Source organism: Neodiprion lecontei, chromosome 3, assembly GCF_021901455.1.
Source record: "Neodiprion lecontei isolate iyNeoLeco1 chromosome 3, iyNeoLeco1.1, whole genome shotgun sequence".
Taxonomy (NCBI): domain Eukaryota; kingdom Metazoa; phylum Arthropoda; class Insecta; order Hymenoptera; family Diprionidae; genus Neodiprion; species Neodiprion lecontei.
This window is the reverse complement of record NC_060262.1, coordinates 34,144,981-34,289,159: the sequence shown is the minus strand read 5'-3', so window position 1 is coordinate 34,289,159 and position 144,179 is coordinate 34,144,981. Positions and strand designations below refer to the sequence as shown.

Below are 144,179 nucleotides of genomic sequence, written 5' to 3'. Positions count from 1 at the left end.
GATCAATATTTTGTTAGTCGTGGTGCAGGGGTGCAGCGTACCTACGGTTTGGTGTAGCAAAGCCTCGCGGGCATGCTGCAAGAATGCAGAATCACCGGTTGGTAATGCAGTTAAAACCGGACGGTGAACTTGTCCATGAGCGTATAATGCAATACCGGATGTCGTCGCCGTTACAATAAGCCATGCAGGGAGACTAACGTCGAAGGCAACTTTTGACGACCGAGCTGCTGCTGCGGGTAGAAGTTCTTAGCGTCGATTGTTCGATGTCCATCCCGTCACCCTAGGGCGTCAAAAGGAGACGAAATTTTGACCCTAAGGGGACGGCGGCTGCCAAATGACGTCGGGAAATCCATCGCTTTAGTCGGCGGTGGTGTTTTTCCAAGCGTTGTACTTGCCGAGTTATGGGTGATTGGGGTTTGAGTTTGGGGTGGAGCTCACGTTTTTTAAATTTCAACGTCCCCGATTTGCGGAGTGAAGCAAGTATTTCATCAGAGTATGTAAATGAATCCACGAGTCACAGTGGAAACGTTACAGGGGGAAAGAATTTTCACGTTTAACCAGAAATAAACTTCCCTGTAACGGGAAGAAAAAAGTTCGGATCCTATTGCAATCGAAAACGTGACTAGACGTTGTCGTTGGAACGGTAGCGTTTCGGATCAAACATGCATTAGAGAAAGAAGTTGAGGTCGAGAAATGTCATGAGTTTTTTCGTCTCGTCTCCATTAGGAATCTCTTAGAAAGAAGGCTCGCCCGGTGTCGTAAGATCGTTAGTCTTGGTCCGAGGAGGTCAAACTGAAAGGTGGGTAACAGATAAAGTGGATCTAGCCACGTTTTTTATGATAGCTTTAGAGGGGTGGAGCTCGCCGGATGGCCGGAAGCCATGGACGGCGGGCAAGATAAGATTGGTGACGTGTTTGAGGTAACTCTAAAGAAACTTTCTTACATACGATGCTGAAACAAAATGGCCTGTGTAATGAAGAAAAATTTTCTCCCCCCTTCCACTCTGGTCTTCTCGCCTCCGCGGCACGGGACTCGAAGCTGTTTTCCGGTTACTACGGACCCAGACCTCGATCTCATGGGAGGCATGGAAACGGTCACGACCCTCGCGATTCCGCGGGAGGAAGTTCCTGTTCTTTATAACTCGTCCGCTATCGAAGGGTCGACCTTTATCAGAGTTTGGGTATCAGGTTTGCACTCGAGCCTCGCGTTATATCGGCCTCACGAGGAGCGGGCAGCTTTTTTCCGCATACTTATTGAGAACGTTGTGGAAAAAGCTGAAGATACGGAAAATGCAAACTCACGGCGGTTCGTTTAGGTACAAATTCGGGACTGGCGGTTGCTGGCTGCACTTCGAAACGAAATCTCGAGATTACTTGTCCCCTTCTCCGAATTAGTGTGAGTATTCGGCGGAGTCGAGGAGCGGCTCGAAACAAGCTATGACACTAGCTAGACACTGAGTAAGATAAATGGTCTCCTCGTGTTCGCGGAGTACAAGCGAAGGGCGAAGATGCGTAGGAACTTGCAAATAGATATCTCAATTTATTCTTGGCACGGTGTACCTGCCTCAAAAGCTCGCCAACATCCAAAGAGCCGTGCGCGTTAATCATGCACATAAATTATTTCGACATTATAATACACATGGCGGATTTCACATAGAATTGCGGAGTGATTAATGCTATTTTAAAAGTGGTGCGGTTCGATGTACGTACATTCGTCATTATCGCTGGGCATTGGGTGTCAAACTTACCGATCTACACCGCTTGCAGTCACTGGCGAGGGTTTTAAAACGTAGCATTAATGCTTCACAAAAAACGGTGGATGTAGCAACCGAATCAATGAAAGCCATGAATCTGAGACGGAGCGACGTTGTAACACGCAGGAAGGGTGTTATAGGTATGCGTAAATGAACAACCAAAGTTTGGGAAACACGAGTCAACGACGGCGAGGGGGGATGAAAGTTTCGGCAAAGAGGCAACCATATTTTCTCTTCTTCCCGTGTTATCCCTCTCCCGGTTCACCACGGTCTTCGGTTTCTAGCAATTAGCTTTCATCCGCCCGGATTCGGCTCGACCCTGGCAACATAACTCTTTCCCATTCGCTCGTCTCCACCCTAACTTAACTCCGAGCTCCTTGGTTCCCTCCTTGCTGATATAAGTCCCTCGTACCTCACAGCCGGCTGCATTAAATTCACGACCGCACTTCGAGCCCTTCCGACTATATCTTACATCATCTGACCGTCAGTTTATCAAATTTCTTACCAAACTTTTTCCCCTCTAACTGCAGATGGATTTTTCATTCACCCCACACTCCCGGGTTCCCTCCACTCGACCAATTCTTCGCAACTCTTGCGATATAAGGAAACAAGAACTTCTCGCAAGAAGTCTTGCACCCTTGATTTATCAGGAGGATCACCAACGAGAAAGACACGCAATCTTCTTACAACGATAAGCGCCACCGGTGTTTGTTTCTGGGCGTTTCCCTCAGCTCATCTTAATCATCTTGTAAACTTGACTATGCGACTTATAATAAATATAAAGAAGAAAATATGATCTTAAATTTTTCACCGCATCATCGAACGCCGTCCAATTATTCACGGTCAAATACAATTCAAGATAATTTTTCAGCAGATGAATCGTACCGCGTGACACGTCCTCCTATCTTTCTGCACATATCAGGACGCGTATCCTTGTTCCTTCATGCTTAAACATCCCTTGTGAGTCGGATCGTTCCGACATCTCGACTGCCTTCCTCGCCGAGAGAAACGCAGTGGCTGAATTAATTCCTCACCTTTGTCTGCGAGGATTTCTTGAACGCTAAGGGTAGCTATACCCACATCCCCCTGTTATCGTGCCGCGCAGTGCGGCGGTGCAGCTTTGGTGCAGCAGTCAAGTGCTCTCGACGGGTGCGCTGACTCGACAAACGAGAGCTCGAACTTCAAGTTGGGACGATCATATTTTCAGACTCAGATTGTGCAGCTTTCGCGCCTATTATTTGCACCGAGCGGGCATTAGGAAACGGTCGATTCGGTTTTCGCACTACCGGGCGGAGATTAATCTGCAAACGCGAGGAGGACCAATTTTGAAATTGCACTGCGGGCGCCGACGCGATGACAGATTTTTGCTCACCCCCGCCGGTGTTGTGCTTTGTAACTTTACTCTGGTACTCGTTCAATCATTGGACGATTCAGCGATATACATTGATTAGCACGCTGGCGAATGTTTGTGTATGCCTTCATTTGTACGTCCAATTGTGTATCGAGGCCAATTTATTCGAGAGCTGTATACAGGAATTATATCCTCCGCCAATTTGTCGCTATAATGTTGCAATGCTGTAATTTTCAAAGGGAGTTTGGTCACCCTGCACTAATCGCAAAAAGCTTATCTGGAATTTGGCATTGGAATTATGTGACATATATGTAACTTGTAAATCCGGATTTTCAGTTTAGGGATTTAACATTTAGAATATGTATTCGAAACAGCCAAAACACGTTGGTGCCAAACAATTCAAACTTCTTTTTCCGCTAGTTCAATTAATTTTCGAATTTTTTAGCTGAAAGAATTATTTGGACATTCCAACATGCGTAATTGTCCGATTGATGCGATGCCATCAAAAATAATTAATTTAACTTCGAAAAATTGTATTTCAACTATCGCCGTCTGATAAAGAATTTACCCAACGAAAACTGCAGCGAGCCAAATGAAAGCCCTCGACATTTGTCGACAAAAAAGTCGACAAATGAAAACCCTCGGTTAAATGTCTCGGAAACTTGAATTTCTTTGCCTTCCGCATATTTTTTCCGTCATATTCTTGAAGCACCGGAAATCAGAACAAAATTACGTTCGAAATATTATCTCCGCAATATTTTCAACCAAACCGAGGATCCTTTAATTTGTTTTTTTTTTACTTTTTTTGTTCTGACACGACTAAAACGCACGTAAAAAAATTCTTAAGTACCAGACCCTGACATCGAACTGTCGGTTGCTACAGTTCTGATCCATAGGCCGTAAAAAATATTGCAACACTCGAAGACTCGATCAATTTTGAGGTAAGCAATCTAGCTTTCTTCGACCCAACTAGCTTACGCAATATTTTCAGAAATCGGTCACCGACATCGGTAACCGACACATGGAAGATAATAACAGTTGGACGTTATTCTTTTCGTGGTACACCGATAGAATAAAGTACTTTATTCGCTTCCGATGCTCTTTGGCTAAAAGTTGTTTGTTTTTTCGTATCGCGTACCTACGGCGAAACTGTTGAAACTTTTTATCACCGTGCCATTATAATATTCTCAGAACGTAGAAACAGTCGTTCGTGAATCAATAATGAAATTTTATTACCGTGATAAAATATCCGGTACACCCAAGAAAGAATGACGCTGAAACCAACGACGTGCACGCACACACGGAAGCTGTGCGCACACACCGACACGATCCTAACTGTCGTTGTATTCAATAATAAGAATCTCCTCCAGGCATCGCGGGCACGTACGAAACCAGCATATGTGGCAACTTTGGGGATTTCAATTTTGAAGCATTAGGATATCGCTGATACATACCGCGAAACGAAACCCACTCCGTTAGAGTCGCATTACTGGAAATATAGACCACGCTGCACGCGGTTATTGGAAAACTGCATTTCGATCGCTCGGCTAGATTTACTGCATCACGGTGCATTTCCTCACGTGTACACGCATAAGGTGCATTTTTGGATCCGGTTCGGCTGTTGGCCGGAAAACGAGAACGCTGCAAGTTATTCGGAAACGAAAAATACCCTTCGCCAGACTCCGCAGCGTTACTTGAAAACGAAGAATATTAGCTCGGCCTGAGTAATAAAGCTCCCGACAAAACTCAGTGAGCCCATTCGAGTATAAAGGGCGTTTAGAATACAAAGCGGAGTTTTTCTTACGCCCTCGCGGCTCAGCCGGCAACCAAGGCGAGTATTTGTCTCTATTAGAAGGATCCAGTCTCAATGCCAACTCGGCGTTCGCAGCGCGGTGAAATAGAAAAAGGTGGAAGTTTAAATTTCCTTTGAATCGCATAAAGCCGGCGTTGCTATTGTGTCGATGATAGCGCTCGACTATTTTCCGCACCCCGCGTAAGTTTTGTCGAAAAATAGGTATCGACGCAAAACTTTCGCTGCACTTTCTTCTACGTTTCGTTATACATGTAACATTGTACCTATATCCAAGTGAAATTATTGACATCTTTACCTCGGGAAAAGTACTCCGAGTTGCAGCACTAACGCTCGATTACTTTTGCGGTATCTCCGGAAGCCGCCATTTTGTTTCCAGACGTCGCGTCCCTTGACGGCCTTGTAACGCGGTGATGGATCACTCGACGACGTCGACGTCGAAGAGACCGATAAAAAGTCCCGTCTTGAATAGCCCGGCTCTTTACGGAACTTAAAATTTCTATAACCAAAAAAAAAAGGGTTCAACATTTCTTTCTTTTTTAATTTCTCTTCACTTTTTCGTAACACTTTTTCTCTTCCGGTTTTTTCTGCCCTATACTTTTCATGTCGTCATTTACCACTAATGCTACATAGCTGAGTATACGAAGAGTATTTTGGATCAAATTTTAATCTGCTCATCGAGGGCAGGACGTTGCATGAACAAAAATCATCAAGATGAAATAATTATAATAACAGATTCTTTCACAATAATTTCGCAAGTGTATTGACAGAAAACGAGATCATCTTTCATTAGTACGGGGAATATTGACAACTGTGAATAATTTTGGATAAAAAATTTCATAAAATACTCTATATTTATAGTTTCTCAAAATATTGAAGTTGACGTTACTTTCCAACATATCATTAGGAGTAAATTTAGAATCGTTATAACAGGCGACAGTACAGAATAACAGTGCTACAGGCGCGAGTACAACAGACAAAGAAAATTTGTTGGTGGCTAGTGAGAGCGGAGCAAGGGAGGAGGAAACTGGTTCATTTTGTCGAGTCTGCCAACTCTCAGGGGTCATGTTAGCACTGGGCATTGTGCAATTATTTGTACATGAATTTTACCCTCAGGACCGGCACCAACTGGTCCGGCAATTGTTATTTTTGTCTCACGCGTGTTTGGCTCTCTAATTGTTTATACCTACCGCGGTTTACACTCCCTCCAATCCGTTTGTACAGCATTCGACTGACCCGTTTCATGCTCGCTTTCCCCGCTTTCCCCCGAAAATTTCCACCCTTCTCATTTCGTCGCGCGGTCACCATAAAAATACTTTTCGTTCTTCCACGAGTCGAGGTTCGTAAGAGTCGTACGTTCAAATGGCTGACGAAAATCAGTTCGATGGAAGTTCTTTGCATTATTCCTCTGAATTGCGCCGCGATATTGATGCGGCATGCGATACCCGTTTGACGGAAGGTTTATCCCGCGTTAGATTCCGGTCGTTTTACAGCAACCGGTGTTCATAAATGCAGGAGCCACCTGCCAAGGTTCGCGGGGTTGAAGCTACGTCCGTATGCTTGATAACCGTTGTTAAACTAAGCCAGCATTTAAATTCGCCCGTTTAGTGCTTAGACATATTGTGTACACGTTTGTGGAATCGCGCAGCCGTAAAGCGAAAGGAGGTAACCGAAGCTGCCGTTAAACGTCTCGCGAATTACGCAGCTTGGCTTACCTCTCGTGCAATCAAGATTGGCTTTGGCGCAGTTGTTGGATTTACGTCGAGACCATACCTGCAGGCGACTCGACGATGCAGCGAGATACGTAATATCGGCTTCGTATTTCGTCTTCGTTGAAATTTTTAACCGAGTTAATTTTGATACTTACAAATTTGTAACGGCCGTTGACCGCCGATTGAATAAAGAAAGAACGTACGTATGATATTGAAAAGGGAAAGGAACTTGCCGATCGATAGGAATCGTTATGTTGTTTCTGGGTCCTCTGGTCTTGCTGCAGGTATCGTGGGATAATAAAAACGGAGAAAATACGACCATGTACTTAAAACCAGTTATAAAAGGTACAATTTCTACTGGGAAGTAACATAATTTGTTTTAAGGTACCTTAAAATATGAGTGAACCGAAAAAGTAAAAATGAAATAAACTCAGTTTAAAAACGCACTTTCCTCCATTTTACTCGGTATCTGGTACAACCTTATTTCATATACGCGATAAACTTGTACGATCCATAACTGTAAATATAAATGAATGGAATTCCGGATCTCGCGGTTGCAGATCCGTGTATGGTAAAAAGAACCTGAAATTTGTACAAGTCAAAGACTGGATCAGAATTTGACCGTTTTTTCGCTCCAAGATATCTCTTCTATTTTACTGTGGTGCTTTTCCACTTTTTAGTTCCACCATTCGAAATTGAGATTTCTGACGTTTGTGTGACGGAAGAACGTGGGAGAAAATTCACCTGCAGCTTCCTTCACTGGCTGTAAAAATCGACGAATTTTCGCCCCCCCCTGAAAAATATAGATTGCGTGGGCAGTTAATAATAAAGAACGATCCACTCAGCGACGAAGTGGCAAAAGAGGGTGAAAGAAAAAAACGAAATCGCGGATAAAAAGTGAACAGGAATAAAACGAGTAGAAACGGCCGCAGCGTAAGGCGCGAACGGAGTCAAGTCACGAGCAGAGCTCGTGCCCTATCTGCATTCCTCGCCCCTCGGTAAATGATTCTCTCCTTACTTCACAGCAGCCGCATGCCAGCTGACGAGCTCTAAGAGGCACGCCAGCTTAGCCTCTGTACTTTTTTTTTAAAGGCTCGACAGCGTCTCGCGGGGAAAATAAGGATGTATTTTTTAGCGCCCCGAAGACCGAGACTCGGTAGAGGGTGAAGGGTAGAAGTGTTTTTAGTACCTAAACTACGAATTGGGGATCAAGTGGATTAAGTATCGTCTCAGGAATAAGGATAATAGAGGATATCAACGAGAGGGTGAAAATTAAACAGTTCAAAGATGAAAAAATTTGAAATTAGGACCGCGGGATGCGAGGGTATAAAAATAGAAAAACGCCGGGAATAGGCATTCTGGTAATAATGTTTGCGCACCTCAAGCTCTCCGCCTCGGATATTTTATTCATAAGGGACGTGCAGACGCGATTTGCGATATGCTGAAAGATGATTTATACCAGGAAGGCGAAACGAAGACAAAGGCGCAGACAAGCCGGTGAACGAAGAGCTTGGCGTGTTATTCGAATAGCGAAATTCTCTGGACCATTTAATGCATCTTCGCGGCGTGTTGCGCTGACTTTGTTTTCTTTTCTCTCGTCGTTCATCTTGTTCACTTTTTCCGACGCTCCTGATTCTCACTTGTTTTTCTTTTTCGTTTTCGTTCGTTCTTTCCGGAACGTTGCGTTCTTCGCTTCTCGAATATCTCACCCGCGGATTTTCAGGACGCTTTGAAACACCCGCCGACCTATAATCGTGAAACGCGTGTACTGTAACTGATAAAACTTATTGCACAACACGTTATGCACGCTACATATACGAGATTTCAAACCTAATTCATCCCCAACGAAATTCTCCACATTCTTGCAAGTCACCCCATGAAACAAAATGGCTCTTCGAGAAGCTCTTGGAATTATCTACCTCGCATTGTTGTATCGCGTACCGCAATGTGTACGTTGCTTCAAAACTAATGGTTCACGTGCGATAAAAGAGGTACACTTAACCTTATCTAAACTGCCAGTTTTTCCATCTTCCTGCACTCCAGAAATAGCTAAGAGGCGTCCATATCCAAGGCAACCGCATTATTTATCTGTCTTTCGGTCTGACAATCGGCCTTCCGGATGCTAAGAATTGAAAAAACTTCGTTTCAAAGATGAACGCAGTCGTGATGCTACACGGGCAATGCAAACCTTAAAATCGTTTTCGTCTCCTCGTATTCTTTATTCCAGGTAAACTTCTGCTTGTACTGAATAATGGAGCCTCTGTCGAACCGCTAGATTTTAACTGATCCGATTCCAACCCCTGGTGTTCCAAATCTGACGATTTGTTAAGTTCGTTCGAGTAGAATCCACGAATCCGACGAATAACTCAGGGAAACCCCTTACGGCCGTATGTCGACAAGTTTCTTTCTTTGAGAGCCTTGCAAAGAGTAAAACAGCAGCTCTCGATTTAAGAGTATTCTCAGCACGACTGGCAATCATTCAGCGGTGAATTATTCAGACCTTCAGGACTCTGAAGAACCCAAGAATTAAGTGTCGCTAATTTCCAAGAAATCCTCATGGGGATAAAACCGAAGCAATTACGTTTCGATCTCAAATAATCAACCGACCAAAATGTAACATTGAACCTGCAGCTAGATCCATTGATCGAGATAAAAATGTCGCGCTTGCTGCACGACTACCCGCAGGAAATAACACTCGATTCTCGTTTCACTGAGTCCTTTAATATTTGAGCTCCTCATTGTTAGTCATTCGACGATTGGAATCCATCGAACCGTTTCATGACTTGTTCACATGCAAAAAGAAGCTTGCAACAAAAATGCGAATGAATTCCGACACAGAAAGCTGATCGTTGTAGTTATAGATTCATACTCGGATTAAAATGATCGCTATATTCGTTAATTACCGACCATACGTCGAACAGTTATTGCTCTCGACGTACTTCAAGTTAACTGTACAGTCCTTAATGATTTTCATTTTCTTCGATAACCGAAAAATATACTTTTGTAGAAAAAATGAGAATTAATTTTGTATCTGCATATAGCCAGAAAATCTAAGTATGTGCTTGGTGTTCTTTTCGATAAATTCTGACTTGTACCATACTTTCGTTTCAAGTATCACGATGACTTAATATTTGTGCAGCAATAAGTTGATGTTGAGATTTTATCTGACTTAAAAAACTGTATAAGTAAACCAAATTAACAGATTTGTAATGTTTCGATTATGACCAGAAAATGTAATACCGACAATCATAATTACACTAAATAGTAACTTGTACCAATATTTACACTTAACTAGAATTTTCTCGCGCCTTGTGTCAACGTGAAACTTTTCTCAGTACAAATTCGACACAAAGTCACATTCAATGTATGTAACGCAAAGTGGCGAGTCGAACGATCTTGCCGCGTGATCTCGAAGGTTACAGTTAACAGAATTTGATTTTTCACTGGCGCAGAACAGCGAGCGATGAGGGAATGAAACGTTCACCCATCTTGGGTACGTTAATCAGCTTTTCTCTCGGTGCTTTCAAAAATTCACTTTATTCTCTGCCCGGTCCCGCCTGTGCCTTGAAGCTTCAATTACACGAAGACGCGCGGATGATGATAATGTCGCCGTTTAATTTCAACCCTCCAGGCTTTGAAATATCATTCGGAAATAAGACCCTCACCGCCCAGTGGACATCGGGGCGGCAACGGAGTCGGTGAATCGTCGAATTTCCCCGTTCGAACCGTGAATATAGTCGACTTGCGCGAGTGTACGTGGGAATGAAAATATCCCGAGGGGCAAAGTGTAGCCGGCGATGCCTGCCAAAGCTTGTTGGATCACGTCCACGTGTCGATAATGTCGCGTGATAATGACAGAGCACGAAAACAGAGATATTACACATCGGGACCGGTATCTCCGTGAAAGGCTGACCTTTTTTTCGTTTTGTTTTTTCCTTTCGCTCTGTATAATTCAACGGTAAAATATCCAGGGTTTTGTTATCGCAGTCCCGGATATTAGGTGCACATTTAGGGTGACGAGATAGGCGGGTCATCAGGGCTGAGATTAATCATCTCAACATTTACAAAAACTACCCTTTATTAAAGGAGGCAAAGTCAGGGGGTTGCGCGGGGCGAAAGTGGAGAAGGCGGTTAAATGGTCTTATTTCCATTTTCTCCACCTTATCTTGGTTAATTACCTTTGTTGGGTTATTAAGACCCCAACCTCAACCCCGTGCCGTCCCGCCGCTTTTTCTTATTCCCCCCGCTTCCTTATCCTCGGCGAAAACTCCGGCTCGTGTCCTCGGGAGCAAACTCTTGCGAATGAGTCCATTAGGATTTCAAACACTCACTGAATTTACCTATTCAAGGGGACGAGGAAGTATTTTTTAAAAAAGCCAGTCGTCTCAAATCAGATCTGCGAAATCGAGACGAAACTGCGAGGCCCGCCCTCGCCTCTTGCGTAACGAGCACCTTTACCACCCCCGATCAGAGATCATTCTCGTTTCAGCCAAATATTCCGCGAACCGCGTTCTTGTAAATCGGCTGTAACCGGAGGCCGAAATACACGACGAATTATCCCGGAGCAGCGGATGACGTGCTTGTGCCCAGATCGATCATGCGTAACTCTATACTCTGTTGTAATAGGATATATATCGTTACGTTATCACCGCCAGCGAAAACTACAGGATATATGTTACGCTGACTCCCTCAGACGCGAAAATCAAATTTCTAAGTATAACGTGTGTACCGGCAATCGGCATGTTATTTAAGTTTAAAGAGTGCGGTTAATACGCATGCGTCTAGATTTTGAGCTGGAAATTGCGAAATCACGAGTCTTCCACCCCCCGATTTTGAAGAAATAAAAATGTACTAGAGATATTAATACCGTACCGACACAAGGTAATACAACGATTTAGAAGAATAATAGAACGTGTCTGTGGAGATTCGAAACAACGATGACATCGAAGGTAAGAAAACTGCACATCGCTTCGAATAGAGAAAAGAATGTTCACTCGCGTGATATCGGATATCGATTTTTTTCTTTCCCTCTTGTTTTTTCACGGATTTATCCCATCGCTCTCGTCTGTACGTGAAACCGTGTACAGGAATGATGTGTGATTTTTTTTTTCTTTCTTTTTTCACCATTTTGCACGGCTGGTTTTGTACTCGCTGACGCAGCGCGTAGATCGTGGCGTGCAGTTGTATGCCTGACGTGGGTCTATATATTCATACATATGAGTGTAAAAAGTGATCGTGCAGCCCGAGGTGAGCGAGCTGCGTTATACACACGTATGAGGCGATGCTTGGCGGCGGCTGATTGTGAGAACGTTACGTCGCGTCGGTGCGTGCGAGTGTGTGTACGTATCTACATACGTATGTATGAACGTTGAACATACATCGGGGAGTTTCCGCGGATGAAAACCCTGCTCACTGTTCCACGTTGAAAAATCATAACAATTGAATCAGCCTTAATTTAGCGGCACCGATCCGCATCACAGCACGTCGATACATATCTACTCCACGTTTTCATCATCTTTCTTTCGGGCATTCACTTTTGTGTTTTACGTACGCACGTATACCGTCATCATCCTCGTCATCGTCATCATCGACAGGCAGTGCTGCTGAGAGATACCCGCTAATTTGGACGGATGAAAAATTTCCGGATGCTCTTTGAGCGGAAATTCGTGTAGGTATGTGTATACATGTATCACGAATGAGGGGGTGGAACAAGGTACGCTGCGGCATATATCAATCGTTGTTATGCTAGAGAAATATTTTTCTGTTGAAAGGACGATAGATCGCAGTTTCGTCGACGTTAATTTTATAACAACGAAAAGAAAAAAAACTTGGAACGATTTAAACGAGTTTCCAAAACTCTTGCATCCTTAGCCTTCTTGCACCAATTTAACACAGGATGCAACAAGTTCAATAGTATCACAACACATCGGTGATGAAAGAGGTTTCACTTCTCTCTCTCTCTCTCTCTCTCTCTGTCATTCGATTCGAAGCAAGTCTTGAGGACGGAGAGACAATTTTCTACAATAAAAGATATTATAAATCGAAATTTACGATTAAAATTCACCTAAGAATGGAAAAAAGGAACAAAAAAAGAAAGAAAGAAAAACACAGAACTAAAAAAGCGAGAGGGTGACGAGTAGGCATAGAGCGTGTAAAACTGCTGCCGGCGTTAAGGGCAATAAGGTGCGCTCTAAAGTTGGGCAAAGCGTTATCAATTTAACGAAAGTGCTTACCAGCCTGCAGGGTTTATCAGTTTTTCGCAGTTTCCCAGCCCATTGACCCTGGGTGCCCGGTAATATAATTTTGGGAAATGGCGAACCATCCTGACGGCTCGGGGCCCCAGGGACGGCGTATTTGCCTATAACCGTCGCCACGGCACCCTGTCGTCACGGATGGTCATCCCCCTCCCCCCTTTTTCTCCACCCGATCCGCGGTTTTGCCCCTTTTTGATCCCGTCGAACCAATCAGTTTTCGACCCTGACCCTGCGCTCCGGTACCCAATTATACTAACCGATCTCTTTCTCCCCTACCCCCCGCTCACCCCCCCCGCACTCTCTCTCTCTCTCTCTCTCTTTCGCCAACGCCCGTTTGTATGCTAATTTAATGATGTTCCCGCATAGCCGAACCCCTCTTGATGGGCCGATTTTTTTCACCTTATATTTTCCCTTTTTATTCGCGCGTCCCGCTTATATTATTATACGAATATATACACGGTGAATATATACCTTAGATCCTTAGAATTTTACTCGACCGCAGCGGGTAGGTATAAGAGTGAAAATTTATCGTCTATTTTCTCAGCTTCATCCGGCTGATAAATGATACCGTGGGCCAGTTTTGCCGGCCCGTTTCCCCGGCTATTAACGCAGCCCGGCTCCCCGTGTTCGATGGTCCGTTCGCTGCGTTCACTTTGCTCAGTCGAGGATACCGGGTGTAAGGCGGGGATAGGGATTCGTTCGAGTAGGAATTACGAAGGTACCGTACCATCGAACCCGGGCTTCCACCTACCGGAATTAGAAGGCCCACGCATCGGCAGCCGCCTGTATTCGGATACTCTCGAACCTCCGGGTCTTCGCCGCGACCCTGCTGCAGACAAATTTTCTCTCGAATATGGGGTGAATGATTTCTTCTTGCCTTCCCTCCGAAACTATCCTTCCACCCTGCACGGATGTTTGCATACATTTGACAGTTGAGGCTGTAATCTCGAGAACCGGAAATAGGGAATCCGATAAAACGAATTTTGATAAAATTAGCGAGTACCGCGTGACGTCTTTTAGTACGACGCATAAATATGTATTCCGTAAAAGTTTAGAGTAAAAGTGACGCATGGTACAGGCGCACAATGAATATGCAGCAGACTCCGGGCAAAACTTGGGATTCTATGAAACGGTAAGCATGCTTAATTGATAAAAATTCATTCAATCTAAACAGCCGGCTGCTGTAACTTAAGGGTGAAGTTACAACAGTTTTTATCATTCGCTCGCAATGAAAAATTTGTTGAAATATTTCTGCAAATATTACTCATCGTCGTTACAAACACCTAGAAATAAAGGTCATAGAAAGTATAGATATTCACGATTTTTCTTACGATGTGATTTTTCGATTCGTTTTCAAATCACAAGGAAGGTGAGCGTCTTTTAAATTAATTAATAGAAAAAACAAATGGTAATTGGATATAATCCGTGTTTGGGTAAGGCTTGAAAATATTGTTGGAAAAATGCACAATGAATTTTTATTTTTCCAAAAAATATTGTTTGCCCTGAAATTGCGCACGTCAAACAACCGTTTCGGAATACGAGAATTTGAATTGCGTCGAAATATATAGGTGATTCACTATGTAGATTCAGATGACATTTTTCTGGTAAACGAAAATAACGAAAATCCAATTTGTAATGCATCGTCCAATCAAAAGTTGAATTCATACGATTTTCCGGTGCACGTACACACGAAATCCGGAAATGAATGTTGCAATGTTTACCCGCAGACACTCCCAACCATTTCCAATTACCTGTACATATTGCCTGTCGGTGTATCGATCTTTTTATTCTAGCTTAACTGAGGTTGCAAGAAAAACCCAAAAAAAAGACAAACACTGCTTCCTCGCAGCAAAAAATTTTATTCGCAAGCTCCTATCATTTCACGCAGAGGCACCTCAATCATAATTTGCACGCGAATTCGTCAACGTGACAGTAAAACGAACCAGCAGGTTTGCAAAGACGAGAAATTTTCAGCAGTACGCAAGTTTTTCCTCCTTATCCCGTAACGCTGGTGTATCGAGTCCGGCCACTTTGTCCTCGAAGACGCCTCGTCGTCGCAGCCTCTGGTATGAGAAATCCCGGAAGAACAGCCGGCGAAGACAGAGGAAAAATTTCAGCCGACTCCGGGTCTCCGGAGTGAGTGGAAAACGCATCCAAAGTTCCAAAACTCCCGATAGACTCTGATCCGAATTCGTCTGCAGGCCTGAAACGCGTTTGGTGTTCGGACACTTTCCGTTCAGAATTTTCTTCACCCTTAGCGCGGAATTTCTTGTTGTCCTTTCCTGGTTTTCCACGGATTTTGTACCTTGTCCAGCATTTCCGAAATTTGTGAAACACGTCGTTCCACAAACAGAGTTCTTCAACTATAGTGAAATGAAATTTCGTCGGGTTAAAGAGCTTAATTTTTGCCGCACGAATTCGACTTTGTTTTTCCACGGTTTTTGAAAGCCGCCCCAATTCGTGCGAAGAGTAATTGTTTTCCCGCGACAATATCGAGGGTGGACCGCGGTCTCGTAGTCGAAATTTCGTTTCCCCGTTCGTTTGAAAACTCAATTTATTAACGAGTGCGTGCCCTCGCGACCCCGTGTCTCCTGTGCAGAGGGACACGGGGTAACCCTAATTACCCCTGTTTGTTTGTGTCATTATTTTCCAAGCCAAGTTGTTTCCACGCACGGTGGTGGTAGTAGTAGTAGTTGTAGTAGTGGTAGGTAGTAGTACTCAAAGGAGAGAGAGAGAGAGGGAGAAAGAACCGGGGAAACAAATAAACACAGAAAACAAAAATACACACCGCAGTTCCCGGTATAAATTTCAACGTTCGCAAACAACCCCGTGCGTAATTTTTCATCAGTCTTTTCTTTTTTTTTTTTATTTCCTCCCTTTTCTTCCCTCCCTTCCTCCCTTTGTCCACCAACATTTCTTCTCCATCTCGTGGCAGTGAATACCCGGGGCAGTATCGCGAGTAAAATAAATAAAAAGAAATAATATGAGACACAGTGCGCGTTTTGAAGAGAGAAAATTGATACGAACTAGGCGCAAGAAGTAATCGTATAATCGGTTAATCCGCGCACCGTACAAAAGCAGCATGATGAACAGGAAAAAACTCGCGGGTAAATCCGCATTTGGTAGAAGCACGTAAGCAATTCCCAGAAGTGCCGGACCCTCGCAGAACGCCATGCCTCTGACGGTGTTCACTAACCAAGGGATGTACATGTAAGGGTATCCTGATTTGTCGCCGAGGACGAGCAGCGCCGTCGCCAGGATGCCGGAAACGATGCTCGTCGCCGAGACGGTTATCCTCAGATCTAAAATTCGACGATTAACGGTGTAAGACGGGACGATAATTTCTTAATAACCACGTGACATACTGTAGGGCCGACGCAGGAAGACGAAAGCTCCGGAAGTCTGTCCCATCGGTGGACGAGATCCAACGTCGAGGGCGACGGAGCTCAGGGAACTCGCCACGAAGCACATGATGCAAATGTACAGAGTCTCGCTCTGCGGAAAATGTTATAAAATAATCGTGCCATTGTTGCGGGTACGGAGGGGGGGCTTAAAGCGGGCCGGTAACGTCGGTATCTCCAGTAATCCTCTGGCGGAGGTGGTAAAAAGGGTTTCCTTTTTCTTCGCATATAGGTATTTATGTAGAAATAATGTCCGCTCAGCGGGGTTGGGACACCCCGTCTATTATACGTATACGTGTATGCATTAATGTATCATACCTTCAGATTACGATTTTTTGCGAGGTGAGATTTTCGGGACGACGAGAAAGGCGGAGCGATTTCATCACGATTCTCGGTCATGACGAGGGTTGACTCGGGGATTTCCTGACCAGTGTCTCGATTTTTTTGCTTATTATTTCTACCCGCATTTCTCTCCAACTTTATAAAATTACCAAATATTGCGCCGCCGTGGACTCGTTTATTCGTCAAAGACACGCATCCGTGTGAAGTCAGGATAGAGTTCAAACATGAAACAACACAAGCGCTTCCAGGCAGCTGTTTCTACAGCCGAATAGCAAGGCGTTTCGTGTCGTCGAAGGATATTCGTAAGGGGTCGGTGAGCTGCTTTCGCACACGTTAATCCCTGAAGTACGTCTTCGAACTTTCAACTAGTAAAAATCTCCAACACACAGCTTATAACATGAAAACCGTGAACCTATTCACGTACAGCGTCGGGGTGAGGTTGAAGTACCGAATTTGAAAAGCTCCGAAAGCGCCTAGTTTCGAATTATTTGGTGGCGAAAGTCGAAGTAAACAAATCAAACTTTTACCAAACAACAAAATTTCGAACGCTCGGAAAGCCGATGGATCAGAGTTCCGAAATGCAAGATTCAGAAAATTCAAGTTACGATAGAGCAAAGTTCCTGCAAGTAAAGTTCCGATGGAGCGAAATCCCGAAAAATAAAGCTTCGATGAAGTAAAATTCCAACGATTGAAATATACTCACATAGCGCAGTTTACTCAACGAGTGGGTGTAAAAAATCAGACTAACCGAAAATCAGAACGACCAGGATTCCGAACGTAAAAATATCGAAAATCCAAAACAAATAAAAATTAAAGTGGTGAAATTTCACCAAGCCAGAAATTCACAGAACTGAATATTTTGGATCATTCGGGATTTCGATGTTTCAGATTTCAAAATTTTCTCATTTTCGCACTTTCGGAACGTTGACTTTTCGGAGTTACGCTCCTTTCGCATTTTGTCCTTTCGGAACTTTGAGCGTCGAATTTCGGACCATTTGAAACTTTGATGTTTTGTAAAAGTTCGACTTCTCTACATTAAATTTAGTCACTAAAAAAATCGGAATTTGACGCTTTCGCATCCTTTGAAATTCGGGGCTTCGACCTTGCCCCACCGCATCGGTTTGTTCTTCCAACTTGGTGAACCATCATGCTGTTAGAGGCATAATCATCAAAGTTTATCCGATTCGGACATCGAACATTCGCCGTAAAATCCCTTTCATACCGCCGTCGATCATTTATACTCTCCGACTGAACCACGCCGAGTTGAGTATATAAAACTTCTCTTCACCCCTCGGCGGAGAGGGTTGTTCCTACCCTGATATCACCACCATACGTAGATGCACAGAGATGGTACTGCGACTATACAACATCCAACTCCATCGCTTGCGCTCGATGCACCGCTCGTTATTCCTCTGATTGCGACGTCGTCCGACTTCACCCTGGGTCTCTGCCGAGATGCGGTAAGCCGTTGCGGTCTTCATTCCGGACGCGATTCTGCAAAAACGCCAAAGCCGGCATTCGGCTTGAATGGCGATCGCAAAGCGAAGTCGACGTTTCAGATGGATGGAAAAAATTAAACTACAACAAGAACCGGTGACTTCTCCACCACGGGTAATTACACGGATCTGTTGTTCAACCGCACCGAAGAGAAGTGTGAAACTTTTAGGAAAAAACAAAGTCGTGGAATTTATAATCTTCGTTTCATCGGGTGTACGAGAAAGCTTTGATGCGGCACAATCGAACCTCAAACATTGTGTGTAACTCGGTTGGCCCGCAGTGCATTCAGCTCTGGTCTTTGACCCGCAGAAGCGAAACTCGGAAGGTACAGGATTCCGTACAACCAGAGGAAGCGCGTTCCATTGTTTCGGTACGTCGGTCCGTATATACCGGACCGGAAACCAACCGATGTCGAGTCTATGTGTTGCGAATTGAATATATCTGTAGGCCGAACGTGAAGAGCCGAGCAGCGGATGCTGCTGCTGCTTCAGCGATTCACGGACTTGGCAAAGCTTGGCAAGGGGACGTAGATTAAGAGCGGTTAAACTTTTTTGCCGAGTGTTTTTCTCTATTATTATTCCGCTCCTTTATTTTTGGTTATTCGTTACCTGCGAGCTCGCGAGCTCAATTTCTTCGCGTCGTTTTGCAGGATCCCGGAAAGGATGTGCAAGGGTCGAAAAAGGGAAGAGGAGCGAACGTAACTTGTCTGAATTTCATTTTTGGAAGATAATCCAGGGTGCAGAGAGGATGAATGGGAGATTACGGCGATCACCCGACGCTTTGCGTTGGGATAAAGATATTTCGGATTGGTCGTTAACCCTTCTCAAGATTGTTTCGTTAAACAAGGAACAGCGAAACGTTCGATCCGCATTCAAGGTTGGCGAAGGTACCGCTGCGGGAAGGATAAGGGGCGATATCGGGGGTGGATTCATCGAAAAAATACGCAAATATAAATTGAACCCCAGGCGATATTAAAGTATGCAAATTAGATTGTCTCCGTTGTTAAAATATTGCGAGAATAGGAATATCGGCGTTGTATAATATATTACATATAAATGTATATCATATACGTATAATGCGCGAAACGTTGCAGGACTCCATTTGCATAGTACTTGGCCCAGTAATGAAGCCTGTCCTGCCCGCTGAGTGTCTAGGCAACAAACCGTTGATTGCTGCACGAGGAAATATAAGTTACGAACTTTAACAATATCCCATATTGACGCTCAGCGAACTTTCGGAACTAATTATAAAACCAATTAAAATACAGAACTTGCTGCCGGGCTAATGAAAATAATACGTCAGGTCAGAACGCATTGCGCGATATATAACATGTGACTACCTTGATTAACTGCACGTACATACGACGACGAGCGGTATGGGATTTTATAAATAAGCTTTTCGACTCGAGTGCGCGCAATGTGCATATTTATTCGGTATTGCCATTAATTTGCGACATGAATAATAATAGGAGGCGAGGTGAATCGAACCACTTCATCACCCATTGCAGGCTCAGTCCCGTTTATAGAATAAGTTAAGTAAAACGCACCACTTGAGCTCCACCACTCGACCACGAGAATTTGGTCAAGTTATATTAGTTTAGGGTTTGGTTGGGCTTCGTTCGATTGAGTTAGGACGGACTTATCTCGTTCGACCTAATAACAGATCAGAGTGATACTCTGGCCGTAGTCGATCGATCCGAGTCTATGACGGTCGTCGATTCTCGTTATTATCACCGATAACTTTTGCCGACTGTGCGGTTAAGCTGCGCATTGAGAGCTGGGCGCGATTGTTGATACGCTAATTTTGAAATTTTATGGCCGATAATGAAATTGCCTATTCAGATATTTTCTTCTGCGAATAATTTTGCAAGCGTACGATATTCGGAAAACATTTGAAATTATCCAAACCATGACATAAACCTGACGCTATTAAACACCGCGGTTGAATATCTACCGACTGAAATTTCGCACTTCCAAATTGTTGGAATTAACGATTATTGCCGGTCCGGTTGCAGGCATTTTATTAGGCAATTAATTTAAGAGAGTAGAAAGTCCCGCAATGGGGTTAACTCAATTTATAGATACGAGTGTTTAAACCGTTTATATGTATACATATATATACACCCTACATTCTACTCCGCTAAATAGGCAGTAGGTACGAACCTGTCTACCTGCACGCACTTTTCCACAGAACAAACGGCACGGCCGAACGAAAGCTCCCTCTCGAGACTCGTTGTTGATTATTTATTTCTCACCGAAAGCGACGACGCAGACTGAAAATTCGCTCCTTTACATTTTGCGTAAAAATTCCGTGGCCGAATGGAGGAACAAATTTTTTTCTCACGGGTAAGAGTTTTTATCCCTGCAATATCTATATAAATATACTTAACAATAAGTACGAGGCGCATTCTTGCAGCGTGATATTTTCTCTTACAAGGGGTATTTTTATTTCCACTCAACTCCACTCCATGCCGCACTACACGAGTCTACGACCATCCAATAAACTCTCCAGAAGAAAGTAGTATCGGTATACAATTTTATACGTCTTCCTTCGTAGTTTTCTGCACTCGAATAGAAATCTCGCGTAACTTTTGCTTCGGGTGGGACACGAAGCGAAAAGAATTTTTCCCTCTGTTGCAAACGATACGCTCATTACCCACGTACAGTCCATATTCTTATTCGCAATTATAGAAATCTCACACGTACACACAATCAGTAGGGTTCTTCTTAGTTTTGTCTCGTCGGAATTTCCTCGCGCTCATTTCCCAAAACTAATCGGCATATGTAGAAAAAAATCTGACCAAACCCCCGAATTTTTTCGATAACTAATAAGAACCAAAACAAGAACAGTTGATCAATCGTCGATTGTATAATGTCGGGATTCGCAGCTTTGAGATCGCTTCGATGAAGAACAGTGAATGTATGTTTGGCAACCTCACGTTCTTGAGAGTCGTTGTAAAATTGTAAATCAGTGATCGTCTTCTCCGTGTTTCGTTTCCTTCACACAATACGATACACCAACTTTCTGACTTGGATGGAGACTCGAAGAGCGGACTTCATGAAGCATTATTGTCGAGATTGATTTCAATTTGGGCTGCTGACGAGAATCGCTGATGTTTCTACACATCTCGGTGCTGGTGAAGAGATATTTCGCTCTTTGGAAAACTGACCATCAAGATGATGTATGGAGGCCCCCATTCCCAGGCAATTGGTCTATCTATCATCGAGAGATGGGCACCCGCGGGTTTCCACGTCTGTGGGTTGTCAGCGTCTTATCTACGCGGCGTTACCGCTAAACTGTTAGAGCGGTGCTTATTTGGAAACGTGCTTGTGTGGTAAATTTCAGAGAATCTTCCGTCTCCCTGCACTTTCCTCTTCATGGATCTGGTGCATTCTACATGTTCAAAAAAATCAATTTCAGAGAAACTGAGAGTTGTGAAAAAGAATCTGAGTCCTGAGGTTCTCGTTAATTACGCCTCATAAAATCGCAAAAGTCTCCCCGAGTTACAAAAGTTGATCGAAAGGCTTAGAATTTACAGAATAGATATCCACTGTCAAAAATGCTGTATCACAAAGAGAGCTGAAAATAAAGGAAAGCGGAGCGGTCAGAAAAGTCAAAGTAATTTAAATTTCATTGTGATTCTTTTATACGAGGTAAAGGAGTATTGTATCCAAGTTCGACTAACTTTTCGGTTATAAGTTTTTGCACAGAATAAAATCATCCAAGTATAACGATTTTACGGTCGAGAAACAAATTCAAGCTCTTAACTTTCTGCAAAATTGATTATTAGCAATTTTGTAAAAATACCGCGCACATACCCGAGTGATAATAAAACCATAGAATTGGATGTAGTGAGAGAGCAATCGTACAGTTCGCTGTAATTTGACGAACTGTTAAAATACTGCACCGCATCATCACGCGTAACAAATTACGCCATTTTCGGTTTTAATATCGAGATTGAGATTCCGGGAAAAAATTTGTTGCGTGCGCGTGCCGTTAATAACCGTTCGCGGTGTTCGTAGTAATTCAATTCTATATACGCAGAGCTTTTCCCAGATTGTGAGGCGGAAGACTCGGTCGTAGGGACGTTGGGGTGGCGGGGTGCAGATTCAGATGGACCATTGGCCGCACATGTAGCCATAAGATCGGCCCGGTTTCGAATTGGCTGCGTCGCCGCACGGAGGAAACAAACCGGACGCGGAAAAGCGAGGTAGAACGGAAAAGAAAATACAACAACAACAACAACAACGGAAAAACAAAAAAGGAAAACGAAAAAGAGACGCGACCGCGGGTGTAATAAAACTCGGATTTTTTCTTCCAGTAAAAGAGGAACCGAAATTTCTTTACTCACGTAACCCGCCAATAGCTGCAAACTGCAGATGTCAAGGACGAGTTTCCTGCCCGTTATAGTCGTACGTAAGGGCGGGAGGACGTTCAGGGAACATTCCGAGTACCTGCGACCGAAACACGGCATTCGCGACACTTTACGAGCTTCACCCGAGGAATTTCAAATTCACTCGTAATCTCCCGCGTATATGTAAGGAAGGCACCTCCCGAATCCACAACACAGTCATTTCCGGCGCCCTGTTTCTGCGACCCCGTAATCTCTGACCCCGTTACACGACACGTTATGTGGCCCCCGTATATTATAACGTTAGCGATGCTGCTCGCTCATTGACCCCACCTTATCACCGCCGAACTCTTTATCAAATCGCACGCCGTCGTGGTACGATTAAACATGTCGATGTATTCTTCCGCTTGCTTATCGATTGCTTTTTGGAGATAAAATTATCATCTTTCATTCGAACCGAACGACCCGTAACCCGGAAAAACTGATTATACTCAAGTATACCTATACCGTGTACACCTTCATGGGATAAACAAATGTTCTTTTCGTTTTTCCTCTCTTTTCACTCTCTCACAATCACTGTACCGTACATAAAACGTAATGGGCTTGAGGCTCTGAGGCTCGATCCCCGATTGGTTGGACGGGCAGTTCAGGCGGCGCAATTTATGGTCATGGACGCGATCCCTCCCCGCGTTAAGGGCGTAAAAAGACCACGGTAATACTTGCCACGGTGTAATAACTGTAATTGACCGGCGGCTAGTGGCCACCTGTCAAACAGGCTTCGGGACTCATCGAGAATGGGGAAAACATTTTCGTTGATTTCATGCGATGTTTTCACAACGCTCGCTGGCGGTATTTCCGGTTCTGGAACTACGTAATTAACGGATCTTATAACAGATTCGGGAACGAGAAGCAGGGGAGCCGACTCGTCTTGTTGTGAGCCAGAAGTTTCCTCTCAAATAAAACAATGCCGATACCTACGAGTCGAGGTGAAATTAGCATTGCTAAAAACTTTTGCTTCCAACCTAATTACGGGGGGATTCCGCAAAATTAATTATATGAAAAAAGAAACGCAAGTTAGGATTCAGACGTTGGACGACTCTGTTCGCTTCCCCACGGAGGTTTCTCGAGGATACTTCGCAAGATTGTTACTATTATGATTGAGATAGCGATTTCGCGAATATATTCGAAAATTATGTGGAAGTCGAGTTCCAGTGAGTTTTTTTTAACGAAAATCAAGCAAAGTGACCGAAAAGCTTAAGTTGAAAACAAAATTGCCAACGCATTCGTGCGAAGTTAATATTTTGACTCGAGTTTTAATATTGCGGCAAAAGGAAGGAGCTTCGGTGAGCTTTTTCTACAGAAACTACTGGTCTCTGGTTTACTGCCAAACTCTTATGCGTCGACTATTACTGATTATTAGTGTGAAACTGCGGCTGACGGGTTATCTCGATTTAATTGGCTCACTGTTCACCCTGAATTATTCCACCCACTATTAACCGCAACCCACTTCCTCTTCCGAGACGCTCCTGCTGGCTGACAAAACCGGTAAATACAGCTCGAGCTTTTCTTCTACGAGAAAACCACGCCCAGCATTCTTCGAATTCCTATATAAGCGTTAATTAGTTTTCACAGCATCTGAAGATGACGACGTTTAACGGAACGGAACAAAGATGGAAAAATCAATCGGCGGTTCTTTTGTCTCGCGATCAGATTCACTAAAAGAATAAAACGAAACGACGATGCGGCGATGATCGAGGTGTTAAAATTCTTTAAATTATGTTCATTTAGCCTATGAATTTTCAGAAATTGACATTTTCAACACTTAGGGATTCGAAAAATTCGTTTCTACTTCGTTTTCTCGAGATAAGTATTACAGGGAAGCGGGAAAGTCCTTTGGCGGGTTTTGTAACTGCCCGAGAGACCTGCTTTACAATTTATAAATTTTGGGGTGCGGCGAACAGTGAGTAAAGATCGCCGCAAGCACCGAAGGAAAAAATAAAAGTACAATGTATACGTACAGAGCTATTATCATCCATCACTTTAATTCGTATCCTGAAACTTTAACTACACCGACCACGCCTCATAACTGTCAGGGGAAATTTACATTTTCGGAATGTATTATCAAGCCTTCCCATGAATCCCTACCAGTCCATGCTTTCGGAACGGCGCATTAAGAGTGACAGATAAAACAACGACACCCCTCCGAATTGACAATTGCAGGTAAATGCCGACACTCTTTCCCGCGGATATACCGACCGTCCGGCATAAAAGAACAAATCAATTCCGAGGTAAAAAAGCACCTGACCTGCGCGAAAACAATCCGCTAAGGCAGACATCACAAGTGTTTCACACAAAAATCGGCGTGATCTATTGTCTCGTTTCGCACGCAATCCGTCGATCCAGCAAGCGTGAACTCGTTAACCAACCGAGCGAATCACAAAAATATTTTTCTGGCTTATATCGATGAATGGCAGAGAAGAATCCGTGTCTATTAGGCTTGTGGTGTACGTTATCTTGAAAAAATTGGAAATGAAAGCGATCTATCAGAAAGAGAAAACGCCCGTGAGCTTTCACGTTGGATGTATAAATTATACCAGATTCGCAGGAATTTCTTAAGCAGGCGCAATGCTGATACGTCACATATGTCAGACACTAGTTCGAAGATCACGACTTTGGTGGTCGAACTTGTATCATTTCAGGATTAGTCAATTTATTTTCAAAGAGTACGTGCGTTACGCAATCTAGTGGAATTTCAGAAGTTGGATGTTCGATGTGAGCGATACTCCTGACGATCTACGCGTTTGTCGAGTGGTGTTTTTTCGATGACATGACGGTATAAATTCGTACAAGTTAAGCAAAGTGGAAAGAAGGAACGAACCAAGATTGGAGGAGAACCGATCCCGGCCTGAGATCGAGTTTTCGAATATGTCAAAGACAACGAGTTAGGTTTAAGCCCTGATAAGAGTGGGTTGAGAGGCGGAAAATCGGTACTACAATTAAGGGTGGAGTAAAATCACGTCATTTCCCTATCGCATCCGCGTAATACAGTTACAATGACGCAATCTAGTTAGACGGTAGTTAGAAGACGACACGGCGGAGGTCGAGGGTAGTTAAGAGGCTGATTAAAGCGTTATTATAATTCCAACGGGAAGAGTAGAGAGATGGAGATAGAGATAGAGATAGAGAGACAGAGAGGGGTAAGAAGGCAACAGACGGTGGAAGATGAGTCTTGAGGCGACCCTCGAGGACGGCAAGGTTCCCATATTTCGAGGCAGACCCCTGGCGTTACCCGAGATAATTGATAATTTCACCAGTAGCGAACGAAACCCGTTTGGCAGCAGAGGATCCATTATGGGTGAGTGAACCTCGGCTCGTGCAGGAACCCGATGACCCAGGATGGCGCGTCTCGGCGACTCCGAGGCTCCTTAATCCGGGTGAATTCTCAGTGGACGATGGGGGTGAAATTTAATTACGAACCGACGCACGGTTGGTTTATAATACTTTTGAGTATTTACGCGGTCGGCGGCGGCATTGCGGTGCGGTTTTCCCCGCCACCGGGGAAGGAGAGTTCTCGCTTGGGAATAACGCGGCTGGATTTTACTCCATAAAAGATAGGATTGTTCGAATCGGCTTTTAAACTCCCGGCTCGTTGATGAGCTGCGGAAGACCAGATGGATATTTTAATTCTGGTTATACGTATATACGTATATACGTATAACCAGTGTACATACATATGCATGTGTAATACCAAGCCGGTTTAACTCTCCTGCTAACAGCTTCTTCTATTGATTTATATACCCACCACTCACCGCGCGCTTTCGTTGCCGCTGTACAGTCGCGTATTACTTCGGGTAACATAAATTCACCCATTACCAAATTACAGAAGCCTTGCAGGTAAATAGAACCCGGAGTTATGGGGAAAAGGGAGATGAGAGAAGTGTTTCTGCTTTGGGTGAAAGCTTAGCCGAGCTCTTTACCCTGATTACAGTAATAAAGTCGTAGATCTCGACAGGATATAAATTTCTTCATTTTATCGACACTCGGTTTGCTATAAATCCATATACGCAACATATACCAGCAGAAATAGTAAATTAATGAAGTTTCCGCAATTAGCGATTATTTATTTACATACACATGCCGTGGCAGTTTAAAATATCGATTCAAGTACGCGATGACGAACCGAGCGATAGAAATTTTTTTAAATACGATTTGAGAGTGTCGTTCAAAGAGATCAAGCCTTGCCTGTAGACGAAATTCCAAAAAACTCTGAATTTCAGAAGTTTGTGAACAAACAAGCAAAAGAATTCGCATCATTCCAGAAAAAGGGGAAACATCCTGTGGGTCTTTTTGTTCGCGTACCCCAAATTTCACTCCTCGCAGCCCGCTGCAGAGGGGCAAAAAGAAGGTTCAAAACAATTTTCCCTCTCAAGGAGCTCCGTACGAACATCCAATTCTCCAAACCCCGCAGATGAATTACATCAAAGAACCTGCAGTTAAGACCTTGGCGATTTTATTCATCGCTTAATGGTTCTGGTCTTTACCGACCACGTCACCGTAACATTTAAGCTTCAAATGAAAGCCTGGAGTACGTTTTCTTAACCGAAACCTCGTTTCGTCGATACATCTGGTCCAATATTCCATCATCAGCCGCGTAGCTAATTCCAATATCCGTTGTGATTTCGTCCGCAGGATGGTGACACGAGGTCTCAGCTTCCCTGCTCAAATCAGCAGAAACATTCAGACACGTCCACCGGTTCACCCCCATTCTGATTATGTCAGAATCAAGCCTCGGCAAGGCCGCCTTGTTACAGGGAGTGGCGTAGATGATATTGTCTAGGCTCGTTCGCGCGTGAGGACCCGGCCTTGTTCCACCTCCGAGCCTCGGGGCCTTACGCGAGTTTTGCCTTCATAGATTCGAGGATATAAGCAGTCGGGAGCTGGCATTACGTTCATTGTGTGAGTACTGTACGCGATTAGCGAGTTGCCGTGGAAGTGCGCGAGTCCCCGTCGGTTGCCGGTTACTGAATGGCGAATGGTGGGTGCCGAACGGAAGGTCTGGGCAAACACTTGTGCACCCTGACGGAATTAGCGTCCTTCGTTAGACCCGAGGAGAATACCGAGGAAGAAACCACACACCGCCAGTCCTCGCGGAGCTGCATGAATTTGGAATTCCGACAGTCCCAGGTGGGCATTAATTCCATTATTGATACTTGAGATTGAGATATTCATACCGAGATTTGCGCGCGATGCAAGACGAGGGAGGTATTAGACAGGGTATGAACCGAGCTGATCTACAACGTTTCGACGGATAGAACCCCCGGCAAAACCCGATTAGAACCGGGACTATTCATCGTCTGTTCTGCAGATATGTTATTAGGTTTGATAGCCCGAGATAAGTCACAGATGAGGGTTACTACTTACCACGGACAAGACCCTTATCGTGCGGGTTTCGTAAGTTGACACTCAAGTTGTGATTCGGGGCTAATGGTTTCCTGCTGCACGTTGGGCTGGTGAAAGATTTCATTGCCGTTAAAGATTCTGTCTTGTCAAGTGCGTGATTCGCGACACTAGGAAAGAGGAAATGACGCAAGAGAATCAAGAATTTGCTTCAATGGATCCGATCGTCAGAGCGCGAAATGAGGTACAACGCGTCGACCTCCGTGTCTTTCTCTCATTCTCTCTTTCCCTCGTGTCACTTGCTCGATAAATTTCCGTCCCCCAACTAATCCTTAAGCTTTCATGTAAATGACACCCAGCGTTGACCGCAGGATTTCCCACCCTTGGATATTACCGTTTTGGACCAACAACACGTGAACGCTTTGGTATGTCTTTCAGGGTTCAGTATTCACGCCGAGACGGAAGCTTCGGTGTTGCAAATTTGGCAAAAGCTATTCAAACAGTGATATCGATAGTTTCTAAAGTTAAACAGAATATGGTGACTCTACTGCCGACAATGGGAGACAGTTTGTTCAAGGCGTTATCAGGACAATAAATTACAAAACCTGAGCTCATCGCATCTGTTTATCATCTGAAACAAATCATCCGAGTCACTTCCGCAGTGTAGGTTTCTACAGCCTCGCTACGATCAGAACTTCACTGTCTTATTGGAACGCTACTCGACATATGAAAAAACAATTCAGTATGAACTAGGTCAACGTCCGCGAATCTAATAATTCGTGCTACTTTCATTTCACATTTCGTGTAAGGTTCATCAAACGATTATAAAAGGGTCCTTCACCGTATGCGTAGAAGATCGTATCGCTGTTGCAGTTACTGGATACAATTTTGTAACGCATCTCCATGGTAATACCACAAAAATGACGATAACGGTACTCACACATGGCACACGTGGGCTTAGAACTGTGGCTCCCTATATCTCTGCAAGTGTGGTTAAGAACTTCATTCCTCCATCTACTTTATACATCGTTTGATTTTATCGATTGATCCCAACAACGATGTAGGGGAGCGAGGTGACACTTGGCTACAGAAGCTGCCGCACGTTTCATCTTCTCATTTTCTCGCCACAACGCGAGACAAAGCTTTGAACAAGACGGACTTGGTTACTTCGTCGTGTCTCCCTTGATCACTCTGGGCAGGTTTTAGTTAATTGGACGATGTTGAATCTTGGTCAAAGATATCCCTCCCATCCCCGTAACCCATATCTTTCAGTCTGTTCTAAAATGATCTTCGTGGATATTTGCGGCTTTACGTAATTGAGTACAACATATCTATGTCTCCAGTAGCGTATAAACGTATTAAAACAGTTCAAACGAATCATAAAAATGTTCCAAGCAGAATGTTGTGCGTCGAATTTGTAATTATCCTGATGGCAACTTTCATATTCACTTATCGTTGAACAAGTTTCAAGTTCACATATGCCGGTTAGAACTATCCAGTCTGGAGATTTTCCGATATTCCCCGTGTCTTCTACCCAGGCAATAGTCAAATTGGGTTCAACTTGAGGCACTTCTCGACCCGAACATTCCCCAATGGGGCATTCCACGCACCCTGCAGACCGGAGTTTCCAAATCTCCATTCACGACGGAGGGTATGAGGTAAATTATGCAAATTTGACGTTAGCTATTGCACGACCTGCCGGAATTTTGACGAGTGAACAAATTCGAATTTTAAATTGCGGTAAGGTGTCTCTTCAATCTGAAGACACAGGCAATCTTTTCCGCGCAAGATGTGAATTTCTAAGCCCAACCCAACCTAAACCATATCAATGGAAAAAACATCTTCGCGACTAAAAATCTGAAGGTAACCCCTGTCGGTTGACGCTTGGTCTATGTCACCGAAAAAGAGACGAAAGTTTGTCGGTTGTCCCTCGTAAGGTATAATATAGACATAATGCCACATACTTTCAGAACCTTGTTTACGTGCGTAATAGAAGGTTTATTTTATCAACGTCAACGCGCTTCAACCTTGAACCCTGTATCGCAGAGATCTCGGGGGTCGTCGTGTTTCAACTCCGAGAGACAACGATGACGAACAATTATTTGAAACTCGATAGTCACCTTAACCCCACACGGCATTACCATGCCTGCCTAGAATTCAGAACATGTCAGTGTCAAACCCTAAATTTCAGTTCTGCCGTACACAGGCTACATTAATGAGGAATTCTGATAGAGGTAATTTTCCATCGCGAAAGCTGTACAACTACCAAATAAATTGACAGTAAAATTTCACGCGCCCCAACGCGCAAAGTGTTTTGCTCGTTGACGTAAATCGTTACTAATCGTTGGTGGTTTTGTAGTCGCTCAATTGCAAGTTCCAGGGTTTTTTATGTAATAAATTTTACGTAGGTCAATGCAAATATGAACGCGTGGATTATTCGGTAACTAGTTACTTTTACTGACTGATGAAGTCAGACAAAAATCGATCGAGATGTCTTATGAGTGTCTGGTGGCTAAATTTCCGGAGAATTTGAGAAATCAATCAGAACTTTTTGCATTACTCAAAGCCTTTTTGTATTAAAAAGCCATTGTGGATGGCCTGCGCTGGCGACAGGTCGACATTAATAAATTTACACATGAGACTATTGCGTTGAGTATATATTTGCGTTATAAACGGAGGTTTAAAATTTCATTCTAAAATGGAGTGATCCGTTTATTAATATGACACGGTTGAAGGCCTCGCGCATCGCGGCTGCTACTCAGGCTTTAATTTGCTTAAAACTGTAAATGAGGCCGATGATTCGGTAGTTGAATAATCGAATCAGCTAGAGTTTGGTAGCCTGCATATCGAGTTAGAATTATTATATTGACCAAAGCAAGTGTGTCTCTGTACGTGTGGCGCAGATTCGCTGCAGTGTTGGAGCTGTAACAGGCCATTAGCATCGCCCAAGTGCGTCTTACTTTCAAATTGAATCATGAACAGGGTATTAGAGTTAACGGTTTAATTAACTAATAACCTAATCCTTGAAATTGGCGTAAATTCAAAGTATATCACCGAACTAGGGTGAGCTGATATAATTACATCACGAGCACGTTACGTGTTATTTACACAGATTTTGTACACCGACAGGCGATACGGGTCAACTGGAAACCCGCCGAAGTGCAAACACAGAATCATCCTCGCGATTCTCCACTTTATTTGATGTTGAATATCGAGTTCGGTCATCTCTATTCTCAAACGCAATGCCACGGGTTTGTTTGATCCATTCATGAATTAGTTATACACGTTCCGATACGATCCTCGGGCATTTTAATAACGTCGTCGTCTTCGTACAGTCGAATTGATCATCTCGAAAGAGCCCTCGACTTTCCCAAGGCTGATCTTTCGACGCAACGTTAATTTCTTCTCCATGCAAAATCGACGTAACATGGATAATTAATTTCTCCATTGAGCAGCTTCGCTGTGTCTATCTGTCGAAGCTTCGGGGATTCACGATTCGCACCGTGTTCCGATTCTCAGGGGGTTTAATGTTGCGGTGCGGTTATACACGCATCCTGGCCCTGTATTGGCACTCTCGGGGAAACTTATGAATCGACCGTCATCCTGCAAAGGGTTCTCTTGTCGGCGTGTAGTTGATCCGATATTAATGGACACGCAGCTTCCCGTATTTGCGCCGTTATCTCTTCCCCCGTTTTCCCGTCATGAAAGGGGGAAGGGTGTTACGGCCCGGGGCCTAAATGACCACAGGGGAAAACTTTTATACCGCAACGATACAAGTGTCGGTTCGAATCGGCCCTCCGAACCTGCACGGTAGCCCGGGATTATTATACGATACGAAATGCTTCCAGAGCCAATGAACAACTTTATCGACTGTTCCATATTCAATTATACGGGTGTAATCAATCCTTGCGTGGAACTTTCTACCCCGCTTACAGAGAAAATAAACGTACGTGGATCCACGCAACTGCTTTCTCGTTCGTTACAGATTTACCCCGTATAAACAATTCAAGAAACATTTTTTCAACGTTCTGCGCGGCATGTTACGTAATCTATTTAAATTCAGAATTTCCCCCTTACGCCAGTTCAGATTGTACTCGGCTCGAATTTTTACTGTAAGCGCGTCAAGCTGTCACCGAGAGAGACATCTGCAGGCAAAGTTTGTGGTCGCAGTCGTTACAGAAGTTGTAGAATTTATTAAAAGCAGCTGCTGCTGTTGCGACTGCTGTTGGCAGAAACCCCACACATCCCCTATTTTATCATTCTTTCACCTTCTGATGACACTCCGCTACGAGATTCCTCAGGCAAAACACAAGTTGTTAAATTTTCTACGAAACGGTAATATCGCTTTTCTTCAAATGCATTCTCGGTGATCAGAAATCTAGTGCTTGTTCCAAGATCACGCGTCGATCAATTTATGTAGAAATGTGTGGATCAGTTCACTCGCCGAACTTGTCTCACGTTTTTTCAGGGTATTCAGAATTCCATTTTAGTGGTTGACAGATGCAGTCGTACGTGTTCAACGTATACGTCACGCACAACGTGATGCCGGATTATATATGATCAGAACAGCGGCACACGACGCACTTTCAAAGATGATCGTCCGTGCACGCAGGACAGACTTTTCATTCCGTCCCACGTTTTTCGTCAATCTATGCGCTTTTACCGTGAAAGAAAAGTTTTCTGAATTTCATGAAAAATCCGGGGCCTTCCTATTCAAGAGTGTATTAAAGGAATAAAGCAATCTGATCGTACGTACAGGTGCTTTTCGTTAAACACCGCCATCAAAGCAGCCGCGTCAAGGCTTAACTCATCTGAGATGCTGCGTTTGCGGAAAAAGAAATTTGGTTGAGTTCACTTGGAGGAGAAACGGACGAGGTGGAGGAACTATACAATCCATTCAACGTTCTCCGTTACACGGAATGGGAATTCAAGCGAAGAACGTTTTTCAAATCCTTCTCTCTTGCTGCCACTGTGAAAAATGATTGTGAACTTACTACACATTTACTGTAGAAAAGAATTGTCAAATTACGAAATCAAATTGCAAATTTCAAAACTCGGTGTAGTGACGTAAATTACCATGTATTTGCCTTAAATTTACGTTAAAAATGTTTTATTTTAGTGCAATTTATAAAAAAAACAAAAAAAAAAATAATAAGTTAATTTGAATTTACTAAATTGGATGGTAAATTTATTATGCTTGTAAATTGAATAAACAGTGGACGTGTGGTGAATTCACTATTCCGTATCCAAATAAAACTTCCAATACAGTGTAGGAAGTTTCATACAGAAATTTTTAACAGCCTGATCTCTTGGCATCGTACTATGACGGTATGAAAAAGTTGCGGTGGAAATTTCTTCTACAGATCATTCGTGATTCTCGAAAACATTCGGTCCATTTTTTATTCTGTTGCGAGTATATTTAATTAAAAAAAAAAAAAAAAAAACAACAAGGAGAAATATTCTGGTAAATTTCGTCGTAAGAAAGAGTTGAGTTCCGTCTTAACGCGCGCTAAGAAACTCAGCGACAATGCGTTTGGATTTCATTTCAAAATTCTAGTAAAATCGAAATTGTTTATGTTACAGGTAAATTAAAACTTGGGCATGCGACTGCAGATATAAAAACCGTACAAGCTGATCTGTATACTCGACGATATGTATATAAGCTACTCAATGATTCATCATCCGGAATTATGATCGTTCCGGTAAGGCTGGACAGTCGTTAAATTTCAGTGTAATTAATGGAATTGATAATATTGTTGGATTACACCGAGGACGAGATGATCGTTACGAGTTTTTTGTCACGAGTTATACTAACTCGACGAGGAGAGCTTGCGAATTTACCTACTCCAAGCTTTCAGTTTACCTACTGAGGAACATGTGTGACTCTCTGTGAAATTTTTCTGTTTGCTCGCTAACCAAGTAACGCCATGTGACGTGTACAAACAGCAAGCTCGTTTTTAGAAGTTTAGTAGCTGCGTCTGATGTATCCTTGCGAGTTAATGAAGAAGGTCCACACGCGCAAATATCTGCGAACTCGTATAATATATATATGTATAATTTGTCTACTCATCACGACGAAAAGCCCTCGTAGTTCATTTCCCGCAGATGAAAAGTACGTACGGAAGTGGAAAATGGGCAAATACCTGAAAAGTAAAGTTAACGAGCGAATTTCGCTAGCTCTTTGTGCGGAATTAAAGTCTTCATTTATACGTGTTATCTACCCAGGTATTCGAGAACAAAATGGTTTGTACCTACCTTAAATTAAACTTTCAGCTTTGTTATGCTTTACTTAAAGGGGTAAGTCTTTGTCTCGTGTCAAGCGGATTTATAATTACTCTGATAGAAAACATCAAAAATTGTTAGAACTCAATCACCTTGCCTTGTTTATTCGAGGAAGCGCACCTCATTGTTGAAAGTCAAGGCAACAACAACCGGTAGACGCAGCTTGTATCGTTACACGAGACTGTAACTTCAGATTCGGGTAATTATTGATCCGCAAAAATAACGAGCACTTGTCAAAACAGGTGATACTTTATTAGGGAATTCGGTGTCTCACGCTTCGAACCTGTAATTATGACACTCGTCTGACGGGTGAGAAAATCCAGAGAGGGTGCAATTGAAATATCCGATGACGAAACTTTTCCCGATTTTTACACCGTGTACATCAAACTCTTTTCGCAACGTCCTGACGTGACCGGAATTTTCACGTACCTCCCTTTTTCGCCGGCGAAAGAAAGAAGGAAAAAAAAATCCCTTCCTTATTTACTTACTACAAGCTATCGGGTCGAAGAAAATGGTACGTGGGACAAATATGGTCTATCAAATACCTTGTAAAATTCCTGCTATCGGCGTCACGGCATAAGGATAACGATCGTTTTCCAAGGGATTCTAATTCACCCTCGAAATTGGCAATTTCTCTTCGATCACTTATCAATATTCGCGCTACTATATACGAGGCTGTTCGCGTAACCGATCATTTTCGCGTTACGGGGAAAACCGGGGTTACGTTGTGTACTCGGGTACCCTCCACGCTCGTAATTCGTTTCGGGGTATACGTCACGTATTTCAATTATAGGCCAAAGGGTATAGCTACGCGAGGATGTCTGTATACACATTATACCTGTCGGAACCCCGCTAAAGCAGGATATTATCCGGGGTTCGTATAGAAATAAAAACGACCCGCAAGATTTGCAGCGCTCAATCATCCGGCGAACATAAAACGATATAAGGGTGCGTGAAAAGCCTGAACCTTGCAGGATTTTTGAAACGCGTTAGAAATGATTGAATGTAAGACTGAAAAGCAGCGAATGAATTTTTCGATTGCAAAAACGGACAGCCGTATACATGGCAACGTGAATAGGTTGTACCTGGTTGTACACAGTTTTGAACACAGCCAAAGAAAGCGTGATTTCAATCGATCTAGGAATGTAATTAACGGTCGGTAAGAAGAAAGATTAAAAATTGAAATTGCCAATGTCGAAGGGATGGAAATTATACGCACCAGGCGCGTCAGAACCCCCATTTCTCTAGGAATTTTTCCTCGACGCCAATTTTACGAGGACATTTATTAGGACATTTATACTCCAAGATCTGAGAATAAACTTCCCGCAGCTTCAAAACTTGACTCTAAATTTAGAAATTCTATAAAACAGATTTTCGCGTTTTTTTAAAAATCGATATTGCGACCCTTGTAAGTATACTTTCTACTCCTACCGTGTTGAGGACCTTCACCCAAATCTCTTCCCGAATCTGCTAGAAAAATTTCCCTTCGGATAATATTTTTTTGCGATTTTGAGGGAACTCGTATAGGCGTCTTCAGAGCCTCGCCGTATTGTTCGAAGCAACGAGCACCCGGTGAAATATAAGCGAGGAAAACACGTTAGTCGAACACGGAAGGCGCGGGGGGAGTGACGAAGAGAGGAGAGATCGGCGTGAAGGAAAGGGGGTGATTTAGGGGCGGCGGGGCGGCGCATGCGTGGGGCGGCATGTGTGCGTGTGCGAAAGCAGAGCGTGAAAAGTGCCCGGGGCTCGTTTCAGGGATTCGAGGCACCAGAGGCACCAGCTATCCTGCCATGCAGCACCCGAGCGTTAACACGTCCTATCCGATCCAGACGCGTTACTGGAAGCTGATATAATTAAGGCGGTTCGCACCCTCGGAAACGTACGCCTAACCGGCGATGGTAATGTATATATACATGTCTGTGTGTGTGTGTTATATACATATATAGGCGTACACTACGGCCGTGTCCTTGGAGAGGCCGGAAGAAGGGATTTAACCGATTTCGATCCCCCGAGTGCCGTTTTACTCCCACCCAACGACGCTCAATTTTATCCCCTTATATTCCGGCTCCTGATGGATTTCTCCTTACCCTTATTACTCCCAATGTGATTTTCATGTATTGACTCTGAGGTTCTTCGATTTTATTGTCAATCTTTCACTTTTTATATGACGTAGACAGGTGTAAGGACGGTTATAATTATTTTCTTCACGGCGGCATTCTCTAAACTTTCAAATACGATTAGAAAAAATAAAAAATAATACACAGTTTGCGCAAAGATTAGAGCCGCTATGTTAATTGTAACGCGTGCACCGTCAAGCTTGAATATCTTCATTTAGATCGAAAAACGTTTTTCACCCCTGTGGATACTTTACAAAAAAAATTAAAGTCAGAGGGTCGATTATGTGATTTCGATTTTCACATTTCCCAACATCCACATGGTTATGAAACATGAAACGTGAAATTACATAATCGACCCCCAGGTGCACTACCTACAATTGTTTTTATTTTGAACCATCAAATTCTCCATAGAAATTGAAAAAAAATGACTTCCAAGTTTTTGTTGTCGATATAAATTTTCATAGATTTCCTTCTGAATAGAATAAGAGGATAAACGGACAAAAAATTGTTTACTCGTAATTTCTTTACATTCGCAAATTCGAATTTCGCAATAAAAATTTTATTAGTTGACCTGATTATTTTTTTTTTTTCGCATTTGTAAATCAACCCCTAAGGATTAAACTTTTTTTTCCCAAACATTTCCGTCGACACAGCGACTTGAAACTTGGTAGATACACATTTGAGGGACGACGTGAAGGAAACTTTTCAAATTCCTGCGAATGAAGAACCACTCTAGCGGTATATTTTAAACCGCATGTTTCGTCTTCTGAATCCTAAGCCGGTATACGCAAGCTGCGGAATCGAATATCCGAGAAAAGGGGCAGATCATTTGGCAAGATATGAACAAAGTACACCGGTTCCAATTAGCATGGGTCTCCTATCGCTGGTGGGCGCATTGTACTTGTGGTTACGTACGGAACATGCGGGAGAATCTTGTTATTAATCAAGGAAGTGCCTGCGAGATAGGCCGTTGTATCTCCGCCTAGTCAGTACGCCACGAACGCGTTACATATCTCTTCCGTATCTCGGCGTATTTCACTTCGGTAGAGAGCTTTTTGCAGCTCTACAGTTATTACACATTCTCATTGCCAGTGGGAGGACGTGGATGCTGCTGCAATAATGATCGTGGTGGGTGATGAAAATTTTGTACGGAAAAGGTAAACGACGCAGAGAACAAGAGGAGAAACTGTAATAGTTGTGATCGGAACCGATGCCTCGATACCTAGATTAAAATACCCCGCATACGTAGAGGAAAAAGTCGTTGAATCGACTAAATTTCCGTTCACGGACGGTGAAATAAATATTATATTTATATGTGTCAATTCAAGATTTGTTGGTCTGAGAAAATGTTTAGTTGGACTGTTTAAATCAACTAAACATTTTGTTAGACCAACAGATCGTGAATTGACACGAATAAATCGATATTATATCCATATCGTGCCCGTGGCACATAAATCTCAGCGGTATACCTCGTCCAGTTTAGTGAGACAAATGATCAACGAGTATCCAATTTGTAAGCTTATTGTTCATGTCTAACTACACAGTTAGACACATAACGTTCAACGATGAATGCCTGTCTACCTCCATGTTACAGGAAAATTTTACCCTTGAGGTAAAAGTTCAGTAGCCAATCAGTGTACCGAATAAAGCACGTAACTGGAGGGTGAATTTCACCTGAGATAAGAAGCAATCGCCCCTGAAATACTTTTCTCGCGAAACTTATCTTCCAATGATTGTTCATCAGGCCTGGTTTCCAGTCGTCGTCTCATCCACGAGGTTCGATTATTCGCCAAGTTATCCGAGCTTGTATAACCGGCACCCCTTAGCCGCATTATACGCCCCCCTATACGACCCTCGTCGCGCCATCGTCCTAAGCAACCAAACCCCGTTTTATAGAATGTTTACTCGCCTGTACCGGTCGAGCTTGTCGAATAACTTGAGATAGTCACTCGACTAGATAGCCTATTTGTTACCCAAGATAGCCAGCAGCCGGCCATTTTGCGAAGGTCCCTTAGAGGCTTTTGGCGGTTTGGAAACACGTGTAGCCCTTGACACGTTCTTAAACTTCTGTAAATTAAAGAGCCTGTAGCGTATCAATCGCTCCGAACTTCCGTCAACTAGTTATTGGATTCTTGTGGCCCCTGTCATGACTGGGCGATTCCAAAATGAAAATTCGGCAAGCGTGGGTGTTAATTATCGGCTCGTATCAAGTTCGCGATCATCAAAGGCTCGAGAGAGAGAGAGAGGTGGGATTATGGGATGAAAATAAATGAGTGAGGGAATATACGCTCTTTTCATTGCGAATATTCAATACATCGTATTTATACGTGTAAATATAACGAGCACTCGCGCCATGAGAGTCTCTGCAGCACCTACGGATCGACGAAATTCACAAGCATTTGCAAACCAAATGGGTCGAACATCAATTAACCACGCACCCGACGATCTTTTGCTATGCAAATATTTTCACATTCGACGGAATTATCTTTCACCCAACCCTTGCCTTCGACTCTCGAAGGGAAGAATAGAGTGAAACGATATAATTGTAAGGAGTGATTAGTTTTCCTGTTTTATGCAACAAAATTGCTAGCCTGTTATTTCCAGTCTTTTGATTCTCAAGGAATATACCTCGTTCAATTGATATAACTCTGCGAATAGACACATCCTTATTCGCATCCATGAAACGATTATAATTACTCTGTCGCCAATGCCGTGAATCGATTGGGAAATTCCTCTAAATCTCTCACTTCTTCTTTGGCAATAAATAATTCAAGCAATCGGAAGTAAAATCAAGAGTGTATATAAGTACAATATTGGATGGACCAAGTTATAAGCTGCAGCTTCGGGAGCTGTGAATTACGAAAATTAAATTTCCGCTTTAGGACGAAGGAGAGCTAAGGATTGTTTGCAGGTTTTAAAGACTCTGATTAAAATGCGTAGCGTTGGATATTGGAGCTACGCCGTAGCTCTGACTTGACGTCACGACGGAAATAAATCATTATACTGAAGTTAGTAACGTTGTCGTAACGATTTATGCCGAGGAAAAGCCGCGACAATTGAACTGTTTGAAATTCACTGATCCATAATAAAACAAGACACGAAGTTCGTATCCTGAAATCTTAGTTACTCGAAGGTCGTTGCAAAAGTCAGAAAATAGTAATGTTCCTCCCCAATATTTCGTTGCGATAACGTTACCAACTTCAACCTCGTAATAAATCCCCTTTCTCTGCGGCATGAGCCAAGCGACCCCAAGAAGGATGTATCAATGTTACTCGTGTCACTTTCGAACTTTCACCTTCGCATTACGTACACCCCGTAGCAGCATGGGGGAACAATATGGGGTAGATGTCGGTGGCGACACGTGAGCTACCGCCGAGCAGGTCTAAAGAGCCGCCCCAACTACACCCGGCTCACTTTTATGTTTTGTTTTACGCCCTTTATCTCGGCTTAATCCACTGCCCTTGCATGCCCCTTGGTCACCGCCAAGTTCCATCTTTGAGTAACGCTTATCCACCCGAGTCCGCGTTTCTCACCAAAAGAGTTCTTTGATTAAATTGCCGGCGGGTAATAATTGGACAGTTGGCCATGGTGACGGATAAATTCTGGTCAAGATTTACGGAAAAAGCAGAACCGTCGCTACCTTTTTATCTCTTTAAGATCCGAAGTACACTTTTTTCCTTCGATGATTGAAGCGTTAGACACCGAAGACCGATCGAGTAGAATAATTAGTAAATTTCTTTCATCCTATTCACGCACGTTTTTTCAGATCTGGAAACATTTCGCTACTTTAGAAATGATTTCATAGATTTTCAACCGAAATCTAAAACCATTCTGACGTCACTGATGGCTTTAATGCCCGGCTTGTCTGTTCGGTATTTCACATAGCCATTTAACTCCGATCACTCCTGTCAACAAAGTCGCCCTAAACAGAGTGAAATTCTTTCCTTCTGCGTATTCTGTTTGCCAAAAAGATCTTGGCTCGTGTTAGAATTGATGTATTAGTAACGTACCAATTGCGTACAACTGCGTAAGCTCAATAGAAAGAAACGTAGCTCGCACTCTCCGCTAAAATCATGATGCAGATACATCGTTTGCAATTATATATATACATTACGTACCGATTTATGGTAAATGTGGCAACGAGTGGCTCCGAATTGAACCGAGTGCCTTCACCCATACTGTTCGCAGACTCGTATGCATGGGACTCGTATCTACAATCAGCAAATATGTGCTTACCGAAATGGTTTGGAAATTCGTACGAAGAGAGGGACGGTTTTAAAACACGGTTAAATCAGGAATATAGGGTAGGGGTGAATGTATTCAGGCAGATGCACGCGGTATATTTAAGCAAGTAAGCTCATCAAATAAAACAGTTAATTGGCGAAGTGATGACGCTTCTGTGTTTACAATATCACACGTTATACATATATACTATGTACAAATTTGGACAAAAAATTTACTCGTTGACTCTTATATGTGTTTTTACTCTGTGTGCATATATATATATATATGTATAGATGGTTAAAAAATAATTTTGCTTTAATGCACAGCTATTAAAGTGAATAACTCTTCGGCTTGATTTTAATTCGCTTACGCGTGTGTAGCTTGAACAGCGCACGGCATGAGAATCACCTTGGGTTATTAAATTTCTGAACGAGAAGCTTATGCAGGTTCTTTCGAATACCGTGAATCGAGACTCTTGCACCGGTAAAATAAGCTGCGAAAAGAAGGGAGATTGAGAAAGAAAGAGACGGATGGTCAAACACAGAAGAAACCCACCGTTGAACGTTTAATTACTTAGGAATGAATCCTGAATAGGGTAGCTAAGCATCATATCACGTAATAACGACTCTAATTTCACCATCGAAATGAAAAGCTCACGTCAGTGAACATACAACTGAGGAGGACAAAGGAGCACGTGTTATGAGCTTTTGTTCATCCGTTTCTTACCGTCTCTCGGTGGCCATGGCTATGGCATCGTTTCCGTCCCATTTTGTTTTTGCGAATGAAGATGATTATTACATGTAGGTATTACGGGGAAAAAATGCGCCCAGCTTATGCTGGTGTAATAAGGGTAAATTAATTCTACAGTAACAGATGATTACACTCGCGTCATTACATATGCCGATTTGCACCTGAGGAGTTAATTATACATCAGGTATATTGTACAAAAGCCGGATATTTTTTACAAGGGTAAAAATATTCTTGTCGGTACTGAAGACGATGACAAAATATCGTTTAGAAAAGTTTTCACTGACTTTTCGCCTCTCCCGTTTCCCTATCTCCCGCGTGATTTGCATATTGATGAAGACTGCAGATAAGAAATTAGCCAACTCGTAGAAAGTCAACAAATAAATATATATATATATATATATGAAATATGTACATCATGGGTAACTTTTCACACCGCGATCCTCAACTAAGTTTACATCGAGTTTTAAAACCCCGTATAGCGATAGGGAAGGTCGTAACACTACCGCATGGAATTTGCAGCCCTCTTTGAGGCATAAAGTCCTTGCGATTCTCGTCACTCGACGCCAAAATTGGAGGAGGGCTTATAATTCTCAAGCGAGTGGATCAGGTCAATTTGAAAATCAACTGCAATGTTCTTTTCCAAAATTACGCTGTGTTCGAAACTTCGACGACAATCCGCGTCTGGCTCAAGCGATAATTCACAATATAGGCCCAATTAGAGACTATTAATTGCGGAGGGTGTAAATATTAGCCACATGCCTACATACACGCTCCTTCGGTGAGCTTGGAACTTTGTAATTAGAATTTCACAATCACACCGTTTATACGGCAGAACTACACCCCTGTTTGCTTAAACAAAACAACGCGGAAAATTATTAACTTTTGAAATAAATTTGACGGAATATTCCGACGACGATAACCGGAAGCGAATAGTTAGAGCGTGGCATTGAGAAAAAAGAGGATTCGTCGATTATTTTCAAGTCTTGTTGATGAATGTCAGGCCAATTATCGAAGAATAATAATAGTATTTTTACGTTGACAATGAGTAATTTCAACGGGCGCGGCGGGATTTTTTTTCAACGTGGGCTTTTCAACCTCCAGCTTCGCTGCGTTCAACTCACTTTCCAAAACCGGTAAAAATTCAAAAACATGTAGAGCCTATAGAACAAAGAGGGGTAAATAACGACTGACGTCTTTTGGCGTCTTCTCGACTTCTGATTGAGATTGAGAGCGGCACATCGTTCAGTGATAAGCCTCGACTGAAATCGAAGGCAGACTAATTGAGTCGGAGAATTTTCACAGAAAGCAAAAACGAGAGCAAGAAATAGGAAACTAGAAAACAAAAAGGGACTGGTAAAATTAAACTTGTAACGAATTAATGCTCCCGATATAATTATTCCGACTTATGGTTTGTCCGAATTTATCCTCAACGCGATAGATTTTGAAAAGTCTTTTTTCCGACGACTCTTCGAAGTTTTTCAGTTAGGTTCCGCCTGCAAGAATTGTCATCAAACCGCATTACGACTCGTTAGTTTTTCTTCCCGGCGGTTGTCGCGAAAAAATGTCGGTGCGGTGCAAAGCGCGGAACCGCATCAATCTTCATGAAATAGCAAAAAGCACGACTTGCGCGCGGTCGATTCGAAGGCTCGTCTAAACTCAACAACGAAGTTCCCGCAGCTTCGCTTCCGTTGGTTTTTGAAAATTGCAGTTTCAGGTTATCTTACCGGTTGAACTTGAGTGCAAGCTCATCCGTATGCATCCTAAGCATCAAAGATCCATTTTCCATTATCCCCTAACACCCACTACCTACCAACTTTCCACGTAAGATTTACTCCTCTGGCTAAAAAACGGACCGTACAGTATTAGCCCGCACACTTTACTTTCAGAATAGTACTGGATCAGTTGTGATATTACGTGACACAAGGTTTAACAGCTTTTTGAATTGAGGTCGACCAAAAGTTCTTGTAATTGCCAATTCTATATTATAAATTAATCGCGATGATACTCACGCCACATGTGACCGAAACACTTTATTCATCGAATCTTAAATTAGGGGGGAGACTCCGGTGAAATTTTGGACAAAAATCGATTTCTTAATTCTAGCACAATTAAAAAAAGTCGCGTAAGAAATCCTTGCACCAATTTTTAAGTTCCGGTATAATATGAATTGAAATAATTTTCAACATTCTGCGTTGAAGATGTATGTTCAAGGAACCTTTCGAAAAAGATTCCACCCACAGTTGGGAAAGATTCGAAATTGAAAGTTTGAAACTTTGTTTCGAAGGCTACGATAATCTAAAAAATGACGAAGTGAATTCTACCTTCGATCATTGTCAACTCAAAAACAACTACACCCCGCAATTATATTCTATCATCATTCGAAACACGGTACATTGATCTGCATCAAGCCTTGCGAATATAAATTTTTTTTCAGTGTATTTTTTCCTCCCTCAATAATAATTAATTTTCGAAAGCACTTTAAGCCGGCACAGTAAGCTGGAGGCAGTATTAGGATCAAAGGGAAAAAACGGCTTCGAAACCTGTTCAGAACTCACGTCACCCGTAAAACCCGTAACAACGAAGCGGTCGATGTGTTGGCCGATTCAACGCAGATGTTATACCGGATGAACTGTTCGCATTGTCGAATAATCGTGATTGTTAATTGTGAGTATCGTAAACCGTATAATAAACAAAAATATTGAAACGGAAGACTAAATTCGCGGGTGAAAAAAAGAGAGAGCGAACGTCTATTACGACAATTGGACACCGTTTGCTTAACTGCCGCTTTCATGTTCCATCCACTCGCGTTCCCTCTTGATAAAATGTCATATTTTTTTGTATTTGCCCCGACTTGGCTCGGTATATTGGGATCGTAACATATAATAAAATATATATATAATCTACTGTACCAACGACTTTTTTGACAGATTTACGATGCTCGGATAACAAGGTCCGCTTTAATTTACGCCGGGAGTCCGACCTTCTCAAGCTGCAATATACCTATCGATAATCGTAAAAAGTAAAGGATTTTTTACGATGAATATCTGTGTAGGCGAGCAAATAACTTTCATCGGTATCCGAGACGTGGCGACGAAAGTTTTGCCCTCGAGAAACGTGTAACTTTGCAACTCCGCCGCGTTTCCAACGGTCCTTCGATTTTCTTTTCATTTTTCTTTCTCTGTATTAGATAATTACCACTTACTTGTTTCACTAGAAGCTGAAAGCGAAGCGACATGTAGATGTATACACACACGATTATATATATTATATATATATATATATAGTCTCAGCTATACGGTGTCTCGAAAGGATAGAAAAGCTGGGCGAGCGAAGGGAGTATTGAAAAGTCGATAAACTAATTTCAAGTTTAGAACTAATTGTAAGTCGGTGAACAAATCACTACAATTCGTCTAATCGAACTATCTCGGCGAGAATAGTTCTTCTTCAGGATCGGAGAACGTGTTTCAGTTACAAAAGTAGGTACGGTAGGAAAGGGTTGATGGTGTTCAGCCTTCGATTTCACACATTCGAGTTTAGATCAGTCGTGCAGTCTGCACAAAAGTTCGGCCATCTTATTTGAGTCCTTCGTTGATTTCTTAAGACTACAACGGCGAATGGCTCTTCGTATAACTGCACATTGGGGAAAAAATTTTTGACGCGAAACTCGGGATAGAGAGATTGTTCATTGTTGAAGTACGAGGTACCGGATGGAATGCTTCTTTTAGAGCAGAAATTCTAATATAACTCGAAGTACACGCCGTTAAAGACTTCTCTTAATCCGCGCGAGTTGAAACTTGTACTGGCGTTCACGACCCTGTTTCAAGTTTATATTTCAAGGGTCCGAGAAATATTTTCACCGTTCAGCAAATGTAACCCGAAGCGTTGAGTGTTGGATGCTTTTTCAGGGATTATACAAGGATGTATACGTATGTATATGTATTATCTACCAAGTTTTTATCCTCCTGTTTAATTTTCCTTCATAACCTTTTTTTTTCTGTAAGCACTCCGTGCCGCTGTCATTGAGACAAATTAAATTACGTATCCACGTCAACCGTCTGTTGAACATAAACGTCACGGTGTGATACTTTTATTGCGGGGTGAGAATAAGCGTAAAAAAAAAAAAAAGAAAGAAAAAAGATTATACCAAAGAGGCAAGGTCGTGCCTATAAGCGTGATCTGCCTGCAGCAGTCAGTCGTTATAATTCGTTCACGCCTTTCTCGCCGAGGTTGCAGGGCGGTAAAAACCGTACAAAGAGGTGTATAAACGGGGAATTATTCACGAGATCGCTATCCCCCGTTTTTCCCTATCCACCCTTATCCGCCTTTGTTCGCCAGGGCTGAAACGCGTTTCCGGGTAATGCAACGGCTGATTGTGAAACGGCGGTAGAAGCAGGAGGAGGAGGAGATGGGGGGGGGATCACGCGTTAGCAGCGTGTTTTTGAGTGAAAAAAAAAAAAAATACAACCAATACACGAAGGTATACATTGTGAAAACCCCGTGTACGTGTGTAACACGTAGATACGCCGAAATCTGGGAGATTTAACGCCAGCGACGAGCAGAGAAAAAAATAATAATAAGCAAATTTTTGAAACCGTTCTACGTTATACGTCACGCCGCTTCCCCGACGGGATAATGCAATCTGTACGTTTTAATCAGCTTTTTCCATTGTTTCTACTTTCCAAACTCAATTATTTTCCGTCAAGGCCTTTTATTTACCTATGGCAGATGATTTTTACGCCCCTCGCTCGTTCTCATCCGCCAACGTTTCGACGCGGCTTTACGCCAGCGACGTGTTGAGGCAGATTATTTTTGGTTTTTTTTTTTTTTTTTCTCTTTCTTTTTATCTCTGTTCTGAACAAAAAGTTTTTCTCCCACGTGTAGGCTGTAATGTTCAATTGTACTACGTGTAGCGTGAATCGCGTTCAGAGTTGCTAGACTGCTGCCTGATCGCGCCACGTTGAAGCGTCGCGAATTTCTGCATATTTTACAAATTCTGATTGAAGTTCATTCGCGAAACTAATAACGAAATGCGGAACAAAGTCGAGCGAGAAATCAACGGGAGAAATTCTCTCTGCGGTAGATTCTTTACTTTCACGTAGGTATAGGTATAAGCGTAGTACATTGTAACAAGCAAAGTTGGACAGATCCTCGACGCAATAAATGAACTCAGTTTCGTAAATAAAGACTGCCACTGACAGCCACTGTGACTTCCGTTCAAAAAAGAAGTAGAACTACTACTCCTCGCAACGAGCTTTAGAAGAAAAAAGCTCCTCCTCCACCAGGCACGGGGGCGGTTATCCTGGACTCTGACAACTGACGATTTCTGTTAAAAAACGAACAACCAGTAACGATCATTTGCTCCAGACTCTTTGAGAGTAAGAGAAAAATAGAAAAAAATATATATAACAACGATTAACCGCCTCTATGGCAACGTTAGCAAAAACTCTGTGGTTAAGTGAGAGTTTAGTGCGCCAAAAATTACACGGTGAAAGACCACCGTTCAAGCGTATGAACGGTTATACTAACAATTCCACTTAACGATATATTTTGAACGAGTTCTACTGCGTTAATTGTTTCAGAAGCAATAAGGATCGATCATTTTTTAAAAAGGTTTCGCCACGTCGTTTAGAAGCAATGTGCAACTGTTATAAATTTTTTCGACACGTGCTTGGAAAGTTCGATTTCCGAAACCAGTAGACTGTAGAGTGTACTTAAAGTGTACCCAATTTCCAAACAGTGGGGTAAAACGACATTGACGCGTGCGCAGAACTAAAATGATCGATTTTATATAGTTAGGGCTTTCTTTAGCGCATGCGCGCTTTCGAATAACTCAATTTTACGCATTCTGTTGTTGAGCTTAAGTTATCTAACCCCAATCTTACGCTCTACTAGTGTCATCTTAGTTGCTTGTCCAATCAAACTTTTTTTCGTATTCTATGTATTGAAAAAATGTCATATGTTACACGTACCGATGAACGATATCTGATTCGTGTGATTATAGCGTTCAAAGCGAACAAAACTCATGGAGCAAAACTTGACATTCGTCGAAAATCGCGTGCTTTTGACACTATGAACACAATATACTATTTCCATGAATTCACGATATCTATAATCTGCACATCATGATTTCGTTCAGATGGATATCCGTTAATTAAGATTGCCAAAAAAGAAGGAGAATGTTTTCATCGGTACGTTACAGACGAGGTTATCCGCTCTGTCAAACTGTAGTAAGCATACATATATAGGTAAAAGAATTCGAGGACCGTTCGCGGAAGGTTAATTTGGCTGCCCGAAGTTTATCTTGGCCGAAAACTCGATTTTGCCAAACGAAGTGGCACTCACTCTACACTGTCCGTGTAACGGCCTTGCCTTTCCCCATATCGCATTCATCAATGTAAATTTGGAGCGCACATACTCGCCGATACAACGTACAACGGATTTTTGACCTGAGCGAAACTTCATACCAAAATTAGGTGAAATTCTAACTTTTTCCTCACAGGAAACGAAGAGTGCTGTCCAAGCATCTCACGCATCGTATCAGAGGCCGAGATATCTGAGAGCGAAACTGGTCGGGAGGGGATGACAAGGTGAAGGGTACAAATGGGAGAAGTTGTCAAAAGCGTCTGAACGCGTTGCTCCGCATCTCTTATCGTCTCGGCGAAGCCGAGCAAAGTCGTAAAGCAAAACTATACATAGATATATGTACACGTAACGGGCAAGGCACAAATATTTATTCTCACGGATTGCTGTTTGTCCGTGACGCTGCTCGTCCAATATTGCCCGCCATCTCTAAATCACCCTCTCCTTTCCAGGGCCAAACTTCCTTCTCTCTCTCTAAATACGTGTCCTCTGATCCTCGCAGCTTATCCTCGTACTCTAGGAATTGACTCGGACAGTTCAACTTCTACGTTACAATGAAGATTCACTCCTTCGACGAACAATGCTTCGAATTTCCTTTTCGCCAATGGGGTATAAATATAAGATTTAGATGCATATCTTCACCTACATCTGTAGCTGGATATCTCCAAACTTTACTACGCGGCCTGAATTTACATATTTTATGGAACATCGGTTCAGAGTTCCGTTTCCAATATTTGAATGCCGTGAGCAAAGACCGTCCATTTTTTTGATCCTACAGCTACTTTCAAAGACGTCTACTGTTCGTTTTTTAAATTGATCATCTTTCGGGGTACCGCATGGTTTATAAGCGTGACGATTAATGATGGTGAAATGTTTGTTCATGGTTATGCATGGTGCTAACCATGATCACGGCTGACCATTTTCGTTCCGCAAACTCTAACGAAGGAAAAATCTATTCCAGCTCTCAGAGGTATGAATAAAAGATGGATGCCGTGATCAACGAGATTGAGCAGCGGAGACGCAGGACTGCCGAGACGTTAAATCTAATTCCGTAAATAACTTTCCTGCAGTAATGTGAAGAGAGGGACGGAGTGAAAGTGATAGAAAATTCCTGGGGACCCACTTTCAGGAAGCTATCTCATTCGACAGGTACCCACTCAAGAAGCGGAAATGACATGACAAAGTGAGAAGATCCAGAGGCAGATGAATCTGAGATAAAGATCCGGACTTTAATGACGGAAAAGAGTTTACGGACGAGAGCTTTGCGAATTCGGTATGCGAGCCGTCGAGGGACTCGAGTAATGCGACTGAAACGTGGCGAAGCTGCAGCACGTTTTATCGAGTAGCATTTCGCACAATCAACAGCTATTATCGAACACCGCTAAAGGAATATTAATTCTCCGTAGCCGTAGCGAATAGACGCGATCTTTCAGACTCGAAGCCCGAAAGTTCGATCGTGAGATATTGGAATATCTTTCATTACCGAGCCGGGCAAGTCCCAGTTGGTATCCCCGTGTTTTCACGCCTATAAAATTTTCTCCCATACTCCATAAACCTCCCGAGGGACGTCTAAAGTTACAATTGAGCTACGAGCTTCCCGTTCAAGACGACCGACCGGTTCCAGCACCTTAAACCAGAGCCCAAAACTGCCTTACGGCAAAGCCTGCGGATTCACACAGCTGCGAAGTCAGTTTACGAAGACGCGAAGCGGCGCAGAAGCATAAGCCCGAAATTCGGGGCCACAATTTCATGGAACCAAAGCAATAAAATCCGGAAGCCCGTTGTGCTCGCACATCTTTGAAGGCAAAAAACTACTTTCACCGGCGTAGATGCGGCCGTAGATCACGCCGAGGTCCAATTTTCTACAATACAGATTTCCCGTCGTGATCTTGGAATTGGCCGTTAGGCGTTAAGGATTTCGCCTATGAGGCACCGTCAAACCATCGGGCTCGGTCATAAAGAGGACACCGGCATTGCCAAATGTTTATCGTTGTCACTCGGCACGGCGTTGCGAGCTGGGATCATACATCACCCGGGCAACCACCCGGTGCTTCGCGACGAGTGGACGTGGGTGTCTACCAATGGAGTGAGTGGATTCGACTCTCGTGACAACGAGTGCCCGGCTGGTAAACGCCGGTAAATTGCGAGCTTAACAGTCCCGCGCTATTTAAGCTCCGAGAGAAAAATCATGCTAGATTTTCGCATGCAATTTCCAACGGTTCGAACAGAATTTTCAAGCCACCTATTTGACTTAGCTTTTGACGAGATCCATGCGCGACTCTTTATCTCCTCAAGGTGCTATTGGAAAAGTGTTTTTCATTTGCCGCTGACGGAAGTAATTTGGAAAAGTGTTTTTCGCTTTTGGAAATGCCGCTGACGGAAGTAAGTCTGGTTTCCGCAGAACAGAGATTTCTATCCACTTACTTGTGCTTGCAGCAGGTGGTGGGCGCAGGTAGCCTCGGCGTCAATATCATCGTACCATAACGACTCAACTCTTTCGGCCACACCTCGGAAGACCTTCTCGTCTCGGTGGCTGGGTGACTCTTGCCTCGGGCTCCTCGGTGGTGCCCGCGCTCTGTCCGTCCGTTCCGTCGACCGCATTCAACTCAACACCACTTAACACACTTTTGATCCCACCTGCACCTACGCTGCTTTCGTGCCTCTAGCAATTTCTGTAACACGCAAAATAAAACACAGCGATTAAGCCAACTAATTAGGTTGCAAAAAGTCAGAGTTGCGCGGTTGGACTTGCCTCGTATTTGTCGAAGAACACTTCTTGTAATTGAGCTGGTAAAATTTTATTGCAAATATGCCAAATGAGATCCGTCTTTACCTTGTACGGTTTAGAAGTTTGGAGTAATACCTTCGGGCTGTATTAGTAGGTAGGTACTTACGTAACTGCATACGTAGCACGTTAGGAGCTTAACTACTGTAACGTTGTTTCAAGCGCGGTGTAGAGCCACGGTACGCTGAAAACGTACGTGGACGAATATGAATTCCGTATAATTCTATTCTGGGTAAATTGGCTCAAATTGATAAAGCTGTGTAACCGGTGCTGTATCGTTGGCCGTCGGAGTACCGAAATCATCGGAGTCATCCGCAGCGATCCGCGAGTTTCAATATGAACCGAATAAATCACGACGACGAGTTATATTATAGCGGTTGATTAATGTGTATAATTATGACGGGGACCGGGTTAATTGATGTACCGTAGAAACAAACTACGCGAAACGGGGTGAAGTCGAGGCTAATCGCGTACTTCAAGATCAACGTATGAAAACGTTCCGCGCGTCACGATACGGTTGAAAATGATTTTCCATCACAGTCGTGGCCTGAGGATTATCGCGCAGATTCGTGACGGCGTACGGAGAAGATAAGTGGTGAAAAAAGAAGTTGCCGGAAAGTGACAGTGACCTAATTTCAGGGTATAACATGCGAGCCACCTCAGGCCCACAGCTTTTATGATAATGAGCTTTCCACGGGGTGGCTCAACTCGGCTCGATGCGAAGGAATCCGAAGGGGTCTCCGTGAATTCCAAAAGTTTCACGTACGCGTACAGACGGCGTTCCGCCTCGTAGGCATAAGTAAGGGACGCGGCTAGATCGGGGTCGGCGAATTTTGAAGGGGACGACAGAACGCGGCTGCGAAGGACGAAACTCAAGAAAATTATTGGCTTGTAACAATCTCATTCACCGGCCGTTTCCCACTTATTGTTATACGAGGAGAAACGCGAGCTTCCTTCGCGGAATTTCCCGGTTACGAGGAGGCCGCAGTTAATGCCGGTTTCTTATGAGGCCGCACGGCAATATCCGGTAACGACCAACACCGAACGTATGCGGCGGGGACAACAAGCTATGAAGAAAGGCCAGCCGAGCGAGGCCGGCCCTTTGCATACATAGTGCTTGAAATGGCTGTCAACCATCCCCCGCATGTATACCGAAGTCAATATATGCATATCTATACATATTCATGCGTCACCCCCACGGGGTGCGTGAATCAACTGAACACTGCACCACGGCACATGCCTCATATGAAAAACGCACGGCTCGAACTGATTGTGAGGTATGTTGATACCGGATCAATGGCTCGTTCGTTATCTACGTACCTACGATAGGATGGTACTAATTTTTGGGGTCAGAAAAATTTTATTTGGGACACGCCTCCGGATCTGTTCTAAATCATTTGAAAAACAATTTGTGTGAAGTTTCAAGCCGCTATGTCGACTGGAACATGTGCCTCGAAGCTCCGAAATTATTACAAGTAATAACATGTAATTTATGTAATTCCTCTTTAAAAGCACTTCTTTTAGCAATAAATTAATTTGCTTGAGTTGCATTGAATGACAGAATTTTACAGCGGTTGAAATGCTTTGCAAAAAAAACCCACAATATTTTATGATGAATCGAGTGTTTTCGCTGTTAATCCCGAAAAAAGTAAATTTTTAGATGATTTCAACTTCAACATTGAATAACTTTTGAAATAGTTGAGTTATCATTAAATTGTAACAGACCTTTTTCATGGAGCATTCAATCCCCTATAAAAATATGTATCAGATATTTATGTAGATTGCCTCCTTACTGAGCTACAAAATTTAGAAACAACTAGAATTATTTTCTCGTGTTAATGAAATGGCAAATGTAAAATTGCGATCAGGAACCACTAGATATCAACATTAAGGGCTCAAATTACAAAAAGCGTCCTACTTCCACTTCCTATAATTATTGCACATGTGACTTTGAAAAAAAAACATTCGATTTTTAGGACCAGTCTAGTGTACGTACGATGTCACATACACGCAGTACACAAGTGCTAAATAATTCTGGGAAACATAACGAAATTTGACAAACTACGGTACGGGGTATATCGTAAGGCCCTGGGATAACACGCGTGTTATCGTGGCATGCATACATGTATGGGGTTGGCAGAGGGACACCTGCAGCTCCGTGGTAAAATTCAAATACGAACATGAGAGCGGGCGAAAAGAGAGACTAAATGAGCAGGGGAAACGTGAGCGGAAAACTGAGCGTGGAAAGTGTGGAGATAGTGCCCGCAGAGTAGCTGTACAGAGAGTATCAACCGCCATGACACAGGCATAATAGAACCGAGGGTGGAGGAATAACACCGGGTGCACGTAAGAGCTTAAACGCGTACGCGAGCTGCCGACGCGCCGTACAAACTTGCAGGCTATCCTGGGTATTACGGTGCCGAATGTCCCTTGCTTTGTACAACCGGCATCGAAAACAAATAGAAACGAGCCCAGTTTTCAGCCGATCCCTGACTCTGCTCTGCCAACGGAGGTTGTAAGAGGATGAAAATCTTTACGATGGTCGAGAAGGAGATGAGTCGAAAAGATAATCACGTAACAAAGGGCTATGCACGTTATAATTGACCGTAAGTTTTCAGCTTTGGAAATACAAGGGAGGATTTTTAATTTTCAAATCGAATATACGATGAATTTCAAAGGTGTTAATAAATGAAGTAACGGATGTATCGTATTGCTGAGATCGATAATGAGAAGTATGACCGTTGGTTTTTGAATCCGCGATCCGCGGGGGTAAAAATATAATAAACTCAAAGCAATAATTTACGTGCCGCTTATTTAGGCAGGGTTTAATATTTTTCTCGAAGAGGGGGCGCTTCCACGCCTTTCCACAAATTTATGACTTCGAGAGCATTTTAATTTATACCCAAGCTTTTCCACCAACACCTGTCACGGCTGCGTGGGGTTCGCGATACGGTAAACCCTTTATTAAGCTTTAATTCCTTTCAACTTTCGAAATTGACATTGTAGATCATTTATTCCTAATACGAGTTAATATTTTGCGATACTGTTGCCGGACTACTGCAAGCTACGAAGCAACGATAATAACTGTAATTCTAAAAATTTTCTTGGATTATTACTCCCGTTACACGGTCTATTCAAAATTGCACGGTATGAACGAATAACGGATAAATGAAGTACAATTAAGTTCGTCGGAGTCTCTGGAGGATGAAAAGCTCCTCTGATCCGTAGCGGAGAAAGCTCTGTCGCCAAGCGTCGTTTCTGTAGCTCTTCACGAAAGCCGGGGGCTTTGGATTTATTTGCCGTCTCACGAGTGGGGATGATTTCCAGAGAAAATAGGCATGTTATCGAAAATGAGCTCGTCATGTTCCCCGCCATGACAAAGCCATTTGCTAACAAAGCATGGCCATATACGTAGGTGTACCGATAGTTTAAAGTCGAGTTCAAATCCCCAACATCCCGCGCGACATTCATTGTCAGTTAGACCCATTATTATATATCATACGGCCACATATCCGAGTGGCCAAAGCGCGAACTGCCCTTTCGACCTGGTGGTGATTATTTCTGTAATTTGCCGACCGTCCGCAACCCCGATCATTATTCAATAGGCCCTGCGGCCTTGCAGAGCGTGACATTCCTTGATCCGACGTGTACGCGGCCCTTGAATTGAATCATAACGTTATAACGAGGCTGCGCAAACTCAATTTTCAAGAAGAGTCAAAACTTTGGTCCATTACGAGTGACGGAAGGGAAGAGTAAGGAATTTCCAAGGAGGCGTTCTAACGGAATTAAAAAATATTCGAACCGAGGAAGTGTTTAATAAACAAGGTAAGCCCAACGCCAAAATGGCGCCTACTTCGAAGAGGCGAAAGGCGACGAGGTGCGAAGGTGTAAAGATTTCCAAGAGCAGGGGTGATCCGGTGGTTCGGTAGACATCGAGTGATGTGCCGAATTAGATTTCACTCGCCTCGGGATCAAAGCGAGGAAACCCGCGGCTCCGCGATATTGGGTAAAAATGCATCCTGCCGAGTAGCTCATTCCTCCCCGACCCTCCCCCCGCTTCTGCCCGCCGAGGATATCGACGAATGTCTTTAACAATATCAAATTGACTGGATCTAAATCCAAGGGCTTTCAGCGTAACTCGATTGGACCGTGTCGCCTCCTCCTCCTCCTCCTCCCCCTCTCATCCCCCGAACGCCGAGGGGTTTTTTGGTTCGCGAAAAATGCGAAGAACGATTCACCGAGCGTATACCTTTGAATGGGAATTAAAGAACTAGGGGAGGATTCGTCATTATATTCCCGAACCTTCCTCTTCGTCGTACAAAGTTCAATGGAACAATGCCAATACTCCACCCCCTCGACTAGGTGGTAGAAAAAAAATTCAATCAATCCCAGTGACCGTGTGCGGTTGAATTGAGGTAAACGACGCACAACCCTTACTTCCAATGATGGATGCGTCAAATTTCGCGACACCTGATTTCGCCGATGTCCGGAACTATTTTCTCGTTTCTTTTTTTTTTTTTTTTTTTCTTTTTATAGCAATTCCATCGAAAAAATGTGTTAGATTTTTTCCATTCTCGGTGGAGATAAGACTGCAACGGAAGAGGAAAGTGTTTATCTTTCCGTTATCGTACGTCGTCACCCGTCGTGACGAAGGTACGTTCGGCTCTTTTGTTGGCTGTCGCTGATCGGAGATAACACTTGACGATTCGCACACGCAATCGCTCGCGATGCGCAAGGCTTCCAAGGCTGATGTCTTTGATCAAGTTAACGCGGGATTCAGCGCCTCATTATCCGCTACTAATTATCTAAGAACGATATCCAGATTCCTCGAAGGATCTTGCAGACGTGACGGTGCTTTGAAGTTAAAGTTACATCAACCCTTCGCCAATCATGACGTCAAAATTATAAATTACACAAGCCTTGGGAACATGCCTGATGAAGAAGCGAAAGGAGAAAATATTTAGCTTCGAGGCTTGAGCAGAAATCCGAGCCACCCTCGCTTTTGAAAGACGTATTTTACACCCATTTCACTTCCCTTTACGAAGTACTATTTGCCAATCCTCGGGCCATAAATGAGGCGTAAGAAATTTCGATAAGGATACTTTGCCCCAGATGCTCAAGACTTTGTAAGAACGTCGGAACAGCGCAATTCAGATTCCTCTTCCCTAACGGATACTAACTCCTGAAAGTGCAGAAGATTACTAATGTAATTCTAAGACCGTACTCTAAATTACACGTTATTTGACCCCATCCTTTCGTTTGAAATTACAACCGTTGTTTCCATTCGCAACTCGAACCGTCAAGCCCTGGGGACTCGTTTTCGTGAAATTTAAGGACGTATCGGGTGAAGGTTCCGACGAAAAACAAAATGATAAGTTCAAGGTTCAACGTCTGACACTAAAGTCAATCAAGTCCGATTCATTCACTCAGAGTTTAAGGCAAGTGCAAATTCGAACAATTAAGCGTTTCATTCTCAAGTATTTTTATCTATTGAAACGATGTTACTTTTCACACCTTTGGTGATGTAAGAGTATTGATTTCGGTCGAAGATCACTTTTTCTAATTCCAACGAATCTTTGCGTTTTCGAACCTCTAAGATCCGAAAAACAGTTTTTTAAAAAAATGTTTGTCTGGATGTCTGTTCGACAAACTCTCGCGATAATCTCGGAAACGGTTCGATGAAAAAATCTGCAACTTGCAGAAATTTACAACCAAATAATAGGCATGAAAAATTGCCGTGCTCAGTTGAATTTGAAGTTTTGGTTCCATCGGAAATCAATCGATTCTTAATGTTTTGCCTATAATCGTTCCACTTTATTCCTGTTTCTGAATGAACGATTATGTTTTTCCGACCTTATTTATTTAATTGTAAAAAAAACGTACAAATTTCTCGTTTTCCAAATCCTTTTTTTGCTTTTCTTCATTTCTCTTTTAATACGTTTTCATTTGGCTGTCAAGTTCTGTAAGTTTCAGATTTTTCATTTTACCCGTTCTTCGGACTAACCGATCGACTCTTCCCTTTTCGCGGCGATGAAAAATATCGCTAAAACATTGTTTTTCCGACTTGTTTTTTGATGTTTTACTACATTCCACAAGACTCTTTTCTCTTCGGTCCGAAAAACGGTACAAATTACTCAATCTGAAGTAAAACCATAAGCGGTCAAAGTTACGCGTTGCAAATTCACCGCACCTGTGTTCAATAAATACCTACTCGGTATTATATCTCTCCACTAGGGGTAAAACAGAAAAATACTCAAGGACCGTACAGTATCCACAACTAAAAATTCCCGTCTCGGTGCATCGAGTCCGCAGATACACATGGGTATCAAAAATTTCTAGGTAAGCAGAGAAAGAAGCAACGAGCTTCATACGCGGTGACCATCGTCTCGTCCCGAGGGAAAGTACCGGGGGTACGTATCTCATACAAATTCAAAGTCAGTCTATGCGCCAGACTCGGGACCACTCAAAAGCTCCGTCTAGGGCTTGCGACTGGACAAACACTCTTCTGCACGCCGCCGTGACCCTTGCCGACACCTTTCACCACGCTACAAGGCACCCTGGACGTACATGGTCCGTCAACCCTCTGCTATTTCCTTTCACCCTCGACGTTTGAATATTCCCTAACGCTTCCTCGGTGCACCCTTGCGTCGTTTTACATCCCGCAGCACCCTTAGGACGCGAAGTGGACGTGAGTTTGCGCTTTGGCTTTTCGTGAAAATAATCGCATAGGTCAGAAAACTGGCAAAAAATTTTAGGGTAATATGTGAAAAATTTTATTTTTGACCCGATCGACTTACGTTGGAACGTCGTAGAGTTCGTATTGTCGGATCATACTTCGCTAAATAAAGAAATCTGCCGCAGGTGGGGCATTTCGCATTTTCACTTTACTCGAAAAAACGACATTCAAGAAATCGAAGAGTGACGAATGCAGCGTCACATATATACATGAGTCATAAATGTTTGTTACGTATATTTATTTTTCGAAATTAAATGTATCCTCTACTATAAAGAAGAGTCTTGATCTTCTATTGGTAGTTTAAAAATGTAACCTAACCTGAATTATTTCCGATTGCAAAAAATACCGGTACTTTAGAAATAGCAAATTTAATCATATCTCAGATAAAAGCGATTGAAAAAAGGTAGAAGAAAAATAGACCGTATTATTCCATCAGTACTTTCGCATAAAAATTTCTGTAGCACATATACAACCGTATCTTCCGATCTTTACTGATAAAAAAAAAAAAGAAAGAAAAGAAAAGGAAAGCACCGAGTTGAACAGAGATTGCATCTCAGGTTTGACATTGGCGACTCCGATTCAAGGATTATTCAAATTGACCCCCCTCCGGATAACATCACTGGAGTTTGTCGATACCAGTTCTGGATACCCGATACGGAAGATAGAGAGCGGCCACTTTATCCTGTAAGTTCGGACGGAATACTGTTTCAAAGTGCGGTTTACAGGATCGGACTATTTAGAACCCAGGCATCCAACTCCGAACACCTTGTCATATTTTAGAAGGCTTTCCCCGCTTTACCCGACACGGCATACCGAACAACTTAGCTCACGGCCATCGCTATTGATCCCTCCTGAAATTTTAGTTCTGGGTCAAACTAAGTTCAACCTGCTGTCGCAAAGTGTTTCTCCTATTTGGATTTCTCCTGACACGAATCCGCGGCGATCGATGATTCCGATCCGTTACGAAATGGTTGTATTCCGATTCCAATATCATGTTTACAGAACAAATTGGCTTAGTACACAAATGTTATGTACTGATTAGTTCATTACGGTGGCTTAGATTGGAGCGTTTCTCTTGTTAGGCACGACTTAGAGATCCCTGCAGCCGGAGAGTTCAGTCTAGAATTTCTGTCCTTTGTACAACAGTTACGATTAGCGTTTATTGTTAGTTTAATCTGCTGTATCTAACCCCCAGGGTTAGTATAATTGCTCGTTATAAATTTCTGCTTTGTAGTTCGCAGGATCTGATGGTCGAGCGTTTGAGGCGTAAAAAATTTACACGCCTTATTAGTTAAACATTAATGACATGGTATCGATTTAATGAGGATTATGCAATGTTCGACAGCTGTTTTTTCTGTTCCAGGACGGATAGAATTCGGAGATAACATAATACTGGAAAGTCACGAAAAATTTCAAAGTTGACGAAACATTTGAGAAAATGAATCAAAGATACGTTGAGATTATAATATTTGTTCCAAAAGTGCCTGAGGGCGAGAAAAGTTGTGAGTTTCAAATTATTTCTCATGTAAAACGAAGTAACGACTCGCGGTAAACGAGACTGATTTTCACACCGATTCAGTCGATTTTCACCGTCCACGGAAACTGCTTTTGATACCAGTTCACCGACCGATCAATTCTACCCGAAATGCCCGCAAGGCGGCAGCAGCATGCGACGAGCAAAGCCTCGACTTAAGGAAGTGTGGAGGGGGTTTAATTAAGCAGGGAATCAGGCTTGCGTTAAATTAGAATCGGAGTTGAAATGTTTTTTCGTTGAAAATTGCACCGGTCAGGTTCCGCGGAGTCTTATTGGCTCTTCGGTTGAAGGTCGAATCAGAGCCAAAAATATAAAACCCCCCAAGCATTCATCGACTTTCACCGGCGAGACTAAGAGAGGAAATTTCCATCTGATTATCATTCTTCTCACGATTTTTAGCAGTTATGGACAATTAGACTTTGCCTGGTTTCAAACTTCGCAAAATTGACAAAGATAAATGGAAATAGTCGCAGCGAATAATATTTCTGCGATGCACGTAAACTCGTGACAATAATTTTACTATTCATCATTTTTGTTTTAATTGAATAGCTCGCCATTAGACCTCCAAGAGTGAAATTCGGCAATCCGGGATGATCGAGCGAGATCAGCCTGATCGAATACCGCCGAATAAGGGTGTCATTAAAATCTACTTCGCTGAATTCCGTCTTATTCCATTCCCATTTGTCGCACCATCATACCTTGATGGAAATTGATGGGCGTTCTATTTCCAAAAAAATCATCCTCAACCGTGGTGAAAAATTCACGCTTCACCGCCCCTTAATTGAATCAGCTGCAGCATTATGCAAAAAGCGAGAATTGCTTGATCCCAAATCTCAAGTCGTCCGTAAAAGTCTAAACAAGCTCGCCAAAAGCTTGAAAAACAATTTTACGAGGATGAGTTTAACCCGTTAAAAAAATGCCGACGTTCCGTAACTTTTCATCGCGTCATAATAAATTGCTAATTACTGTCCGCTGCGAGAAGTTTAAGGAAAAAATAAAAAGAAAAAAAAAATGTGCATGGAAGACACCTCGGGGATGATGTTGAAGTGTTTTTTCCGGCAACTGGGTTTCCCGGTTGTCGGACAATGACTGGGAACGACAGTAATTAGTGACCGGCTTCCGAATCCGTTCTCGACGAGTGTTGGTGGCTGCCCCGCGAATAGTGAAAGGGAAAGCGAGCTTTTCCAGGGGTTGCGGCCTGGCCGCTGTTGCCTGAAGAATTTTGTTTTCCATCCTCGAACCCGCTTCTCCCCTCGCGGCTGTCAAGCGGCCTCGACCCTCGCTCTCTGTCAACCCATTTTTCGCTTTTCTTTATTTTCATCTCTTCTCCAGCCGACCGGCTCTCGTACCTTAAACCTGCAAGAACCGGGCGGCGAGACGCTGGAAACCCTTTGTATCAACCGCGAAACTTTTCGTCTGCCGTCGCCGCAGAAGATTTCCCAAAGTTTTTCACTTAAGATTTCACTTCGGCTTCGCAAGAAGGTCGCTCGGCTTCGGCCGGGCGTATCGGTCATTTGCATACGCGGAGCTGCGTCACCGATGGCAAAACTAGAAATTCGTATTACATACGTGGTTTTTCTCCCCCATATCTGCTCCGGCTTGGTTTTTCGCGTACTATGTTCACCTTATCTTATTCTAGGTTAAAACGACCCATTTATCCCGCATTTTTCTTGACAGTCTGCAGCAGAGGTGTAATAATAATACGATCAAATTGCTGCAATGCGGAGTTTTGTGAGGGTGAAGTTAGTCACGTTACTGTAACAATGCACGCTTAGGAGAAATCGTCACTTCGCACCTTAAGATGCGTCTCAAATTTGCTAAACATTAATCAACAAATCATACTCATATTTTTAAAAATCAATTTCTTGAAGGTCATTCAGAAATTGCGCAGTAATGCTTTATGCCCTGATATCGTATTGTCTTAACGTTACTAGCTTAGTCGCGTGGAGGATTTGGGGTGGGGATAAAAATGTCGCGAGATTGGAAAATACAAGGGTCACAATGCTGAATTTTCAAAATCGCTAAAATCTATCGTATATAGAGTTTGAAACGTAGAGAGTCGAAACATAGATAATTCGAAATCTATAGAATGGTAAAGTAGGTACAGAAAACTAATAGAATCGTCGGAATTTTGCCACTTTAATGTTTTAACTCGTTACGTATAATTTTTATTCACTGTGACGATTCTATAATACGGCTTTCTATACTTTGACCTTTCTACATTCCAACTTTTCTGTATCTGGTCATTCTACGTTTTGGAATCTTATCGAGCAGATTTTTGCGACTTTGAAAATGCGATGCAATCATGACCCTTCTATTTCTATTTTCCGATATTTCCTCATTCTTACCCCCACCCAAACTGTGGGCCCATCAAATAATCAGACGGTTTCCAACGAGCTGTGCAAAGTCCGGTTTGCAACAAGAATACATGGGAAATTCCATGCGAACCGAACCAACTTCTGACCCTCACCATTTTTGATTTTGTTGAAAATTTTTATTCGACTGGTTACTCATTTATAAATATTGAGAGAGATTGTGGAAAGAACATTTTTTTTAAATTCTCTAAAACTGTACTTTTTTTCCAAACATTTCAAGACGGGCTCATGACGGGCCGATTTTTCATTGAATTTTTTTTTTTTAATACTTTCAATTTTTTTGACCAACTAGAACTAAATTTAAATGGTCTGAGAATTCCTAAACAATTCTCTAAACTTCCACTTTTCATTCGGAATATTTCTGGACCGGTTTCATTACGAAATTAATAAAAATAGTTGAATTTGCCTAAAAAATAGAGAAAACTAGTTGCATAATGGAAGCGGTCTAGAAATGCTCTGCATGAAAAATAGAATTTTTGTGAATTTCTCGGGAATTTTCAGACCGTTCAAAACAACGTCTTAGTTAATAAAAACCATTGAAAGTGTTGAAAAAAAAAAAATGGAAAAAAAATCGGCCCATCATGGCTATGGTCTTGAAATGTTTGTCAAAGAAACTGCAGTTTTAGAGAATTTTAAAAAAGGTCCTTTTCAAAATCACTCTCAATATTTATAAATGAGTAACCAGTTGAATAAAACATCGGAAAAAATTCAGCGTACTGTTTCAGAGTTGGGACAATTGCAGTATTTTTTTTTAAACAAAATGACAAATGGCGAGGGTCAGGCGTTAGTCGGGTTCGCATGGAATTCCCCGTATACATCGTACAATGTAAATACGGGAATGAATATCCAAGTAAGCATTGAAAATTCCGGAATTACAACACATCCCGTACTATCGCGCTTAAATATTGGACTACAGCTCGCCCTTTAACGAAGGCATTTGGATATTTCGTATACACGAAAGGGACTCTTTTCTTATTTATTTTAACATTTCTCTCCTTTTTCACGGTTCACATGCACGGCAAAAACCGTATGCTCATCGAGTCGGAATAAATTACACGCGGCATTGCTCGCCCGCGGTAAAAGTTAAAGTTTTTCGTACCGCACGCCTGCAGGCCTCGCGGGCCCCTGAATTATTGCGATATTTTCCATTACAATGGGCTCTAGAAACCTACTCTGAAATTCTCTAGGGAGAGGAGAAACTTGACAAAGAACAAGAATACGTTTTAGCCAAAGCTTTCTTACTACTCGCTATACAGCTGCCGGTGGCATGCGCAGTTTAGAAACGGTTATTCTCTTCTCCGATTTCATTCACGTTTTCCTCGTTTTCTTTCGCCAAATTCTTTTTTTCCTCGCCTCTCTTCCAGCGCACACACGGAAATTACACATTCTTCCGCGAGCACCGGGTGAAATCAACTTCGGCCGTTCCTTTGACACTTGTGAAAATTTGTTTTTTTTATGAAATTCTCGCCACCCGTAAAGCGCAATACAGCCGGTATAATATCTCGCGAAAATGTCAACTCCGCGAGTCGAATAATTCGCTATATCACCTTGGAAATATTCGAAAAAGTTTCGTACGACTCTCAAAGTGACACAAAATTCGTCGATGCTCCGCTTGAAATGAAAAGTTATTGCAATTATTACATTTTTCTTGTTTATTCTTGCAGATAAGCTTTCGTGAAAGGTGCGGCCGAAAATTAGGCAAGACGTAATAGATGGAAAGAAGAGTGTTGATTCGCTAATTGAGGGAAAAATTCACACAAGCAGAAAACAATTACGGAAATGGAGAAGATCGTGAACAAGTATTTTCACCGACGATCGAATTTTTTTCTTCCAAGAAAAGTAAAACAAAAAATAAAAAACCAAAAATTACCACGGAGATATTTTACTCGAGGGAAAATTTTTGCCTCGCCCCGAAGCGAGTCCCTTCGCCGGATGAAACTATTTCCATAACTTTTGGCCTAAGTACGTTTTTTGTTCATTCTATGGCGGTATGCCGGGCATCCTTTGAAGAAACTGGCCCGGCTTTTAGCCTCCATTTCCAGCATGTGTGTGCCGCACTTTCCACTCACAATCGCTCCCCCGCGTGGGTTACAAAGCTTATCGCAAAATATCTCGAAACCGTACAAGGGTAACAATTTTTTCATTTCACCTGGTAGGGTTATTGTTTTAATTCAGTTTTGTACGCCGAATTTCTCTTATCGTGTATAAAGGGTATAATAATAACGAACAAATTAATCGTACAATGAATTCAAGGGACGATCCGTAACGAATAAAAAATTGTTTGATACCCAGAAATCGGATTCGTTGCTGTCGTCGTGAGAAAAATTTGAACCATGTTTACAGTGAATACGCTCGTGATTCTGGAAAGAAATTTTTTCAAAAGCAGTCTACTTAATATTTCAGGATCGAAGATAAATGTATAGCCTGTAAAGAAAATTCGTGGATATTTCGTGTAGCTCGAAATTTGTACGGACACCTGCAAATTTTACTTAAACTCTTGAAAATGGTGATCTAGCTCATAAGAATTAATACAAATTTCACTAAAAATAAAAACAATTAGCGCGAACTGCATACGACGTGGTGCAAATTTTGCACGAATCTGCACGCTCTCAAATTGAATCAAAGAAATTGTACTCAAAATTTTGGACAATGTACGAGGAGCATATCATCGAGAAAATCCACAGAGATGAGTTTTTTCATCTGTAATACAATCGGTTCTAATATTAGAGAAAAGGAATCAATTTTAATTTCGAACAAAAGCAAAATAAGTTTAAATTGTTTCGACTCCGAGTAGAGGATAGTTAGGGGAATAGTTACGGTTATAATTCAAGTGTTAAGACTTAAAGTTTCAAACAACTTTTCCGTGAAGCGAGCGAGCGAGCCTCCAAGTTGTGTAATTTAATAACTTCAAGATCAAATTAATGGTCTACGATATTTAATTTCCTATTGCAAGTTAAGGGAGAGAAAGAAGAGGAGCTTTTTGGTCTAGCATTCAAGGATCGTTAGTTCCCCTAATGCCAAAAAAAAAATAAAAATATGCGATACATATAAGTGCGCGATTGATGTGAAGATTAAGTTACAGTGACCATGCTATGCTTTGGAAAAAGAAGCATCGCATCAGCGAGTATATAAATTAGGCATCCATTCAGTTTGAAGTAAGAGAAAATTATGAAGCAAATCTTTTTTCATCTCCTTATCGAGTATATTTAACAGTCGTAAGATTTCCCATGATTTTTAGGGGGGCTCGTCGAGCAAAGTGAGAGAATCAATTCGCGGCGCGACGGAGGCAGCTGAAGTTTTAAGAAAAGAATCGCAACCGCTGAGTGCTTTCCTTCGTACTCGGATTATTCGGCAACCCGCAGCAGGGGGTGATTTTCTTGAAGAGTTCATTTCAGTCCGATGCACAAACGGTAAAAAAGAAAAGAAAAATCAGGTTAACTTACCGAGGATGGCGATCAATTATGACAAAAGAATTATCGTTTCGATCATTCAAATAAATGATGTTTCCACGTGGTAACGCAAGTAATTGTTATGACTGTACCTTTTGAACGAATCGAGGAACATTTCTTTAAATAAAAAAATCGTTATGCAACCATATTTAGACTGCCTCGTTTGATAAATTTAACGAACAATTCCTTTGTGCGCGAAGAAATATAAAGGATTCCCTAAAAAGTGAACCTGTGCCAGAAATAATGTGGTTATAAAATAAGAACGGCGTCCTACAGGTCCTGCGCCCGCAGGGAACGCGAGAAAATGGGCGAAAGTGAGGCGCGCGAATCGAGGAACAGTTGGACTGAAAATGAAAGGCCCGCAGCTGTCCGTGTATTCGTCAGACCGCAAAAAAGGAGTGATAAGAAAAGAAAGGAAGAGAAAAGAAGGGAAGAAAAAAAAAGAATAGAAAATATCTCTGCAGCGGCTGAGGAAGAAACGGGCAAGACCGATGTCTTTCGGCCGGGGAATAAAGAGAGGGAGAAAAAGATTCAAATCGAATGCAGTTATTTCCCTAGGCACCTAAAATTGGCTTCATCATAGTCTTCCCGCTTCGCCCCTAGACTCCTTCATCCTCGACGAATCAAAACCTGCCGTCACTTTTTCATCCCTTTTATTTTCTTCTTTGCGGGTTGGCCAAAAATCGAGATACGAAAAAGGTACGAAGATCGCTTTACGAATATAAAAATAGAAAGTACTGGAGTTGTAAACAAAAGCTTACAGATATTTCAAAATCTATTGGATTAGTTTGATTTCACTCTAGGGTGGCTCAGTTCATTCAAAAAACTATTTTCTACAAGTTCTACGATAAATTGGAATTTATTCTTTTTTCTTTTTCGTCGGTCAATTGGACGTTGCCGTTTGTTGATCAGGGTAAATATCGAAACAATGTTGGAAAATTAAATATTCAACGATCTCTTTTGTTTATAATTGTAATATCAACAAGAATCGTTGTAAAATTAATAAAAGTCAGCGTTGATTTTTGGCCAGGCAGTTATCATTTCACAGCGACATCATTTTCAAAATAAATAAGCCTTTACGTTTCGCAATACTCTTTAGATCCGTCAGAGGTACGTGAAATTGGTCTTGAAACGACGCAAAGCCGTCTGTTGTACGAGAAGCAAAGAAACGAAGAGAGGAAGAATGCTAAAAAAATATTGCGAGCGAATTTAAGCGTCGTAGACGCGTCGCAGCGATCCGCGTTTCCTGACGCAGCGGGACACTTTTGCACCGTCAGAATGTTCAAAAAGTCATATGTTAGGCTGTAGGTAATGACAGGAGCGAAAGTGTCCAAAAAGCTTTCCGTACATACATCAAACACCACCCTGGAGAAGGGCCTGCAAGGGCAAAGTGGCCGCCCGGGGCAAAGTGACCTTTTTGAACACGCTTCTTTTTTCTACGTTTCCGCATAAAATACACCCATTTCCGAACAATTTTTCACGCTTGTTTTATTATCCACCTGGAGTTCGGAATAAAGCACCCCCGTCATTCTGCCTAGGAAATTATATCGAGTGCAGAAAAAAGATCAAGTGGGCCCTTACCAGAATGCATGGGCAAAATTTTTACTAACGCGACGAGGTATTTTAATAGAATCTGACACGGTGTGGACATGGAAACAAATTCGCAATGACGCCAAGATCAAAGAGTCTTTAATAAAAAAAAAAAAGAACAATAAAAAATTTTTCGTGTCAGAAATAGTATTCAATAAAGTTTAAAAGATGAGTGTTAAAATGAATCGTATTTTCCGAATAAGTGAAGTCTTAAATTTTCACGCTATCCATCGGCACGCCTCAGACTTTATCATCGGCTGCCACGAAATTGAGTACAACGCAACACAGCCTCGATACGTGTATAAAATTCGAAGACAAATATTATGTATCGAGTTGAGAATATTTGGTAAGTTTCTCATTCAACACAGTACGGATCTGCTACGTGGCGAGACGAAAGAATCGGGGCGTCCCTAACGATTCGTTCGTGTCGAGAATGATCAATTTGCACACCGAAGACCGGATATATCGTTCGAGATCGATAAGGGTTTAATTACTATGCGCCGAGGGCATCATTGGCAACGACTACGCTCCCCTCTCAATTGTTTGTATCAACGATTCCTCCCCGATCTCTCCGCTTTAATGTACGACTTCGCTAAGTGCCCGGAATAATAATGATGTATCAAGACGTAATTTTAATTACTCGACAAACCGAACGACGCCCCACGCATTCGTTTAGAACCGTCGAATATTCGCGATCGGTTTCGACAAGACCGAGCAGCTGCCATATCACTCTGCGCCACCCTAATTCTCCCATTAGTTGGGTAAATATTGGAGGCCACTTGAATATACATGGGAGAGGGCGGGGGAGTATTTTTTTTTGACAAAGAGTATCGAGGCTACTTGGAAACGAATTTCGCTTCATCGAAATATATAACAGATTCGATTAAATTAATTGCTTAATATCTTGTCAAACAGGTCGATTGAAAATTAATGACAACTGTGTTTATCCGGGAGAGAAATATAGGGTTAAAATTCAGAGAAGGGAAAGGCTACGAAACAAAGACGCGAATGGTTATCACGGCAATAATTCTGCGAGTGATCGATGACGTTCCATTAGCGAAATCAATAAGGAATTGATGAGTAATTTTACGGGTGGTGTAATTTTTGTCAGATCCTGCGTCACGACAGCCGAGCATAAAGTTGTAAATAGGATGATTTAAAGACCATGGTTAAAAATCGTACAATTGTGGAATTACTTGCCTGTCCGTGATCACGTTCAGATATTTCCCACTGTGCCGTGAACAGAAAGTCGTTGACAACATCACCTCTACGTCACCGTCACACAGGGAATTATTATTGAAACTCGACTTGTACTCGACGGAAGGTTTACACTGAAAATCGTCGAGCTTCCGCGTGTAATATATCTTGTATCATACCACCGATTTCACTTCCGACGTACGTTCCTCAACAATATTCACTGCCGTAGCGTATCACGCATATTATGTAACACAAAGATTCGTGTAAGCTGGCGGAATTTATTAATCCTTTCGTTTCTTGATTAACAAATTTTTCTTTATTTTTACCTAGTTGAACCGATCAGATTCCAGAACCAGGTGAATTATGTCACCACGACGTATCACTGCAAATGCACAGCCGGTGCGGTAGGTGTGTAATACAAGCTTCAAAGTGTGGGATTAAAGTCTTCAACACATTCCATTTTGAAAGGATTTAATGATATTACACCGATCGTCCGTACGCGGTCCTCTCGCTTCGCGTTCACCGCGATGGAGTCGACATCTCGTAATACGTGTATCTGACATCCTGCGAAATGGACGTACGTGCAAAAGCGCGAACGGTGGTGAAAGGATTCACCGACTATACGACGCTCGGCGGTTTCGCAAGTGCCCCATGACTTCGGGGGGGGGGGCGGCGCGGCTGAAACTCGACCCCCGCACGAAAGGGAATCCCTGCGACACGTAAGGCGATGACGTCGAAACGCGCGCCCAGTGCTTTCGGCTGAACAGCCCCGACCAGACTGGACTTTTCCCCCCCGACGACGCCCCCACCCCCGGCGAAAAGCCGGCGTCGCGATGCCACTGCGCATCGGGCGGGTGGCGCGCATGCTTTCTCTATCCTCGGACAGACCGCAGGACGAAAAGATGAAAGGAGACGAGCTGCACGCGGTGACTCGCGAACGCGAATCCGCTGCCCTTGACGGAATTTTGCATCCCTTTGTTCGTCCTAATTTCTGTAGGTACGCGCGGCGCGTGCTTGTTTGCTTTGATTTACGTTTTTTTTTTTTTTTTTCATTTTTCTTTTTGCTCAATTGCCTGTAGACTTGACTCATCGAGTCATTCAATCTTTTCGACTATTGATGCTATTGTTTTACTTTTTAGACGATAACTTTTTTATTTTTAATTAATTTTCTCTCGTCGCGTTTGAACGCTTCACATCGAACCTTGGTTTCATCTGCGTGTTTGAAATCGGATTTCTATCGATCTCGAGCGTCATTCAACATCTTTGTCCTATTTCTATCGTTATCAGGATCGATTGAATCAATATTTCTCTAGCGAAGGTGAACGCGATCATACGACTGCCAGAATAATATTATGGCAACGACGAAATCTGTGCCTAATATCTTGACTGTTTTCTCCTTTTGTTTACTTTTTTGCTATCAATCTTGGTGTCGAACCTTACGACAACGTTCATATTTTCTGCTAGTTGAACATTTCGCAATGAGATTGTTCGGCATAAATAATTATCGATCCCTACGAAATTACAATTCATTTGCTAATCCTCGCACATGTTGCGTTACACAAATTATGATTATTGGTTGAACAGTGAATTACGTTGGATTCGTGAAGTGTGAAACACTTGGGTTATTCCAACTATGCATGTTGGTTCATTTACTCGCTCTGCACATATCGGATTTGATTACGTTAATTCAAAATGAATAATTCGTATACTGTAATTAGTATTTCTACAATCCGACGGATGAATTGAGTGGAATTTCGCTGGCTAAACTGTTGACGTTCATTGCACTGATCCATTGTTTAAATATTTGTGGAATCAGCTTGAATAGTGTCGCAATAATATTCGTACATCAAACTCTGAATATCGCTTCTGTCTTTTACGCATAAATTTGTATATTCCAGATTCGCGTTATACATCGCAAAATAACAGATACGTAATTAAAATTTTATTATATCGTTCAACAGTCTCAACAAGTTTGAAAAGGTTAGTCGATATGAATTTAACAAATGTGTCTCTACGACTCCGTCAATCTGACTTAACAATAAATCGAATACCTTTTCAAAACGTTTAATTCCTTCCTCGCTTTCATCGCACATGCGTGAAATGGAAAACCTACACGTCGCTCGTATCTAAAGACCGAGGCGTTCGCAAGTGACGTTGACCCGGTTTTCAGTTTGATTCAACACTTAAAAACGTCCAGGTTATCTCGCGTAAGAACAGAGTTTGAGAATGGTCGAAACTCTCGTCGAAGGTGAGTCTGTGAGTGCAATTTGTCGCGTTAAAATATTACGAGGAACATTTGGTCTTGGCGAGCATCGAGTTGCCTTGATTATACACTTTGTACAACCTTACAGAGATATTCAGAAAATTACTGTGAAAATTGAGCGGGTTAAGCTGACTGGAATTAAAGCCGTGGGTACGCTTACGGACAGATTAGACCGCGGGTTACGTTGACCTCGTTTGAGCAGAACTAACTGAGCCGTGAACTTCGTCCACGAGGTAAGCGTGCAGCGATAGCTGTTATACATGTACGTTATACGTATGCGAGCAAAAAGCGGTAATTTCATCAGGCTTTTCTTTTTCTGCGAAAAAAAGTCGCGCGAACGAACGAGACGCGTCGTTGAACATGCTTCATGCTTCGGCAGCTTATCATTCAAGGTCGCGTCTACGGGTGGAACTTGAATCGTCGCTCTTTTTCTTAATTTTACAGTATAAAAGATCACCGCGCAGTCTGGCTCGGTACGTGGTCTAGTTTTTACGAGCTCTGCCCTCCGCACGCTCTCGTCTCAGCTCTTTGCTTCTCCCCGCGAAATTGATGGCGAACATCAGCAGGGCTCTCTCCAAGAAGAAATACCATTTATTCTAAACGCGAGATTTGCAGAAGTGACGTGTGTCGCCAGATCCCTCTGCTCCAGAGATAAATACAAATGTACGTGTATGCGAGTCCTACAAGTCGTATCGAGCCGTATACGGATACCTGCCGCAGCTCGCAATTTTCTATTAGATAAAACTTTGCCTCGGTTGAACCAGCGTACCAGATTCATTCTCATATTCTCGATAGTTCCATATTTTTCTGCTTAGTCTTGTCAAAACAAGCCGTTAGGACTAACGAAAGTTGAAATAAAATCTTCTGCGTCGTGCGTTATTTTTCTGTAGGATAATTGAAATATGTGCGGTCACTTTCAGCTTCTGGTAAATAAATTTTCTGCAGGATTCGGACTTAGAGTCAATTGAATGGAAAACAATTACGTACGTGATTCATACGTTTTTCAATACACGACAGTTTTAACCAACTTTTAGGAGTCACAATTTTATTTCCCTTTCACAGGATCTTTGTTTTTATACACCAACGTATATCACCGTTTCGATCGTATAAAACTTGATTTCTTCCTATGCGCGGGTACTCTAAAAACCACGTAAACAAACCGAGAATTAATAATAGTGGAAATAGCGATTAATAATTGAGCAGTTCGTGTGGACAGCCCGTTGAATGTTTCAAACAATGAAGTTTCTTGCGGCAGAAGCAAGAACCGGGCAGTCCAAAATTTGCTACCATGCAGATCAGGATGAGCATGATTGGCGGAAGTTATCCAGGAGAAGGATAATGCCGATAATCTTGACAAGGTGAAGTTTACACCGATAGTAATTACGAGGATTGAAGCCAAAGCGAGTCGAAGGGCCGGACAGGCGGCACCGCCATCAGTTATTCACGACGCACTCCAACCCTTCATTGTTTTTCAACCCCCAAGGGACGGCCCTTCGGCCCGACTTGAAAGACCAGTGCGCGACATCTGCGGGAGGCTGTCGGGGAGAGAAAGAGGGAGAGAGAGAGAGAGAGAGAGAGGGATTGTTTAGGACAGCGGTTCAAGTGCGTCACGAAAGCCGGAACATGCACTATTCAGTCGACTGCTGCAGCGTGCGAGTCGCCATTCTGCACCCGGGGCGAAAAGGGTGGACTTTCAAAGTTCACCACATCACGTCGCTCCGTTGTTGGCGGCTGCATCCTCTCTTTCTCTCTTTCCCTCGCTCTCTGGCTCGAGGGAACGTCGATCTCGATTCTTCAGGAATTACCCTCGTTTTGTATATTGTCGTTTTATACGTGTAAGGTTCTCAAAAAATTGACGTTTCGGTCCTGAGGGTGGCCCTTCTCGGAAAACTACGATATGTTTTATTATTAATAAAGACATCTTTGAGATAACAGTGATATATTCAATTAATGATCGAAGTGAAGTAGTACTTGCAATTGAATGCTCTTGAGTCTCGTACACGAAGTGAAACTTTCAATACGAAAGGATTTCAAAGAAGAAAAACAAAAACCAAAAATCAGGGACATCGTTATCATTAATTGAATATTTAAGTGTTATCTCAAAGATGTCTTTATTAATAATGAAACATATTTGCCCCCTCAGAGCCGAAATGTCAATTTTTTAACTTTCTTTCATTTCGACATCGACACCGAGAACCGTATACATAGTAACAAGATAAGGTCGATAAAATATTCAACACTGTCGTTCGAGTTTTCAGTTTGAGAAATAAAATTTACAAAAACAGAACTTGGTCTCTTTCGCTCGCGTGAACAAATGAACGATTCCTTTTACGATCCTCGCTCCGCGAAATTTTATCTCTTCTATCGAAACTTCATGCACCAATTTTCATCCTACATCTTATACCCTGTATACGCGTTCGGTTCTCCGCCTTACGCCGCATGCCTTCTTCACTAGTTTCATGACCATATCTCGGTAGTACGTGCATTTCTTTTTCTCACAACAATCATTTTGGACCAAACAAAGCGCAGGCATACAAATTGCGCGGGAGACTTTTTGTTCAGTTAACCGCTGCTAATTGCGTTATCGATAACAGTGGATGCCATGAACGTAGAATAGAAACCGCACAACCACGTATTCTCGGGTATTCCTCAAGATTAGTTGAATCGTAGGTCTGTTCAACGGTGCACGAAAACACCGAATGTACGTGCCTGTAAGATGTTAGGGAATGTATTTATCACCGAGGAATTTACAGAGTATTATACCTACAGTTCGGCCTCTGTTGTGCATGTAGAGGATACACAACTTATGTTCTAACTCTGTGTTTTCGGCGGTTAAACTGGGTTTATGGGTTACGTACCGTGGCAGCATATTAAAAGAATCAACCCGCTATACGTGGTCGCTGTTTATTCGATGAAACAACTTTTATACCGACATCAACGTGAATCTTGGCTTTAAAAGGATTTCACTACGCATCCGTCTCAATGGTCCGTTTGTCTTGACGCAAATGCACAATAATACATCTAGAAACGACTGTCGATGAAAACAGTTCCATTACTCTCATATTTCCCTGCAAATCTACGATATAACGGGTGCTCGTCGTCGTTCACTGTCAAATGACACCGCATTCTTTCAATGAAGAGCGAATTAGTTGACTGTAATTGATGTCTGGACGGAACACCGAAATACCTGGAATTTAATCCCGTATAAATTGACCGACGTACCCTGGCTTGCAGGTGTCGTCTGCTAACTCGAGTTAAAAATGGATCAAGGAGGGCAATCGATACTGATGATTTATAAGGCTGGTGCTCGCTGGGTGTGTCAGGGGGCGGCCAAATATCGGGCCAGAAGATGGCCTCGGTCTGCGGAAGTAATGCAGACGACGTGGGGCCATCAAATGCGATTCAGGCAGGTCAGGTGCTCCCGCAGGCTCGTATTAAAAGTTAATGCTGGCCAACACCCGCATACATAATAACTCGCGGTGCATAAGTGCATTCGCCATTCGTCAAGCTTCTCGAACCGCCAGTTAAGCTCCGCAGGCCGACCGCGTGATGCGACGGATTTTTCTAACTAGTCAAAAACTTGTCCAGGAAGTTAGAGAACCGAATCAGGTTCGTCAAAATATGCATCAGAACTTCACAACGTCATTCGGGATTTGTACCAATTACTATCCAAAGCTGCGAATATGTTGCGAATATGTAATATCGTATGTTGACTTCAAACGCTGCAGTTCTCTGCATTTTCAAGTCGCCGACAACTCGGGGCAAAGCAAAGGCAAGGCGGCGTATCAATTCGTGGTTTATTATTAACTTTGATTCATACCGCACTTTGCTCTCCGCAAAGACATATCTATGCGGAAAGGTTCGCCGCTGCACGTGTGTACCAACGTATGCATACGCGGTGTGCTATTCGGGGGAGATATACCGTCAAATCGCAGGAACGACTCGGTGACACAAAACGATCAGATAGTAAACGTAACGTCACAAGTGAGGAGGATTTTTCATTTGACATAATCACGTATATTACTCAAAGAAGCATCGGAGAATAAAATTTAAATCGAGTTTCTTAGCAAAGAAACCGAGACTGTGAGGATGAAATTTGGAATGGACAGAAATGGAAAAAGGTACGAATCCCTTTCATCTAAAGTGCTTACTCTTACGTTCATACTGACGTTGATTATTCTTCTTCTGGTTCTTTCAAACCGAACACTCTGTATGTATCCGGATGCACATTCGGAGGATAGGGCATAAGTTTAACATGACATGTTCTGTGGGAAATGTTGAGGGCGTCTACAGCGCGGTGGGTTAGAATACACAAGACTAGAGACGCAGGCTGCAATCCTGGAGAAGAGTAGCGTTATTGCATTCCTCGTGGTAACCGCGGCTGGCCCTGACCCCGCGTTTCTTGAAGAACAGCTCAGCCTGGCTCTTTCGCCTGGGGGATGAAGGGGGATTCTATTTCCCTCGTGTTAAATTGCGCTAGGAGGAAATATCGCAAAGTCAATCGCGCAGATCTTTGACACACGAGAAGGAGGGAGTTATAGACCATTTCGAGGAAAGATCAGAGGAAGGATCCCAAGTGTCATTCGACGAGCTGCTCAGCAGTGGCGAAACCTCTCCCTGTAGCTTCGCCTCGCTTCCACGGGTAATTCCGAGTCAAGGAATGTCGACATCTGGATTCCAACGAGTTTATTATCAGCCGAGTTTGTACCTAGGCTGCAGGGTCTTGAAACTCGGGTTCCAGCCGACGATGAGATCGGGTGACCAATCTCGGGTGGTGCAGCATCCGATTAGTTAGCAGCGCAAAGTCAATTGCGTTGCATAAAAGTCTGCCGGTAGCCGAGGCAGCCAACTAACGTCCACAGATATGCACGTAGAACTTTATCGAAGTTATTTTTACTGAAAACTTTCCATCTCCGGATTACTTTGCGACATGTATAATGTATAGTACGTATACTCGATTTGAAATACCTGTACCGAGAGGTATGAGCTAGAGGTACAGACACACCGCTTTTTCCCGACGGAATTCTTCGCTTTTCGATCGATACTCGACGATGAAAATTAAGATTAAATCATCGCAAAGTGTCGACGTGACATCCGATACTGACGATCATTTCCTTCTCCGCGCATCCCGGTCTTTTCATGCTTCTGATACGAATTTCATTCCAAACTTTTCCGGTGCACTCGTTGTTGACGTAAAGAAGGTGATATTTCGCATCAATTTCGAGTATATATCTAGAAAATTTAGTCGTAGAATCGACAGACTCGGCCTGAGTAAATTGCTTTTCCAATGCTCATACCGATTGTGGTACATCGTAGGTACAATAACTTGTTCAAGCATCGCACTCAACAACAATTTACGCGACGAGTACAGTGAACAGTTTGAATTTTTGGAAAGGACTGCGGCGATGGAGAAATCGGAAGCGATGAACCAAAGGAACGTAATTGATCAAGAAGAGGGGAGGATTAGTTGAGCTTTGAGAATTGATTTACCGGTTATACGAAGACACGTTAGCAGGCGGTACAAAGAGATCCTGGGCATAAACAATGCACAGAGGAAAGCGCTGCACTAAAAGGTTTTTTGTACCCAAAGGTCTAAGTTCCAGCGCTGAAACTTGTTAGAGATTATCGATCAACGTTCGAACGCAACAAAAACCGGGAAAGTTCCGAGCATTGCAAATACTTTTTCCGTGTCTGGGAATCCGGGGGGCACGTAGCGTAGTTGGCAGTCCTGCAGCGGTTCCCTGCCTCGCAGGAAGCAACAAGAAACCAACTCGAAAACAACTTTAAAGTATTCCGACCGCCGCAACCAACGGCACCACCTCCAACACCGACTCTCCGAACCCTCCATCGAGTTCCTGCACCTTCTGTTACTTCCATCGTCGTTACGTCCAACGCGACATCCGGGAGATCGTCCTTCCGTTGCTTAGGTCGGTGACAGCTTTCACCTCCTTGATTTCATTAAGGCTTCAGAGAAGCCGCGCAATCGGGTCCGGCTACCAGGGCTTTTTAAACGTTTCGGTTGAAAACGGTTTCAACCTTTCGCCGTGTATCGCGAGAGGAAATTATACGAGCCAGGACTACTTGAAAATTCAAGGGTACGTTAAGTGGACGCGGCAGGCCATCCTCAACGCGAATCGTGTCAACTACCGCAGCGGCAAAGGTCAAACTGCTTTGGGTTTGATTATTACCCGAAGGTATCGGGCTGTTTAATCGACGTTAAAAATTCACGATCACCCACGAAAGAGCCAAAGAGCCGACGAGAGATTTCGCAACTAACTGCATCGAGCTTTGCAAGTATGTTATAATGTGGTAATAACATGGTCGGTACTACGACACTCGGAACTTTGTCATTTGGCAAATTGGAACACCCTCTTGCTCGCTTGAGTGCGAACTTGTCAATTACAGTTTATACTCAAGTAAGAGCAATTTCAAACAGCTTGAGATTTGCGGAAAAGAGGCAGTGAACTGATTTCTGCAATTTGTATGTATTGAATTTTATTTTTCCCTGAATGTATCTGTTAACGTAGCGATTTCCGTCCCGGATGTACATTATATTCATTTATTCCGCTCACAACGCCGTCTCGTGCGATTCAAGCGGTTAGTGAAAATGCATATACTTTAGCAACAAAGTCAAAGATGAGGTTGAAAACTGTGTATTAAGTATTCAAAGTTGAATATAAGCGGGAAAGTGTCTTCCGTTTAAACGCTGAATTAACATGTATTCATGCGCGATCAACATTTGCATGAATATCGTACTCATTTTGCATACGGCAGAACCCTTTTGGGTAGTGAGCTTCGAAGTTTAGCAGCGGTCTACCATCCGATTTCTAACTCTTCAACTTTTGGCGCTCCGCTCGCGTTTCAAGTAACATTACACGACAGCGGTACAAAGTAAACAGAAGAACGAGCAGGTTTCATTTGCGTATAGGTGTCCTGTCTAAGCGGTTTCTTACATGAAACTTTATTCGTGACAGATCACAGAGAAATATACCTACATAGAAAAACTGAAATGACCCGTCAAAAAATTGAAATTAACGGACTATTGAAAATCAATCCTTCCGCGTCTTACTCGGGCGTTAAATTTCCAAAGATATTCCAAGAACCAATCTGGAAATATTGAAACCAAGAATAAGTCTGCGTAACGAATCCGCCGTTTGGATAGCGGAAGTGAGATTTGGATGACGGCGCAGCGAAACACGAAGAGAGAAAATGGACACGATTAGGCCAAGCCTACGGCTGACCTTTCGAACGGGCACGGACATTAATCCGACCTGTCCACGTACTTCGCAAGACGTTCAGCCGTTGAGTGTCCGAAGAGGTTTCACAATTCTGCAGAAAAGTTTTCACCCCGTCGCCAAGACGCGTTTAGAGGTTTGCAGCGGCAAGTTATAAAATTTCATCAAAATTGTCTCACCTCTTTTACCAATGTCAAGCAGATACTCTTCTCGTCGGGATAATTGGTAGAAGAATATTTTCCCGATTGAATGTAGCAGGCTCTTCGCTAAAGAAAAATAGAAATCTTTCTTGCTCTACTGACAAAAAATACAAGGCAATGTTATTTTCGAAAATCAATGCAACTTTACCGCCTTAAATTTCACCACTGATCAATCTCGCTCGGTATCAACAGATCACTAGAATTTTCGACTTCTGTAGTTCAGAACTGTACAGAACGTGCGCGAAGTTTCCGTTTACCACTATGATTTCTACTTCGAAACTTTGAGAGATGAACTAAGCGGTTGTCGAACCTGCTGGATGAAAAATTATGGCACCAAGTGGTCGTATCGCGTTCACGATAGGTACAATATTAATAATAATAGACGAGCGACCGACGGCAGAGGTCAGCAGGATGTACAGCCGAGGGAGTGAGGTTCGTCGGAAAGTTACTGAGCGACGAGTTGGAAAGTGACCGAATTCGAGGTGGCCTCTAGATCAAAGGGGTTCCCGTCGAAGTGTCGCAACTGGTTACAGCCAAACGGTGACCTTCCAGTACCGACGGCTTTTATTTCCTCTAGCAACAGGCGTCGACGCCATGATTGGTGGAATTCAAGCGGAACCCGGAAGACTCCAGAAGGAAAAGACAGTCGGAAGAGTGAGAGGAAAAAATAGGTGGGAGAAGCTGGTTGAGAGGAGGAAACCGGCGAGAATAAAACGGGGCTTGAGGAGGAGGAGGAGGAAAAGGAAGAGGAAGTGACGCCGTTCCACCCGATGCGGTATATAGAGGAGAATATCGACAAAATTCGCCGATAAAACGAAGGATCAATGCCTTTCCGTTCCCAAGGACTCACGGCTTCGCCTCGCCTCGCAGTTCTTGCCGAGTCCGAGTACCGACGTGGAGATGCCCACCCTTTTCCATCCCTGTCCCCGTACAGTCACCCGAACTATTTTCCTGTTCGCACCAAGTTCGCCGTGCGCTTGGCACGGGTCAATTTTACGCTCGACTGTATCCGATGTCGTCGATTTTCACACGACGGTATCGGCAAACTTTCCCAGAACGTTTTTCTGCTCCCAACATATACGCGTATACACGCGGGGTAAGTTTGCGCGAGAACATACCGTATACGACACTGTGTCCGTATCGATTATTGCAAATTTTGGTGAAAGATGTGCGAATCGACCCGCAAGATAATATTCTCCCTTCAGCCGAGATCGCGCGGAGAATGAAAACAAGAGGGGAGAAGAAGTAGATTATTTTTTTACAACCAGCTGTTGCTCTCACGGCTGTGTTTATGGACCGATACCAAAACTTTTCGATATACGAAAATATATACGTTGGTATATTAACTTCCATCTCGTAGATGATCTACGTACACGGTTATTATCGCAAATGTTTACCTTAAAAGTCATTGTAAGACAAATATATATATATATATATATATATATATATACGTATATGCATATGTGTAATATATATACACATATATATACATGTATACATACGCGTGCGTGTTTGAGGAGGGAAGTTTGGGTATGGGGCGAGGGCTGCACAGCTCTGCGCCAGAGGAGATAAAACCCCCTTCGGGGTAATTAAGGGTTCACGACGAACGACACCGTCGAGGGTTGAGAAATTGTAAGTTAGATTGAACGTGACTCGGATGTACTCACGTGCTTCGGGTGTGGGTTGACGATTTTAGAGCTGCTGATGCCCGCCGCGTCTGTCACCTGTCGCACCTGAATATGTGTCTTAAGGTGCGGATGAGGGTCCGCCACTTCGCTATCACCTCCTCCTGCATCAGGTTGAAGCACATCGCTATCATGGCCATACCTGGAGCACAGAGATTGGAAAGAAACGGTGAAATTCGATCGGCAGAGATCGATACGGGGGACTAAATTCAGGTACAAGTATAAGCAGTGCTCGCACTTCTTGCTAATTGTTATTAATCGGGCGAATTTGAACGGGGCAGTTCTTCTTGAGATTCGGCGCCGTGCGTTTTATTTTTTTACTTTTTCCTTCTCTTTGCCAAACGTATATATACCCTGAAGCAGGCGATGAAAAGTAGTTTTCGACCGGCGAATGTATCATAGCAGAGTGTAGCGTTACGTGTTTATAGTTCCCCTCGTTTACAAACGGTCGGTCTTAAGCCACGATAAATAACGGCCAAGCTCGAGGTTTGAAAAACTAGGTAAGTAAGCACTGCAGTGCGGGGGAATAAATTGGCTGGATAATTGAAATGCGAATTGGTTTACATCTGTGATGATATTCAAAGCGTATATGCGCCACGGGCGAAGGAGGTTTTGGAAAAATATTCATTGGGAATAGCGGAACACCGGCTGGAGGGAAGTGAAAGAAAAGAAAAATTATACCCTACGCGATACACTCGCGCGTGGTGAGTCATGCAATGCGTTTCGAAGTAGATATATCGAAAATTTATTAAGTGACTAGAGTTGGGGATGCCGGCGGTGAGCTTGCGCGAAAGAAAAACACCGGTGAAATTCAAAATCGATGAATTTCAATCCCGCACCAGGCCGAGCTTACTCGTCGGAATGCCAACCCCGTTTCCGCTATTAGTCTTCATCTCCGTCTTGAAACAAACGAGTTTTTTTCCTATTCTTTTTCCGCCTCTCTCAGGCGATACGTTCTTCCGAAACATTTTCCACCCGCTTTGTTTCCCTTTGAGATCCGTTAATTAATTATTCGCGAGAGTCTGAAGAGAATCAATTTCTACTCACGTGCCTTTGTGGGTATAAATTTAACCGACGATTTGTGTAATCGAAAAAAAATTTTCGACGTGGGCGAGCCTTCGATCGCGTTCAATCTTGTTTCACAATCTAAGCGTGAATGTTTTTTTGCAAATAAGCTTTCAACGAACAACACACACAAGCAAAAAAGCTCACGAGAAATGCTTTGCGGATAAATTGCGCGGCGTTCACACCGTCTGCCGATGGTTGCATTCGCGACAAAATCCGTCGAGACGTTCGCGTATAGCGTGCATTTTCGCAATCGCTGCTGGGCGGTATTTGATTGAAAATCGAAAGAAGGTGAAGGGGAGGGAGGAAACACTTGCCACAAAACTCTCGCTGTCAATGCGAAGAAAAGTTTCCTTAATCCGCGCTGAACTACTTAATACAAATCTTATTTTCCGTCGAGTTCACCGGCGGAGTTCTTCATACTTGGCTACATCCTCGCCTGCGGAGTGCTTGAGAAAATTCTGATAAAAAGCCCAAAGCGTCGGACTAACGCTGACGAAGAAAAAGGAAATTGCGAAAGAAATCAGGGTCTACCTGCGCTCGGAAATTTGTTAGCACCTCGAATCACCGCATCGCAATTCCGTATTTCATGAGAAGAAAGCACTCTTATGGAAGAGGGAACGAAAATAGTTATCGAAATAACAAGATGTCAGTAGCGCGTAGAGCTTTTCAGATCCTCCGCACGGTTCAAGCCTTCATCATAACTGTTACCGCCCGGTGTGTGTTGGATCGAGCGTTCTCGATCAAAACCAACGATCAAAGACTCCGAGAACTAAGAAGGCTTCGTTATCGTTTTGTTTATAACCAAAAATCACCGTTCAGCTTTCGTACGATTATTCCCAATTCACCGACGCCAACTGTTCACACTTCATCGATCAATACGTCTTTCGAAATGTATACAGAATTGTCTCTACCCAAACGCCGGAATGATACACTTTTCTTCTCCGTCTTCTTCTTCTTCTTCTTCTTTGCCGAAAAGCAGCTCTACCTCTGATTAAATTTTTCTCATTCAGTGACCCGCTACGCGAGCAGCGGTGTTGATCGTTCGGAAATAAAATTCCAAAAATACGTTTCCGACTATTCTCAGATCTGCCTTTTTCCAAGACTTGCGTGTAATCGAATTTGGATTGCTTTCAGGGTCAGAGAATATTTCGCGGAGTTACGGTGCGTATACATCACGGCGTGAAAGGATAAAATAAAATAACAACTCACCCAGCATCAGATACAAGGAACAGAAGAGAAAGGAGAACTCGCTGATTCCCTTCGACGAATAAATTTCATCACTAGGTACGTAATCTCCGAAGCCAATGGTACTCAGCGATATGAAGCAAAAGTAGGAGGATTCCAAGAAGCCCCAGCCTTCCCACATCGAGAAGAGCATACCTCCGCCACACACGTACCTTTAAAGAAAATTGAGGTTACTTGGTGGTAGAAAAGGGCAAGGGGGTGGGGGCCGAGGATACGGATAAGGATAATATCCTACTGCTGGAAGTCACTCGGTCACGTTTTCCCGAATAAAACAATTGTCGAGTCAGGAAGACGTGTTAATGAAAGTACGTAATCTTCATCGATGCCAGCGACCCCCGATCGGTGACTCGGATTTCTTTACACTCCATAAAATCTGACCCTATATTATTCTTCCTCTATCCCGAATAATCGTAGGCATGTATACTGTACGAGCCATGGACAGGAGGGAGTTTTTCGATCCAGTTTATAAAGCATCCTTATCCTTAGGTATATATACTTTTACTCTCAAGTATAAGCAACGCGACATGACGTCTTATAGACTGAGATGCCGTCTTGATAAAACTTATTTAATAATATTCGTCGCTTTAGCATATACCGCGTGAGTCAGTCACCCCGCAGAAATACAGATAATTAAGACCCGGATTAATATTTAATACATATATGTAAACACGTATTTTTTATTTAAATCATTTTCATTCCTTATTTGGTTTTCTACTTAAGGTATGATGTTTGGAGCCAGAAAATGCAGTTTCTATTTTTCATACTTGATTTTAAGTCTATTTTATAATTTTTAATAAATATTACTACAGATATTACCCTACAGATAATAATCCTACCCCCGCCCCTCGTTATATCGCTATTCTTACAAAGTGTCTTCGAGGGTCGCGCTGCACTAGCTGAATCGGAACTGATATTATACGAGGAAAAATATTTCCTATTGAGGTTTATCGTGGGTTCCATGCTGTGCCCCGATTCGTAAGATCTGCGCTGCAGGGTTCTGATCCTGAGTAAAGTTGGCGGGTGAAACGGAAGATGCGACTCAGGCACGAGGACTTCGCTTACTGTTTGATATTCCTAGCCGATCGATCGAGCGAATATCCTCTTGATGGGAAGGCTCGTCGTACTTGAGCAATTCTCTGGGTTTTTCGCCTGTTCTTAAGTCCGGAAGCAAGAAATGTAAGACGTGCTTCAATGAATGTCCATTAATAACGAACAACTTTCTGTTTTAGAGATGGATGAGGGCAGCCCGGCCTCTTTTCTTTTACGGCCAAGCCTAAAGGATCCCGGAAAATAAATTCGACGGTTGCCTGACGTGACTCCTGGGAAATTCGCCCGGGAAGTTTCTATTAACACCCTATAAACCTAAGTAACGGTAAACCCATTGTCAAATACGCTTAAAACCAAAACACACATGTCAGGCTATCCGCGGCGTGCTGTTCGATCGATGTTTCCTGATGTCGTGAAACGGAAAAAAAAAGAATCGTAAGTTGTAAAAACGGCTAAATGACGGATGTGACGAACGAATTGGCGCTTTCAGAACGAACAAAATCAAACTCCATTCGTAGCGTTTCCCAAAGGATTCTGTAACGACTTTCAAATTCATCGCGATAATTGAAATGGATATGACCACTTTGACAGATTTTATTTTCAACGGGATTTCAAACCCCGTTACCTGATATCGCTTGGGTATGTGAATGCAGATCGATCGATCATAGGGAAAAAAATCGGTAATGGAGAAATTTTATCGAAACCAACGTGTAACAATGACGTACAAAGGTATCCTGCATTGCGTGAAAATAATCGACGACAAGTGGGAATGTTCATACACCCAAAACTCACCCAGCCATTATGGTGAGACACAAGGTGATCGGCACTGTCACGTTCTGCGGATCATAGCTACCTTCACTCTCCTCGTCACCCTCGTCATCGTCACCTGAGCTTCCCTGCTCGATACTGGATGTCTCGAGTTCCCCACCGTGTATTTTAACCATCTGTAAAATTGGATGTAAGATTAATCAGGTGTGAATATCGATGCGGCAATTTCAATGCTGTAACTTTTTTCACAAGACTGGCCTCGGCATGTATGAGAGAATGAATTTCAACTGTATCGAAGCTGTTCCTCCAAGGAGGCCATTATACACGTCCAAGTAAACAACCAATCTATCGACTAACCTAATCCACCTTGCAAAACGTCGGGGGAATTCTCTGCCGGAACTTGTACCGCCAGCTATATAGATTGCCTGATGCAATCAGCGCTAGAACAATCCTTTGGTGTCAAACTTGACCCCTGGGGACCGCGCCGATGTATATAGCCCGGCCAATTCCAAAACAGATATCTGCTCTATTCGTTGAATCGCGATCCGCCTCATTATCAATCCGCGCAGCAGCGTGATCCTTTAATCCGCTGATTCGGGGACGCCAGACAAAAAAAAAAACAAAAAAAGAAACAAAAATCTCGCAGAGGCTTACAGATTGAGAGGTGACTTGAAAGGATTCCGAAAAAGGTATAGAACACGCCAATCGTTGGTTCTTGCGTATTTTCCATCTGGTTAACCTACTCTGCATCTTTAACCTACAACCATGAGCTTGACGAAAAACTGACCAGCGCCCAAGTCCTGATCTTGAGATGAAAAAATTTCCTCAAGTCGAGCTTGGGATGCTCAAAATTTCTCCTCATGTTTTGAACACTCTCGAGTCACGGGAGCGCAGAGTCTCCGCAGTGATAAATCCCGTTTGTTTAATATCTCTGTGAAAAGTTTGCCCCGTTAGCTCAGGAGAATCCGCTTTCGGCGCATTGAGAAGGAATCACGTTTCCTGAACGCTCGCGTTTATCTAGCAGCAAAGGAAACGTCTTATGAAATTCCATCGGGGCAATGGCTGTCCCTGCTACGGAACAACTTTGAACCTCCGACGCGCAATAACCTACCTGCCATTGGTCTCTGCCGGCGGGGGCAACGTTCGTTCTAGGAGGCGGCGGCTCGAAGCGGCGGGGCTTTCTTCGACACCTGTGATAAGAACATGATCCCGTAAAGCAAAGTTTAAGCTGAGCTCACGTATGGGAGTTGAACGAAATGCGAACAAGCTCAGAAATATAGATCGTCTGCGGATGATAACTCGGATTAGGGGTTCGTTATACTCTACCTGCAGAGACAGCAGCGTGCATAAGTCCACTTGAAACTCCTCGCCAGGATGTCGCCGATGTTGCTGAGGTAGAGAAGGAACAGCGGCATTCCGGCAATGGCGTAAATGATTGTTGCTACTTTGCCCCATGCGGTTCTTGGCGAAATGTTTCCGTAACCTGAAACCATACGGGGATGATGTAAGTGCGAGTTACGAGCTTAGTTTGAACCGTACAATTGAAGGAACTTGAGACGGTATACTTCGAGCTCATTGCCAGATACCACGTCGTCAAATATTGAACTCTTGTCTTGAGTGGAGAAAGTAATTGTCGCAATCCTGCAGGCGGAATCTCAAACACTGTCTCCAAACTAACGAACGAACCAAACCCGCACTCTGAATTCCGACCATTAAACAGTACTCTGCGAAATTTCGGAACCTGCCAAACATTGTCGTCGAAATGAGCACCGAGTACAGCTTCCCCTGCGAAACGGCGTTTGATTGTCGCCAAACAGAAGCCGATACGTGAAAAACTGCTGAAACCCTCCTTCGTTGAGAGAAGAATGAAATAAAGTGGCGCGGTGACCGGGGAGGGGTTGAAAAAATAGGGTGGCGAGTTCGTGCAGGAACGCCACGGGGAGTTGGGATGGAGTATGGAGAGGAAAGGTGCAAAACCAATGCGATGAATCCCGCAAGAAATATCGGCGAGCCCCGATCGAACAGGGGGCGAGGAGGGTGAAGGAGGAAAAAACACATGCTCGCGGCGAAATGATTCGATTATAAATTACCACGCCCATGCTCGAAGTGGTTCCCCGGCAAACCTTCGGACTACAACCAAGTTTAGATTTTGGTTGCGAGCTCCAACAATTTTGCGAACCATGAATTTTTCGAGGGACTTTAGCTTGCTCCAATTTCGGACACATTCATTCGTCTCCCGGCATTCACTATATAAGGTCCGAGCTCTAACGTCTTACGGAAAGGATGATGGGACATGGATTACGAAAGTTTTCGAACGGCAACGGTCCGGCTTATGATGTTCGATTCTTTGCCCTTCAGATACCCTCGAGATAAGATCTCTGCTGGGTTCTTATCCCATCGCGATGACCCTAACGGTATACCCATCCTCGTGTGCATACCGGGTGTTTACTCTCGATGCGAGTGGTACGTATTGATGTTCCAATTCTTTTTTTTCTTTCGTCGTGAAACAAGTACAATTTTGAAATTATCGAGTCTTGTATAACGATTAGTACAGAGTAATCGCGGGTAAATGAAGGCAGCAAGACCACCGTCGTATCATCCGGCTTATCCTCCTGTGACCCAGAACCCAGAGACTTGGTCCAATTCCAGAGCCCAGGTTAATTCAATTTGCTAACTGGTGTCACTTAGCAGATAAGGACGTGTTCTCCGCTAATATATCCAGGTATATCTCGGGGCGGCGCAGAGGGAAAGGCGAAAAGGGATACGGAGCACGCCAACAATGGACAACGGTTTCGCCAAAGTGGGAGGCCCCTGATTTCGCGGCGAAGGGTACAAGAAGGGTTTGGGCGCGTCCCAAGGGGCCGCTACGCCGAAGGTCCAATCTGGATGAAAAGTAACACCATCGACTACTGTGACCTAACGTATCCCTCCCTCCGTGCATTCATCGCCCTTCTTCCTCCGATCCGCCTTTCAACGCGATTTCCCACAATCCAAGGCTTGGGACAACTTCTGGTTAATTATTTCGAGCGTACTGATCGAGATTTCGAATAACGTCACATCAAGTATGGCCATTCATCGCGCCCTAGTGTATCAATCCATAGAAATCCGGCCATTTTAGCTATACGCAATGCTATTCGGGGCACCGAGTACCGATGATTCCGAGATTTGTGTTGCTCAACATCGGCAGCGAAATTAAACAATGCCGTTCACCTGGGAGCACCCGGTATGTGACAAATGAGTCATCAAATGCTTCCATTAGTACGAATTCGCGAAACCGGGTTTTTCCTTATCTTTAAACTCGTAATTTGTCTCGAAACAAATGTTACGGACCATTTCCAAGTTAGATTATATCGATTCGATTTTTGGGGAGACTGCAATAACCTCGGCTGTCAACCGAACGACAAGTTTTACCGGTTGAGCACCACCGTGACACCTGCGCGTGTATTTTCAGGCACAAGTGCTGCCTAGTTTTCCAAGACGATTTTTTATACACCGTCAAACCGGGGAGCCGGTTTTCAAAGGCTTCGAGTATTTGCCGATGGATCAATGCGTTCCGCCAATAGCCCGAGAGCGAAATGGTGAGCGAAGCATACTGCTTACTGCTTACGGCTTACTGGTTCCTTTTTTATATTATTTTTTTTTTTACTTCGGGGATGATTAAGCTCGCATATAAAATTCAAGTAGCACCTGCACGGCAAATGAATAAATGGTAAAAGCAGACGAGCATTCGAAATCCTTTTGTATAAGCCACGGATAAATCAGACGCATTGTAAATGTCAACACGCCCTGTCGATGCCCATGTTCAAACAGCGATGAATAATTCAAAAATCTAGAGGAAATGAGTCGCGATTATTTCTACGGGACGTGTTTTTCCAAGCGCAGCGCCTGCTGGTTTCCTTTTGATTTACGGGAATCCTCCGACCCCCGATGATCGGCAAGTCAATTTAATCGTGGATTTTTGTGAGGCTGGAATTATATGTATAGCTGATGCGAGCCTCTTATTCTGATTAAAGAGCGCTGTCACTCGCAGCAGAATCTCATTCCACGCTTCGCGTAATCGTCCTTTTAATCAGTGTATATACCTAGCGAGAAAAATATTACATACGTCGTGTTAAATAATTTCCTCGCTGTGCGCATCTACCAAACTGCGCACGACGGTGGTGTAATAAAACTGCGTTATTAAAAAATTCTCTCTCGAAGGTATAAACGGAGTCATTGAAAAATGCCCCCATTCAAGGTGGCGCTCTATATACATACATACTGCACCGTTAATAAATTTGAAAATATGTCGTCCCATCCTATTCTCTTTCCAAATTTTGGCCTCACAATATGGCAATCCGTCTCTCCCTCGCGTTCCCACTCCTACTCCTCCTCCTTCTCCTCTCTCTCTCTCTCTCTCTCTCTCTCTCTCCATAGCCGGGTCCTGGAGGTGACATCACAGCGGGTAACGGACTGGCTTAATTTACATCGTCGATACCACATGTTATTATCGATACAACGTCGAGCACAGCTGAGATCATTGGTCGGTTCAGAGGAGACGGATAATTTACAATTGGGTAAAACCGTACTAGAAACGATGGATAAGGAGTAACTGTGACTGCGATATTGGGCAGCGCGTACAGCATAATGATAATCAAGCGGACTGGTTCCTGGTCGTGGAAAACAAGTCGAATCGTAGAAAAGTGGTACGAAGCCCCGACGTTTTCACCGCGCTCGCGATATTGCCGGGCGTCGATCCGCCCGCAGGTGATACCTCGTGTTTTCCATGGGCAAATACGCACCCCGTGAAGACAACGCGAGCAGCACCGTTTATTTAGAGTTAGATAGGGAAATGAGATAGGAAGGGTACGAAGGTGGCTGGAGTGGAGAGGCGACACGAGGCGTTAGAGGGCTGGCCATTTTCGCAAACGCTTCTCAGAACGAAATTTTTCCTTACCAGGGGAAAATTGCTTTTCTTCGCACGCGACGCGAAGAAGCAGGCGAAGACGCTTCTTCCGCATCGCGTCTTGAACATGGCGTTGAAAATAGGGCAACGAGCGGCGTCGAGAACGCTTGCGACGACGGGTATTCATATTCACGAGAAATAATGCTCGCATTATCCGTCACGCGACGTTGTTGCAGCCCCTGACACTCGTCGAGATATCACTATCCGCGCTCTCTACCAGCTCTTGGAATCCGCACGTGATATCGCGTAGCGTAATACAGGTGAGCGATACGAAAGGCGCGATTTCACCTCTGCGGGAAAAAGGATCTATCAAGAATCGCGCGGAGGTTGATATCCGAATTGTCTGTCCGACGCGACGCTGTTTGTTCGGATAAACTTGGAGATCTTGACGGGACGTCAAGGAGCGAGGGTGTCGGAACGAGCACATCCCTCCGAGCGTGACGCAATGGTAAAAAATCATTTCTACCGGAGCCGAATTTGCCGGGAAATTGAATCCCGCGGTGTACTTTTTGCGCCAATCGACGCCGTCCTATCAGCTGCAGAATTCGATCCTTCTCGAGACATCCTGAGACATAAATGATTCGTTGATCACGTACGCGGTTCGCGAGATAAGCTGACGAGAGCTGCGCGAGAGCCGGTCTAACACCCGCCCCGAGTGACGGTAATAACCCCGTGCCTCGGCTCTTCTTCGGGGGGACAGGTGGGTAGGTTGACTTCATCCCTCTCCGGTACTCGCCTAGTGTGCTTTCCACGGAATAGGGCAGAGCAGGAAAGATGGCTCGCGGGCTCGATGGCATACGTAAGTAACCCTATCATTCTTTCATCCCCTTACGCAGGCGTGCCCACCTTCCAACCCCCGTCTCGTTGAGCTCGGTGTCTATCCCGGTCTTGCACGTTCACAAAATATGCAAAGGAGGAAAGAGCGAGGTGAAATGGAATTTCTGCGTGCTAGGCAAACAATGTCAGGATTGGAATTGGTGGCTCCTTGCGTTCCGTCTGGCGTTGGGGGCTTGGTCACCTTGGTGTACGCGATGAAACGGTTGTGGCGATATTCGCCAAGTATAATCGAAGGTCGTGACCGCAACCGGCTTTAAACAGAAGTGCTTCGAGACACTGTCGCATCCTCAACCAATGAAGTGTAGTGCCAAGTATTCGAGTATTCAAACTTCCGTCGTGTTCTTTCTCAAAACTAGTTCAACGTCGGATTTTAGTCGTGAATTGGACAGTCGAAAACGTAAAGAGTCGAATCGAGGAACGCGGTGCTTTGTCAAGGTGAGGGTCAACGGTGCATCTACCACGTCGATCCGATTTTCCGAGAGGAAGGAAAGGCAAGCGACGTGCTACTTTCAACATCGGGTACTGTATTATTCTTCGATCGGGGAAATCCCCGAGTGCTTCCGCGGAACTCCTCCCCGCCTCAATTCCCCTAATCCCATTGTCATACGTAACCGAGTCCCTGGTGCCGGGAGTGTCAAGGGATCCGGCAGTTTTACGGATAACTCAAGCCGGGCACTTGCAATGCGGGACTTGAACTCGAGCAAGGAAGTAGAGGAGCAAACTGCAGCGAACCAGCCAACCAACGAGCCGGCGAGCACGCGTCTAGCCATGCTCTCATTACGAGCTTCATTAAAATGCACAGCCCTCTACTGTCCTCGTGCTACCTGGTGCTGCGTGTCTCTGTTACGTCCGGGTTGTTCCGAGGGAAGACCGTTCGCGAATTCCTCGACACGAAGCCGCCGCCACGCCGGGGCTGATGGAACTCGGGATGGACCCGAAGCGCCGACAAAGCTTCGAATACGTGACGAAATTTTATCAACTCAAATGTATGAGAAGAGTTCTCGCGACGTTGGAAAAATGAATTACGCCGGAGGGGCGAGGAAGAATTCAATCGCCCTGTGATGAGTGCCACTTTGCCGATGCCAGCTCAATTTTTACTATTTTATGCGCCGCTTGTCCTCCTTCCAAGACGGCCCGACGGCCCCAAACGAGATATTGAAGAAGATGCTGGGGAGCCCTGAGTGCCAATTAACAGTACATAATTCAATCATTTCCCACTCTTTCCAATAACACCCGATAGAATCGAACCGGCGATAGCTGTAGCGTCGATTCTGAGATAAATTATATCGCAGTATTGCCATTTCTTCGGGTAACTGCAAATTATTATCAATTACATTCCAATTATGGATACGAGTATCGAGAAATTGACCGCCTCCCTCCGGGTGTAATACACTTTTGAATAACTGGTAATTGGCCCGGTTTCACGCCCCGAGCCGTTGATCGAGCCCTCCGATATCTTCGGAGAATACAGTAGAGGGCTTCGAACAAGATTGCAGGTTTGATTTTTAGTCGCATTTTATCGTTTTAAAAGTTTACGAGCACAGCAAGGGGAGGGTAGAATGCGAAATTGGTTCTGAAGCGCACGAGACGCAAGATAATCGGGATCGCTAACTCGTATCTGGTTAAACCGAGAGAAAAAAAAAAAAAAACAGTACAAGAGAAGAAAAGAATAATGAAAAAATCCTGGAGCATGACTGCTCGGGAGTTTTATAAGGATTGTATTCGCGGTAAAAGAGATGAGGAGGAGGAGAGGAGTCAAGACAGGAGAAAAGCGAGGAATGAAAAACTAAAATGCCTTGTGACATGTAAGGGCAGCGTAGGTGGTGAACCTTTTACAATAACGGGGCGACACGGTCGGTCCTCGAAAGCTCGAGGCTTTCGCCGGAGGCGACACGACGGTACGTCACGCGTTACAACCCTGACATTTTTTCGCATCTCATAAATGACGAAATATTTGAAAAATTCGTCCGATCTGACCGTCGTTAGGATTCTTTTACGTTTGCCGGCATAACGCGACAGAAACGCGCAGCAGCTGCTTGCCGGGATTTTGATTCTTCGCGATTTTGAGGGTTGATCAGGGGTTCTCGGCGAACCGCGACTCCGATTTGTCGCGGCGAGTGCAGCGATACAAAAGCAAGTCGACACGCGTTGCGAAAAGTGCGCGGAATGAAAAACGGCGCGAAACGAGTCGGGCAGCAATCGAATCTAATAAATCGAAGAGTGCTTCGCCCAGCCGGAGTCTGCAGGATATTACTTGCGAGGATGTAAATATCGCCTTGGTAGACGGCAAATGGAATATTGACTGGTGTTATGCATCGCGTCGGTGGGTATTATTGGGTGAGCGTATACACACCCGCCTAACTTCACCTTGATCGAGATTGCCCCGGGGCAGGAATACACAACCCCCGGGCTCAGGGTGGCGATATTTTCCACTCGGTGATCGTTCGGCGCCCTCCTTCAGTTCCGCGCGCTTTATTCGAGTACTTGAGAGCAGCAGGCGATCGAGTAAAGCACTACCATCCCCGAGCACCACTGCGCGAAACTTATTCAATAATGTTACTTCCTGGTGGGAATACGTAAACGAGTAATAATCCCGGGCTGATTGGACGGCCCGGAAGATCGCTTCCTCTCCTTTTCCACGTTGCGTCTCAATTTTTATCTCGTTTCGATTATCACTCAGATACACCCCGTTTGATAATTGCTTGCACCCCAAGTCGATCGATTTCAACCCTCTGGCGGAGGTAAAAAAAATTGGTTCCAACGGTTCGAGCGGAAAAAAAAGATCTCGTATCCACCCCCAGCAATATCTGCGTCAGCAAGGTGCTTTTCCTTTCAAAGACAGATTACTCCACTTGAATATGATGGCCTTGATTGTTCAGCTGAAAAATCCCTTGATCAATTGTTGATACAAATTTTATGAGTAGAAAAACATTTTCGTGTATTCAGTATTCGACATCTTTTCTCGGCAACTATTCCAGCGTCTTTGTTATGGATATAAAGTACAGAAAATTCGATTAGCTTGCGAACAAAACTGGTTTATTCTGAAAAATGAGTGCTGCCGTTAACAAACGTTGAATAATAATCGAAATCTGTACTGATTTGGTGAAATTGGCAGACGTCGTTTACAAGCAAAGACGCGCCTGAAGCCCCGTTGCAGCTTTGTTTTCTAAGACGCAGTCTAACCGACGAGCCTTCAGCTTATAAACACCGTTTTCAATGGGAAGCGATGCTCACGGTCGGTATAACGGCTGCAAAGCTTGACGGAGGAAATAAACGGCTCATTTTACACTGTGCCTCCGATGGTACGTACGAGCCCCCTTATAATCATGGGGTTGTTCGAGCGATGGGAAAGACGGTTGAGGGCCTGTTCAATGCTCTCTTAGCTCGCGAGCAATCGGCCGAAAAGATAAGCGCATGGTGGTAAGATTTTTACGCGTCGTAGGAATGAAACGTTTATTAGCAAACGGATATGGTCCGAGCCGCGTGAGTCGTTGGTAAACTACTTTGTCGGAGAGGGTTAATACTTTATGGCTGTCCGTATAACAGTGTACACCTCGGCCTGGCTGATCTGGCGCGTTAGAAGGATGAGCTCGGCCATGCGACGATGATGACGGGATATCGGAGAGTCGTATAACTTTAATTAAATTTCGAATAATATCCGATAAAGTGGAAAGTAAGAAATTTCATGTTGCAGCGATCACGTATCGCCTCGCAAGACATAAACTTCCCCTCACCCCACGTCGAGCGATCATAACCCCCCTTCTTACGTCACACTTGACACTCGATTTAATCGCATATAATGTTCGCGAACTGCAAGTGAGCTCATATTACCGAGAGCCTCGCCTCTCCGAAGAGGTTAAAGTTATTGCCAAGAGCTGCGGGAAGATGGTCTCGCGATTTTTTAATCAAAATCTGCACTCCTCGTACAGCGAATCCTCGTTTTTCACAAACGATTTAAGTCCAGTGTCTACATTTATGCTGTTATTATTCACCGGGCGAGGATTTACTGCAAGAATGGTATAAATAAAGCGGATTTTAGGAACGAACAACCTTTTCATCCTCGTTCGTGATATTTCAACTCGGTAAATAAACACCGCCGAGCAATGCTTGATGGTAAATTTATGTATGTATGTATGTATGTATGCATGAGTCTGCGTGCTCAGCGAGGATAAAGAGAGAAGGAAAAAGAAAGTGGTTAATGATGCAATTGATTTCGCACTTGCAAGTTTAATTTTCATTTCAACGTGACGGTAAGTTATCACCGAGTGCAATCCCACGTGAAATACAACTCCTTGAATCTCCGACGTGCCGTATCACCTATGGCGTTATGTAAAATCAATCGATGCTAATCCGAATTTCTGCGCCGAGCTGATGGTTTTATCTTCCAAATTCGCGAAACGAGGATGCGTGATTTTTTAATCATTTTCCGAGTACGGGGCGGGGAAAGAGAGTCCGCCAGCACTGAAAACGTGAAATATCTCAATTTTCAAACACTTACCAACGTCTCATTTTGGGTTAAAAATTTTTATCACCGATTTACTAACTTACAGTTCTCGAAATGCTCAATTTTGTCAAGATGGGGGGCTGGCGACTAACTTCAAATTTTGGACACATATCTTTTATAATTTATTCAAAACGTGGCATAGAATTTTTGCAAAATGATTGCCTAATTGTTTTTAATAAGTTATTTAACGATCAACTTTTTTGAGCCAAAAATGTCGGGAATTGTACAGAACGCAATAATTTTTTATTTTTTTTTTCTTAAATATAATTCCTCACGTTATCACTGGATAAGAATATTTTTAGTTTTTTTTCTTTCACGCAAAACTGGACCACGAAAAAATGAGATCCATCGGCGCGTGTGACGGAAGAAGAGCTTCAGGGGACAACGTATAACTCGTTTATTTTTCACAAATTTGTCGAAAGATAGTTAAAATTCTATATTACTTACCATAAAAAGGCGAATCTCAAAATTCCTTACAAATTTTGCTGAAGAAATCCTAGAAACTGAGGTAAAGAAACAAATACTCACACTAGAATCCCCCCTTGATACCGATTTTAATTAAATTCAAAGAGTGTCGACACCGTTTCCTTTCTTTTCCGGGTAAATCGTATTATACTCCTTCCCTCCGAGTTTCGCCAGCATATTCCGGGCGACGGTGCAACGGTCAATCAATGGCCGTCTAACCCCGGTTCAGAATCCAGCGTCGAAAGAGGTTTGATTTCTTCGAGGAAAACGTACAGGTGGCCATGCCAGCCGGACCTGCAGAATCCATGCCGTATTATTGAAACGGGTGGGATTTATGCATACGACCTGTCCCCGTAGTTATCATATATCTCCAGGAACGAAGTCCTGCGGGATCGGCCCGGTAATCCTATAGATCGCTTTCCGGGGCCTCCCGGAGAAACTTCCATGGGCGTAGGCCAAGTCGTAGAATATATCCCTGCTATATCGAGAAGCTCCCCAATGTTCCCCGATTCGGATCGACTCTCCTCTCCCCCAGGGGGTCGCCTTCTTCGACGTTGCATAAAGTGTTCGACCGACGATTAAGACCTCCTTCGAGCGAAATGTTTAAGAGCAAAACACGGCGGTGATTGCGGAGGAGAAATTAGCACGGAGAGCGGAATTTTCACGAAAAGTATAACAAGAATCGCAGCCGCTTACGCCGCTGCTGCCGCTGCTGAGGAATTCCAACTCAGCAGTAATTAATCCGCGCGGAAATATCCGGCTGACGAATTTACCGCAATGAAGAGTCAATTTATAGCCGAAATATTATTGGCTGTCGAAGCTACGGAGGGAGACGAATCTCCGTTGTGAAATTCAAAGTGACTCAACTTCCATCGCCGGATGAGACGTTGACGGGACATGTACCGGATTTAATTTCTCCGTCTTGAAACGCCTCGATATCCGCCTCAACCTTGGCAGGACGTCCCTGCGTCCTGATTAATTCCCCACACGCGCAGTAAGATAGTGTAAAAATTTCTCGCCCAATGCAGCAGCGAGCATTTTCTGGTCAGTTTGCAAATTTCGAGGGGCAAGGCTACGCTGCTGCTGCTGCTGCTGCTGCTGCGTTGATGGTTTCGTTGGTTCTTTCATAGCGTGCTGTATTGAAAAAATATGGTAACACGTACCCGTAAGGGAAGGGGGCGGGGTTAAAAGAAGAAAGGGAGGTGAGACCGAATCTGCGAGTAAACGGTGCCCCGAACGAAGCCGCATGACGAAATCTCCGGAAATATTCGAACGAGCGGAAAGCCTGAGCCATTTTCGAAATGGACAGCAAATGTCGTCGAGGCGGTGAATGACTTCGGCTACTTCTTTGGAACGGCTGAATTATAGCCGTGCTCGTCCCTCCGAGCCATGCATTACGGACAACGCAAATCTGGACCCGATGATGGCCGGGATTTATCGGGCAAACAGGACAATCGCAATTTCGTGTTGAAAGTTTTTCACTCTCCTTCCCTTCGCTTTCTCGCTCTGTTTGCGTTGATATTCCGTATCGCAAACAGTGCTAATACGACGTGAGACGATTTTTCATCTTTATCGAGCTGTTGCTTTACGGGTATTCGTGTGATTTCAATTGCACGGTATACAAAGAATCGTGTTTGCGAATGAAGGGAATTTCTGGGGTAATATTTGCAGATACACGCGGGAACGGCAACTTATTTCTTGGAGTAAGTTGTACGGGAACTTTACTTTTCAACTATGTTTTTACCCCCGCCGTTTACACGAGAAGAGAAATTTGTACCGGGAAAAACCGACTCATCGCATCACGCAGACCGCGATCCTACGATTTCAAGCCGAATATCTAGCGGCGAGGGTATCAAGAAATTGTTTTAATAAATAAACGAACGAATAATATACGCGAAATGAAAAGAAATCCTATATAAAATGAGACGTATAACAATAACGAAAAGAAAGTGAAGCATGAATCGAAATAACGCTTCAAGCTGCGGGAGAACAACTTTTGAAATCGAAGCTAAGCAACGGCGGAACGTGAGTTCAGAAAGAACGAAAAAAAAAAAACCCACAGTAATCCGAAAACTCGCGAATGGTTTCGTGATGTTTCCCATTGCGCGATGCGGGATCGATCGTATGTCGTAAAAAAAACTGCCGAATCTTGCTCACCGCGAGAAAATAATTACATGCGAGTAGAAATTTTACTAATTAGACAATACTTGGGCGATACATTACAGGCGACGCTGTACCCGGAACATCGCACCTCTTCCTCCATGTACAAACACATATTATACGTACGTATATCTCTTTCTACAGTGAAGCCTGGGGGAAAGTACGATAGGTTTTTGTTTCATTGCGGGTACCATTTCCGTTGCGGTATCTGCACGCGAGTGAATAACCGAGTTTCGCATCTCCTACCTGTGCAACGCGATAATATACCTGATATACGCATATACGCACCCATGCGCATTTATACATACGACATACATATATGTATGGGGAGGGCGGATGAGCATGGGGGTGGGGGGAGGACGACGAGGACGAGGATACACCGGCGCAGACACAGCTAAGTTATTCAATTTCACGAGCTTCTCTGACTTCTTTTGTAGTCATCACCAAGCCCCGAAGGCCCGCCGTTGTCGGCGGCGCGTGACGTCACGTCCGACACGGAAACTGGGACGCAACTTCGTCGCGGAGCAATTGTTTCAGCTCCACGGAAGAGTGGCGCAACCCCCGCTGACCGTCTCTCGACACCCTGAATAGGGGTGGAACTTGAAAACGCCTCCCTGATACTCGCCTCGCTTCGTGTCCCCAAACTGACCTATGCTTACCAACCCCTCGACCCCACTATCGCCCCTCAAGTGTTTGTCACCCCGGCGGCGTTTTCATCCCTTCCGAAACAATTAAATAACCCAAAAATGGGCTCTCCAAGTCTCGATGGGTCTGTGTAACAAATTTCGTATTGGGAATGGCGATTGTGAAAATTGATCAGATTGTTCCCTGTTCCTCCGATTCTAGTCTTATTTAAAGAAACAAAATAAAAATACGATTTGAACAATCGAGGAAAATTTATAGAAATTGATCATATCTAAATAAGTAACAATCGATTATAATAAATTAAAAATTAAAGGTCATGTGCTGAATTAAAAGAAAATTCACGTGAAAAATTCTAAAAATTATGAATTTTTTCGAAATTTGAGCCGCCACCGTTTTGCAACCATAAACCGAGGGATGTTTAAAAATACTGTGTCGCATTTACACTGAATAGTTGGTTATTTTCCCAAATTCAATTCAAATACGCTGCAAAAATTTGAAAACTATGATACAGCCTGCTACAACCACTGCAAAATTGCTATCGCGTCGAAAGAGAAGGTAACGTTCAGTTTCTCGGCATCGCGGCTTGAGCTCATTTTATCGCGCTATCCGTGGTTCGAGTACATACGTACACCACCGTCCATACCCTAAAGTTCTGAGGATTATGTTTCCACCGAGTTGCCTCCTGAGCAGCGCGAACTTTGCTCAGGTTCAGTTTGCCAAGTTTTTTTTTTTTTTTTTCGCAGCGCTGCGAACTCGCAAAGACCGGTATAAGGCGGTATACCTTTATGGACACAGCCGTTTTCTCGTGGAATTACCCATGTATAGTACGTGATACGCCGAGACTCTTGAACCTTTGGTCGACCTTTATGAATTTCCATGCACAAGCAGTGCGGAGCATTTGTGCCTTACACAGACGATGTCAGGATGCGTATAAAGTGAAATGGAAACGTTGTCGGTACGGTCACTTGCACAGTTCTGTGATGAAAAGGATTCCGCACTGTAAAATATAACAAGAGGAATGATATATTTACAGAGATTAGATTTAAGGGATTTTTGGCGAAAACCGAATATTGACGACCTCCTTTAACTAGCCTTGTAGCGTAGTAAGTATTTAGAGTACGTTGTGCTTACGGCATGCAAACGTTACTCGTACCCTTCGCTAAAACCCGCAACGATTTCTAGGTGTGGAAGGTATCCCCTTGAAATCGGCTTACGATCAGAGGCAAGCTCGACTCGTTGATCACCGGATCGTGTTAAATATACCGTGTACACAGCCCGTAAGTTGATTAGTAATTGGACTTGATAGCAGCAAAGCTTTTATGCTGAACAGTAAGTACAGAGAAACCTGTGAACTCGCACGCTGCAAAGTGTTTCAAGTTGTCACCGAGGCTAGCCGGCAACGCCAGCTTTTCCACTTTTTAAAGCCCCGGGGAAGAGTGTTTGTCACGCAGTTTAGTTCTACGATATGCAAGAATTTTTTATCTCAGTTCACCATGGATGAAAATAAGTATAAGTGAATAACAAAAGCGTTTTAAAACCGTGCGCAAGCTTTGTAATATACGGAGAAAAACGTGCGCTTAATGATTAGAAACGGCATTTCAACAATTTTTTCAGCGGAATGTCAGTTTGTTCAAACATATAAAATGGGTCAGCATGTGAGCAAAGAGAATGTTACGTTTTCACTGATTTTGAATCATCAGCAAAACAATATGAAAAATGTTCGGTACTAGTATAGCTTTAACGAACTGTATCTTCATCTTCGTTGTGTCCCATGAAAATTTCGTATTTCCATTCTTCTGTTTCTCAGAGTTCTTGACATCCCGTGACTTCAAAAGCCATCTCAAATATCTCTGTATATTAAGCAAGATCCAGCAAGATAGAACAAAAGTGAAGCAGAAATTCTTCGAAGCAGGTATCTCTTCAAAACAGTGAAACACTGGCGAAATTTTGTTCGACTAGCACAGATTATGGTTCTATAGCGTAAACATACATTCTTGAGGAAGCATCTGCTTGTAAATATGTGTAAACGGTAATTCGTGAGTCACACAATATTTCAGAATCTGTTCGCAGATGTCGAGGAGTGAAAGAATGTTGGGAAGCTCGCCTCCGTACCTCCCTCCCTCCCTCTCTCTCGCTCTCTCTCTCTCTCTTTCTCTTTGTCGGACGTAAGATACGATAAAATGTTTTCCAATCCTCTCCCAACAATCGTGGTTCAGTCTCATATGATTTCCAGGGAGAGAAGAGCGAATATAAGGAGAGAAATGGGCCGATAGATGGTGGGATGGAAACAGGATGAGGATACTTTGCAAATATCGAAAAACGCCCGACGGTGTTGTTGGATGCGGCGGCGACGAATCGATATATCGAGCGTAGCACTCGAAACCGACCGATTTATCCTTTCTGTTTACCAAAGCGTCGCAATATCCATCAGATGCTCGTAGAATGCAAAGTAAGTTGGAGCTGGGTGTTCGCCGGTAGGGCTCAATATCAAGTGCAAAAATCGCTGATGTGAGGTTCGACGTTTTCGAAACAACGGCTTCGCGAGGGCCTGTTATCTTATGAATTTACCTTACAGCCGTTCGCCTCGCGCTTACAGGATTTCGAAGCAATGCCATATTGTACTTGACTTGAATTCGGCTGAACGTGGAAAAGCTTTCGATGTCGCCTGTCGCCAGCAGCGCCGTAGACAGGAAAACAAAAACTACGCAGCAAGCCTCGATATTCCACAATTTCGTCTAGCAAGTTTTGCTTCACCCTCAGGGTGACCTTTTCGCGAAACCTTTGCGCTCTCGGGTCGTCATTTTTTTACCTATATCCGAAATATTAAAGTAATTAGCAAACGTGGTATATACTTCGTACGATATCCCAAGAGAAATATATATATATATATAAGCGTCCGTTATTGACAGTGAGAAAGTTCGACGAGAAAAACTGCTCCATCTGGCGGCGACGCGAGAGACAAAGTTTTTGCCAAATTTTTGCGAGCGGTTGCGAGATGGCGAAGAAAAAAGTTTACCCTTGTATTACACAAGTAAACAAAATCATCATCAAAGGCGTCAAAGACTCTCCAATATGCTTGTAAATCAGTGAAAAATTCTCTTCTATAAACTTCTTAATTCCATGAGCTTGATAAGCTTTCGCAAAATTCAGACGTTAATAAATCGCAAGACATTTGACGTGTATGGTTTTTTTAGAAAAAGGATCAAAGCAGCTCACAAGCCGTTCGCTGATTCTCGGCCTTCACTCGGCACACTTTTTACGCATAAGACTCGGTATTATACGTCAGATCGAAATTTTTCAATTCACCAAGGGAGCAAGCAGCCGGCTAACTATGCACGAGAACTTTATCCGTCGGGTACTTTGATCCGAACCTTTTCTGCTTCGCACCATTCCAATTTGGCAGCTTTAATATCTGCCAAGTTTAGCGCTTGAATTCGGAGTGTGAAATCAACGGCAGTGTGCATATCTATTATACATATACTTCAATGTTGCGTCGATTCTTTTTCTTTCAAATATACAATTGGATTAGCCGAGCAGATGAAAGTTTACGAGACAAGACGTGGATAACACGACGGGGGAAGATTAATTCATATATTAGGAAACTGGGTGACGTAATATTCGAATCGACCATGAACGTAAATAAAATCTAATTCAGATTTTGGTAGCGTTTCAAGCGAGGGAAGTTTCGAACAGGTTTAATTAAGTCGTGGCTAATGAAAGCCTTTATAGCTTCTATATTAAAAGGCGAGCCAACTCCTTACAGTCCCGCTGGTAAGGCAATTTGGCTAGAGCACTAACTGCGAGATTTTTGTTCAATCATAATTTCATTAGCCGTGGCTAATTCGCAATAGCAGGAGCTCATTTTTGTCTCTTTGTGACGTTAATCATTTGACAGATCCGTAATATAAACGCCTCGCAAATTGAAAGTGAGGTCCTCTCAAGACCTCACTCAAGGAAAACATTTCGGGAATATCTCCTCTCTGTCCAGTATCACGGGCGATCGAAACAGTGCTCGACAAAAGATTGAAGTTGACAAATCATCGCGAAAATATTAACCATTAGCACAACCGTGAGGACAAAGTTCGAAGAGATCTTTATTTATGCTCATGCTGTATCATTATATATATATTCAGTTTTCGAGATGTAGCAAAATTACGCAACATTAATCTCTAATCACCGTGTCCCAGGATTTACCTCCATTCGCCTTCGTTAATCTGCAAGGTATTTTGCGGTATACATATTTTTCTCAAAGTAATTCTATCCGAGAAAATCTTTCATCAATATTTATACGAGGTCCGAAAGTCTGACTTCGATTAAGACACAATCCTTCTACCCGACTGTCCTTTTAATAAATTCACCAACTTACCCTGGGGTGGTCTCACTTGATTACAGCCCCGCGGCCTAAAAGCGTTGGCTAATACGCACCCCTCCCTGCCATTTTAGCCCGTCTCTGGGCTCGACGACCCGCCGACCCTAAGCTTGACTGGTCTGCGCCGAGATTCTGTATTGGCAATGAAGGAAGTCAGGAAATTGAGGACCTTTCTTGATTTTGGAATTGTTTTCTTTGGTCAATATTACTGTTACTCACACACAAGTACAACAGCGAGCGTTTTAGATTACAGGACAGAGAATCTGGCGTGAAATTTGTGCTTGGAGAGAGTACGATAAAACGACAGTTGAAAAAGAAGAATCAACAATCAATGATGAGGTATACTCAGAAAAAACTTTTACAAAAAGCCATTTCTAAACACATGTTGTAGAAAATTTTCTCCTGAGAACACAATATTTTGTTGCAGATACCAAAACTAATGAAATAATTGTTTCAAAAACGCAAAAAAATTTAATTGAACAAAATATACTCATGAATACGGAAACTCGATTTTAATTTAGTCAATTTAATGAAGTAATACTTAATACGCTCTGGTAGATTTAACTAAATCGCGTCACACGATTCGCTAAATCTATTCGGTGGATCAAGATGAGTAAAATTTACGAAATCATGAGTGTTGCTAAAGAGAAGTAAGATGAACAGTTACGAGAAGGGGTTCCAGCAGAACTAAATTATTCGCGGTCTAATACCATTGAATAAGCCTGTCAACTTACAATGGCATGTTTCCTTGTCATTGTTTGATGTGGCACTTAATTCGTGTTGCATAAATTACAATCGAACGATAATTTTTTTAATTACAACAATCGAACAATCATTTTTCAATTCTTACAAAATGATTTCACTGAGTAGATCTGATTTATCAATCGCAACAGCATCTACGGGATTGTGATGCCAAACCTCTTCTTAGACTTTACTAACGATAAGATATTTCGTTTTCTGCGCACCATAAAATTAACTACATTTTTTGGTTACGTAAATATAATGTTTTTTTCATCGAACGTATATTAACCCTGAAGTTTCGATGCCAGGACCAAATTTTTGTCATTATAATTATTTTTCCAAGTATACTATTTCGGCTCTCTCTGTACTCCTTGCTTCAAATTACAATTCACATTTCAGTACGGGAATCGATCCTTGAGCTCTAACAAAATTCACTCGAATTCGTTAAATCACTCGCAGGATGACACCACGCGCTGTTATCAAAAGGGTTATTACAAAGGCAAATGTCCGCGGACAACTCCGGAGAGTTGGAATCCTTACTTTCGTGTTGATAAGTGGTCATTTGGTTTCCAGAGTGTGCAGTGAGAGAGAGAGAGAGAGAGAGAGTACAACTTCGACGGGCAGAGGACTAATGGAAGAGGCGGTGGTGTACTCTCGAGTGTGCGGAGCATAGAGGTCCAAAGGCCAAAGGATTGGCCCACCTGATGGGATCAAATTAGCGGGATTTCAAGTAACTTGACTTCGACCCGTCCCTCGATCGCTGCAGGAGATGGCAATCTCGGACGAAACCTAACCTCGATGAATCACTGCTTAGAATTAATTATACAAGGTACAGTGCAAATAACGTGATCATTGTCAAGCGATATCATTGCGATTCTGAGCGAAGAGCGTAAAGTGTGACACATATGCGGTTCGACGGTGCGGATTGAACGAGACAACGTAGGTACCGTGAGGTGACAAAATCCGTATACACGTCGGGACGGTGTCTCTGACGAGCAGATGTGTGAAAATTTATTATTCATTTCCCCAAAGTGTACAAAGCTAAAAATTTTCCAACGACGGTTGGCTGAGACTCCTAGACACCCGGGGATTACTCGCTTCAATTTGCAGGATGAGACCGGAGAACCGTTCGTCTCGCGATTAGTTTCGCGTGGATAATGCTGCAGGGGTTATCGACGAGTGAGACCCGAGAAGTGCGTCTAGCCTTGGCAACTTGATATATTGCAAGATTAGGATCGGGAATTAACGTCACGTGGAAGAGCGAACGTGGGGTCCGATGGTGCGAAGTAATACATGGTGCACCGTAGGGGTGCAAGGTGTGCAATAGAGCGGACACGGGGAGACGTTGTACTTCGGATAACGTTCGAGGAATTTAATGGAGAAGGGGGATGTCTCGTAGATGGATGAGTAATTTTTGGCAGAGACTTGTGTAATAAGAGACAAACAAGGTAATTCGTTTACGATGTTGTCAGCGGCAGGTATAGCGATACGTGTAGTGAGTTATAGCAGCACGCGTGAGGATAAATATTTTTCGGGTACAAAAGATTATTTAGCCCCTGGGGTTATTGAAACGGAAAGATGTAGTGCGGTGATAAATACATGATGAAATATGAGACCGACCGATTTCATTTTCATAAAAGCCCACCGTTTTATTTAAGGCCTATAAAATAGTATCTCGGAAGCTAAGAGCGTGAAGCGTTGTACTTTTATTCAAGTATCCGGGGTGCTGCATCAAGGATGCGAAAACGGCGAAACGGGGAGGGGAAAAGGGCATCAAGGGATTCAGGAACCTGGAGGGAGGAAAGCGTATCATAAATACGAAATGGCGGAATTCAACGTCCCTTCTGCGAATACAAAAGTCGCGCGCCTGTTCGCTCTTCTCATCTCTAAATTTTTAACGCCTACAAATGTTTCCCAGTTTCTAAACAGCCGTTTTATCAGAATTCCGTCAGGCTCTCCGGTGGGACTAGAATTCGCGGCTGAAAACAAGTGGAACTTCGGTTCGCCGGTCGAAAAGGTCCTTATTATATCACCGCCAGTAGATCTCTTCGAAGTATGAAGCGTGAAATGCCTCAAATGATCAAAGGCACTTCTGTACAAATTTTTCAACCCCGAGGAAAATTCTTCACATTCTTGTAAAGTTTTCTTCGCAATACAAGAAAATTCATAACGCAAAAGAATCTCAGTGCCTTTGAGTACCTTTGCATTCTATTTCACGCAGAGAGTTCGTTACTTGTAGATAAAACATGGAGTAGGTACAGACGCGATCCGAGTAGAAAATAAAGACCGGGGAGTAAAAAGGAAAAACACACGTCCGTCGATAAACTTACGTACGTTGTGCTAAATGAGTAAAATAGAGGGCGCGCGTAGTTGTAAGGGAGGGAGTCTAGAAATCCCGAAATAGAACCGCGTTCCGTATTTTATCAGAGGCAATAACTGCCGTGTCTGTGACGCGTTATTACGCCAAGTTTTCAATGGATAGGCACATGGGGCATGGCGAGAGGAGGCAGACGTGGAGGAGGGCGCGGGAAATCGGATAGGGTGGTGAATTTTTCAAATATTTCTTCCCCCCGTCAATTTCGGCGTGATTGCGTCACGCCAAACTGAGTGCGGTCGGAAAAACGGGGAGCCGGAAAACCGGGAACCAGTTGAGACTTATTAAGGGCGAAGGGCGCCACGGCCTACAAAATTCTCTGGTTAACCAAGCGCGGAATTAATGAAAACGAGTTTAACAACCTGTCGAGGACGAAGGAGCCCTTGGCAACGAAGGGCCGAGCGAGTCGATGCGTCGGACATTTGGATAGATCCGCAAGGTATAAACCTACTTCAGTTGTTACCGTATCGCTTCTTGTTTCGCTATAATAATCAGTTAAAACAATAACGCCGAATAGATTATTTTTCAATGCATCCGTTCATTCCTTCTTAGCCAAATCAAATTATTCCAATTCGAATGACTTACTTGGAACACGAAACGTGAAATCGCTTCTTCCTTTTAGGTAGAATACAAAAGCAGATATTTTGATTATTCGATGAACGATTCAGTTCGAAATGCTGTCTAGGCGGAATTTACGATATCTTTAAAATTCCTTGCCTCATGAATGTCAAAGCTGAGAACTTAGAACTCATAGAATGGAAATGAACTTTACATCCTAGTTGGAAATTTATCGAAACATTATTGGGTAAATTGTAGCTGCTGAACTGCAGTATCAATTTCGGATAGTTCGTGAAAGTTGAATCATTACGATTTTTTTCCATTTTCCATCCTGCATAAACTGTGTTATTTGTCTTTCTGATACAATCTTCTGTTCTAATTGTAGAAAGAATGAGGCGTTACTGTTTATTTAGTAGGACAAAGAGGAGAAACATAGGCTTGGAATTCGTATTAAACGTGACCCATGGGATAAAATTATTTGCGTCTGATATTCAGAGAATTCGAGAAATGTAGCGATGCTGTAATATCTGACAAAGGATGACCGAACAATGACCAGAGAATTTATTTTATACGCCTCGTCGTTGATACAGACTAAACAAATACCCAGAATTACAGATATCTCTTTTCAAAGTCAAACAGCCTTCATCCTAGATCAGAATCGCTCGATTCGTGAGAATGAAAATGAAGATTAGGCGAGGCATTGAATTCCATAATTATACGTAATATATACGTGTTTGTAGATTATACGAAACAAATATACTCGGTGAATCGTCCCGTAATATTCCATACGCCAGAAATTCAGCACCCCGTAAAATCCACCAACTTCGCCGGATACGAATTGGAGTTCATTCAAGATTGAACGAATTTTTAATACGAATTGACAAAAGATGTTGATTTTATCAGGGAGAATTTTCCCCCACCATGATCCATCAGGGTCAGCTGCACGTTCGATTGCCTCTCTTCGCCGTTGGTTCGTTCTGCCTCGTAAATAATTCGTGGGTGCCGGGATCAGACGGGAGAGAAGAGAGAGAGAGAGAGGGAGATAGAGAGAAGAAAGAGAGAGGTAGTATGTTTTAAGAATCTAAGGAGCGAAGGTGAGGTAATTAATTCTTCTAATTAGCAGGGCGTCCCATTATTTGGAGCCATGGCATCGGTCTTTGAAAGATTCTTGGCAGAGCCAACTGATTTATTACCTAATGCTTCAAAGGGCGCAGCCCCGTCTCTCTTTAACAATTATTCCCTTAAACACTTTTGCGCTTCAACTCTGTCGAGTGGTTTTTTCTCCCGGTACGCAATTTCTTTCACAAGAGCTGGAAAAAAGAAAAATCTTGGAAACGAACGGGGAACTTCTCGGTAGGAAATTACACTTCGCTGAAAACGAGATTACAAACCTACGGGCTTGAGGAAATAGGCTCTGGCAAACACTGCAAGACTCCTTCGCTTCACTCACAAATTTCAATTACACACGGTTCGAAATGCGATCATGCTGATCTGATCGTGAAAAACTTTTACCCACAGAAATGAAGAAGAACAAGAATGAGACAGAGAGAAACATCTCGCGATGATATATTTCCGAGTAACTTTACCGTGAATGAAATTCAATGTTTGACTTCCATTTCTTTAATTGCCCTCTTCGAACGAAGATATCAGGATATCGTTTCACTTCAGATCTGGAACTACTTTAGCAGACAACCCATCCAAGTCACACAACTTGTGACGAAGACTCATTTTTCCGCAAACGATAGGCTCGGCTCGAATGGATTCATTTCATCACACGAATGATTAACGTCGAGGAAATCAAGTCGGGATAAATCGACTCGATGATAGAAGCACGAGGTAGAAATTGGAAGATGATATCATTAGATCCTAGTTAAAGATGTCCTTTGGAGCCATAAACTTTGACAGTTGCACCAGATGCGGGATTCCATTGAAAAAAAAAAAATTTCTTTATATTTTTCAGTTTTGAATAAGATTTTGCGGTGCTTTGTTACAGTTCCACTGCAAGAATTACGAAACGTGCGATTCGCAGTTTTATTTTTCGCACGTCACAGTGTATAATATAATTCAATAGCGAATTTTCCACCCGATGAAACAATGCCTGCCACGGTTGTGGGAATTTCTATGGTCCATTGTTTCTTGTCTGCAGCTCCGAGGAGTGTGTATTCTAAACAATCAGAGATCAAAAGATTTGGAATCCAAGCTACAGCGAAACTAATTCCTTACGACAACTGTTTTCCCCTTGACTTAATCCATGGACTGTTAGACGTGTCTTGCAAATCCTCGTGACTTTTGCACGATTAAATACCCCCGCAAGACGTGTAAACCGAATTGTCACGTCGCTGTGTTCCGTCGTGGAGAAATTTCATCGACTCATCCCCGGAGAAAGTTTCGACCTATTCATTGTCCCTGCAGAGTCAATATTTTCGCTCGATTTTCGGAACTAGGTTAGCGAATTGCTGCGTACCAGGAAATTGGGTCATGGTAATATCCGTATTTCTCGCATAGCGAATTGAAAAACGCAGAATTATCGTTAACTCTCAAAGCGAAAGGAGGTTTCAACTTTTGCAGCTCTGAGCTTTGAGCTGCGAGGATCCGAGTGAACCGATTCGAATGATCGAAGATTGGAAAGTGAAAGCCTGCGGGCTCCTCTTCTCCGTTACGGTAACAAGGGGGAATGCGGACCCCAATCGACGGTAAAAGGTTTACCAAAGACCTTCATCAAGGTCGTGCGCAGACCGCAAAGGAGGCAAAGCAAACTCCACTCATCCAATTTCTCTTCTTATATACATTTCCTTTCGTTCATTCCCTCTCTCAATTTTTTCCGCCGACGTCTCGACGACTCTTAAGTGGTCATTACACCTCTACGTGCATTTACGTGATGGCAATGAAGCGCGTGAACTCTGATATTTTTACGCTGTATTACCGCCTTTCCATCTTTTGAGTCGAGCATAGTGTACCGGCTTAGAATCGTTTAGCTGCTGCGACCCCTCGAAAAGAGACATAAATTTAATATAGCCAATAAAAGTATCCTGTTAATTCAGTCATTCAGAATTGAGGAGATCCTGCAGTAAATAGACTCAATTATTTCCCTCGAAAACCTAGAAATTGTCTGCACCGAAAGTACAAGTTCGTCGGGCTGTTACAAAGTGACAGCGATGCGTGTTCGTTTTCTACTAAGGATGTAACCAAGCAAATGACGTCTGTTAAAATTGCTAAGAAAGAAACAAAAACGTACATCTAATGAAAAAAAGTTTTTTTCCGATAAGCTGCTCTTCTAGAAAGTAGATCTTATTTTTTGCGCCAACGAATTACGTCCGATGACCACGAAAACGTTTCAGCTACAAACAGCGCCGATGATTTGTATCTAAATCTAATTGGACAGCAGCGGATACAGACGCGATGTCTTTGTATCGAAGCTGTCGTTCGATTCCTCCGACCAACGGACAAGAGGATGAGAAAACACAATCACGATGCAATTCTCCGACGCATGAAATGTGGGCAAGACTTACCGATGGTTGTGATGACGGTGAGGGAGTAGAGGAATGCACCGGCGTAGGTCCATTCCATGGATTTGACTTTGTAGCCGTTCTTTGCCTCCTTCACAACATCCTTTTGGTACTCCTTGAGCATGATGTCAACCTGGAGCTTCCACTGCTGCTCGGAGAAGATATTTACCTGCGTTTCAAGCGAATGGAACATAGCGTAGAGTGTCGGAATTCAATGAGGCGTCGGAATTGGGACGAATGGTGAGTCTTTAAATTCGCCCGATTCGAATGAAATGTACGATGAACGGGAGTGGAAGACGAGTAACGATATTCTCTGAGTACTCGACACAATTACTAGTGTTTCAGTTTTTTAGATGTCCGTTATTTTCGTGGTTAGGCTTACACCGCGCTGACTGTGGAGGGTCTTGCGCGACTGCTTCTTTTGCTCCTTTTTCTGGAAAATCCTTCGAGCGTGAATAAAGTTCACAAGGAAACCAGTCACGCGGGTCCCGAGAGGGAAAATCAAAAATTAAATGGAATAAGGAAGTAGCCGTCTTCTCAGCAAATATAGGCGGAAGAAATTTTCTTTGATACACAATGTTGACCTAAGAATACGGTCGAAAAGCAAGACAGGGTAGCGCATGTTGTTTGTTCGATTTTGGATGCAATTTTTCTTCAATCACCGTAATGCCAAACATTATTTATACTTTTTCCATTATAGAAGAGAATGAAACACAAATTGCGTCATCGACCATAAATATTATCCCTAACTTGGTCATCCTCGCTATGAGGAATTCGACAAAATTATCGCGTGAAACTGAGTAGCTGGATAATTATAACAGAAGTGAAATGAATGAAATGCAATCAATCAAGTCGCGGTGTTATTTTCATATTTACATAAAATGGTTGAGCCGGAACCTTGGCGGAGGACGAACAAAAGCTTCTAATATGTGGGATGCTTGTTGGGGAACGTTCATAAGTCACGTGGTTCATTTACGAGTGATGGGAGTGGGTGACGAGAACCTACTTAGGAACCACATGAGAGGGAGGTTACTTATTTATGCATGTATAATATTAGATTTAAGTAAAATGTACAATATCATCATAAATAGTATTAAAGTTAGAAACCAAAGTTTGAATGTTCGGATGTTCGGATATTCAGAAAGTGACGTCACCCAAAATTTTTTGCTCCCCTGACTTCATCGATCTATAGTAATCGTCGACGACGAAAATCAGCCAGCCGAATTCCTCAGTCTGGAAACAACCGCGCAGTAGAGCGGACGGATGAGAATCGCGCTCCGCAGATTTCGAGTACCGGGTTCTCTACCTTCTGGATCCTAAGCTCCAGGTCCGCTTTCTGGTGCAACTCGATCTCCAGGACAAGCCCTCCTTAGTTCCTGCGCTCCAGCTACGTCACGTGGTAAATTTCGACCTCCAAGACCAGCGCTCCGTAGTTCATGACAGTTCCTGCGCTCCAGGTAATTTACTTGATAAACTACGACTTCCAAGTCCTCTACCTGGTGAATTTCGATCTCCAGGACCAGCGCTCCGTAGTTCTTACACAATACACACAGTACGGGGGTGAGGTATCTAATTAATCTCGTATCATTTGGTAAAACACTGATAACGAGTAAGCGAGCGCAGCGAGCGAACGAACACAAAAACCAGCTACACTAGGCATCCGACCCAGAGCGAGTTTTACAGCTAGTACCTATTAATATAATAAATTTAAAAGTACTCAAAAGCCACGTGCCATGTGGGGGGGATGTAAAATATAGTGAAAGCAGAGTCACACGGTTTATAAACGTTCCCTTGAAGCAAAAAAACGTTTGCAAAAATGGCCAAATATAAATGTCTGAAAATTCACAGGCCATAAAAAGTGACCGGAAATTCGATTGGGAATGAAGAATATCGTTCCTCGAAACGAAACGGCGTGAATTAGTAACGATGTGGTAATAATTTTCAAGAGGCATGATTCTTACCCTCGAGGTGTAGTTCCACAGTTTGTCAGCAATTTCGTTCCTGGTAACGTTCAGCGTCTTCTGACACATTTCCCCTTCGATGTAGTAAAATATGGCGGCACCGGCTACGGCGTAACCGACGACGAGACAGACGATACCGACATTGCTGAACAAAAACGCGATGAAATTTCTCGTCCAATCGGCGAGACGTTCGGCCCAAGGTTTTTTTCTCCGTCTTCTGTAACTTCCGCGCCAACGCCGCGAGGCTTGTCGTTCCATAATTGATAACTCGTCGCTGAAACGATCGATGTCAGAGCCCTCTGACTACATTTTCGTTCGCATAATTTTTCGCGTGGGAGTTCCGAGGTTTACTTTCGATCGGAAATGCGTTCACACGCACGACGTCCGGCAGGTCGTGGAATGTACCCGAATTCCGAATCCTGGCGACATCCTTTTAACACGACTGTGAACTTCTTCGTCGACAGGGCATAATTCCATGCCAGGTATTGTCTGGAAATAATAAACAATGTTTAACACGCGATCTCTGTACCATGCCGAGATGCCGACTCGACTGTTTACAGGAAGACCGTCCGTATTGTGTTTGAGATAATACATTGCTTAACGAAAATATTTCCTCTCTAGGATGAGATTCGGCTTTGAAAATACGCAGCGAGAAGGTAAACACGACGTCGTCGTCGTTTCCTCACCCCGACGTTCAGACCTTCAGCTTAGCTATGATTTGTGTAGAAACTCGAGGAACCGACGATGGATATCGTGCCACCGTTACGGAAACAAATTTCACCCGCAACGTAGGAGAAAAATAGTCATCTGTCTAAAATTCGCTCGAAAGGTTTACTCCGCAGATCGTCGTCCGAAGAAAAAGAGCGAGCCAGAAAATAAAGTCAGGGTCAGGAGCGTAAAACGCGTTGAATAAAGGAAAAGTGGTAGAGAGTGAGGATGAAGAAAAAAGCTCGGGGGTGGAAAATCGGCGAGCTTAATTGGTGCTCGAGGAATACGAGTGGTAGCCGGGGCTCGAAGCATGACCGAAGCTTTGCCGGCATATCGAATGGATTCCTCTCTAACAAACAATTCTATCGCCGAGACGTTGAATCGAGCGGGATGTGTCTGTCCGTGGCAAATTACCTGTGGGATCCTTGCAGATGTTGGAAGGATATTGGCGGAGTTCCGGGCGGTATTCTCGAGGTGTTCGCAATTACCGGAACCGATTCGAAGATCTCGCGGCGTCGCGTCGATGACGCGACAATTTGCAAGGGAAAAAAGGCGCAAACTTCCCGCCCGAAATGACAACAGTAATCAATTCGCTCGGCGCGCGTCCCTCCGACGGATATAATTATTCCCTCGAACAAGTCGCTCCGGGCGAGGACTGCGGAAAATGGGGTGCAACAGGCAATCCGTTTTCAAACCGCACGATACGGTCTGTTATTGATCTGCGTGTTTTTGTCAGCCCGGAAATCCCGCCCCCGTTACAAACCTCTGGGCTACCGATCGCCGGCTCACCTTTTCCATCGGCCTGCGCGTTTTTTTCTACCTTGTAAAACCACCGATTCGAACTATCACCTCTCCGACTGACCCGACCGACCTACCCGAGTTTTCTCGTTACTAGACTCCGGCCGTTTCACCCTATTTCCCATAAACGCGTGCCAGAACTTGCGGGGATCATGCTTGATCAAGAGTCGATATTTTTTATCAATTTCGTTGCGAGATAGTCTTACATTGTGTTCGTCGAATCGTTGTATTCATACATGCTTGAGCTACAACGATCGCATTGAAACGCGGTGAAATTAACCCTGATAAGTCACTGGGGGTGAATTTCACCCCAAACATTTTTCAAACTCTTCGTAGAGTCCCTTAGTCGTGGAAATGGGACTCGTGGTGTTACTCTTAATGCGAAATAAAGTCTTCTTTTCGACATTTTCGGCATTTTCTTTAAGTTTGCCGATGTTTTACAGTACTTAAACAATCAATTTTGGTTAGGAAAACCAAAGAGAGTTATTTCTGTGATCTTTAAACAATACTTAGATGTTTTTTGTTAGATTTTTACTACTCATGTTTAAAGCAAAATGGTATTGTAAACAGAAGTTTACAGATATCGATGCTTCGTTTCAAATTGCTTGCAAAATGGTTAACAAATCTAACTGATTCGTTCGATTTCACTCTACTAAAGGCTCGCTTTATTCAGAATTGAATTTTGCACGTGTTCAATGGACCAGGTTTTCATTTTTCTGCAGTAGTTAATTCGCTGCTGTTGTTTGTTGATCAATAATCGATATCGTTGGAATGTTGTAAAATTGAATGCTTAACGCGCGCAACACGTGAAAAAAAGTCGCATACTGTCGAATACCGTATCATCCGGCATTGTGATTGAAAAAATTCATTTGTACGCAAGCTAACAAAGAATGTCTAAGAATTAGAAAATCATTGTTCGGATCAAAATCATATCGACGTGTAAGATTATTTTTTTTTTCGCCGAAGTTTATATTCATTATATTTATTCAAAACAAAAATACCCAATCCAATTCAATCAAGTAAATCTAACTTCAATTTACAAAAATCTATTTCACATCATTAGATCTACTTAAATCAAGGAATTTTTTCGCCCACTGTAGAAGCTGCAGGCATCGGAAAATAAACGAATCGGATGAATTTTTAATCAGTTTAAAACGATTCGCAAAGAAACATCGATAGCCATGTTCCTGTTTATAATTTCTGTGTTTGTTATTTTGCATACATATCAAATATATAGTATTGATTTTCGGCTTTCCAGTCTCTTGAATGCAGTCTTAACTACACTGCACTAAATTTACACAATGCAAAGAAAGAAGTCTGTGATTTCCTGAAATACTGAATTTTTCCACAGTTCGATTTTTTCTGGGAAAGGTACCGTGAAAAAATTCAGTTATGACTTCGGAACTTCTAGTGAGGTCAAAAAATTCAAATTCCACATTTTGTAGTCATCGCATGAGAGAAATGACCATACAAACATTTTGAACGGTGTAGTTTTTAAAATTTCTCGATATTGTTCGAACAAAGAATCATGTTTAGTTACCCTAACCTTCCGCGATCCGAGTAAATCTTCTTTAGAAAAAAAAGAACCGTACTAAAACGTATCCTCTGATTGTCAGTAAAAATAATTACATCACAAGTGGACGAAAACAAATCAACTGACGCATTTAGGCTCTCGACTAACGAAGACTCGAAAATTACGCGAAATAAAACCAACGAAATGGGTAATTATTCGCGCAAATTAAAATTGGGCCATCAGGTCTACGGTGATAATTCGCGTTTGGAATTTCACCCAAAAATCATCCCTACATTTGGCGAAGGTATTAGCGGCATTCCTCATTAAAGACAAGCGTTGCGAGTGCATTTAAATAGCAGCAGCATGCTCCGCGCTGCACGGAGGCAGGTAATGAATTTATTAAAGCACAAAATTGTGAGTTGAGCGAAAAGCCCGCGAAACTCCCGAACGACGAGTGGACGCAATTAAAAGTCGCGCGCTTTGTGTTTTCACCGTGCATTTTCCGCAGCTCGGTTGGCTGTGTGCATTATCCGCTCAATTCTCCGCTCACCCACTTTTCCCCCCCAGCTTTCTCTCCTCGTGCATTATACCCCCATACTACGCATAGTCGGTTCCGTGTATTTCTTCCGCGAAATGCTGCAGCATTCTCGAAGCTGTCGGAATTGCAGGTTTCCCGCTGCCACGAAACGGGGATAATACTAACAAGTATAACCACCGTCGCGGAACCGGACCTCGGCCGTCGTACGTCGTACATAAAGCATTTAGTTGGACGTTCGAGATGAACAACTTCCCCTGCTGACTACACTGGAATTTCTTTTCATTCTTCCGCCGATTCTTGCAGTATGTACTTCTTGCCCCGGGGTGGAGCGGGAGTTAAGAAACCCCCTTCGGCACCCGGCTCTCCGCTCAAAATATCTCTCCGTGGCCCCAAAAGTTCTTCGGGATTTTCCTGGTTTTCTTTCTTTTTTATTTTCTTCCGTTTTTTATTTTTTTTTATGTGTTTTTTTTCTATTCTTGCTACTTCATTTCTATTTTTCGTACAACTTGTGAAAGCTCGGCTAAATTTCGGGACAATGCTGAAGCAACGGAATAATTTTCTATAGTTGTTCGCGGACTCGAGTCTTTCAACAATGTCAAACTAACACGGGGAAGAGAGGGAGAAGATTAAACTGTAACTCGATCTTCGTCAGCATCGTGAATAATAAATGACATTACTCGTGAAAATCAATGTCACCATTTTTCCGTCGATAATAAATGACTGTTACAAGCTTGTCTGTTTTTTATTTTTTTTTTTTTTTTATTTTTGTTACTCCTACACACCGTGAAACCTTATATACACTGTACGCGTAAGCAGCGTGACGTCGATGAAAAAAGTTAAAAAAAATAAATAAATAAATAAATGCAAACAAACTCTCTGACAGGGGGTGAAAAATATTTTAGAAAACTGTCCGGCTGAATTAAGCTTTACGAGATGAAGATATATACAATGCTTCGGGAATGGAGTCGACCGCAACAAAACGAGGCGAGTTCGTTATCGTCGAGGTGAAATACTCCGGCATACGGCACCTGCCACGTGCGAGTCTCCCTCTGTTTTGTATCACACCGAATAAAATTATCGTCAGTTAGTCATTCGATGAGATGTGTCTATATATATATATATATTTACATATATATATGAATTTTGCAGAGTGCCAGCGACTAAAATTTTACGCCCCGTGACCGCAACGCCTTGGCGCAATGTGTAAATGTACGCCGGATACTCGATTTTCTAGAAGCATGATCGTCATGCTCGGGGCGTGTATGAGATTTCACTGCGCACGTGATCCGCAGACGGTTAAAAAAATTCAATTTCATTTCATAGAGAAGAGCAATTATTTCTGATCTTGCTCCTCGACTCGTTTTCGTGGGGCTTATAAAAAAAAGCTCCTCCGTCTGGGGGATAAGAGTGTAACGTAAAAACTTGTGCAATGTATATTTTTTGGTAATGTTGAAGCTTTTCTTCAACGGTGGAAGCAAATGTTTTTATCTATCATACCGAGAGCATAATTCTCCGCAGACCCGATGGGCCGGAAAATTCGATAATTCAAAGCAGCGGAGCTTGTTCAGACTAAAATGCAAAGCGTAGCGATGTGTTGTCGGATTAGTTGTATAGTTACCAGAGCTTATCGCAGGTTTTTTAGTCTCCTTTTTATTTCAACCTCGTCTGGTGGCGTACATTGAAATTTTAAGAAGAGCGTAATAACCGCTGGTCGTGTCTGAAGGTATCGCTGGGCGATAACCGAACCGAAGAAAGCTGAACTAGGTATAGAGAAGGAATTAAGCTCGCGGAGAAAGGAAAGATTGCGTTCCAATGTAAGACTGGAGTTAATCAATGGCACAAAGAATTGTCGAATGATTGACGTAATTAATCTCAAGCCTCATTCGGGGTCCTAATTATTTTCCTTTTGTGCCTCAATCACCGCGCGTAGTAAATAATAATGAAAAAAAGGAAAAAAGGCGCCGGCGCAAGACGAATAATCGGCGGCTTGCTCGACTAACCAAAGTTTGGCGGGCGAAAAAAAATGACGAAACAATTGGCTGACGGATCGTTATTTGAGAATTAGAAGTCTACTCGCGGGCTTCAAGTGAGTTTTTTTTAGCTGATAAAGAAGCGAAGGATCGTATTCTTCTCGTTTTCTTTTCCCTGGATTCGCGTATTTTTTTTTTTTTTTTTTTTATTTCAAGGTTTTCCCTTGACCCCCGTACTGCAAGTGAAAATAATATCTTACCACTATTTTCACGTAATGCCAATCCTTCCGAAGTCAATTACTTTATTATACTGTTCTGGTCATCGATAGTTTGACCACGTCGAGTGCTTTTAGTCTGTAAAAAGTCGTCCCCAGACGTGGACGGTATTGTGCATTTCGATGATCGAGCTTTCTAACCGTCTGTGAATGCGAAAATTTTATTACGCCTTCGATTTCGACAGACTTTATCCCACCACAGGGTGTGCTTTTTTTCTAAAATAAGCCGGAGCAAAGACTCGCTTGCGAGAATCTGATATTTTAAGTACCTATGCAGGTGAAAATTGAAGTTAAATATTTTATGCCACGTATTTCGGATTGTAAATTCGAAGAAATCGAACATTACGAAATTTATTACGATCGATTTTTTGTTTGGAAACATTGCAGAGATTGGTTTGTCAAATATTAATACACTTTTTATGAATTTGTCAAAGCGTTGTATTCGTAAGCTACGTACATCTCGTTGAAAATAGAAGAATGTAAAATATTGGAATTATAAAAGAATATTAGATATCCAGACTAGGTATCATTTTATTCCAAAGCTTACCTTCAACAAGTTCGCTGAGAAAAAGTTTCTTTCTTATCAGCAGTGAATCGAATACTGTAATTTGTGGAACATGATCGATATCGACGCAATGTTACAAAATTGAATGTTCACCGTTGCCGAGACGACAAGGAAATCCGTTCCAATGAACTTGTATAAAATGGCTTTCTGAATAAAATGAACCGTCTTAGAGTGAAACCGAACGTTAATTTACTAGATTTTCGACAACTTTCTTATAACTTGTAATCAACTAAGGTTTTCTTCATAAATCCGAGTACTTTCTATTTTTGTATATTTAAAGCGATCTTCGTAGCTTTGAAATATAATAATTTAATAAGTACTGGTCGTGCGACAGTCTCGTAAGAAAATTGATAAATCGCGTCGTCTTGTGACAATCGAAAGCAACCAACTGCATTATAAGAACTGTTTGTTTATATCGCTTGAAGCGTATAAGGTATCGTGAAACGTTGATGAGCATCGAGAAGGGTGATTGAAATTTAAGAATGATCCGCAGAAGCACCCGCGAGGTTATTTTACGGTGCGTGCTCGGCAGACCTGAAATTACTTTTCGCACACCCTCTGGAGCTCCGCGGGTGTCTTATTTGCATGGAAATCCGAGGCGATTGGCGTCTCAACTTTCTGTCGCGTTGCGTCGCGCCGGAGCAATCGAGTGGATTAAATAATTTCACGCAGTCATATCGTCAGGTGCGACGTACGTAATTGGCTTCAATTTCGCCGAATGCCGAGCTTGGGAAGTTTCAAAGGTAATTACGTTTATAATACGGCAACCCCGAGGACCAGCTTTAGTCGCGTTGTTAAGACGTAACGCGCCGTTACTCGACAAACATTCGGGGAAATGAATCGCACGATGTTAGACCGTGACATTGTGTGTACAATAACAACGACATGGTAAAAAGGTTTTTCTCAATTTTCCACGGAATTCAGTACTGTGACGATGTATATATTTTGATCGACGAAAGTAAGAACCGAAGTTCGGACGGATCAGCGGATCAGCGGATCAGCCGATCGGCAAATTAGTAGGCCTACGACTTTAGAAGGAGAGAGTTGCGTATGGAGGTGTCAAGAAATCATAAAGTGTGAAATTAGCTCAAATCCTGATCAGGTAACGAATTCAATAAATAACGACGAACGGAAACAAGAAAGAAAGTCACACCATTCTCAAATTATAAATACTACACATCACACACTCTCCCTTCAAATATTTCGAATAATTGTTCCGCTCGATTTTATCTATATACACTTTTATCGTCCGTCTTAATGTTATTGTTACTATTTTGTTTTATTCTTACTCGACTATTGTCTCATATATCTTTTAACTTATGCACCTGTGCCGTCCACTTATATTTATTTTAAACTATCAAACCAAGTTTGTTGGGTTGCGACGTGCAGGGACTAGAAATTAGGGAGTTTGTACTATTAAATTACCGTTGATTTTTAAACCAAACTGACCCAAAGACATGCATAATTTACTCTATGATCGTCAACAACTATTTCCCGTAATTGTTTATTTATTTCCCTTTCTTTTATATTTGACTTATAATCGATAAATTAAAATTCATTACAGTACGCGAGCTTTTTGCGATTGGCTCGAGTTCGTGAATTCAAATTCCGAATTGTGAGGTCAGTTGAGGGGAGTAGGCATCGAAATATTTCAAATTTTCCGTATACTACGATCTCTTGCAAACATTTTGAGTTTAAGCTGACTAAGAAGGCTTTGACGGCTGAAAATGTGGTAAAAATGCAATTCGCTTTTATAAACTACTGAAAAAACATACCCAATTTTTATTATTTTTGTGTTGTTTGTCACATTTTTGTCAATGAAAATCAGTGTTGCTCGTAATAAAAATATTGGTAATGAAGAAAGATTAAGTGTTGAAGACACTCGTGCGTTCGGGTGTGGTACAGATTCACGGGTGTTTGCCATCAAACAACGTTTTTCATTAGTTTTGCCACGATAACTCAAGAACGCGGACAGATATCGGCTTGTTTTTTTTTTTCTCTTTTCAAATCAAGATATTAACTTTCTCTACAAAGTGAACCAACATCTATGGCAAAAAAAGTGTTATTGTTGTTTCGATTACAGCAAACGTCACTCATTTTTCGATAATTTTCAAATTTTAGCCGCCATTATTTTAATTTTCATATTTTTTCAAAAATGTTAGGTTTAGTCTGTAGAGGATCATCCTCTGGAGAGAATGGCGCTTGCAAATTGCCGAAAACTCTAACGGTTCACTTGGAATCGTGGCAATAAGAGAGCAACGCATGAGAGGCGTGGTCTTTATCCGCCCGTATCTTCCTTAAATATTTATATTTTTCAAACTTTAGTCACGGACTTTTATAGCTTAAACTTCCATCAGAACGTTATGAAAAAGAAAATGTATGTATGTTGTTTCAGTTCTTCACAATGCCATTGGTATTTTATCCCATTTTCGGCGTATTTTCGCTGACTACTCCCCTCAATTTTCGAACAGCGAAGACTCGCGTTATTTTCGACATCTTATAAAAAAAAATTCACAACTCTTACAACACTTAATGCGAAACGTGCCTGGTGATAAAAATATACGTAAGCAGCAAAAATGAAATAACCGTAAAAAAAATTGTCGCGGCGGTTGAGAAACGTTTGAGAAGTTTTTATGCAAAGATTGTAGATACTAGAATTGGCGAAGAAGAGATTCGTGATTCCAATTATACCGATAAGCAAAAGCGATATTTATTTAAAAGAATATGTGTCTTATATTTAGTACATAATAGTATAATAAAAATACAAGAGGGCGAATATCATCGCCTCGAAATGAGGATTAAGCGAATTTCAAGTTCTCAAACAAATCCAATTACTGCACGAGCAGCAAAACTCGTGTCTTGTAATAACGAGCTTTTTTTCACCCGTCCCTCGCCCTCCGGGATCCTGGAATTTTCTATTCCGTCGTGAGATTTATCATTCTCTCAAGCTGTATAGAAGAGCCACGTGTTATACTTTTACGCGGCGCGAGGAGAGGCGCCGCGACGCCGCAGCCGTAAATATAATTCCAGAAAGGTTAATGCGACAGAAAGTCCTTTTACCGGGGGGTCGACGGATTAACGGGTCTCTCCTTCGTTAACGTTCCTAACGATTTTTAAACTTTGTTTCTCGGTTACGAATGCCGCCGCAGATCGCTTTTCGCGCCAGTTTATACTCGCCAACGTCTCACCCTCTCTCTTTCTCTCTCTCTCTCCTCGGCTCCTCGTCTCCGCAGTTAAACACTCCGACCCACATTTGCACCCGCAATCCTTAAAGGGTAAAGTTTGGTGGAAATAAGCCGTAAAAAGTAAAGCCATATAGGGCGATGGACATGGACTGGCGTTAAAAGTATACAGACATAAATTGGCACTGTCAAAATCACCTACATAAATGTTTCGCACACGGACAATATTTTCTTACGCATTTTCTCCTTTTTTTTTTTTTTGCTTGAACAAAGACTAGACTTTGCTTTTTACTCAACTAAAAATCCTCCTGATGTATGATGACGAGGATTTTGGAGATCAAATTTTTGCAAAATAATCGTGCAGTGGTACGGTTTTCACACTTGGGCTGACTTCGTTTCAACATTCAATATAACGACATATTTATTGTTTTAGATTGCACGAAGATCGGCTTCAGTTCGTAATTTTCGATAATTAAAGGTTAAAAAACTTCTGATTTTGCCATTTTTTGTGGTTCTTCTGACGTCAATAAAAACTGTTGTTATTTTTGAAGTTAATTTAACAATCTATGTTATGATATCCATTTAATACCGTACTTACGATTATTCAGAATAATTCTGAGAGGAAACTGGAATAAGTGTCTTTATGTTAAAACGTTGTTCAAATAGGAGTAATTAATCCTATACGTTGGCAGCATATTTTTAACAGCAAAAACTAATGCTTAAACCTTTTTCTAAAAGGAAAAAAATATTGCCCTAATTTTAATATAATTTATAACCCCAAAATCGTGCAGCATCATTAAATAAAACCTTCAATCCGAGCAATGCACCGTCACATGTTTCAGGTTTCCAAAAATTTATACAGTCATTTGCTGTCGTTTTATCAAAGAAACAGCCGTCCATTTTCGTCGATTATAGGCGAGTCGCGTGGGATGATCAGACGTTATGTGCGGGAAGAGGATAAAAATCTGTGGAAGCGAGATAAACGGGGATGAAAGAAAAAAAAGGGCCCTCCTTGGACACTAAGTCTCGATGACTTATAGGGTGGCTTTGCCGCAATATGCTTTGATAAGCTTTCATGCGTTCAGCTTACTAATGTGCTTTCTCAAAGGATCACCGTCCTTTACTGGCTTTGGATTCCTTTGAGGTTTTTATACTTCGAGTCGCGTAATTGCTTAAACAATACGAATCCCCGTAACGCACAATTTACGACTGCTGAATTCACCTGATTCAATCAAGTAGAATAAGCCAAATTTTTATTCACAATCAGAGAGTTTCGATTGTCGTCCTCGATAAATTCCCGATCGAATCGGTGCAGGAAATTCCAAAAGATTATTTTATTCCGACGAAATAACATTCATGATCTAGTTGCGTTGGAAAATACAACGTTGATTGCACAAAACGCGTGGATAATATCACCTAATATAAATAACCTCGAGTGATTGACCAGCTCGAGTGTAATTTAGAACCGGTAATTATTCCAGCTGCGGATCGCGGAAGAGATTTGGCAGAATCTTGGCGTTGGTTCAATTCCGGAGTTTACGTATTTCCTGTCTGTAGTTTCGGGGCGGTGAAACCGAGAAGAAGAGGAGATGTAAGGATCGGAAAACCGGGACGATCGGTGTGCGGAAAAGTTGCCAAGCCATGCGGAGATAACGTGAATATACGCGCACTTTCTTACCCCGCATGTATAAATAAAGGCAAATAATATGTAATACCGCACAAGGATGCAGGAAGTTTTCCAAACCTTGCATTAAAGTGTGGGAAACAAATTTCACCCACCATTAACACGGATCAAAATCTTCGCCCAAAAACATCCTGCGCGGACTTTTCTCGAACCTATCTGCTGCAATATTTTCGCAAAAGGATTTTTCGTTCTCTCATATATTTTACAGCAGCTGTAATATAGGCGTAAAAATTCTGTAAGATACACACTTTGCTTTTCACTACAATTTCAAAGCCGGATGCCGGTTTCTGCCTTCGAGACACGGTGGATATTGAAATATTCGCTTTCGGGGATACCTCAAGAATTTTCCTTCAAGTAAGTATTTGCAATAAAACGCGAGATTATCTTTTAAGAGAGTGATTTTTCCTCGGTCTAACGTGAGGCAAATTTCTTGGTCATGCTTTATGAAATTCCGAGAACGTCGTGTATATATGTGCAAGAATTAAGAGAGACTCCCGCATTAAAGCTTTATTTAACACGACTCCATCCTAACGCCAGCTGTGGCTGCTGAAATTTCTGCTAATACCTTTCGATTAAATGCATCGTTGCACTCCGAAGAAATGATTACTCAATCGGGAATATTCGCGTCACTTGATGAAAAACGTGAGCTCCGTCGATTCTTCCGGACAGATTTTTCTTAAACAGTGTGCAGCTGTTTTGCGCGTTTGAAATTTATCATCAGATACGTAAATATGGGACTACCACCATGAATACGAAGACGCTGCCGCGATGCGAACCTCGCGACGCCGCGACGTCTGAATAAAAGATAGGTTGCAGGGAGCAGGTGGACAATTCGAGTTTCGACTATACGGCCAAAAGTCATTGCGTCGCATTTTACCTTGCAGCTTGCATTCGCTCGAGAGAAAATCTCACGCCAGAAGACACGATTCAGACAACTCGGAAGCGCATGCATAAAGCACGGAATCAATCCCGCTCGTCTCTCGAATCTCAAGGCACGCTGGAAATTCCCGTTCTGAGGAACACTGAACTGAGAATGAGGGAAATTGATGCTGCGAAAATTGATTCTTCCAACCTAATCGCGGTATTAATTTTTCAACTTTAATTGGCTCGTTGAGTATATAATTAAAAAATTAAACTGGTCAGATTTTTGGGTAACTTTTTATTTTTTGAAACTAACTAAACTTGAACGGATTTGGTTGTACATTCGCGAAGTCGTCTCAGCCGCTCTTAAGCGATCAGACATCTTTCAACCGACTTAATTATTTCCGTGGCAAGATGTATAAACCCACTGCCGAATCACCGGAGTAGTACGCTTGAGATGAAAGTTTGTTTATGGCAGCAGAGTCGCGGATAATTACTTTTCGAGTTACTTTTCAGAGATTTAACGACTAGCTTGCGTAATCGTGAGAAACTTTTACGCGGAAGGAAACAACTGGGCCATCTGTAAGTCTGTGGGACCAGAGGAGGTAATTTTATTCGTTCGAAAAGTACGGCTGCCTTTAACATTTTCGATTGCTCTATTGTAGGAGTTCTTTTCACCGTCAAACAAATGTTAAATATTCGAATTTTGGCAGAAATTTGTGGGTCGAGGCTTTTCTGGTCACCGATAACAGATCAAAGGTCAGAGTTCAAAAATTTGTAATTGCGAAGTTATTATGGTCGTTCGAAATAAGAAAAAAAATCGTTGTAGTTTCATGTAATATGGTACCTGAGGGCTTTCGAATCGTTAATCACGAATCTGAATATGCGGTTCGAAATTCGAATTGGATAATAATATTTTTGTTCAGTGAATTTGGAACCTGCAGGATGGCTCACGCTCAGCCTTAAATCGCTTGTTAGTATCGATCAAACTAGCGTGGATAAACGAATTTGAAGTTGATCAGTTCCGAATGCCATGTTTTTATCTCGTGTACAAAATAATAAATCGTGGGAAATTCGAAAAAATTCAGGATTTTTCATGGAATATAAAAAATGAAAAAAAAAAACAGTAAAAGGAGGGTGCCGTGACTGAAAGGGTTGAGCACCTAGATGTCGGAAACACACCCTGAGATATAATTCAACGTATAAGGATCGAGCATCGATTTTGACAATTTGGAAGGAAACCGGCAAGCGCGTGTTTTCCGATTCCCCCTCGTCCCTCCCCCGGCAAATCCCTCGAGCATAGCCGTAGATCTGAATGAGTTACCCGGGCGGGGATGTCGGGCGATAAATGTCAAGAAGTCTAAATTCCGCAAGACGTGAAAATCGACCAGCTACCGTAGCTCGTAACCGCAAGTATAATAATAATCTACTAGCAGCTCAATGTTTACTGCTCAATCTTGCGCCGTGACACGCCATTGACAACGCCCGCTCTATTTCGAGAACCATTTTCAACGTCCTAACCGATATACATACATCTCGAGGTTTCGGCTCAGCTCCGAGCCAACGAGCCTATCTACTTTACCAATAATCAAGTTCAATTTAATGCTTTCACTTTGATCGTATAGAGACGTGGGCGAAGCTTCGGATAAAGATGAGCTTAATTTATGCCCCTTCTAACGATTACTCGATGTCCGATGCAGAAGGAGACCGAGACTTTTTAAGCTCTTTTTCTCTTGACAAAAGTTCTTGGAAACATTTTAAGTTTCAACAACCATAATTACGTTTACCGTAAATAAATTTTGAAGTTAGTATTGCGTCGAAGCAACTGAAAACAGTTACTCGAATTATCTATCACACCAATCAAAGGAAGAGACTTCGTCTCTAATTATGCGACAAATTTTCCAATCAAACTAAAATCATCTTCTAAAGATCGCAAGATTCTTTCTTTGATTTGACAGAAAAACAAATCACCCGAAATACAATTCACCGAATGTATTGAATTTTCAACGATTTTGAAATCGCATTCGACGGTAATAAAGACATCCCACAACGCTCGCAATCGGGTGAGACACCGCATTTGTTTAATACGATGAAATATTTAGTAAGATTGGTCGCAATCTAGAGACACAAGGATCGTCGATTTAGAATCTTCTGTATCACAGGGAGGCTGACAGATCGAGATCAGACTACAGAGCAGGTCCGTCGGGACTCTCGGGACTTTATCTCGTTTATCAGACCTGATCGAACCGATGCTGAGAATTCAAATCAGTCCCACCTATATCGCATTACTCGGTCTTTCTGTCCTAGACTCATTCTTACATCGTCCTTGTATTTTTCCTTCGATTTTGACACTCCGAATTCGAAGCTTCTTCTTTTCATTTCTTCGTTTCGCGAAAACTGTGAGCAGACATCGAAAATACCACGCGTGCTGGTAAATCAAGGGTTGTACTTTCGTACTTTACTATTTCACCAACGACCTTCAATTTATTGCCACTTTCAACCCATTGATTAAACAACACGGCCCCATATTGGTGCGTAGCTATTTTCAATTCCCGTTACCGACGAGGGTCGAGGACCTCGGTTTTTTTTTCTTTTTTTTTTCGCACAACTTTACTACCCCGAGTTATTACGACACCAAAGTTTCACCCCTGGTTTCTGAACCAAAGAAAATTGCCGGAAACATTGCGAGGTTATTTACCGATGGGGGCAAAGCCAGGAAGTTTTTAAGGCAAATTACTAATTGAGGTTAATTGGTATGCGTAATATTAATTTGCATTATTTTTCTGTACCTATAGTTAGAAAACATATTACCATACTTGTCATTATTTTATATCGCGAAATGTACAATTTTTAAAGGAGAAATTCAGAGTTTATTTTCTTCCGAATATCGTGTTGCAATCTTTGACGAGAATTTAGCTGATCGAACTACATTTTCCCCGAGTGAATATTTCTTACCTGTCACGGGATCCTTTATTCACTACAAAATGCATTCGGACATTTTACCCTGATGAATTTGAGAAGGAAACCGCGTCGAATTCAATTAACAGTATTTTACTGTAACTAAAGTCACGTCACCGCAAATTTCATTTCGCGGTACACAGACCGGTATACATTTATGACCAGAATAAAAAAGGAAAGGTAATTTACTCCTCGACGTCGGATATAGGGAATGGCAACAAATTGAACGGGCCAATTAACCCTTGGACCCAAAGAAATGTTCAAAGAGGGTGAACGATTGCCGTTGTACAAGTAAAAAAGCAGAACGCTTCTCCTCCCCAACCAAATCGAAGAAAAAAGTTGAACCTTCGGTTGATGTTACGAATTTTCATGAAAAAAGTTTGACCCCGATTTCCAATGCAACAGCAAGTTACATTTTTTTTTCATTCGTATCAATTAAAAGGCGATCCGTTGAATATTCATGAACATACAAGTCGGTAGAAACCAAGATTAACTCCGACATCCGGAACGACCAGGAAACTGGACGAGGCGAGCGTAAAAATTTTGTGGTAAAACAAGAGTAAACAGAGGGATGAATTTACCAGACAATAGTAACGAAATATTTCCATCCCATTAGTCGAAAACAAAGCAGCACATCCTCGCGTCTCTGCTTCTAGCTGCTGCCACGGCCGTGTTCCGTATAATAATTAAAATTAATTACGCTCTTCACTCTTCTTGATGAGAGCCGAGGTCCTTGGCCTTTTTTTTCGAATTGCGTGCGTTCTCTTGGAGGAGATCTTTTTTCGCTCACTTCAGTATTTTTCCGATATTCTCTGATATATTTCATTACATCGGGGAAGCCTGATAGTTACATCGAATAATGAGAAATTAAAAAAAAAAAGAATCCGTGGTTGCGACCGTGATCTCCTGCACCAGGCCGATAAGAAAGTTTGTAGATCAAAAAAGCAGCCCCCGCGCAGGCGGCGAAGAGAAAATAAAATACCCCTCGACAGGGGAAAAAAAAATTTGCTCGCATCGAAGAAAATTTAATAGGGGTTGATAAAATGTATCTCCCCTGCAGTGGTAGAGAAGTATTCTCTCGAACGAGACAATCTTTGATCTCGGTATTTGATACCCACGTTACTTACAAAATACGGCCAGAATAAACTTACTCTCATTGTCGGTATATAAGGCGATAATTCAAACGTCGTCGCAAGGGTGTGAAATCAGTGCACGAGTTATAAGCGAGCCAGGCGGCGATCCGGGGTTGTCAACGTAACGTATTGGGAGTTCGGACTCGAACATTGGGTCAGCGTTCTTCCGGTTGGACGAATGGAGCTTTCCGAATGGACCGGAACGGTTTCGAATGATTTGGAAAGGTTCCGAATGGCGCCGGAGGGACGAAGTCGAGCTCGACACGTTGCTTCAGGGCGACCCGTGTCGCATTAATATTTTATAGACCGCGGCAGGAATAATTCGGGGAAAACGCCGCAGCTGAGTGGACACAGCGGAGTTGATTCGGTTGCCGGGTTGCGAGTGCAAGCCCTGCGGAAAGCTCGAATCGCTCTCCGCAACTCTCTCTGTCTCCCTCTCACTTCTCGAGTTAATTCCGAATCTCCATCGACAACGTCGATTGATCATTCGACGACGGCTCGACACACCCCGATTCTTTAATTCGCTTCGATTTACGTCGTACGAAACGAATTTACTCACTGCGGTATTTCACTCAGACGCTGGAGTAGACCGTTGCCAATAAAACCACGGACTTGACTCGGGCGCGATCGAAGACAACGGATTTTTAAGCTTCTTGATATTGCTGATTCCAAATCGCGTATGCGCCATTGTACGACCATTTGCCAGGCGTAAAAGTGACGAGGCGTATTTTTTCCCCTTGTATTTACGCGAAGAATATGAGTATGCATTCAAAAAGGTCGAAGCTAAAAAATGGATCAATTAATAGTGGAGGATGGTACACGCTTAGGTTTGATATTATTTTTTGAGATGGTAAATTTTTTTTTTCAATTCTTCCTTAAATCGACAAATCTTTGCGTTTCAAAGGTTTTTGCATAGTTAACAAAAAAAAAAAAAAGAATAACACTGAACGGCAGATGCGACTTTACACCATTTATCTTTTACCTTCATTTATTTTTTTGGCTAATTTTAGTGAATAAGATATGCGTTTTAGAGCTTTCGTAGCGAATGCCGCGAGAAAAAAATTATTTGCTCTTTTACCACCAAATTCACCTGTTTCGCGCACACGTCCTTATACCCTTAAACACGCGACACAGTTCGAAAGCAGAGCGTTACCCCTTCGACTGGAGAATAAAAAGCGGAAGATGCCACTCCAAAAATGTTTGTACTATTGCATAGATATGCATTACGAAGATTAATTGGAGCCGTGTTCGGAATTTTCATCACTCGACACTTCGACCGTTCAAAAGTTTACAATTCTTCAAGTTTGGACGATCCGAAGCGCCGATGAGATGACATTACGACGTATGTTAAAGAGATCTATAATTGTTCGAAGTCTTGAGGAGCGGATCAATAAATAAAATAGCTTCGTTGAATTTCAATATGAAATATGAATGAACATGAAAGAGTTGAAATTCAAAAGTACTTTAGAAAGGCCGAAGTATAAAATGGTCAGAATAAACTTAGATATAAAAATAGAATTCTGACGATTCGCATATTCTGACATTGCATATATTGACGAAAATTTCCTCAGACCTTATCATACTTGACCTATCCATATTTTGAAATCCTGTGAATTAGATTTTCGACTCCCTGTGAGAAACTCGACACCGTGACCTTCTATCGCGACGCCACTTAACTTTTCGACCGCCGATCCATTCGATTTGTTTCAGCCCCGGTTCGGCAAATGAAAACAAAGGTTCTTCCATTCGCAGAGAAGCGGCTTGTCTAAGCGTCTTCGGCATCGAGCAAACCTCGGCAGCTCTCTAACAACGATTGATTCGCGATTTCACCGCGACTTAAAGAGGGGGACGAAGGTGGGAAACAGGTGGAAGGGAACCACTGGCCGAAAACCGTCTTGCCGCGAAGGTTGCCGAAGGTAATCCGATTGATTAATCGCCCTCGTCCCGCGAAGATGGACTGGCAGCAGCTCAGCCTGTGGGTGGATGGACATCGGTCTCGGCAATGTGACATTCGCCTTGTATACATCGAATCCACGTCAACATTATTTTATCGCAATTTTTCCCACGTCTTCGAGGATCGCAGGCTACCATGTCCTTCAACCTTTCACCCTCCAACTGTCTCGGAGAACGACTGCTTTGGCCGGCAATTCTTACAGGATAAGCGTCCCAGTTATTGACACGTTTAGACCAAATTATTGAGCCTTTCATTTTCCAAAGTTATAAATTCACGGCACAAATTGTGAATTTCTCGTTGACTAAAACCAATTTTTAGAAGGTTAAAGGACCAGTGGCTCAAAATTCTATGGAACGCATTGATGAACGAAACGCACACTCTGTATACTTGCATGTTTGCTCCAAAATACGTGACATAATGCGTAGGGAAAAAGGTCGCGTTTTGAAAATGGTTTACATTTGTAAACGTGAGCTTGCGGCCGGTAAAGGTGGACGCGAACAAACCGGTGGGCGTCCGGTAAAACAGAGCGGGTAGTTAAGCTCTATCGCCGAAGTCAAGGCACGTTTCGCTTTTTGTAACTTCAATCGGAAACGGCTCGTAAAAGCCAATGTTTTGCTATGGGCACCAGGAGCGTAATTAAGCGGAATCATTAACGCGCCACGAGTATCGTTTCGCGACGACGTTAACACCGAAGGAACGAAAATGTTTTCAACGAGATAATAAACAAGACACGGCTGATGAAATTAAGATTCTTCCTAACATTTTCAAAAATCACCACTCCCCAATGCCTGATTGAAATTGTGTTACGAAATTCGCTTTTCGTAGCCGTCGACGATTGATCTTCCGACGATCGAGAAATCATCATCGTACGTAAAATAAGAAACAGCGTCTCTCTGCCACGTGGCTCGATCGATGCGACATTGATTTGACATTTTTCTAAAGTAAGGAGCTTACGTTACGTTAGAAGTTCAGTCTGCAGAAGCGGCGCGGCGGTCTGCGCCTACTTCCTCCAGGAAAATTGCCAATTTCCTGCACTCCGATTCGTGGAAGTTTGTTTTCTGTTCGTCGTTTTACCGATGGGGACAGCCGCATGTCCCTTCGCTAATGTGCCGTCCTTGCTTAGAAACGGGAAATTGCCGGTTAGTTTTCTCTAGATCAGTTCAATACGTGTATAAACCCGACCCGACCCGACCCTTACATAGTATCGCCTCTAATTTACTTTGCCATCCGCAGGTTGGGAATTAACCCTCAATTTTCCTCAAGTATAAGCTGCCAGCCTTGCTTCTGCTCTTGAAACACCCGCTCGACTATCGAGTTCGGTAAATTATTTATCGGCGTAGAAGTTGCTCCGATAATGAGCCACCAGATCAAAGACCACGAGGAAACTCTTGATACAGAGATCGATCATCATCGCGCGGAAGTATCGACACAGATGCGGGATATCAAGGGGCAATAATCTGAGGCAGCGATCCTTGGATGAGAAATCGCGAATTTGATCGGCAAAAGCATCCTGCGCTTTGGAAGACAGTCTGAGATCTTTCAAACGTCCAATCTTGCTCGTACATGTATACATGAGTATGGTAAACATAATATATGGTGGTATTTTCCTTGCGATTTTCACGAGAGAAAGAAAGGGGAAAGAATAAAAGAGAAAGGAAAACAAGGGAGGATTTTACAAGGGAGGTAAACGAAGCATCGTGTCATTTCGGCTGAAGAGAAACACGTAAATGATATGCGAATCCCAACGGCCAATATTATTCCTCGTTTATGGGCAAGCCGTGTGCGCACACGTGCTTTATACACGACGACCCCGTTGGCAGGTAGATACAAGTTACGGTCTTTTTTATACTCGTCGCCGATAAGAAACCGCGGTGCTTTTTTTTGTTTTCTTTTCGCCCCCATTGCGCTCGTTTTTTCTAGTCAGCGACCCTTGGAAGCGAGAAAAGAGAACCGAGGAGGCGATAAAACTGAAGGAAATTAGTACGAACAGTAATATCATACTAGGGTGACGAATATCCTTCGTCTCGTCACTTCGGTTTTTACTTCGCTACCCCGAATTCTAGTTATCGAAAGCATGGAAATCCACTCGGGTTACTTGCGATTGCTCGGCTTGCATTTAATCGGTAGAAATACAGTTAATTAATCATTGGCATTTTTATTCCAAAAGAATGTAGGCGCAAAATCTCTCAAACACAGTCGAAAGACATCCATGCACCATGCATCGTAAAAGCGAATGGGCGGCAAGCGCGTCGAGTCGCAGTCGGAGTTTCGGTCCCCGCGTATTTTCAGTTTGAAATAGTTTTAAGCCGAACATTCGAGCTTTCCCGTAGTTTCGGGAACAACTTTCGGCCATCGGTATGTATAAGTGAATGCATCCGCGGGATGGGAGGCAGGACTGATATAAGCAGGGTGAAATGTGGAGTTATCGGCGACGGCGATATTCGACATTATCAACCCGGCGACTCAGCTCGACGAGGCGATCCGTGAAAACGGAAGACGGGACAGACCTGCGGTCACAATCGAAAGTTGGAACGTATCTCAACTTTTGGCATTGGCTTTCCAGAGGCCTCGATAAATCTCGGTTCTCGTTCCGAGCCGCGTGACGAAAGAAGAGGAATTCGATATAGCCGCAGCCTTTTTATACGCAGCTTTATGCACGCGCGGCGGAAAATTGTTGCGGAAAAAGCATCCTGCAGCTGCCGCAGGGATAAAAATCTCCCGCAGTGCAGGTGGACGCGAATAACGTTATCAGATTACGGGTAAAACATCGATCGCCTGTCCACGACGTGTCTTCTGCTCTATTTATTCCTAATTGAAATATGGCAAAGCTTTTGTCGGTGTTTCAATCTGTTCCGGTACAAGTACTACTATTCCGACCGAAAGATCGTTCGCCATTCACCGCAAGCCGGGTCGGGATGCAACTTATATTCCTTTAACTCGAAAGCCGTGTTCGATCTTTTCATCTTCGGCTCTTTCCTCCTACCGTGTATATATATACACTTAATACTTGTATGTATACACGAAGAAGCTTTTTTATCATAACCTTTCGCAAGGTTGAAACATGCTCGAATTCAATTCACCCTTGATAAAAATTTCTCTGGAATTCGCTAAAAGTCGTTTCATATTATTTGAATATTATCTTGTAACAGCGACTCAGACTGATGTTTATTTCAACGGAAAATTATGCTGGGAGAGCTTTCGTATACTTCAGAACTTCGTTCGGGAAATTAATTCCAAGTCTATTATAGCTGCGTTAGGAATAAGACAATATCGCTGTTCCGCCAAAGATCGTATAACCAACCAACGACGAAGCGTGGTGGACGCTACAACGTCTGCATCACGGCGTGCAAAAACGAATCTAATTATCATTTTACGATAAGTGAGTGACGTTCAGCGACAGTTTCAGGAAAACGAACGAACTGCATTTGTATTTTCTCTTTTGCGCCATAAACTCTATACTTGCGTATACACGTGAAAGCGTGTTAACGCATTGCGGAGGAATCAAATATTGTCGTTTAAATTTACCGAGGATTGTAACAACAATTTGCCACATCTGTTACTATACCGGATACGAATTATCTTTATTGTTATTATGATTATTATCATCGTCTGGTTCTTCACTCAAGGCAAACGATCGCCAGCCGTTTCCAGCTTTCAACGATCCGGTTCAGATGTTTGTTATATAAATTCTCAAACATTTCTAAACGTCTTGTAAAACGTAATTTGTACCCCGTGGATTCCGGCTCCACGTCGCTTCTTAACGCGATGAAAACACACGTCATCGCCGCAGCGGCGCATGAGCTTAACCCGTTCACTTTAAAATGAAAATATTGTCTCAAACTGCATTTATTTGAGTAAGGAAACACATTTTTCCACGATTTTAAGGTGTTTAGGACATGTTTCAGAGATGGAATTTCTTGTCAAAATTTGCGTTTTTCTCGCAATGTGAGAATAATTCTATAAAATAAATAGTGGGGATCGATTTGTCGGAAAATTTTACCCCTAAATCATATACTTGACAATTATTTAATGTGTAGTATGTCTCGAGAAAATCGGAAAAACCGAAAAGCAAAATTCTACGCGATAGTCTACAAAAACAGCGAATGGGTTAAATACGATTTTCCACCATCACGAAGGCTTATTATACACCAGTAATTGGCAAGAAGTCACGGACTGCGGTCGTAGAATTTCGTCCTCACTTCAGCGCGAAATAATAGCCTCAAGCCAATCAATTTGTTAGGTCATACAGCAAAAGCGCGATTGTTTTAGTATTTCCGCAACCCGCCTAATATCAAAATGGCTGACAATATCGACGGTGACGTCCAGCCGGCGACCGATAATATCCGCGGTAAAATCGTTTCTATTTTGCGATTGCTTTGTTCCTACAATTGTTCCACGAGTCAGTGAACAGCTATGCTACCGTTATTTATCCTGCACCGATACATCGATGATGAGATTACGAATAATTCTGTCAACTGCGATAAGTTGAGAACGGTGCCGGGTTGCCAATCCGTTTTACGATTAGCTTATTCATCGCTGACGGATAGCCGACTATTCAACCGATTCGTGCTCCCACAATAACTCGAATTATTATTAATTATCAGCTTTGGAGTTGATTATTATACGTATATTACCGTTCGTCGCTGCATCGTCGTCGATGTCAATGACAAACAGATTGTAAAAGAAAAAAAAAAAAAAGAAAAATTGAAAACTTACTTGCTACCAGTGACTCTTATATACGGCGACAATCTTTCGTTCTCCTTGGAAAGAAAAATTCCGAATGAAAGAAATGGCATCTCGAATATCGAGGAAATCGTTAGCACGCGTGTCGTATGGCTGATTGCGCTGTCGCGTCACGTTTGGTCTGCAAGATGTATTTTGTTTACAGGCATATACGGTGTTCGATCGTGTGAAACACGGGTGCATGATCATCGCCGAAGTAAAAGAGCCCGGCTGCCGTGGCCGAGATCCGGGTATCACGTAACAACGTGATATTGAGGGGGGCCGACGACGTACGGACGATCTCCACTGACGAGGGTCTCGGCAACTGATAACATTGCGTCGAGCTTTCACACCTGCCAAACCGCTGGTTTATCCGGAGATGAAGCAATAACTTTTCCCAAATGGATCCTACCGTGACACGAATTAATGATACAAAATGAGAAGTGAGCACCGCAAGGTAGCGAAAACGCAATTTATGGTAGCGCGACGTGCCTTTCCTCGAGTGATTCAGGTTCAATGTCACTTACAATTGATACCGCGTATCGTACGGATTTTCAAATACCTCGATTCGAAGGAAAGTATCGAATTATACGCATAATTTCTGCGCCACTCGTCAAATGCATTTTTAAATGCCCGGACGATGCGAAGAAACTACAACTCGACTACGAGCCCGTCAGTTTATCTTGAACCCGAGGACGGGTCCTGTTCAACCTGCTCCTGCGTATCCTGCTTTAGAGGCAGTAATTTATCCCTCGAGCATCGAAGTTGCCGCAAGCTTTTCGAACGATAACTGCGGTAAATTTCGAAACTCAGATCGGAATAGGATTCGACTGATTAAGCGATCTGTACGCAACGTGTACGTGTTATACAAAACAATTCAACGAACGTTGAACCAGAAGAATGAATTAAACCCAACGATGATCGCTCAAAAATTCGATTACAGCGAGGCTTCTAGACGTGTATCTTCATAGGCAGAAACCACTGCGTTTCCCCGAATCTTAGAGACTCCCGAGAACTATTCGATGAAAGAAGTCACTTCAAAGAGATTCGACTTACCGGTACCGCAAACGTGTCTCGTTGGGTACACGGAAGGCAGACTTGAGAAATCAGAGTATCGGAAGAAGTGTGTACGCTAGGACGTGTTATAAAGCCTGATCAGGGTCCGATAGTTGCTTCGGTTTCTCGTGTGTCTGTAAGTAGCGAAGGTATAATACACGCGGATAGACGCAGGTACGAACAAATAAGAGTAGACGCTTCGAAGTTGGAGGTGCGGTCGTTTTCCTGAGCGTCGATTGTATCGAAGTCGTGTATCGGAAACGCGGAACGCGTAGATGGGAGGGTTGGATATAGGCGGGTATTTGCACAATGGCGGAATAGGAGGTTTGTCGCTTTTGTCAAACCATGAATCGGTAATGTATCGATCATGAATCAAATCCAGTTCCCTCGGGAATTCCTATACGTACATCTACAAACTTTGCCATCGGCTTTTACCTTCCCCGCAGCTTATACTTCACGAGTTTATGACCCAAAACCCTCGACGTTCTTGAGATTTTACACCGTTTCAAAGAGAGCTTACAAAAATCTTCACGAATCGGATCGCCTCTCTGTTTTACGGCGAATACAAATTCCCTATCACTCACCGCTCTCACGGGCTTTTTCGACGCTCTTCGCGATTCTTTCCGCGACCCCTTTTCCGAAGGAACTGTGGTTTCGCAGTGTCGTGTTCAATAGCTTTCATGACACAAAAAAAAAGACTCTGTGGATTGAAAACACCGCGCAGATCAGAGTCTGTCTAGTAGAAACCGTCCAGGTCAGCTAACACGAGACATAATTAGCGGTGAAACTGGAAATTTGGACCTTGCTCAAATTATCCAGATTTCCAATGGATGAGAAATGAGTTACGATAATGCGAAGAAAATCGATCCCAGCAAAGTTTTGGTCCGATGCTTGTACCGCGTTTCTGCAACATTGAATAACAACCAGGAAAGAGAATCGAATGGCTTTTAGTCATCGTATTTGAATTGCGTGAAGAATAACGCCGACCGGTTATCGAAACTAACGAACGCGGTTCAGCTGCGATGGTGTAGAAAAATTCCAAGTCTCGTTCATTCTCTCGATGCAAAATCGTCCCTGCCTTTACAGCAGAGCTTAAGTAAGTATCGGACGCTGAAAAGGATTACGATTCTGTCGGGAGAGTGGAAACGTGACGTCGTTCCCCGTCACCGTGACGCCGACCATTTGTCGCTGGAGGCGTTGCCGTGCGCCTTGGGACTGCCCAACGACGTGCCCCAATGATTGATGACGCGTCTTTATTCATCGCATCGATGAATACACGGAGCTCGGCGAGATCGATGCAAAGTTATGTACATCCCTTCCTGCCTTACACCATACAGGCAGGCTATCAGATTCCCTCTGACTTTCCTGCAGGTTGAGAAGGTTCCTCGATCGCGTCTGTCAACCTCCTCCAAAGGCACATCCGCGGTATTCATACACCGATAATGGCGTGCCAAATTCCCGGTTTAACCCCATTTCACACCCATCGTGTAGAGCTTAAGTTTAGTCCTCGGTATGTCAATTTGTTTTTTTTTTTTTTTTTTGTTTTTTCTTTTATCCATAACGTTATGATAGATGGTTCGTTGTAATTTCAAAAGTTTCGGGTATCGAAATTTCGTTGTAATAGATTTTTTCGAAATTTCTTCAAATTTGTCAATTTTTCCATGTCAACGGTTTGCTATCAGGTACCTACTGGATATGGAACGCGAACATTGTGTCCAGCCCGTTGCGGGGATACAACGTCACGGGTCATCCTTTGTTATCATTGACGGCTCGACGGTTGACGGGAATTTAATTTTACGTTTTCACCCTCTCGATACAAGATTAACGAGCTGTTTTGGGGCACGCGGGCGATTATGACGACGGCGCGGCCGCAAAAACAATTCTCCGATTCTTTAATTTCGTCGATTATCATCCCCCTTCATATTTTTCGATCCGATCACCGTTGGCCGAATTAAAAAATGAAGTGGGTTGAAAAAATAAAAAACGAACAGGATACAAACTGCTGTGTAAAGTCAAAACGCGTTAAAGAAGTATACGAGAAAAAATATGTAATCGTTTGAGACTATAGTTGAAATTTTATCGAACGGGACGATATTTAAGAACCAACAGAATTGCAGTGTTTGAAAACAAACGACGTATATAAATCGTTCACCGATGCGGTATATATCCAATATATAGGGGGAAAGGGAAACTTGTCGAATTTGAATCAACAGATTGCTGTCAATCTGTCGTCACAAAAAGAGAAATACGAGCAGGTATAGTCAAAAGGAGCCGCGGGCCAGAGACGAGGGTGAAAGAATAAAAATTGCCCAAATTCCCGCCCGAGCTTTTAGTGCCCTTTTATTCTACATGGGGACAATTTTACACCGAGGTTGACTTCCGGCGGAAGATCGCGGCGCGCCTAGACAGCCGAAAAATCAAGCCACGGCCACTCGGAGGCTGGCAGTGGATGTGGGGGTGGAAAAATTACGAGAGCAGAAACAGGTGACGAATCACGTCGGTATCTCAACTTCGCGAAACTCTCTCAGTCACCTTTGGCACGATCGTATTGACGGAAATTCCAAACGCCGACGGAGAAATCGATTACAGTAAGCAAAAATTCAAGAAGGAACGAATTTCAGAGGCATGCGAATAATTCGATACCGCGAATCGAGTTGGGATTATTCCAATTTCTTACCATGCGTACCTGTGACAAAAAATATAAAAAATATTAGAATAATTCAGTGAGAATCCCAAATTTTCCATTGGTAATATTTTTTTTCTTTATTATCATTCAAAGTCTACTTTTATTTTACAGTTCTTGTTATTCCTAAGGCTGCTGGCAATCGTTTAAATTTATTAATCTTTCAACTCCACATTTACTCATTACTAATTTGAAGAAATAACATTTAATATCCTGTCGATAAGAATTTCAAACATTTGAAACGAATAATTCGAATAACTCGAACTGCTTGAGTTACTAAAGCATAATTGGCACATTCGATTCGATTCGATTCAACCTCTATTCGCACACCCCTAGGCAGAATTCCCATCACCGGAAAAAGTTTTGAAAAAAAGTGTCAGGCTGTATCGCTTTTACACGGCCGAAGCGAGGCACCGAAGTTGGCAAAAATCAGTTTCTTCGAAAGCATGTGTGCGAGGTTACGTCGGGGAGGGATATGGTGGAGTAAAGTGGTAAAGGGTCCACGTCGAGCCGAGGGGCGAGGGCGGAAAGCCGCGGTATGATAACAGGTTGTGACGGTTGGCAGGCAGCACCAGTCAAGCGAACAGCACGGAGCGCCTGCCTGCCCGGCGTGATTGATGGCTAATTTATAACCCTCCCTCCCCTCCCACCCACCCCACTCCTCCCCAACGCTCCTCGAACTACCAACAAGCACCCTCGTAACATTCCCTCCAACGTGAATGATACCCCTGTACCAGGTGCTTACCATTTACACGTATACTTACAACCCTGGGTTACACCCGGTGGACCACCGCCAGGAAATTCTCTTCTTAGGATCCATCTAAACGGATCGTCAAGGAGAGCCGCGGACCGTGCGGATTCCGTGCGGCAAATTTATCGCTCCAAACTTAGGAAAATATCACCTTTATTCCGAACGGTGGTTGATCGGGGTCTGCAGCTTACTTTCTTACTCTCACTTCGAGACTACGCGTGTACGGATTCGGAAAAAAAAGTGACAGAGTGATTGCGGACTACGGAGAGTGTGTAAAAATATTTATGATTGCGAAAGGTCGTCTGCTGTAAATATTAAAATCTGACTGTATGTGACTTGAGAAAAATTACTCGACTACTTTGATTACAAAAAAAAAAGCAATCTTGCGTAATATTCCGTAGTCGTCGGTGATTTCGTTTTTGTCATCTGACGAATAACGAATCAGACTATCTTAATGGAGCGATTTTCCAATTTTGTGTAATTAAGGTCAAGGTTTTAAAGATTTCATGTTTATTGTAATCACAATGAATACGACATGATTGCAAATGATTACATTATTAAAAAATGATTGTTAGATTGCAGACGATTTCATGATTACATCGCGATTACAATGATTAAAAAATTACTGCAATAAGGGGTGACACGGTGACTGCTTCAGCGGCCGATTCCCCGCGTATCCGTCATGCGCATCTAGTTTTATCTCTTCCATTTATGTATCGTCGATTCGCCGCTTATTTTCGTTCAATTTCAAAACCGGTATCTAACCTTACAGTCGTGAATGTAGAATCGGAAAGAAGTTGATTAAGCGAAGCTTGGGTAAACTTTGTATCTTGTTCGATGTTGCGATGGATCTACCATTGAAATTTATGTGAAATAGTAGAGGTAATATTATTCTTACATCAGTTTCACGTCATCCCTCGATTGGATGTTCTGTCTCATTTCAAGAGCTGAGTTTACACTCGAGTCTCGAGTTACATTCTTCGATTTTTCTTACCACCGTTAAATACCGCGAGAAGGCCACTCGCTTGGAATTGTTGAAACAGTGCGTCAGAGTTATTCCACTTTCAATAACGCGAAAATTTTCAACGCCTGGTCCGACCTAATAAGATTTTCTTCCAACGATGACTTGTTACAGTGATTTACTAGCCTTTTTGTCTACATTACGTTTATAATCAGGTGAAATACCGCATTTCCAAGTCCTTGTTTTTACCACACGCGCACAGCTGTAGGAAATCGGAGTAAACAAACGAAACGTATCATTCGTCAAAGATTTTTTAACATTTTCTATGCGTATTCAACGGTAAATTTATACCTCAGAACAAGCGAACGAAATTCGATCGGACTTACAAAAGTTACATGTGAAATAACCACCTGTCAAATTGATAAAAGTTTTATCTGCGGTGTATTCTCGGCGGGGCGGCGCGGCAAAAACGCACCTCTGTGTGTCTTCATATTCCAATAATAGGACTGGAAAGTTAATCTTATACTTTTGAGAACGTCCAGATGTCGGGATTTCCCATACAATGCGACAGGTATAAAAACGGCACGCTACTCGTCTGGACTTGAAAATATTTATGGATTGCGCGAAACTTGAGGTTTTCCCCAAGAATCCATCAGCCTACAACGACAATTCTTAGGCGCTTACTCCAGAGAGACTCCTTGTTTTCTCTGTAAGATTTACGAGCTACGCCGATAGTTTTTATAAGCATCCAGTCACTTGTAGTGCGCATTAAAATTTCATAAAACATAAAGTTACCGCAAGACTATGTTTCTTCTAGACGATCGTACCGAAGAAGTTTTCAAAAAAAGAAACAAAAAAAAGAAAAAAAAATCCAAATATTTTATGGCATCGTATCTTTTCCCTAAGGTATCAAGAGTTGTGGGACAATCGTTCGAGTCGCTAAATATTTTAAACATTGTTCACGCGTGCTCGTAAAGAAAAAATATATATATCAACGATTGCTTTTACAATATATTAATGTGCTTCTGGAGACCTCCCTTCGTCGAAGTAAAAAAGAACGAAAGTAAATCTCTTCATCCAATTACGAGCAATACCAAGCCCTTTCAACGACTGGTGGACATGTAATATTTGAAGTAAGAATATCAAGAAGTTCCATCAGTTGGAATTTGTTACCAGCTTATCAGCATTTGTTACATTTGTTACATTTCACCCTTTATAGACGTTGTATTTTGCCCCAACATTTTGCCCACATTAATCGTTGTAAAAACTACCTGTGAAATTGACAAATTTGTCACTCGTGTCCTGAAGTGACGAGTAAGAACTCGATCACACTCCGGTATGCAAGTACAAACAATCGCCGTGATAGGAGGCTAGTTTTTTGCTCTCGCCTTGACGTTACAATCGTAAGATCGTCACCTAGATGCAGTATAAGATAGCGGATGGAAACTCACCCCTGGATGACGGGGGTGTTCGGACAGAGAGTGGGTAATTAAACCGATGATGTCAGCACTGCAGCAGGTAGTTTTCCATCCAAGAATAAATAACACGACTATGCGACGACTAATAATCGAGAACACCGCGTGTCGATTCCGTGCGGAAAGCACCTGTTCACAATTTCATTGCAATTCACCAGGACGCGGTAGATTTCTCACTCATCGATCACGCCGGTTCGAAGAATTAACAGCGACGAAGGCGAACGCGGGCGACACTCGACGACTTCCGGAAACCGAACGCATGGCGGATTCGCCAGGGAAGGGTCAGGGAAAGGTGGGGGGGAGCCGGGGTTCGTTTTTTCCAAGTTTTTCGTTCTATTTCCCTCTCTGTCCTCTTTTTAAAGATCCTGTTTCAGCCGGGGATCCGGCGCTGCCACGAGACGCGGGATAAAGCGCCGCTTCTCACTGCGGCCCCGGCGCTCGTTTCGCGGCCCGCGAACCGAACTCCCGATTCGACGCGACACACTAACGAAAATAACCCCGAGAGACGGCCAGCTAAATATACTGGAGTCCGGCTGACGACTTGGATTCAATCTCGGCTCGACCCGCCGTCCGCCGAGTCGCACCGCGCTTTCCGCGTCCGAAAAGCTCGGTCCACCTGATCGTCGTGCAGGAGTCACCGATTCGGGCTTCTTCCGGTTCCCCCTTCGGAGCGATCGCCTGCGGCCTGCACGGAATCACGCAGCTTGCGACCTGTCGAGCTTGCGAACGATCAGGCGGGGTTTTGTCAGAATTTTTAGACACCAAAGGCACCCGCCTCGGTTTTAACAACGGTATTATCACCGCGAGCTTATAGAATACCGCCGCGCCGGGCGGACCACCGGCTCGATATTGTAAATATTTATAGACCAGAAGGACAGAGGTTGTGAATAAAGCAGACTCTGTGCGAAAGCCGACGGCGTGAAGAGCCGCTCCCAGAAGCAACTCGCGCTCCTTCCTTAATCGCGTTTAGCATCTTATTTCGCGACCTAACGAACTATAAAAATCCCCGGGTGAACTCGCCCCCAGTACCGCTTTTAGCTGACGTGATTTGATGAGGGAAAATCGAGCTGGCTTCTTTCGGGCAATTGGGGACTGTGTTATACCTGTACCGATCGGACAGAGACGGACACCGAAACTTTGCCGATCTCGCCATTTCTGCACATTGCTAACGAGTCGTGAAATCATAAAATTCACACGGAACAAGCCCGGCTGTGATAACCGAACTTTCGAAAGGACTGTATTATTTAGGGAGCTGTGGTTCAATTTCAAGCTTCATGAATTTCAACGATACTGTATCATTTGAAACTTTTCGTTCTCTGATCATTGGCTTCAAGAGGCTTAATTTAAGCCGAAAAGTATTAGGGAATTACTATATGACATCAGTCGAGTTACTGCGATGCAATTTTCAGGCTTTTTCAATCACGCGTTGCCGGATACTTCTCTGATAAAACGACGGGTTTGATCGCAAATATTTTCTTGTCATCCAAAAACGGACGGCGATAAAAAGAAACATTCTCGGGAAACACCGAAGTGTCCGAAGAAAACGAAAGGAGCTTGCGAATATGCTTCCGCGTGATTTTTGTGCTTTCTTTTGAAGTGAACGACGGTGCGACATATTCAATTTTTTCGTACGAAACCACTCGCCGGGTCAAACTCCACCTGCCATGATCGACGTAACCTGCTCGAGGCGATGTCCCCGCCTTTTGGCTTCGGTGCCAGTGTTGGAATCGAAAATGAAAAATTCTGCCACGCGAACGTCGAGAGAAGGATATTTTCTGGCACGAGACTCACGCGCGCCTGGTGTAACTTACCTCTTCAAACGAAGACTTTGATCTCTCGCGCGAACCTGAACCTTCGTGCCTTCTCATTGCGTTCAGAATTCTCGGAACTCGCATCGAGATATCCGCAGTAGGGTTTTTCGACTTTATTCTACGCCTATAAGGAGAACGAGGAACTTTCATCTTTTGAACTTTGGCATCCGCGACTTTTTCAAACCCGAAAAGAAATTTCAATATAAACAGTCCGGCTTCGCTCTTTACGAATTATGAAACTGAAATAGGCGCGTTCGACACATCACCCTGCATGTGCTATGTATGTAAAAATGAGAATTCAAGAGCGTCCTCAAAAATTACTTCACCCTGAAAAGCAAATCTTCTAAATAAACGGACTCGTAGATCGGATTCAATTAAGCTATTGGTTAAGTTTCCAACATACCCGTCTTCACGAATCCAACAGATTCGTTCAAAACGATTTGCCTATTTGTAACCTACAATTTGATGCGAGCTCATTTTCGGTTAATCCTTATTTTTCAAACCTAGTAACCAGCCGTTAATCGAGTAATTGTAATCCCTTTTTCACGTTCGATATTCTCGTCGGTTTGACCCTTGACATTTACGGTAATTTTACGGTATCGTGTGTAGAAACAAATTTTTTTATTCTACCTTTTGGAGGATACGCCTGCCTTTACGAAGGGTGCGTATTACTGGCAGGGTTATAGGCTTAGGCTGCGCAGCTTCCTCTGCAGCCTGTCAAACGAGGTGTCCCTCATACAAAGTGGCAACGCCGTGAAATTGTATCGGAATTATTATGCTCAGGACGTGAAATAAAAATTTCAATTTCGCACGTTCGGTACCAAATGGTCGGATGCCTGCTGTTTAGTCGGTTTGCGGAGAAATCACGTCTGAAGAAAGGATGAAGAGGCTAAAAGGTCGTGGACGACTTGCCGCGGTGACTCCGTAAGGCCTTTATTAAGATTTCCCCGAAGTGTCTGATCATCGAACAATATCATCGACTGAATTAAGAATTCTGCGTGATACTGGAGCAATTGGAACTGCGAGTAGAAAATAGCGATCCATTTTTCACCCCGATTAATGTTTTATTTCCATTTTTTGTTATTAGCATTGTTTTTCTTACTCCATTTTGATCCGTCAAGCCTGCGTCATCTCCGAAGATGCACGGGGGAATAAAGATGGAGAAAACAAAGTGATACTTGTTGAGATTTTTACCGGGGATCAGGGAAATACGGTTACGATTATGGTCACGGTTACGGGAGAGCGAACCCTATCTCGATCGAGAGTAATCGATGGGAATCGTCGCATAAAAACGAACCGATACCGTACAGTGGATGATTTGCATAGAAAAAGTCTAAGCCGCGATACAAGCTCCGAGTAAAGACTCTCGCGAAAGCTTCGACATGTCGAGGTACTCGAAAATGCGGCTGCTTGTATTGCAGGGAAAGAATCCAGCGCGTTCATGCGTTCCAATCTCAAAGTGTAACCAGGCAGGCAGAATTATGAAAACGTGGTTCGAATGCTTCAAGTCGAATATCCCCTATTCGCTTCTTTTGGCGTCTAACTGAGTCACAGTACATATACATGTATAAGCTCGGTTATCTATGATACGCCATTCGTCAGAGTTAGAAGCTGTACAGTCGGGATAAAAGCAGTTGTCGCAGGGCGCAGACCGCGTCGTTTATCACAACCCTTTGGACGGGTGTCGGAATAGAATGATACTGCATGGTGTCTGCAGGAGAGACTGTATATTTCGACGAATAGGCTCTGCGTTTATGTTCCATTTTGCAGCGTATTCCCAACCGACCGAGCTTTAATATTTCCAGCCTCGGTGATCCGCAGAGCCTTGATAAAAGTATACTTGCGTACTTGTACGCACGAAAGCCTCGACCGGATGAAAATTTATAATTGTGTTATTTCGTTGGTAATTTCAATTCCGAAGTCTCCGGAGCCTTTGCCTCTCTGTATACATATAATTTATTTATACACCTTCCTACCTGCATTAACGCTTTTCCGTACTAAATTAAAAATTTCAACTCAGTCTGTGTTTTAATCACGTCCGCGAAGCCCCCGCAACTCCGGCCGACGCGTCAAAATACAACTTTGCATAATAATGAACGAGTTATGAAAATGAACCGCATGAATAATCATGCGGGATACGGCACGTACCTACGCATCTTGTGTAAAAAATATATTTATACATATTATTCTCTGTCTCCGTTTCTCTTTGATAATGATGACAATTCTTCTCGGGAGTGAATAATTCATCATTCAACCACGAACGCAAAACTCATAATAATTCGCTCGAATTTTCGTGAGCCATATTCCGCGGATCCATTGAAAAACCTTTGAAACTGTCTCATTTTTTCATACAACGTTGAAACAACCATTTCCATGTTCCGGTGGTGGAATCATGTTTCATCTACCCGTGAAAACATACGAAGATTTTTCAGCTCAATGGATCATCGTACTTTTTCTCCATTTCACCCGCAGTCCGCCCTCGTCTTTTGAAGAGCAAGAGGTTACCCGCTACGATGAGACAGGGCAACTGGCTAATACCTAGATTACAGCTGACTAGTGGAAAGGCAAAGGTCGGCTGTGAATGCTTGTAGAATTTCAAAAAAGGAACAAAAGAACGGTGATTGCAGAAATCGAGGTGGCCCAAAGCGACCGATTAACACGTCGCCGGGCAGTTGAAGGAGGGGGGAGCTTAATAATCGCGTGTAATTTAGACGCGCTAATTTGCGCGGGTGTAAGAA

The 144,179-nt window shown here is 43.0% G+C and overlaps 1 protein-coding gene across 1 annotated transcript; it reads right to left on the bottom strand.

Annotated features, from left to right (window-relative positions):
* Positions 1-40,417: 40,417 nt before the first annotated feature.
* Positions 40,418-139,860, bottom strand: LOC107227721 (potassium channel subfamily K member 16). The gene is made up of 10 exons (XM_015668939.2): positions 139,607-139,860; positions 109,844-110,332; positions 107,886-108,051; positions 84,105-84,261; positions 83,890-83,968; positions 82,803-82,954; positions 80,928-81,115; positions 78,633-78,792; positions 50,026-50,273; positions 40,418-40,478 (listed from the first exon to the last, which is right to left on the bottom strand). Exons 2-8 carry the CDS (start codon positions 110,099-110,101, stop codon positions 78,686-78,688), a joined length of 1,107 nt encoding a protein of 368 aa, XP_015524425.1. The 5' UTR covers positions 110,102-110,332; positions 139,607-139,860; the 3' UTR covers positions 40,418-40,478; positions 50,026-50,273; positions 78,633-78,685.
* Positions 139,861-144,179: the final 4,319 nt, after the last annotated feature.

What these genes read in the sequence shown, in the direction of transcription:
- LOC107227721 (XM_015668939.2), bottom strand. Translation starts at nt 110,101, where the DNA reads ATGGAACGACAAGCCTCGCGGCGTTGGCGCGGAAGTTACAGAAGACGG. An exon ending in CACCGTCATCACAACCATCG is followed by an intron (nt 84,262 to 107,885) that starts GTAAGTCTTGCC and finishes GTATGGTTTCAG; the next exon opens with GTTACGGAAACATTTCGCCA. An exon ending in GCACGCTGCTGTCTCTGCAG is followed by an intron (nt 83,969 to 84,104) that starts GTAGAGTATAAC and finishes TTCTTATCACAG; the next exon opens with GTGTCGAAGAAAGCCCCGCC.